The sequence below is a fragment of the Streptopelia decaocto genome, assembly GCF_964273445.1.
Source record: "Streptopelia decaocto genome assembly, chromosome: 25".
Taxonomy (NCBI): Eukaryota; Metazoa; Chordata; class Aves; order Columbiformes; family Columbidae; genus Streptopelia; species Streptopelia decaocto.
This window is the reverse complement of record NC_138680.1, coordinates 3909594-4049347: the sequence shown is the minus strand read 5'-3', so window position 1 is coordinate 4049347 and position 139754 is coordinate 3909594. Positions and strand designations below refer to the sequence as shown.

The window sequence follows — 139754 nt, the reverse complement described above, 5'->3', positions numbered from 1 at the left end:
GTGGCAGGAGAGCAAAAGCAGCGCACGGGAAAACAAACCCGAGCTACTCATTATGAATTGTTAATAGCCTGTTTACTGCCAAACCTGTCACAGAAAACAGGAGCGCGGCTGCTAAGTCAATAATTTATTTCAAGCCATACAGTTTGAAAGATAGTTAAATAATAGTGGGAAAAAGAAAATATGGTTCAATTTGTGATGCTAGTGGCAGTTTATATGAGGGGTTCTGCAATAAAGAAGAAGAAAAAACCAGTCTCCACAATCCCAGAGCAGCAAGCAGGCAAAGGCTGCTGGCAAATTTTCCTTTAGTAAGGGTGAGAGAATTCAGAGTAATTGGAACGTGCTGCCAAAAAAGTCCTGGCTAGAGCCATAGCATCAAATCAATTCAAACAAATAATCCTTGCAGTATCACTTAGGTCCCAAGTTACAGACTTCATAACTCAGTTTATTTTTAGTAACTTATTTGCAGAGGTACAAATAAAGCCCTGGTGTTTGGATAGCTGAAGAGGGAATTTATCCTACAAACTACTGTCAGAATCTCCCTCTCCGCCTCTACCTCCAGTTAGAAAGCAAATATTTACTTGGAAGCGAGGAGCTTCAGGAGAGACGGGAGCTGCTGCTGCCACCGAATCTCCACGAGAAGCTGCAGGGACAGAGTTTGGGATGGGGACCCTGGGACAGGGGCTGCAGGGCAGCGGGGTCAGGAACCTCAGCCTTGCTGTCACCGGATCCCAGACTGTCTCTGTTCAGCTACGTGCCGCTCATGTGCATGTATTTATATCATGCACTTTGAGCAATCCACCGGTATAAAGCGTGCACATTATAGACTCGACCTACAGATTAACCTGTACATATACTTAGCATACGGTGGGTTTATGTCAGATGCATATTCCCCTTTTACATGAAGCTCTCAGCTGCCTGCAACACGCAGCATTCAAGACTTCAGCAATATTAGGAGTGTCAGAACTGTCAGAATGATTAACAATAGGTATTTGAAAAGAAAACAGTAGGCAGTTAAGACTTGTTCTTGCAATATGATTTATGGAGGTTTTTTAGACAGAACTGTGACTTTGAGACAAAACCAGCGTACATTTGGAAACCTGAACCCAGCGGGTGTTTGGCCAAGCAGAGATCAGCAACTCAGTTATTTGCCAAAGTTCTGAAACAAATCTATAGGCCGGGTAAGACCTATAAGTATAGGCATAATTTCTTTCTCAATTACCCAGTTGCAAACAAGTTGGGCTTTTTTTTTTCTAAAATATCAATCAAACTATTCAGGTGTAAAAGTGAAATTAGTGAGATCATAATCAGCTCCCATCATCTGTCCCATTGATCTAAATGCTTCCTTCTCTGCACAAGCATAACCACATTTTTCCTTTTTAGAAGTGCTAGTTCAGGTCACAGCCAAACTGAGCCTGTTGCTTCATCTGCATTGATTCAGGAAATGGTTTAAACCCAAGAGATTTTTGTGAGACTGCAGAAAAGTTGGGAGACTGCAGAAAAGTTGGGTCTTACTCCATTGCTAAGGCCAAACGCTTCCATTGTTCAGACTTTTACAGCTTTCCTGGCCATAACTCCTTAAATGAAGAAACCTCATCGCACAAGACGCGACTCCAGCAGCACAGGTCACTGTCCCTGCCCCAGCCCGTCCTAAGCTGTAATTTCCACTGATTGCCAAAGCACAGCTGAGACATCCCACTGAACAAGTAAACACCGCAAGATGTTTCTGGATCCAACTTTAATTCTTACCCATTATCTTCTTTATTATACACTCTGCCTCTGCTTCTACACGCCAAAAGCACCGGGATATCTGGTGTATAGCTGACACCCTAATGTGAGGTGCAAAAAGAGAAAGCAATCATAAAGGGGATTGCATTGCTTGCAAACGCTGTTCCCCAGCTGCGACATAACTTCTCCATGGCAGTCAAAGGGCCACATGTGTTGAACAGAACAAGACAACAGTTGTTTGGGAGATTTTCCTAGGTTTTATTTTGTTAAACATTAAAATAGAATGAATGAAAGGAAGAACCCTGTGCTTAAAACCCCGGGGAATTTAAGGAAATGGTCTGATGCAATTGTTTAAAACAGCTGTGAAAACATTCACCCTTATTCACATTTATGTTCTCTTATTCCTTGTTCTTTGTAGCTTTTGTCCCAAAGTTTTATTTTGCAGGTTTTTTGTGATTATTTGTGTGCTAGCAAGGAAGCCAAATTTACTAACCTTAAATTGCTCTTAAATGCAACATTTGCGAGCAGGATTCTAAACAATTCAAGTATGTGTTCATTCTAAAATAGAAGTCAGTTACATTTGGTAAGCAAATATTATCACTGCATCCAACAAGTCTAAAGCATTTGGGTGTGAAGCAACTTGCTCAAGTCCCGAAGGGGCTGAAGGGGCAACAGGAACCGCAGTTCCTGCTGCCCCATTGTCAGCAGGGGGGCACAGGCGGAAAATCCCTCCGTGGTGCATCTACATTGGGTAAAGCAGTTCCAGGGACTTACCAAATCATTTCAACGAGCAGCATTCTAGATCCGCCAGCACAGCCTGATCGCGTTGTTCCTGTTCGCAGCATCTCTGCACAGCCCTGGCACCGAGGGACCCCAGAAGGCAACGTGGGCAGGGAACGAGCTCCGAACAGACTTGGAGTAACGAGATCCAAACAGACTTGGAATAACGAGATCCAAACAGAATCGGAATAACGAGATCCAAACAGACTTGATTCCAGCCAGAACTGGTCAGCAAAGAGAACCAACTAGAAACGGGGTTTATCCAAAATTATTCAGCACTTAGACAACATTATAAAAGACAGGTTCGGGTACTAGTTGAGGATGTGTTACCGTACAACCACATAAGAACAATGAGGACTCAGAGCGCGCACGCACTCCAAGAGGAGCCTCTTTCACCCGGGTCCCCAGCAGAATCAACCGCCTGCCCGGGGTCTGGCGGGCGAAAATCACTCACCAGGGGCGGGTTGGGCTCTCCGCCCCGGGAAGGCTCCTCAGCCGGCTCAGATGTGGCTGTGGCCACCGGGAGCCCGAGGACCTCGTGCATGGCCCGGGCCCCAGCCCCGCCCCGGGGACCGACCGGCCCCGGGGACACTGAGGGGCTAACGAGCCGTTAATGGCCCTATTGACAGCTCCGGGTCTCACCGGGTGCAACAGCCCCGGCCCCCTCACCGAGAGCAGCGTCCTTGGCAGTGCGCGGGATGGACTGCATGGATGACACTCCGGCCTCTCTGAAAGGTGTTCGGTTTGCCAGAGGTTTTTCTTTTCTTGACAGAAGCCCAGAGCCCGTCACGTTTCGGTGGTTTCCGCAGCTCACACCGCAGTCACTCAGGCTGCTTTCCTCATGCCCTTCTCCTCTGTATTTTTGCTTCATGTCCCAGCTGCAGTTGCCAGCTTGTGGCCCCAGGAGTTTTGACCCAAGTTCTCTGCTCTTTATTTTCTGTATCTCTCCACCCTTTATTATGCTGAAACACACCGCACATTGCTTGGTCTTTCCCCCCATTGCCCTCTCCCCTTCCCAGCCCGCCTGGTGCGCACCAGTGCGCTTGGAGGGGGTCTCGGAGGAGCCCCTGTCAGGTGTGTCTGCTTGGACACCAGCGCTGCTGCCTCAGTCTGGGAAACAGCGATTCCTGCGAGGAAATATTGCTGCACTGCTGTTAAGCATAGCAACTTCATCCTGCTGGCGAATATGACAGAGATCTATCAAAATAAATAAGAAATAAATATTAAGCCATCAAACCCTACTAGACCGCTTGGGCGGCAAGGGAGAATAAGGCTCGGAATATAAAGGAGATTTATTTTTCAAAATATATAGTGCATCTATGTGCAAAAAAAAGCTCCGAGAAATTTTCACAGGTTGGTCCTGAGATACCTACAAGTTTTTAAGGCACATCCGGATAAAATGCACGGAAAGATTAATACGTATTTTAACTATGACCCAAATATAATGACAGTTTTTGGTCATTAAGTGATAGAGATGGATATCACAATATTACGCCCTGAAGCATGTAGAAAAAAACATCTGCACTTGCTGTCATTTAAATGTATGATGTTGATGAATGATGGTTTCCTGCCTTGTTTCTATATGGCAGCCTGGTCAGTTCTCTGCAATTACTGTGTGCTTTAACTCCTCGGAGAGATCAGCTTTCCTGGGGGCTCTCCTCAATCTCCACTCCTCACACACAGACCTCCTGGTGACGCCACAGAACCAGAAAATCCATCAGCTACTACAGCATTTTACAAAGGAAACTTAAAGGTGAACTTAGAAACGAACACCAGCAATTTTTCAACAAGTTTCCTATAGAATAGTACTATTGAAAAAGTACTTTCTGATATCTTGACTTTCCTTTCCATGCTACCAAACGCGGCCTGGCCCACACGCCCTTGTGTTTGGAGCTGTGTACGAGAGGTTTCCGCAGAGAGGTGCGGAGATGCTGTGGATGCTCATCTGCAGCCTATCTGACTTTAGAGGCTGGCCAAGCATCCAGCCCCATGGCCACAAGATGAAAAAGAAACAAGTGTTTGATCCTTCAAGTGGATAAAATGGCCATTCCTGCACCAAGAATGTAAGGAAAAAAAGCTACAGCCCGTAAGTCAAAAACCTGCTGAAGAATAGGGAGAACAACAACAAAAAAGTCTCTCTTTGGTCAGTAAACAAACCCAGGGAGAAAAGGTTTGCAGTGTGTTGACAATGTTCTGGCAGTTCATTAATCCCAGCAAAATCTCTCCAAAGTTACTGATGCATGGATTCCATTTTCAAATTTCTCATTAGTTCCTCTTTATGGATTAAATGCTGATGTTCACGAATGAATGCACACAGCTTCAGCTGATGGATGTAATTGGGTTGTAATGGATTTTAGCTGCTGTTCCTTCTGATCTAGCCAATTTGAAATGCAGTATCCATGTATTCTCCCCATCTCTCTGTAGGGAATGAGAAATTGAAACCTACAAGATGAAATTTATCTACTTCCATAAAGTCCGCTTCAACCATCATAAAACTGTTAAACTTCTCATTATCATTCCACCACAGTTATTTCCCAAACTCTGGTCAGGCAGTCAAAATATTAAAGTGCATTTGAAATAAGTAGAGTTGATCCTTCAATATTCTGTATGTCCTCAACATTGATTTAGGTGCTGTAAATATTACCAACCCAGATGACATTAACATAGCAAAAGCTTAACAGCAGGAACATAAAGTGATATGAAAGGATTTAAAGGTTGCAGAACCTCCTTCCAATTTTTAATATGTCTGTATCTTGATAGATAAGTGGAGAGATGATTTGCTGTCACTGTGGGGCCAGTGTGCAAACAGCTTTCCAGCCCCTTCTCCCCCAGAAACAGCACCTGCCTCGCTCTCCGCTTCCACTGATTTAACCCAGAGAAATATGGAAGAGTGAGGGAGCACCAGGGGCATCAATAGTTCATGTGAGCTGGCAGGGATCAAATATAACTCCTGAGTCAGATTCCTAGAGTCAGGTAATAGCTACAAGCCAGTAAACTGGAATGGACTTTGCTCCTCGAAGACAGTAATTCAGATTCTTCTATTGCCTTTTACCCGTCAACAGTTTAACAAAAGGCTGAAGAGAAAACCTGCCAGAGGGAAAAGTTCTTTCCAAGCACCCAGAGGTGGTGTCTCTGCAGTACCCGACATGAAGAACACTGACAGACCGGGAGGAAATTCACCCCGACATCCTGAGGATTTTAAACCGCACTGAACTGGCATGAATTTTCAGGGATCTGAAAGCCACATGTTCTGAAGAACATCTCATTACAATATAATTTCTCTACAAGCTGAATGCGCATAACATTTCTTCCAAACAGATTCAGATTTTAGCTTCCAACAATATACCCCGACGATAGACATCCAGCTTTGAAAACACTGCACTGTTTGTGCGCAGAACTGTCTGGAGTCGCTCTGTATGGGAGCCCTGTTGCAGAATAGCTTAGAAATGGTTTTTCAAAGTCTGGCCAGCAGCATGATCTGAGCTGCCTTCAAAACCTCATTACTGTACAAAATCATAATCCCCTGCATATACAACCAGGTCCACAAAATACCTGCACGCTCCTTAAATTTGGCATTATTATCAAAACCTGCGAGCACAATGGAGCATGACAGACCCCCTCGGCCCCCAAACCAAAGCTGTTTCATTTTTATTCACTTCAATTGCTTTTACATCAGGCCCTGTGAGCTGAACTCATTACAGCTTTCCAACTTGCCAGCTATCTTCCCCATCAGCTGCTGCTATGACTGAATTCATCCTGTCTGCATCATTCTCTTTCCTTTCCAGGTTCCAGGCCAAATTCAATAATGGTTGTAAGTGAAAACTTAATTATTGACTTCAGTGGAGTTGCTCATGCTTAGAACAGCCATGAATTTGACCTGCTCTGCCTATTACCAGCCACAGAATCCCAAACTAATTATAAAAGTCCAGTAAAACAGATTTTAAATCTCTTAGTCTTACTACTATTATTATCAGAGTATTCATTTCCACTCTACAAGGTAAAGACTGGCATCTCAACTCAATTATACATCTAGGGCATGTTAGAATAAACCCTCCCTACCCAGCCAGCTCGTGCTCGTCTGTCCCTTCCCCGCAGAGGCAGCATACCTGCTCGCTGTGCTTCGTTAAAACAAGCTTTACTCATTACAATTCTAATGACACCATCTACAAAATGCCCAGAAATATAATCAAATCCAAAGCTAAGTTTCAGTAAACCCCTAAACGCAGGCTTACCTAAGCACTGGACAAAACAAGTGGGATGAACAGGTTGCCAAAGATGAGCAACACACACATACACACACCAAGTCTCTCCTGACACAAAAGAGTCTCAAGCCCTTTCGTTTGTGCAAGAGTTTCTATCTAGATACGTATTGCTTTACTTTAACATACAGAACTTAAACCTATAACTTCCCCGCTACAATAAATATTATGGAGGGGAAAGTAACAGAATGCTGAATATAATCCTTATATACTATGACAATAAAGATGGGAATTGTAAAAGTAATTTTTCCTCTATCCTCAGAGAAAAGCAGGGATGAAGCAGAGCTTGTACGTGAAAACCTGAGATACACGGCTTTCATTTTGCCATTTCCGTTACTACAAAAGATTTTAGATGCTCCCTGTGCATCTGCACCCATAGCTGCACACACACGACAATCAACTTGACACCAGCTTTGTGTTTTCTGCTCCGTGTCCCTCTGGAGTGGGGCGGTTCCTATCAGGGCTTTGAACTGTGTGTGTCTGTCTCCCCGTGACCCGTCCTTCCTCTTCAGCTGAGCGGAGTGGCCGGGAGGGCAGGAGAAAGGAAAGGGGCTGCTAGATCTATAGTAGAAACTTTGTCCTAGAGACGCTCAGAGCTGCTCCAGCGGCTGTGGCCACTGCAGACCCCACTCTCAGAACAGCACGTGTGCTTTTTCCTGCACAGGGGCTCCTTTGTTAAACCTGGCTGGATTGGAAACCATTGTGATAAAGATTCAGGAGAACACCTTGTCTTGCCGATCATGAGACAGACCCCCGCTGTCCCCAGCACAGGCGGTATGGGGTGCTCAGAAGATGAAGGGCTGTGCGCGGGGTGCAGGAGCTGCGGCGTCCAACAGGAGAGGCGGCTCCCGAACACAGCCCTCCCCAGAGGATTGCCTCAGTGTGATCAGGGGAAGATGCTCACACAGTTCAGCCGCTAAAGCAGCCTGAGCAGCCCAGACACGTCTATACAGACCATGAGCCAGCGAGCTCTGCTCAACAGCTCCAACTTTCCCCAAAGCAGCAAACCCTCCTTGGCCACGGCGCTCGAGCAGAGCTAAACCTGAAGCAATGTGAGAATACAGAGGCCTTCTCATTTATTACCACTAATACCTACTCTCTTCCAAAAACTGCTATATACTCTTCATTAAATGATTGCAGTCCTTTTGTAGATTATACATAAATCTTCATTTGTTTTCTTTATTAGCATTCGATCTGGTTTTGTTAATTGCATAAATGTTCCCCTCAGGCAGAAAAGCAATATACTTCAAATGAAGCGGGGTTTTTGTTGAGGATAGTCGATTTGATTAACATCGCTGTCAATATGATGAATGGAAATTCTCTCAAATGAGTCGCCCAATACATTGAAGTCATCACTGGAATATTCGTGTCATTAGGACACAAATGATAAATTCAATTTGGAATCATGTTGACCTGCCCAAAGTTTCCCTTAATTTGGGGAAATATAGAATGCTTTGTTTTCAATGCCTTTTAATCAAGATCTCAAACATTTTTGTTTCCCTCATACATAAGCCCTTAATATTCCTGTCTCAGCTTTGCCAAAATACTGTGCCTCAATTTCCATCAGACCGTTGTCATGACTAAAGAGAGCTCAGGAGCCCTGAATCTTAAGGCTTCTGTGCTGCTTCTGCTCAATTCAGGAACACGGACTTGCATTATCAGTAGGAACAAAACAACTGTTACTATAAATATGGGGTATTTTGCAAACAAATGAGATCTTTGAGCACTTTGGTAAAAAAATATCAAAAATGAGGTCAAATAACAGGTGAAGTCTGGAACTGCAAACTGCTCCCAGAAAGCTTTAGACATTAAGTGTTCAACAATTGCCATTTTGAAAGAGCAAAGACAAATAGACTGAGAAAAGAGAAAGTAGGTGTGTAGTGAAAGGTGGTGATTCTTGCACTTTCCCAGAGTAATGGTGTGTTACCTCCAGTGACATGCTGCGTATAATTAACCACCAGGAGATCTTCTTCCCCTTTTATTCCTCTTTTGTCTTTTGAATTAAATATCTCCCAGTCTCAGTGATACTGCCATTATTTTACACAATGCGTGTTCATTAGAAATGCATTTACACTTATCAGATCTTGATTTATCAGCTCTCCCTCTCATTTCCATAGTCTAGATTAATATGCCTTGTGATAGAACATACTGGACAAGTTCAGAAGAGCCTGTGAGAGACGATAACATTAATAACCCCAAACGGAATCTATCAAAGAGCTTATGTGTGCATATGTATTAGACGTGTATTTGTACACATATGAACAAGCAGTCTGGGGATGAACGTGCTGTGGAAGTGCCAGGATCTCCACAAAACCCCATGGCGGAGGCTCCCTGCACAGTCAGTCCAAGTGTATACAGCCTTGGAATCGATTGACAGAGCGGGGAAGAACATTATGGGGCATCTGCAACCTCTGCAGCGACGAGATGTGTTGAAGGGCAGAAATGACAGTTACGCAACAATATCTTATTGATATGGGCTTCCTGAGCAGCGATGGAGGAAAGGGCGAGCGCCTCTGACCGCGAGTGACCGCAGCGGCTGTTCGAGGCCTGATGGAGCAGGCGAGGCTACAAATGAAGCGGTACAGCAAGAGACACGGGCACGGCCCTTCGCACATAAAGATGTAAGTAGGTCAAGCATCGCTGTCTCAGGATGGTAGTGACATTTTGGCCCATACAAACCCAGCGTCCTTTGTTATGATTTTGTTTAAGCCCATTAAGCACACTGGCTGCCTCCTAGCAAAGCTGTCTGTATTAAAATCATACTGATGGTTCCACTGCTGAATGCTGCACTGGCTCTACAAGGTTATTAATTATGCAGCCAAATTGACAAAAATAATAGCAATCGCCTGGCTGCATGGGTATTAGAAGACTGGAGAGTTACTAAGCCAGAGCTGCTTACGTTAGAAAGATCACACCCACCAGGGCTGTTTGTTTTAAACAGACCAACAGGCAGCATTTAAAAACACACACAATAGTGAATAGCTCTGAAAAAACAGATAGTGCACTTCTAGGCACAGAATCCCAGAATGTCAGGGGTTGAAGGGACCTGGAAAGCTCATCCAGTGCAATCCCCCCATGGAGCAGGAACACCCAGATGAGGTTACACAAATCCCCCGGGAACATCAATATGATCATTACCAATTATGTAACACCAAAGAAAAGAGATTAATAATTCAGACTTAAGATATCATTAAGATTTATCACCTTGTGTGTGTTGTCTGCAGACAGCATTGGGAAGCTGTCATGGGGAGACGCTAACAGGTGAAAACTAGAGCTGCGTACTGATTACAAAACACTTGTTCTTCATCAACAAGTGAAACCAACTTGTGCTTGGAAACAAACCTCAGTGTTTATCTCCCTCAACAACCCAGCAGCCCCTAATGCACAGAAATGAGACATTTATTAAATTAATCCTTGGGCTCTTAGAAGTTTCTTGCTGACAGCAGAAGGACTAAAAATACCATATACCTGCAACAACATTAGGAATTAGGGTAAATTAATATTTTAATGGCTCATTGCAGAAATAGCAGCATGTTCAGCTCAAAAGAACTATATACTGAGACAACTTTAATAAGGTATCAGGCCATTAAAAGTGAAGGGAAAAGAGAAAACCCCTTTCCAGCTGTACTACAAACTTTTATTTCAAACATATTTAGCATTGGGAGTCATATGCTATTCAATGTTTATTTATAGAGAGGGGCTTCAAGGAAACAGATTTGATTAGCTGGCAAGACACTTGCTTGCAAGAAAAATTTGAGATTTCTACTTTAAATTCCACTCTGTGCATGTTGTGTGGAAGGAAACGAGCGCACACATTGCATTTCTCACTCAGGCAGTCCCTGGATTAAGAGTAAGAATCTTCATTCTTGAAGGCTCTCTTTAAACAAATATTTTGGCACAAATAAGCTTCACCCTTTCACTGCTGCTCCCAAGTGTTGAGATACAGATCTTGAACTCAAGTGGTTTGACTTCTTAGGAACATAAATTGATCCAAAACAACATCTAAGGGATGAATTAATTTGGCAATGACTTTCTTGTGAGTCTGATGACTGAAGGATAAGCTCATGTCCAGGGTGGCATTGGTTGAATATTTCATTCATTCACCGGGAATGAACGTGGACCATAATGACAAAGAGAGCTTGCTTCAAAAAAATCATCATTTCTGTCTACGTAAAATAACTTTCTGCCCTTTCTCCCCATTTGTGGCTTTAACGTGTTAGGAATCAAATTGCAGAGAGAATGCCTGTGAGCGTTTTAAGGCCATTTCAGCTCACACACGCCAGGCTCCATTCAGTAGCATTGTGCTGCCAGACCACTTAGCACGTGGAGCCGCCTCAGACTCCCACAGCGCCGCTAAATGGAAGGGGCCAGATCCGGGAGCAGATTGAGCCAACGTGCCCCTGCCGATTTATGCTATTTCAAGATGCTATTTCACCCACTGCAATACAAATCAGAAAGCATTTGGAAGGCAAGTTTCACTCTGAGGTGCAGTCAAGAAATGTCAGCGTTTCACTGAAATAAGGTGTGGGGTGTTTTTTCTTGTAAATGAAGCAGAAAGGTTAACAAGAACCCACGATCTCTTTCTACACCAACTTATCTTCAACTGCTCTGGCCTCCACACAGCAGTTTAAACAGAGTAGCATCCTAAATACATGAAAAATGCTCTATTTCCAGTAATTAGAGAAACTAATGAATCCAAACACAACAAAAGGTCCAGATTTATCAGCCTGTCTGCTTCCAATTTGTATTGCACACTGTGTTCTCAAAGACACTAAAGTCTAAATTGCGTAATTAGGAGAAGCTGAGGTTTTTCTGCACCAAGCGTACAGAAAGCAATGACTAACATCTGACAGCACGCTCACCCCTCTTTTGTCACCTTATTTTTCCAGCTTGACACAGAGTTTGGTGCAAAGGCTCTGACTCTGCTCCCACAACCGCAGCTCCTTTGTCCGCCTGCTTTCTCCACTCAGGTGCTGATGATCTAACAGGAAAGGCCGCGAGGAACAGTGTCCATCCCCTCCTACCAAACCTCTGAGATACTTCTCTAAAAGTTTACCAAGATCAGTAGTAAAACATCCGTCAAGCAAAGAGAGAATATTGCCTCAGTAGCTTGTAAGTTGCAAGGGAAAATTTTTCCCTAAATGTAGGGAAAAGTTAGAAAGAGAAAAGACACATCTTGGTGTCAGAGGAATGGAACTAACATAACCTTTCCAACATTTTATGTCAAAGACATGTTTAATTTACAGTTTGGATTAATTATTCATTGTGCCTAATACACTTAACATTTCAATAATTAACTTCTACAGCAACTGAGGGAAAATCTGATATATCTATTTACTTCATCTTTAGCTGTTTAATTAGCCATACTGTCCTCTGCTCTATAATCTTCGCATGGACAAAAATATTGAGACAATGAGAGGAACAAAAGCCTTTCTGCAGAGGGCGCCCAGCCCTGGGAGAGGCCGCGGCTCTCAGGGCACAGGCGAGGTAATTGTCCTCATTACAGCTCTACCTGTTTGCCAGAGGAACATCCTCCTGTGCGGCTGATTGCTGGAACGGTGATCTGCGAATGCCGAGGGAAGATTAGAACAAGCTCTGAATTGGAGCCACTAGTTCTGAAAAAAAATTGACTAACGTCTGATCTAGAAATACTATCCAGTTCTTCTTATCATCCAAACCCAATCTTCTGTTTCTCTAGAGGTGTAATTTCTTTTCAGGGGTTTCAGAGTCAGAGCTAATTCACAGCATTTTATACAGCTCAAGTCCGTGTTTTGTGGAAACGAGCTTTGGAGTTTTATTCATTTAGCTTTTAGAAAAGCCAGCGGTGCACTAGGTGTGTGTCCATCAGGAATTCATGTTACACTTGTGACAACTCATTTGCAGCAACTGAGTTTTGTTACCTGATCACCACGTGCAAAGTCACTTCCCTGTCCCTGGGCATCCCCTGCCCCAGTGCACGGCGCAATGGGTAGAATAGCTGTAGGTTATTAAAATCCTGCATTGGGGAAAACCTATTCATACCTCATTCCTCTCCTCCTCCCTCATCATCCCCTCAGAAACAGCTCTTCTTCACAGTAAATAAAGTTAGAAAACCTTATCATTAATTCTATTTAGGCCTAATATGTCATAAAGCAAGGAAAGCAGGCCATTTTCCTCTCTGCTGGGGCACAAAACATGTATTAACTATTCCAACCAGAGCTGTGAATGATTTATTAATTCAATTTTAGAGTGTGTGACTGTCAGATCATATAAGTTCGTTATAAAAAGAGTCTCTCTGAGGACTCTTACTCTTTTTAAACCAACTGACTGTCATTTCACGTGCCACACAACTGCAGCCGTCTATCCCCTTGCTGCTTGTTCTCAGCGTCACACAGAGGGCCACTGGATTTGTCCCGGCCCCACTAAAGGTTGAAAAGGATGAGAAAGGGTTTCTCCTGCATCTGGGCTAATGCCGATGCTGGTTTTGCCTTCATCTCTGCTCATGAGAACAGGACTGGAGAAGCCGCTGCCAGGGACACAGCTGCTGTGCTTGGACAGAATGATTCCTGTTCCGCAGGAGCAAACCAGGAGCAACCTGGCTCTGCTTGATAGTTCCCACCAAGAGCGCTGATGAGTCCCAACACCTCTCCCGTTTCTTCCTGTCTATAAATAAAATCTTGTTCCTATGAATGTGAAAAAATAAGCAGTGTGCAACCAGCACTTTTCCTGGTTACTAACAAGGCCAAGTAGATTCTTTTAACATTTGCTTCACATTTTCATTTGTTAATGTAAAAGATACTGGGGTATTTCTGTTAAATGTATATCAACAAAATATGAAACAATATAGAAAAACACTTTCTACAAGGAGTTGTTCAGAAAATCTCGGCTCTAGTACACCAGCTTATCCAGCTGAGAACTGACTATTTGTAATCAGGAAAACAAGATACGTACTTAGAGCTTGTAATACCAGGGAGAAACACAAACAATTTAGTTTGATCTCCCACATTTAACACAGACCATTACATTTTAGTCATTTACTTCTGGAACAAACCCAATTTTGACTAAAACACGCTTCCAAAAGGAGTCCTAGATCAGTTTGAAGACATCACTTCCCCCGGTAGCTTGTTCCACTGGCAACCAACAGCACCGTTACATCAAACTCGCATCTATCTTGCTTTAGCTTATTCCACCAATTCTTGTTCTGCCATTCTTTGCTAAATTATGGAAGCCTTTTGTCCCCACTGTGAAGCAAGAGTACAAGTCTACTCTCAATTCCACCTGAAATCATATGTTGTTTCATTTTTACATCTGAGAACTCTGTTTCATTTCAAAATAAAAGTAAATAAAAGCCATTCTAAAGGAAAGATGAATAGCAAAGTAAATGTTCTCTCTCATTTGCAGTAATAGCTGCGAAGTGCTTCTTTGGGACTAGAAAGCATCTCAATTCTGTAATTACACGTTCATCATCTCTGTTCCATTTCCAGTCCCTCAGGCCGTATTTCACAGCTACAGCCCTCCAAGGCAGCCGTACTTTTCTGTAATCGGTTGTATATTTTCAAAGCAGATGACAGGGTCAGTTCCTTCGCAGGGCTCTGGCTCCAGCCAGCCTGACACTTCGCTGGATTACACTTGTATAAAGGTCTGGGCAGAAAAGCACTGAGGATATGAATCACTTCAGCTCATTTGTGCAGGGTACGTGGAAAGGAGGCTCTGCACGGTGTCTGTGTTACTGATTTACCATTCAGAAACTCCTGGGCAACTGAAAAATGAGGTCTGGAGGGCACGGGTACAATGGGAAGAGATATTTCTGTATTGTTCCCTAGGATTTCAAGGCACTGGAAGCCTCTTCCTGTTCAGAGATCAGCGGCTGCTGGGTTTGGGGCATGTTGGGTTACCTAGTGAGGACTCCTTATGGTGTGGCCACAAAGATAATGAAATGGATGTTTCTAATACAATGCTCTACTTACACTAGTTCACATATGATGAATTAATGCTGCTCTGAACAAAGAAAGAGCAAAAACCATAGATTTGTATCTAGTCCTATTGTACGTGGATCTAAGAGTGTTTATCTCTCAATTATACAATATCACATGAGGAATGGAGGGCTACGTAGTTAAAAAAGCACCAACAAAAACCCACAAACCAACAACAAAAAAAACCACAGCAAAGTTGTGGCAGTTTATTTCCACTTTACAAATGCAGAAATTAATGCAGAAGGTTTTCAAAACAGATTTTGCAGAGTAAGGGACCTGCTATTTGCCCTGACCCGGCGTGCTGGGCTCAGCCCGTGTGTTCATCACACGCTGGGCTGCGCTTGCTGCAAAGGTGCAAAGCCAAATAGCTCATCCTTCCATAGTCTGTGCTTAAAAAAATCCTAGAGAGACTCCAATGAGATGATACATCCTCCCCAATGTTAGTTCCAAGAGACTATTTGCATATGCAACCCATCATGAGGTAACCATGGCAAACAACAGTTCTTCGCAAGATATTTTGAACCTGAATATTCATTTGCCGTTCAAGGTTGCTTCACAGCAACCCAGCAATGGGTGCGAGGTTCTCCGAGGTTCAGCAACGTGGTGAAGGCAGGAGAGCAAGAGGAAAAGGAGAGAAGCAAAAAGAAGATAGATACCGAAATTATAACAGCTTATAATCTGTTTTGTTCTCACATTTATTCCCAAGGAATCAAAATACAGTCAGCTAAGTATCAAGAGTGCCAAAATATGAAAAGTTGTGAAAGACAGGCTAATTATAGCCACCAGCTAACAGATGGAAAAACTGAGACCATGGCAGACCAGCAAGTACAAAATAGGGGGAAAGTTGTATCAGTGCATCTCAGTCCTCCTCCTCATCACTTAGGTTTAAAGCACAACTGATTCATGTTTTCAAATTTTCCCCTACAATTCAGTTTGTGCTATCAGAGTGGTATAAAATGTGCCCTAAAAGCAAACTGGAACCCAGCCCAAACCTTCAGCTGCCAGCATTGAGCCAGGATACTTCTTACGAACAAGAGTATCCCGTTCTTGTAGTTGACATTTTTAGGACAAAACCTTATTGTGCCTCAATTTGCTTTTTGTAATGCAAGCATAATACCTCCCTGCTCTGGCAGGCACATTGCGAAGGGATGTTTGAAATACAGAGAGCGGTTCTGGCTGCTGTAGAGCTGCATTATGAAAACGAGCAAGGAGCCCAGGGCAGGGAAAGCCACAGGAGGAACGTGTGGGCCTTGAAGTGGAACAGGAGCGGCAGTAAATTGGTCCTGCAGGTAACGAACGCTGCCCGGCGAACGCACAGCAGCCCCAGCAAAGAATCTGGTCTGTGGGCTCGGCAAGTGACAAAAGAAGTGGTGAGGAAGGGACAGGCAGCGCTCCCGAAAGCAGCAGAACTGGAGAATACAGGAGAGATCCCGCTGGCACGGGAGATAAGCTGCTGCTTTCCTCCCCACGCGCTGCAGTAGCTCACGAGATGGGGAAACATCACCCACCACGTTGGGTCCATTTTCCCTTTACACCACCAACAGAAAGCAGCAATTTGCTGTGTCCATGGCAAAGCTGGGCCATTTCTAAGCAGCAAAGCGCATGCAGCAGACTGGCTGTCTGGAACTCCAAAAGGCCATTTCAGCCTTGATAAGCTCATTGTACACGTCATTTGAAGCCAGATATGGGTGACACTTCTAAACTGTTTTTTTCTTGAAAATGAAGATTGACATTTCAGTCTTTCATAGAAATTGAAAATAGAAAAGTGTCAAGAAATAGATTTCAAATACCTTGTTTCATTTCACTAAGATTAGATTATGTATATTTACATAGACTAATATCTTCTGTGATGTTTCAAAACTATAAAAAAATAGCCTTTGGTGGCTCATAATACTCTTTATATCAGCTTACTGTCTAGCAAAAGAATTTCCCTTTTGTATTCTATTTCAAGAGATTGCACTTCCAAATGATCGCGATCTTTCACATATTGAAAATACCATTTTCCCACCCAGGTCTGTTTAAACTTGACTTACAGACAGGTATTCCAGCTGTTAAGCCAACTTAGCCAAACTCAGCTCTATTTCTGCCCAGCTTATTTTCATTGTGCCAGCTTGAGAAAAGCAACATCAACCAAACAAAAACATTTTCCTGATAGAGAACATTGCAGGTGAGGTTCTCTTGAAACAAAGAGAAGGTTTGTACATGAAATAACCTCAGCAAAGGTCTCTGAGTTACACACTCCAGCAGAGAAGCCGTTCTCTACCAGCAGATTGAAGGGAAAGCCTTACTATTAGTTTGAAAAAGCAGTTTAGTCTAAGTTGTAACGCACACTATTTTAACACCGAGTGCTGAAGATTAATATCACTATTGCTCCTCATTTTATAGGGGTGTCTCTTTTCCCTTGGAACTTTCCTATTCATTCTTATTCTCATTATGCAGTAGTGCAGTGCACTTAACCACAAGCCAAAAAAAACCTTTTCCTCTCTCCCCTTTCTTAGTCCTTGAATCTCAGGCTCTTAAAATCTCATTTGAGATGCCAGGGATTCATGTTTAGCTGCCATCCCCGAAGATGGAGTGCAGGCAATAGAAGACACCCAGCCCATTAGAGACTGTTGTACTTGGCTCCCTGAAGACTGTGTTCAAAAAAAGAAAGTATAGACTTTTAAGGCTAATTGCTTCCAAAATATACTCCCCATTCTCCCTCATTATAGCCCCTCTAGGGATAAATTCAGTAAAATAACTAGCAATATTTAGGTAGCTGACGTTTAGCAGACTATGCAGTGGGACTGTGGAAAACAGTCCCCAGGCATTTTTGTCACCCAGCTGTTCGAATGCTGGAGTTCCATAAGAATGCAGCTCCCTGGCAGCCTCCCAGCCAGTCTGTGCGCTCCTGGGCCGCACAGGGACACATTTCTGGACCTGTACTCACTCACCTCTAGCACAAAACGTTCCCTTACAAGCCATTTCCTCTGACATTTGTTAATCTACCAGGTGACACATTCAGGAATCCACATCTGGCCTTTTCGGAACCCTAGTTCATGGATTCCCATCACCCACGCACAGGCTCCAGCTCTGTAACTGATGCAGAGTCAAAAAAAAAATCAATACTATTTTGGAGAAGCAGCTTTGATAAATAAAGAGGGTATTTTAAACCAAAGGTGCGGTCCTGTGCTGGAGAGACTGACCCAGCAACAGCCAGCACTGTGATGGACAACAGTTACCGACACTGTACTTCCAAATCTGCTGATGGAGTTCTACTTATAGTCCAAACGCACAGCTTGTGGCAAAACATTTTATACAAGGCCAAGCTCAGGAAAGCTGTGTCTTCCCGTTCAAACCGCTAAAACGAAAATCAAGGCTTCCTGATGGTGGAGAACAGCCTGAAACTAGACAACCCCCTCAAAATCTATTTCCAAAATCCGTATTTCTTCCAGCAATGTCACAGCTGTTTTGGGGTGATTGATTTTAAAATCTTAGGCCAGGCAAGATGTTTTGTGTTCCACTGCTGTTAATTTGACAGCCTGGCTTTCCTTGTCTGGAAAAACGTCTGAGCACTCCTTTTGCTGCTCTGGGTCTGTTAGTGGGAGCTGCTCCGAGCAGGGAGCCGTTCCCGCTGGCTGTGGGAGGGAGGGGGAGCGGGGCATTTTAAGCAGAGACATGGTGTTTTAAGGCTTCTGTTTGCACACATTAATTGGGATTAGTCTAACATTTATTCTACTTATGGCTCAGAGCCTATTGTTAAGGAACACATGTCAAGTTTTTCTGGTAATACAACTAGGCTAGGAATTGAATTGCCTGCAGTTTTTGCCTGAAAAGCTTTTATTTTGAAGCCAAGCCTCTCTTGTTATCTAGTTTATGACACTTATTGTCCTAAAAGGAAATAGAATCAAAAGTTTACTAAGGGAACCAGACTTTTCTTAATAGACCAGGCTTATAAAATAATTTTCCCAACTCTTTCTGGTGGCCATTGGGCATGAGATAAGCAAGGACAGCAAAGCCCAGCACAGGCCCTTTGCAATTTAGTCTGAGCTGCATGGGAAATGCCATTTGCAATTCTTCACATCTCACTAATGAGTCTTGTACTTCCCAATGAGACACAAAGACCCTCTGCCAAGATACTGCTTAACACACACTTACTGCAACCATCCCCTCCAGTGCTGCCCTGTTTGCTTGGGCACACTGAGGATGCTCTCCCTGACAACTCCGTCCTGCCATTTAAAAGTATAATGAACGATGACAGTATTAGAAGCATGAAGTGTCATTAATTGTTAATGAGGGAAGTTTAGCTTTCGGGTGCTACAGCTAGCAAGTAAAAAAAATTTAAAAAAAGATCTTTGAGCAGCTATTTGCTGCATGTGGCAAATTCTGTGTTATTGGGAAAAGTACCAGCAAGGCTTTGAGGCCCCCAAAGCATGTCCTAGTTTACTTTTTTAAAATAGTAAAGGGAAAAAATCCTCCAGCTTTTGAAAAATAGTGTAGGAATATGCTGTTGGAGGAAATTAAAGGGGAAGCTGAGGCGGTGTGGAAATGCTGCAGAACGGGTTCGCACGCCCCGGCCGGCTCGCAGCCGTCACCCAGCAGGTTCCGCCTCAACGCTTGTGCGGGGCAGACTGAAGCAAGCACAGCTCACCCGGGCACTGCCTTCAGAAACCACCTGCTTGTTAACATTGCCCTATTCTGAAAATGCAGTAATGAAACGTGTAGCACATCAGCAGCAATGCAGCAACATGAGTACTGGAGAGAATGACCCTTCCCAGACAGCTCCCAGGTCCCAGAAGCAAGTGACATGTGGAATCGAGGACAAGCCATGAGGTCCAGAGTTACACGGCCAGGAGCAAAACTGGAATAGTAACTTCACCTGAAGTTTCCATGAAGTGCGTAAATAGGAAATCTTCATTTCTAACACCCAAGGAGACGGTCGGCTGAATGGCAAAGCTCGGAAGGGACATTTTTGTTTCTGCAATTTGGAGTTTGTGACCAAGACTCAGCGAGCAAAGACTGGGCTTGATGGCCAAAGTCACGGCTTCTGCTTGTCTCTTCATTAGTGGTTTCCAGGGAAAATAAACTTAATTTAGTGCTCAAACCCTCCCTGAGGGTCGCTGCAGATTAACAGAGAAACAGCAACTATTTTCAGTAAATTGCCTCATGTACTGCTCTCCATCATGGGGAAAAAACCTTGTGAAGGACAAAAGAACAGAAGCTAAGTGCTAAAGATAACAGTGTGAATGTTGTGCAAAAGAAGAGCAAGACTTTTCAGCGTCCAAATTATATCCAGATGTATATCTAAACCTTGAGTAGGCAGACAATTTCTAGTGATGTTAAATAACTCAGTGGTTCCAGCATAGTTTGATACTTTAACAAGGCACATACAAGCTAGGGAAAAGAAGCATTTAATTCCTTTCTTCAGCCTTAAAATCTCCACAAGGCTTTTCTTTTGCAGGCTCCAGACCCAGTCCCCAGACAACTTCTGCCAGTGAAGATGGAGAAACACGGTTTTGTTTGTCTCAAAGCAGCAGATGATTATGAATCACAGTCACATTTTACAAAGCTAATGAGTGTAACTGATACATGTCAGTCCTCTTTCAGATGGCAGGAACTGTGGGAGGAGAAAGAGCATTCAAGATGAGGTACAAAGCAAATTGTCATGCCAGCGGAATGCAGACAGACTGAATGCAGAAGGGCTTAAATAACTTGCATATATGTCAGATGCTCAGGTTCATCTGTTAACACTTTGGGGCAGGCGCGTTGTTTTTAAACACGAAGACAATGTGTGACACATACGACATCTGGCAGACAGTCCAGCTCATGAGCTACCACCATCCAGGCAGCTGAGAGATGAACTGCACAGCCATAACCAGCTCTGACAGGGGAAGGACATTTCTCACTTCCAGGCAAGTTTTACTGAACTGGTAGTTAGATATATGTTAAAATGTCTCATACATCATTCCTTTAGGCTGCCCCCGGTAGCCCATAGGATACCAGAAGCGCACCTGAACTTAGAACTTACATTTAACAAGATTATTTGCTTTGATTCTGTCATTCCTGTAGCTTCCCCTCATGTGTCTCCCTGGACTGAAAGAAGTCTCTGCAAAATTACCGCATGACTATACGCCAAATTGTCTGGCAAGAATGGTTTGTCTATAGAGCTTTGAATTTCCTTTTCTGCTTGGGTCATCTGATAAGGACAGACATCTCCATAGATAGTTTTCTAATATCTGTCCTCCTAGACACTGAAGGGATAGAACATCTGAACAATCCATCTTTTCTGCTCTGATGTGTATGCTCTCACACAAATATTAAGTGGCCAAATCGGAGCTCAAATCAAATTTATGTCTACAGTTTGTTTGTGTCTCAATTCAGCATTATATTAGGTTGCTATCCTGAGGCGCTGTGCCATAATCCTCGTTATTTACTTTCTGGTTTCCTACGCAAATCCAGACTTATTTTCCCCTTACAAGTTACTTGCTTTTTTTAAATTTCGCAATTCATTCTCAACAGCTGCACAAGATTACCCTGAATACAAAGTAATGCCTCTAAAGTTATCCACAAATCCATAAACATTTGAGCTAGTATGCAAATAACCCGGGCTGCCTGGCTGTGCCTTGCTTAGCAGCCATTTCTCTTCCAACAACAGGGAAAGTGTGGGCAGGGAAAAGACCCCCCAGGACCAGCCCCAGCCATAGGGCAGCGTTTACAGAGCAGATTTGCACGTATTTCACTCTGTACCGGACGCTTGACCCAGTGTCCTAGAGCCACCTTTGCTGACTTCGGCAGATTCTGGCTTGGATGTCAGGAACCTAAAGAGAATAAACCCCGTTCCTGCAAATGTGAAGGCTGATTTTGCAAGCGTACGAGGTGCGGCTATTTCAGACTGGCTTTGGAAGAGGAATTGAACATTATCTGAACTAAACCTGAGCTAAGTAACTAAAGCATTAAGCAGGATTAGAAGCAAAGCATGGGCCTTAGGAATTGCAACAATTTAAAGACAAGTTCAAGCTATCTAAAATATAGATTGGCCTCAGGCAGAATCTATATCTGAACACGACTGCAGAGAAGTCTGGTACCAACACAGACTTCATGTTATAGTAAGTGAAACAAGACAACCCTCCTCCATCAAACTGTTCTGAATGTTCAGAGGTTGGAAAATACGCACCTTACGCTCTGCTCCTAAGTCTACCTGCCCCCTTAAGCTGGGCTTGTCCCTCTTAGTGCTTGGGGGACACTGAAGTGTTAACACTGCAGTGATTCCAAAAGAAAAAGAGGGAGGGCTGGACCCCCAAGACTTCAAACCTCACTGCTGGGTATGAGCACTTTTCCAAGCATTGTCATAAGAGCCTCAAATGTCCAAAGACATTGTTTCTGAAAGGTGTTCTAATGATATGACCCAAATGTTAAAGGACTTAATAGCCTTAAACACTCGAGCTCCTGGCTGGCAGAGTCTTTTACAAACCTGCCCCCAAATTCTGCCAAAAGCTGACTTTACACGCTGCAGGGCATCGCTCCATGCACCATTTTCACACTGCACTGCTCCAGCAGGACCCGTGTGCATGTGTGAGCGCACAGTGATATATGAGACCCAGGCACATAATCGGAGCAACAGTTCAGTCTGTTGATATGTTAGTGTAATACTCTGGATGATGCAGGAGTATCAGAACAGGCCCATCTGATAACATGTACAAGTAATTCATCACCAGAATGAGTTGCTTCAATGATGTATTACTCAGGAAAAAAGAATGCACCATCTAAGGGGGGAAAAAGGTCCAGCAAAGAGGAAGCGTTTTATTCTAGGCTGAAGTATTCACAGAATCTAAAGGGCTTCCTTGTCACCAAAACGTCGGCACCGTGCAAAAACACATGATGTACAACCCCCTCCTCATCCTCACTCCCAGGTACAAATCTAGTTAGTTGACCACTGGGAACAAAAGAAACTTCATTTCATATGCACTAGAACCACAAGCCCGAGTGCTGCATTCGAAATTCACACCGAGAATCCCCTCGGGTTTCTTCAGAGTGTGGGATCTGCAGTTTAAGCACTTTACAACTTCGCAGATTAAAATAAATTCAATGAAGTGATTTTTAATTTCTTATTCTGTATTGATTTGCTTCTTTCTTTTGGCTTTTTGAGCCTATTTAATTTAGTCCAAACTAATCCAGTTGGCTAGTGGGAGGAAGGGATGGGAGGGGAGAAGAGCCTCTTCCCTAATAAATCCAGAGTGGCTTTGCTTTCCCTGATGTCTGCTGTATATGAGTTCTCTGTATCTGCGGAGATGACAGTGCAGGGTAATGAGAAATGATTTTGAAGTAGTAATTTAAACTCCATACAATAATGACACCAAGAGATAAATAATTAATGTTTCACATTTTTTCAGTGCTTTTCATCTCAAGGAGTCTCCAGACTCTTTGCAGTCTTTATAATTGACAAGAATCAATTCACTCAGTGCTCACACACATCCATCTAAACAGAACACAGACTCTGCTGAAGAACATGCTCTGAACACAGAAAAAAGCTTAGACCGGGAGCAAAGCAAGTTCCACAGCAGAGGATTCTTCAGGAGACACAGGAGACTGTTGGCCAAACTGGAACTTGGCTGGAACTCGAGCTTTATTATCTGCATACTTGCAAAAGGTGCCACTGAGTGGGGTTTAAAACCCCTCAGTATTTCACCCAACCACTAATCAAAAGCAAGGCAGCTCATTTTGTCAGCCTGACATGGGATGCAGCTACAGAACAGCAATAGCATTCGTAACCATTCTCTTTATGAACCGGTGCACGGCAGAGGAACATACCAAGTTACACATACCACAAAGTAGTAGCGACTTGTTTTTAAAGTGATTGCCGTAGAATATTTTATGCTCCCCCGCCCCCTTCTTTTTTCCATGCTTGAAGAGGCAATAATTTCATTAAGTGATTAAGTGCTTTTATTCCTCTGACTCATAGTTCATAAGACATACGAGCATGAATTTCAATTAGTGTTTCTTACACCAAAAATGAGATAAGGAAAACATTCCTGAGCAATGCAGAAAGGGTGAGCTAAACTGTCCTTAGTATCGCTGGTGTAAATCAGCAAGTCTATGGAACCAGCTGGAATATATGGATGTAAAACAAGTACGATACCAGAAGACAACTCAGCACGTCCAACCTCCTATTGCTCGAGCAGCTTTACTAAAAGCCAAAGTTAACAGTTCAGTGTCAGAACTAAAACCTCACATCCAGTGACCCTGACCCCTGTAGCTCTGTAGGACGTGTGGCTTCTGTGGCCTTTGCACTGACACCACCTCAGGAAGCTCTTTAGAAACATCCCCTTTTCCATTAAGGCCAAAAAAATCTGCTCTTCAGAGCAATAATCCTGCAGCTATGGGAAGAGCCAGAGGCCCGGCTTCTCCAAAACCCCCTTCTCTCCACTGACCATTTTCTTTGCAAGAACACTCTCCCATCTCCCCCTGCCCTGGCTGCTCAGGGATCAGAGCATGCCTGCAGAAAATAGTTCATCTTACCTCATTTTCCTACACTTAGAAGATTATTGCCATAATGTAGCGCCGTAGATAAACTTCCACAGTAAATTTGTAACCTAAACATTTGCTTTGTCTTTAATTGCCAAGTTATTGATGGAAAGATCTCCCATTCTGTAGTGTAAAATGGAAAACTTACAAGTCCCTGGTTCAAACGGAACTGTTAAATCCATTCTTGGCTGCAATGATTTTAACTGGCTTTATACCAAGCCAGGATAGTGCAGTTAAAGTTCTGTAGGAGTTTAAGTTGTTAGAAAAAAATTTAAGGTCAGCTAGTGCTTTCGTCAGTGTGAAAACCTCTGATTGTCCATGAAGTCAGGTGCAATAGTTTGGAAATTCAATGTCTTACTTGCTTTTGCTTCTAGAAAACTAATTGCCAAAGGGAGCAGCTGAAGAGATAGGAGTTGGATTTTTCTATCATAGAGATGCCGCAAGGTAAGAAGTCAAATAGGTCCTCAGGAAAAGCAGGTTTCTATCTGAGCCCCAGAAGTATTGCCTCGGTCTGTACCAAATCCTCACTGTTTTCTCTCCCTAGGAGGTAATAATTTCAATTTCAGCATCTGTCATTCCATTACAAAGTAGGAAGCTTTAATTACCACCTCATTTTGTGTTTGATGAATTTACATGCCATCACCAGCTACAGGACATGGTCATCCATGGAAGTACACAGTGAGCTTTTCCCCTGGCTTAATATTCATCACCTACACCAAACTGTGAGAAGGTTAAAGGAGGAGGGGTAAGTGCTCACAAACCTCAGCTGGACACCATCATCTGTGTCTGCGGTGCCTTGCTTGGCTCCAAGGCAGGGCCTGTGGGGATGCAGCTGTAATAAACATCTATTCCATTCTCTAAAATGCCTGACCAATTTCTGGAAGAAACCCTTCCTCAGCGGAACTAAAGCTGTACCAGGCACAAAGAAATGAGCCTTCAGTCAGCTTGGGCTGCCAGAGCCCCACAGGAGCGAGAGGAAATATTCCAGTTACACTCCCGATGTTCTGGCTCTAAATGACGAAGCAGCATGGGACTTGCAACAGTTCCATTTACGTTCACAGATAAATGGAAATCAGCTCCTGACCACCCAGGTCCTTACATTGTACTGAGGCAAGAACTGACTGTGGATTCGCCTGTCTCCATGCCAGACTAGTCTTGACCATAAGACCATCCTCTAATGAAAGGTCATGTAACAGCGAGGAGAAAAACAGTTGGAGAGAACAGATGCCGTAGTAAAAAAGATTCAGAAAAGGACAGTTGTGTCAGAGAAGAGCCAGAAAAGAGATTACACTGCTGCAGCACAGTTTACTGAACATGTAAACTCCTGAGGGTGCCTGTTGCTTTTGTGTCCATGAGCAGGAGGAGCTACAGAGGGGGAAAAAGAAACCCACACAGGCCCATCACTCTAAGAGTTCTTCAAGCATGCGATGGACAGAATCAGACGAGTTTCCTGAGTGACAGCAGAGAAAGCTTTGGCTTGTAATTAAGTATTTGTCAGATGATTTAAAGTAGCTTTGTTAACTGCTGAACACAGGGGACCTTCAACAAGATACACCCAGTCAAATACAAGTTTTTGCCTCCTTGCTGCTGTCTCAGCACTAACTCTGGTCTATCTTCAAAGGTCAGGCTGGTAGAAAAGCTGAGCCTGGCCAAGAGTTCTCCCAAATCAAGGTAACATTCTTCCATATTTCTGTGCACTTTGAGCTAGGAGCTTCACAGGGAGCATTAAACCTTCTCCGAACAGAGCGCACCTGGCAGCTCACACTGACCTGCTTCCACACTTGCAGTGCAGTAACATACAGTCAACTACAGCATCTCAGAGGTTCTTGACCATCGACAGCAACCTCCAAGTACACCTTTTGACAAGAGGTTTTACGTAGTGTAGATAAAAGATGAGCTTTACTAAAACCCATAGAGGAGCAGGTTATACCTTCTCAACACTAAGATTAGTTGTCTTTTAGTTCCACACAATTATACCATCCAGTGAGGCTCAACTTCAGGTTCCTTTGGGACAGAAAAATAAGTCAGACAATGATTATATCTCCAGCAGGGGACATAGATTCCTCAGTTTGATCTGTTGTCTGTTCACTTTTCCTTTTATCACCTGTGAATGGGAACAGCATGGGTGACGGCCACTGCTATCGAGTGCCACTGATTCATTTTCATCCTGTGCTGATTTCATATTGATCAGTGAGCTGAAACAGAGTTATTCAAATTCTCTTTCAGCAAAACTATGCCTAATGCGTCTCTTCTGATGCTTTAAAAGAACACGGCTCTCTTACCTTCTCTTGTGATTTCTTTGCACTGCTCAGTGAAGTTATTATTTATCTCATAAGACTAATCCAGACCATCTTCCAAGGGCCCTGTGTACCACTGTACAAAAGCAGTGGTAGCAAGGGAATGCAGAATCAAAGCCATGGTCTAACAAGAGAAATATTAACTAAAAAGTCAGATTTAGAAACATTCTCTCTGTCTCACATACGCAGGATTCCAGGATGGAAAGATTTAAGTTCTTAGCCTTTTTACATTGGTAAGGAGATGTCAAATGCTAGAATTAAACCCTACCACCTAGTCCATTGTCCTGAAAGAAACTTCTTTGCATTTACTCAGATGCGCAGCACACACAATCGCTCAAAAACTCTGCACAGAAAGACTGTTATGATGGCTTGACATCAACAGCTGTGGTTAAAACCCGGCTTCTCCTCCCTCCTTCCCCAGGCGGAGCCACTGTGAGATCTTGTTTGGGATTTCAGCTGCCAGAGTGACAGTGATTCTCTCCCCGGCACTGGCACACAGAGCGAGCTGTTCCCTGACCAAGCCATGAGTTGAACGTGCCCTAATAAACATTCCTCAGTTGTCCAGAATAATTATTTGTGATAAAGGCCAAATGCATAATTCTGATGAGGATGTCCTTACAAGTTTACGTGGCCTGTAAAACTGTCAGGGCAAATGACTTTCTACATTTTCATACTTCAAGTTGAGCTAAGAAGTCAAGTAATTATCAGCAGAATCAGCTTGGATAACTGTTGACAATGACGCAGTCACTGGGTAGACCTTCCTCTGTCCACTGCGCTGCTGGATTGTTCTTTCGGGTGTCCCCAGTGGATGTGAGGGCAGGGTTAACTCTAGAAACTGGGCTGAGTACAGGAGGTGAGCTCAGCACCAGTGATGTGCTGAACCCCTCCTGCCGCCCCAGCACAAGGAGCAGTAGGAAATAAAGTGCAGGAGCTTTTGAATACGGTTCTCATGAAAGCACCAGATTGACAGCTGAGAAACAGCCATGGTTTATTCCCAGAACTGTGACAGCACAGGCTCTGGCAACAAATCCCGCTGCCCACATCAGCTCTTCTGAAAACACACACACTTCCAGCCAAATCCCAGGCTGCTTGTCCCAGCCATGGCTGAAAGGAAACAGATGACACAGCTGGCTTGTTGGTATGCTGACACATTTCTGCTACACTGGTGGGTTTTGACAATGCGGACACACTTCAAATCAAAAAGGGTCTTGATAGCTACCAAAATTCTTCACATCAATCACAAAACAGTTGTCATAAGGAAACCACTCTTGATCTTCGCTGACCTGGGCTAAAATGCCAACAGCATCCAATCAAGTCCATTTTGCAGTAGCCCAGCATGAGCCAGGAAGAGCATGAGGGAAAAATAACATTTCCTACTCTTTCTAAAAAGAGGTGAATCTAATACATCTGTGCCTGTTTATTACCTGCAGTCTGTTACACCAGCAATAATTCAAAGTAATATAGCTCAGATCTTTTATTATGCAGTCTGTTGAGCAGCCAACAGCTCAGGGTTAACAGGTTATGTACCTGCATCTGTTTATTATGCAGTCTGTTGTACTACAGATTAAATTGCTTTTTCTCTCTATGTACAAAAGGACTGGGATTTTACATCTTCAAGCCAAATACCACATCGTTCAGAAAAGCTTCATCCCCTCTTGGGCTACCCCCTGTTTTCTCAACCCTTCCATTCGTTACACCAGACTTGCCTGTTAACTGCTGCTTCTGAAGAGCGCGCCCACGAAGCTGTGGTCTCCTTTCTGACAGCTCTGTGGTTTTGCTGGCTTAAAGCAACATCGTGTCTTCTTGTATCACACCAGCACTATCAAAATGCAGACACAGAATGAATATTTGATGCTATGAGGCAGCAAAGGACCAGCAACACAAAGCTCCCTGTTTCAGAGGAAGCATCTTTGTGCAAAGAATGTTTCAGCTATGGCTCCTTTCCTCCTGCTCGGTGGTGTTACAGGTTTATCTCACAACTTTCTGTTGCCCAGTGTAGCAGTGGAATAAGCTAAACATATGAGAATAATGCACTGCAAAGAAACCCAAGGACGTGGCATATGCCAGCGAGAAAAAGATCTCCGGCAAAGCTGTTGCCTGCTGGATGTGACACGTTCAGAGACCCATCTGAACCGTGAAGTCAAATCACAGCTGCTCTGCACACTTGTCTACCAGAAAGGGACAAGCTCACTGTGAGACCCAGTAACAACCATGACAAACACAAGCGTGGCAGCCTCGGACTGTGTCCCTGCTGCAGCTTCTGCTTTTCCGTAGATTCACACATACAGAACGGAAAGGGGATATAACATCAGCAAGTCCACTGTGTTATTAACCCCTGCACAAAAGACTGTGAAACATAAGTTTCCTGAAGCCATTTTGAGGGTTTAGGTAGGACTTCCAAGGTAGACTAGCACTGTATTAACTCAGAAGTTTTGCTTCAAGAGATGGGACCATTAGTGCTCACTAATACACACCCTAAGAAACTCTCACCCGAATTCCCCCTCAGTCTGCAGGGGTACCTCTCCGGCAATAACTTCCATGCAAAACCAGCTCACTCCAGAAACATCAAATAGGTACAAAATTAGTACAAGAAGGAAGGGGGGGAAATCAATTTGGAGTAATTCTCCTTTTACATGATTGTACCTAATTTTTTCTACCTGTTATTGCATATTCAATTCAAAGTTTTCACTGCCATAAAGAAACTGGTGCTGGAAGGGATTAACTTCTCCTTGTTCTGCTAATAGAGCAATTTTCCACTTGCAACTGAAAATCTCCAGGTAGGAGGTGTTTGTAGCAAGGGTTACAGATGAAGAAAGGCGATTTGGCACAGGCTGCGGGACACAGTATTTATCTGCAGATGTCAACATTTCACAGAAGAGCTGATGTCCATGTTTTACAGAGCAGAGAGCCTGTGGTAAAGCGCTTCACCTGCACGTCTCCCACTGTGCTGGAGATGGAAACAAACCTTTAGAAATCCCACTCATCATGCCAGCTGGAAACTACAACTTGCACTGAGACTCGAGGAGGGGCTTTTTGATGGGGGGAAGATCCATCTCTCTCCTTTGGCAGCACCCGCTTGTCTGTTATGCAAGGATAAATGTTCTTGGATTGCTCAAAGCATATTAAGGATCCTCAAGCCCTTTGCAAGGCTGAAAAACTACATCTCTGCCTCAGTTTCCTCTTCTCTGAAACAGGACAGCAGCATCCTTTCTCATATGTCCATTCATCAAAAGGCAGGACCTGGGATAATGGTACTGTTATTTCAGACAAAGACTATAGTCATTAGCCTAATACAAATAAAACACCATGCAATTACAGTCTGATGCCTGATAGAGCCATTCCAGATAGCATTTCCCCCAGTGCCTCCCCTCCTCACCTCCCCGGCCTGTCACAGCCCGTTCTTCACGACTCCTCTGCCTCCCCAGGAATGCGGCAGGGTTACAGCAGAGCAGTTCTATCTATATGGAAATGCAGATTTCAAATATAGCCATCCCAGTAATCAAATCCGGAGGAAACAAACCCCTAATATGGACCTAATAAAAGTTGATTTTAAGTCAGCCTGAAGCTGTAAGCAATAAGAAGCAGATTTATAATGGTGGCTTTCATTATTGCTGGTTTTGTTCTTTATAGTCTACACCAGCACAAAGCTATTGGTCAGCTTGGTGCTGAATTTACCTGTATTCCCTAAACTCACTTAGTTCAAAACATGTTTCTTCTTCCAATCAAACGACTCTAAATCTGTCTGCCTACACGCAGAGGTTGGGTAAATCATGGCAGCTTAACTTACTTCGCTAATCAGACTGATAAGCTAGGCATCAAGCCTATTTCCACATCCTCCCACCTCACATGCTGGCAAACACACACACCTAGGGCAGTTAGAACAGGGCAGTGCTGCCCTAGAGTTATTGGTCAGTCATTGAAATCCTGATGCAGGTAGAGAAGAGACTGTTAACTTCAGGATGAAAAACAGTCTCTGTAATTAAAAGAGAGGAAAACATGAAGAGTCCCATTATTTAATATGGTTAAGTGAAATTTCCACACCCCATACCCCCCCCCCCCCCCTTTCTTCTTTACATGGACCTTTAGCTATAAAAAGCAGTGAAAAGGATCTGTATATTATTAGAAAGGAAGAGAATTAATCTCTTCGGTGATGCAAAGAAATGGTTCAGAAAAGCAGAGGACGAGAGTCAGTGGCAGCTTTGGCCAGGCCAAGCAGCCCGGCGGGCGCGAGCAGCAGCCGGCTCCGGGGAGCACAGCACTCGGTGCAGAGAGAGCCCTGCAGAAACCAACCCACATCAGCCCCAGTGGCATCAGCCTGGCGGAGTGCACGAGAAACAAGCATCCTTCCACCTCAGGAGCCTCCTGAGGATTAAGCCATCTTTATTAAATCCTTTTTGGGCCAATTTTATCCACAGTAAACACACCATTTAAAATAAGAGTCACCACAAATTATTTTGACCTTTTCCGCAAAAGGCACTGCTACCACAAAGTGACTGCTGTATCATTACACTCTAATATCTGCACCTACCATCTATTCACAGAAGCATTATCCATAAAATTCACTACATGACTGAAAACAATTAGTGTCAATCATTAGTATGCTTGGATTCCAACAGAATCTTTTTCAAGACCCGAGAGCATAAGTTGGTATGTCAGTTAAACTTCTAGCAATATAGATTAACAATATTTTCCTGTAGAAAAACAAAATTACAGACACAACTGTAAGCTTATTTTAATCAAGACAGATCCTCTTCTGAGACTCTAAATATTCAACCAGTCCATCTAGAACCTTCCGCATTGCAATCAGCTAGAGGCAATGAAGCATTTCTGTGGAGTCGAGAGATTTGCCATTGGAGAGACACACACGTGAGCCTCAAAATCTCTCGGGCTTGTCCACTGTGTCTTTGTGCAGCCAAAGTTAAAAACAGATCCTTCCACTTCGTCCCCCCATCTCAGTTACCTGGGATTGCAGAGGACCAGGTCTTTTGTATCCAAGCCTATCTGGGTCATTCAGTTCTACTTAGAGGACCGGAATTACCTGACAGACAGGAGCTTGTGCATTTTATAGGTGTATCCCCAGAGAAATTTAGATCCAATTCAGGAATATTAGGGTTGCGGTTATTGCAGCAGCAGTAGAATCAGACTCTCTGTCTCCAAGGCTGCCAATCTCCTTTCATTGCCATCAAATGTACTTAATGGGAACTCCCTGGAAGACATTAGACTGTCCAAAGTTCCAGTCTGCTTTAACATAAAGACAGGCTGCAATTAGTCACGTATCAGACATGCTTCTCAACACAATATCTTTGCTTTTCCCAGCAGCACCAGCAGTACACAACACCACTTTGGCACAAAGCTGAGGTGCAAACCCCCAAAACTTAGAATGAGTCCTTCATAATTACCAAATAGTCCAGCAGCTAGCAATCAATACATTACGCTGTGTGAACACAGATATAAAATTAAAACTGGAGTGAAATCTTCAGGTTTTTTTCTACTAAGTTAATTTACTGTATTTACTTCTAATATTTCCAGATGCTGCACAAGTCTGCAGGGTTTCCCTCTGAGGACAGAACAGCTAGATCCATTTCAGAAACATCAGGCTCCCCAGGGTAACAGCACCCCTCTCTGGCAAATATTAAACAGCATTTCCTTTTGGCAGCGCGTGTTAAGCCCAAGCTTATCGGCAATATTACCAGGTGAACTTTTGTGCGTGACTCCTACTTGACACTCTAAACCAGATACAGAACGAGAAGCTCCTGTGACGGCTGATGTTAACAACAGCTGTGATTTTTCAGAGGGATGAGACAAGCAGGATTACAACAGTCATTTATTTTTAAGCAGAGAGCAGTTGCACAAAGTCGCAGGGACAGTTATTTTAGAGTGAGTTTGCCACTTAGCCAAGGAAACAGCAGACTTCAGGTTAAGCTTCCAGCAACATCTCTTCTTGTGCATTCACTCCAGACACCTGCTGGGACTGTTCTTAGTCTGCCCTCCTCCCTCCAAGGACGACTTGCTCCCCAGACACATACACACATCCTTAGAAACACAGGTGGGAGAGCACTACAGACCCATAATCTTTTTTGTTTACAGAGCTTTAGTCTCCAGTGCTTGAAAGGATAAAATTGCCTCTAATAATAACTATCAAGAAAGCTCTTTGGGTAATTAACAAAGCTGACACGACAAACAAACCCAAAGAGGTAATTCCCCCAGCTCCAACACAAAATTAATGTATTATTTCTGCTCTTTCAATATTGCAGTCAGAAAAATCCTGTAAGTCAGGGCAGTAAGGTCACCTCCATGACTTCATTGCGGGCAGATCATCAATAAACTATTTGCTGCACAGGGTATGTTTATTTTGTCAATGTGCTGGTTCCTGTTTCGCCAAGGAGTTTCAGATCAATACCCAACCATTGAGACTTCCAACCTGCTTCAACCTCATGATTATTTCTGTCTTTTAGCAAAAAAATATCACTGGAATTAAACCGTTAAACCATCCTCCCTCCTGTCTGAACTCAGGATAAATGTGAAGGAGGGGGAGGAAGGCTCTCGAGAGCTCGGATCCAGCACACCCAAGAGCACTGTGTTTGATGGCTTTACTGCTCAGCACACCCCCCCGCTCCAGCTGTCACCTTCAGCGTCCTCCGTGCTCAACCCTTCCACAACTCGGGAAACCTTGGGACTCCTGCACGCCAGCTGGCAAGAAACATCCTGGCAGTGAGGGCTGCCCCAGGAGTAAAGGCAGCTGGATAACGACAGGACACTGCTGCTTAAAACACAATTCAGCATTAACTTCTGCTGAGTCTTGGGGTAAGCACGTGGGGCCCACTTATCTATACGGGCACCCACATTTTTGATAGCAGAGTTAAGGGCATTGAGCTCTCCCAGTGTACAGAAGAGATGCTCATTCCAACAGAATTTAGTACTCAAGACTCACAGACATGGAGGAACAATGTCCCGTTCTGTCCTCCTCAACATCACCAGTTTTTCAGGAGGGCAGCTGTACTGAGACTCTCTTCTTTTTTAGGCCCCTGTTTTTTTATTGTTGTGCAACAGGATTCCATTCCACCCAGCACAGATGCCCTTACAGTCCCTTATTGTGCATCTTTAAAGCACTTGACACCAGGCCAAACCTGACTTTGGGTATAAATGTTTCAAATAGATTAATATTCTGTGACTGATCATTTGAGAGAGGGCAATAAGAGCTTGTTGACTTAGATGAAGGCAAGCCATACTTCATCGGAAGGTGGTGGGGAAATTTCAGTTCCATTATTGTTCTTCATTAGAGATACGAGTTGTTTTAAAAACCCAAAGCTTTCAGGCAAAGAGGCTGGCAGGATGAGCATTATAAATACAGGATTCATTTTAATAGGGGACTTGTCAGCACGACCCCTTCTTTTACAAAATAGATGTGACAAATGACAACATCCTCCCCACCCCTCATTGCATTTTTAGCACATTTCAGAAGCAGAATGGTGGTTCCCAAACCAACATGGCTTCATATAAATCAATCACCGATCACAGCCAGGAGAGGAGGAATGAGACAGGAGGAAAATCTCCTCAGCATCTCTTTAATATCTGCATCTGGCCTGATTGCTTGTATATTCATTTAAGATAAGGTTTCCTAGCAACCTCAGGGATTTGTAATTAACATTGGGCTCTGAGAAAACCTGCTTTTTACATCCCTGGTTTTGCTTCTAAGATCTAAGTATGCACATATATACACATAGTTATAAAATTGATTTTAGTTAAAGTCAAACATCTTGGAAAACGTTAGACATGTTAATACTAGAAACACTCTTTCAGGTGGCAAACCTGACTCTTGACAATGAGATGCTAAAATTCTTCAGCTCTCTTTGCTCTCACATCATGGTAAAACCTTGATGGGCTGTTTCATGTACACCGGTGTGATTTAGATCAGTCAGGGAGATTTGAATAGTATAAATCTCAGATAACAATGCACTTTCAGCACAGCAGGAGTCAAAATTAGATCTTTTTTTTATGTGATAACTAGGACATCTAAGACAGACAAGACATTCCTCTTTGCCTAGACTCAAGCATTACAGCTTTTGCTGTTTACTGTTTTTCACTACCAATAACAATGAAGTAAAATATTCATGTGCTATCATTATTCGAATGCCTACAAGGACAGGAGACGCAGTTACCAGTCATCATACCACTGGAAGGAGCCAAAAGTCATCAGTATCGTTACTCAGCTTAGTTTTACGATTATTGACATTGGTGGCATTAAATCCTAACTAGTCATCTACAAAACCTATGGTGAAAAGCATGAAACACCCATAAGCGTCATCCTAGAGGTAAATCTATGTTGCATGCACAGAACCAAAACCATACTAAACAAGACAAATGGCCCCACCAGCATCTGAGCAGCTAACTGCATTAAGGAAATATAAAACTGTCTCTAAGCATGACAAATTCCTTACGCAGCTCCGCAGCTGGAGCCCCCGCTCCCTTTCCCGGCCAACGCGGAAAGGAACAAGCCAGTTGTAACACCAGACAATCCAGAGCTGATCGCAGAGGGGAAGAAGGGAAGTAATATATCGGCTAAGAGGAAACACAGAAGAGAATCTCAGCTTAACGGAGTGTGCTACTCAAAAGCCATGGAGGACAGTGGTTCTGTTCACAAGCCAACAGGAGCCCCTCAGTGTCCCGGTTTGCTCCCCTTGGGCAGTCGGTCACGGCCTGGGAGCAGGGAGAAGCGATTTAACCTGCCAGCAGCACCGAGACGCCTGTGCAAACGTGAGACGTCCACCGCAGGCAGAGGACAGGCCCGGGACAACAGGGACCTGTATTTGCTGACCCGCGTCTGGAAACAAAGCGTTTCTAACCAAACTCATGCAATTGGATGAGCGTGCATGGTAAATGTAGCTGCATTAGATATGATTTAATCTACTATTGCGCTGAAGCTGCTGCTTTTTTTATTAATAGACACAAAAGTCTGATTGGCTACAGTCTGACCCTCTGTTTCCGTATGCTGAGCATGTCCCTTCCCTCCATGAGCAGCGACTGACCCGCACCCTTTGCTGCATGTTCTGCGCTTTGATCACAGGTCCAGCCCCTCCAACAAGATCATTAGTTGCCGTCTCTATCTAAAAATCATTTACAACTGATCCCTCCTCCCTTACATCCATTCCTCTAACTCACTGGAAACTCACCTACTATGAACCAGACACACACTACTCAGTGCAAATAAGAAGAAAAGAAAATACCCTGCCAGAGTTATGCATTAATGTCAATTAAGGAGCTGTCCTGAGCCACAGCTCTGTTCTTTCCATCCTCCACACGAGTGATAACAGCTGAAGGTGTTTCACACCAGCGCAGTTCACCTGGCTGAGGAGGTGCTTGGGTAGAACTAAATGCTAAAGCAATGGGCTACTTTGCCTTAGCAAAACATTTCCATTTCATGTTAATTTCAGAAACACCTGTTTTGGAACATTACACTAGTATTGACATACAAGCCAAGCTTGTATCCGAAACACTCTTGCTGAAATGAAAATATTGCCATTTAACCAGAAAAACACATTAAGTGATTCTCCTCAGCAGTTCCATTCAGGTCTTCCTTCACTTTAAGTATTTTGGGGTTCTCATTTCACAGTTCCCCTCCCCTTAAACTCGCAGGTTTCTGCAATGATGAGTCTTTCCCCAGCCAACTCTACTGCAGTTTTTGCTGGTTTAAATCACTTCTCCACAGGCTGAAGTGGCAAAGCCCAGCAATAATCAAATGCTTTTCTTCTCCTTTCAAGAACTGCTATAGACTGTGGGTCAATTAGGACTAGCAAAACAAAAAAAGACAGGTAAAAATCAAAGTGACTAAGTCAGGCTTGGAACCACATTAAAGCATGAGATAAAGCTCAGATGTGACATGATTTTTAGACTAAATAACCTGCTCATCTGAGAGCTCTTCCACATCTTTAGCCTGATCTTTGCTGTTCATATAGAGTAGGCTGCAAAGGTCAGGAAATATCAGATAGAGAAATGAGCTCTTACAATCTGTACTATTCCCAGGGCGCGGGGAAAAGGAAGCATCTTTCTGCAGTCTTTGGCACAACAAGCTTTTCAATAGTCAGCGTAGACATTTGAGAAACTCTAAATCCCTGTTGCATAGCCTTTGAGTTGGATAACCTTTGTATTGACAGCGGATTCTCAAGGTTGTTCCGAGGGGTTTTATTCCCTCTCTCTCCCCTCCACACAAGCCTCCTGCATAGCTTTGTTGCTAAAAGGTTGCCAACAATACTCAGTTTTAGAAATTGAGACAGCAAAGCCTACTGCTTCTTTTAGAATAAGAGCACGAGGAGGAATGTTTTTTTCCTCAGAAGGTAGAAAATAAGAATTTTGCAGGAGGCTCATCGCTCAGAGCCCTCTCGGCCTCATTTGGCACCCTGAGCACTCCAGATTAAACACGCCCTGGAGCCACTCTACCCAGTACCTCAGCCATAGCACAGCACATTCATCATTGCTATTTTAATAGCACCCAGATACTGTATGCTTTAAGCTGTAATCAGTTTTAAGCCAGAGATCCCTCAGTTCCCAAACCCACCATTTTTGTCACTACTTACAGAACCATCTAGAAGCTTAAGCAGGAACAAAGCCAAGTGTTACCAGAGAACACCATCAGAACACACTAACACTCCCCTCTACACAGAAAACTGCTTCACCAGCCTCTGCCGGCCACAGAAACTTCCAGAAACAGATGCCTGTTAAGTTGCACCAGAAGCAGCAGCTTTTCTGCTTTAATGCTTCCTCCATTTCCATCACTTGCATTACTCCCCTTTTTCAGCAAGCAAAGTTTAAACGCACTGGAAACACTTGTGGAGTGTTTTGTGGGGGCTGCACACGCCTCAGGCTCGTTACTCACCAGGACGCCATTTTGTAGCTGCACAGAAGCTGCTCCCGCGCAGTCCCAGCACTACGGCAGCCCCGTGGAGCTGATGTGCTACCTAATTAAAAACAAACAAAAAAAAGTAACTTAGTTATGCACAAACTTCCTCAGAAAAAGCCACCCCAGCAGCCAGCTCTCCTCACAGAATCAACCCACCACAGCCCCATGACACCATTACCCACCTGAGGCAGCAGCTCCCCAGGCAGCCAGCACCAGAGCACCACTCCATACCCCACTCCTCTCTCATCAAAAAGCCCCTTTTTGCCTTTTATCTGCTCTAAATCCCCACCTTCCCAGGTGAGGCTGGGCAGAGCAGCCCCTCCCTGCACCTCTCACCTGGGCCCCATCAGCTAATGCCCAACGCGACCCACCTGGGCCGGGCACAGCCCTGCACCCCTTCAAAAACCCCTCACGGGGCCTCCCTTCTTCTTAAAATGGTTCTTGTCTCCTTCTCACTCTCCCTTTGGCTGCTTGTAATGCTGTTGAGGCATTCTCTACTCTTGCTCAGCTACAGGTACCTGCAACCTTGTGTATCTGCATGGTGCAATTGCTGCACCCTCTTGTTTCCTCACTTAATGTTTGCCTGCAAGCAACTATTATTGTTGGTGGTGTGTAGCTTGGTTGTGCTTTGAGCCAGGCTTTGGCTGAGCAGTGCAGGCAGAAGCTGTGCTAGGCTCGCTCTCCTGCACCGACCTTGGGTCCTGTTTAAATGCAATGCACAAGGGCTTGAATGAGACTCTGAACTTCTGCCCTTAGCAGCGCTCACACCTGGGTTGCTGTGTTTTATCTCTGGTTTTCAGCCCTTATCTGACCTCAGCTGCTCCCATGCAGCAGAAGGAAACTGGCTGAGGAGCAAAACTGAACAGTTTAGGCTCATTCTGTGTTGTGCTTGCTGATTTCCCTCAAGTGCTAAGAGGGCACGCAGAAGGGAAGGAAAAAAGATCCCTTAGGCTTTAAAAAGTGTGATTTTCCTGCCCTTTAGGCCTTTCTAATGTATCATTTTATCTTATTTGCTGTTTTTATCATGCTGTAACCCAGTGTGCTGCTTAGCATCAAGGAACATTGCTTTATTGTGACACTTTCAAATGAAAACTGCATGGCAGTAATAGCTCTCCAAAGAGCGTTCGTTTAGCTTGGCAACATTTATGTGTGGCAGGGAGAAGAAGGGGGAAAAAAACCCCAACTCTACATAAAAATGGTGCTTTGAGCAAAACTCTATGATGATTATTTAGCGAACAAGTTCTTCTATTAGAATGGCAGAGAGGAAGATTGCATATCCAGACTAAATTACACTTTACAGGGGGATGGCACAGAATGGCTTTCTGCTGAGGTTATGCTTAAATTATAGCTGTTGCTAAAGCAAACAGCTCACAGTTTATATGTGAATTTGAATTATGCATCCAGCAGGCAGTGTACGTATGAAAAAAAAATGAATTCAAGTCAATAGATTGCTAAATTGCAACCGAATTTGTAAAGGACAAAAATAACTGTGGTAGTAGGGCATCAAAAATGAGCCACAAACACGCATTATTCACTCTTGTCCAGTGCTCTTAAGACAAGCAGTTTGGCTCTTGAACACTCCAGGAACTGCTGCCAATGGTAAAATTGTATGGTAACTGGGGAAATTTCTGACTCTTGTAGGTGTTTAATGTTTCATTTAGGACCTTGAAAGCCTTTAAGTTGCCCAGTGCTGTGGAGAAGCGTGTTCATAAATGTGGAGTGTGGTGATGAGTGGTTTGGGATGTCTCGTGGAGGTGTTATTGCAGGAGGATGACTTGTTGATTTGCATCGAGTAACGTAGATGAACAGCGTTTGGAGGTAGATGTGAATTTGCTACCTGTGCTGCATGAACTGGAGACAACGTTTGCCAAACAGGTTAGAGAATTGGAAAGCATTGGTGCACGGAGCGCGGGGGGCACCTCAGGCTCCTAATGCACATAGGCAATTAGTTTCTGATGTTAAGGTCTGCGAAACATTAAGATATTTGATTTTAAACGTGGTTTGCATTTAGTTGGGACAGCTTTCTTCCTCAGTCTGTGTGGGCCACGTTTAAAACCATTTGCTAGTATTGGTTTTCTCGCCGTCTTTTAATAAAACCAAGCTATTGCTTTTCCTGTTTCAAGAAAATAGTCTTTATTTTTTCCATTGTTATTAATGTGAGCGGAACATATGAAGTCTATAATGAAGATGGAAGCAGTATCATTCTAGTTGTTTTATCATGACAAAGGGAGAGGTGTAAAAGACAAACAAGACATAAGCTTTCTCTGCCTGTTGGAGTGTAGAGTCCTAGAAAAGACCATGGGTGTTCATATGCTGTGTATTAAGCTTATGTTCACAGAATAATTCACCTGTGGAAGTAGATCTTGGGCCAACTTGAGTGAAGAATTAAATCTGAGGTGCTTGCTCTATAAGCCAATACAATGTTTCAGGGTGTGGTGTGTTGAGATTCGCAACCTCTTGGTTCCAGATGTTGTGGAATAACTGATATGCTGTCATGAAACAAAAATGCAGATGTGTATCTTACTGAACAAGCCATGAGCAAATGCAGTCAGCTTTTCATATATGCACGAGCAGAAGTGCTACTGGAAACTGCCAAAAAATGTTGCATTAAGATACTTTTTTTTTTGGTATTTTTTCCAGAAAGGTCTCCTGGAAGACTTCCAGCAAAATGCTAATCAATTAGTTTAGAATAGTAATCAATCAGTTTTAATGTACAGTGCCAAACAGAAGGAGGTCAAAACCCTTTTTATCCTTTCTTGATTCTACTATAATACAAACAATAAAAACCAGTAATCTAATTATTCATTTCTTTCCTTTTGGGGATATAAAAATACCAAGATGAAGAAGAGGAGGAAGTAAGGAAGGCCCCATAATTGTTTTACAGAAGCTATTAAAATGTGCTATTAAAATAAGCTTAATGAATAGATATTAATATCTGGTTAGGGCTGCTCTGACCTCCTGTCTTACAGGTCCCATTTATGTCTTGTTTGATGAAAGTTCTCTGAGACTGCAAAGCAAAAGGGCAAACTGATTTATGAACAAGACTTATTGTTGCACTGGCAGATTTGTATAATGAGAAATATATTAAATCTAATGAAGGGGAAGCGTGCCTTTCCAAGGCAGTAACTTTGCACCGTGATGAAGCGATTCGATGTCCCTCAGTGGATTAATTTGGGCGATGCAGTACGGCACGCAGCCACGTTGCAGCCTCTCGCGCTAATGGCAAACGCTGAGCTACGTCAAGTACTTGTTTTCTATTTTAAGTTGTGGAGGGAGCGAGAAGAGGTTCACTAAGTGATGAGTTAAGTCCTGCAGTGCCAACGTCCCCGTAGACTGTGTTGGAACATGACACATTGGAGCCTCTGCCACTTTATACAGGAGAATATCACAGCTTATTGTGTTTGACACGAATTGACTGGAGGCATTGTTTTTTCAGCCACCAGCCTCTACAGATTAAAATTGTGCCTCTGCCCGCTAGTGATGTGTTTGCAGTCCTTAACGCTGAGGTTTAATGTGAGAGCTGTTGCTGGCAGTACACGATGGTAAGAAAGGTGCAAGAAGAGCCAGTGTTCTCAGATCAGACGTTTCCTTATCTGGGAACAACTCCCCTACGGCTGCAGACTTTTCACTTCCTGAGCGGGAGCGTGTACAAGCTTATCTGTGTGTGCTCTATAAATCAGTGAAGCTCCATTACCCTCAGTTTAAATCCAGTGCTATGTTAAGGTTTGTGCAGAGCTTGCCTGACTTGTTCCAGAACTACGTGCCTGAAAACCCAGCGCAAGGGAAGGACCCACTGCTTTAACATCAGGTGGGTGGGAAAGATGAAGATGGCTAAATGTGTATGGCCAACATCAAAAGTATCCGCTTGGAAAGACCAAAGAACAGATTTGTGTGAAGAGGAAAAACATGAAAAATTAAAACGCAGGGTACAGTGGGAAAAATTTACCCTCCCACCCCACTAAAAGTATTGATTAAAGAAAAGCTGGGGGAAGATGGTGGAAAACAAGGCCAAAGAAGCCAAACATTGATAAACTTAATTAAATTTCTAATGAAAACAGAGGCAGCCTGTGCTGATTACTCTGTGTAACTGAGACTAATACACCAATTAGGCTAATTCATCCCCTGGTGCTCTAAACACAGTTATAAACTTAATCCATACTTCTTCTCGCATGTCACCAATTGATTTCTCTAGTTTTGGAAGCTCCTGGTTTGGCCATGGAGAGCAGCAGATCCTTGTTCACCAGGGAGATGCTATGGAGCAGATAACGTCCTGCTGGCTGCCCCGCGGCTTCCAGGCGTTCTCTTCTCTTTCCTAATCTTTCAGAGGAACCTTAATCCGTACTGAACACTTAGTGAGCCTAGTCCAAGGTATTATTAATGAGTGAATACAGCAGCTGGAAACCCTTATCTATGCTGGAACAAATGCACAATGGATGGAGAAATTCTTCATATCTTTGGGATAAGCAAAACCTCCTGTACAAGGTGAAGCTCAGACCATTCCTCTTGGTCTTATATTTTCAGAGTTGGTGACATCTGACCAAAGCATCAAGCTCATACAAAGCAATTTGCACTGAAAATGAAATAGTTTCTTCCTAATGTATGACAGAAAATACCAGAGGAATGAAATGGTGTGACCCTGCTTTATTTACAGAATGTCTCTGGACAGCAGTTCCTGAGCCACGGCTGTTTGAAAAGGCAGGTTCAGAACCGCAGGAGCAGCTCGTGTGTTTGTGACCGTCAGAACGCAGACCTGTGAACCGGATTAATTCTATTCCCTGACCCCTTTTTTGTGATCCCGCAGAAGTTTGAAGATGTGTTTAAGCTTTTGACATCGCTGCACACAGATACATTCTGTTGCATATGGGAATGAGATAGTAGAAAGGTCAGCTGCCTGTTCTGTGGATCCTGGAAACAAATCCTGGGCAAAACAGAAGGAAGAACAAACATTTAGCAACTTTGGCTCTGTTGCCTGTCAATAATGTAAACTTAGATCAGCTACTTAGATACAGTGACTGTACCAAATAAATACTGTCTCTGGCAATTAGCAACACTTAATTTTGAAAATGAGCTAATATAATCAATTATGTCTTTTAATTTGCCACACAGTATTTTACAGGGTTTAATTTTCTGCTACTACACCTTTCAAATTATCTTCAGGTGCCGTTTTGAATGTCATTGTTGATGCTTATTCTAATGCTATTAGTCCTGAAGGTGCCCCCCACACATCCAACCTCCTCAGCCGCTCCCCAAACGCGTCAGTGATCCGTGGGGCGGGATGTCTTGGGATCCAACCTTTGTTCTGTGCCATCAAAACTTGCCAGTTTGCAGATCAATGAGTGGGAATCTGTTCAGCTGCTCCGTGGAGCACATGTCTGGCGTGTTTTATTTCATCTGGACCTGCTGAAGGATAACGCTGTTTCGGGAGGCTTTACATGAGCAGATTAGAATTATTACCAGCAGGCGGATCTGCAGTATGCAGATTGGGAACGGCATAAAGAGCGTGTGGATACGTGTTGTTCTCTCCCTCCCTCTCTCTGAATCAGATAAGCTGTGCCGAGCTGCCTTGGCTTTGCACAGAAATGGGAATCAAAAGTTTAAAGAGAAAGCTTAAATTAAGGAGCTGCTTTTTAGATAGGACTTGCATGCTTGGATAAACTATTGACCTACTAGTCTAGTATTTTATTCATAGCTGTAGCTAGTAATAGATGATAATGCCAGCCATGGCTTTCTCTTGTTGGTTGTGTTCTCCCAAGCAAAAGTAGCATTCCTGGTAATCCGGCAGAAGGGAGGGCTGGAGAATGGGGTTTTACTGGTGATGCATCCCCGCTCTGCAGTGTTGGTTGCAGCTGACGAATCTCTCACCAGCAGGCTTTGTTCATGCCTGGCCTAAGCAGAAATAAAATGCATTTAAATCAAAGCAATTACATTTATGTAAATATAGTGAATGTGCTTTTCATTAGTTATTTGCAATGAGTGCTGCGATTGCAGAAAAGCTGTGGTTGAATAAAGGGCCAGTAGGAGCTGCTGGCGTTTGGTTTGCTCCTCTGGAAGGGAAAACATGCTTTCCAGCAATGGGAGCAAGTTACATATGGAGTCATTTCACCGAGGATCTTCTCCAAGCAGAAATCAGCAAATTTACTCCACGTTTCCCATCTTTTTATATGGGGAGGCAAGAGAAGCCACGCTGAGGAACCTGCACTTAGCAAGGACTTTCCTGTGACACATAAACCCTTCAGAAACTTCCACAAGACACGTAAAGCAGCAGCTCTTCCAGGAGTCCCACAGCTTTGAGCCGCTTCACAAGCAGCCGCTGAGGTCAGAAACCCAGCTTTGAGTGTAATATTAATTTTAATCAATTTACAGAAATAATGCGATTTCCTAAAACATGAGAATTAGCAAGTCAGGCCCAGAGAATTAAAGTTGCCCAGAGGCTCAGATGCTATGAAAGAATTCGGTAAAACTCTATCTAAAGTTAGTAAGAAGCAGAACGTGGCATCTATTTTTATTATGGCGTCGTTAAGGTCAGACCAGCAATGGGGAGGGGAAGAAATTAAAAGGTAGTTTCTCTGAAGACACTATTTTACAGCACTTTCTGCTTGTAGCTTGTTAATTTTCACAGCAGAGTTGCCTTGGGATGTGCATTAAAGAAACAGATGAAAAAGTCTTGTGCCTCTAACTGTCCTGAAGGCCCTGTGCGCACTCCTGTGCCTTTGATGAGAAACATTAAACATTTTTAATTTAGCACATCAATTTGAAAATCTAATTTTTTGAATGCTTTGTAGCAGCAGACGCTTTTCGCGGCGCTGTCACGACCATAGAAGAATTATGAGAAACTTGAACCGCGAAAAGTAAATTAGAAAAATCTCATTTCAGTTACTCTAAAAAGAGGGGAAATTAGATTTTGATTAAAATCACTCACACATACAATTTTAGGTAAACTAATTTAGCAAGACTGACTATATAATTTTTTTGCCTGCCTCTGCGTCCTTCTAATAGCAGCTGCAATGGCCTTGTAGCAGCATCTTCCACCAGCCCGTGGGACAGGAAGAGCTGCCACGTGTGCTCGTGGCCTTGGCCAGTTGTTGTGGGGCTATGCAAGAGAATTACTTGTTCATTCGTCAATGAAAAGTCAATAATTAAAAAATATAATAGTTTGTCATTGCAATGTGCCACATTGGATATTTTACTTTTCTTATCAATTTGCTTAATGAACTATAAGAACAATCACAGGTGAGTTGAGCCGTTAAAAACCCTGCTACCATTGGAAGGAGTTTGACTTTTTGACTTTGGGGATGAGTGATTTCCAGAGGACACTCGCTCTGCTCTTTTCTAGTTCATGTTGATTAATGAATTCTCAGTGAATACCGGATGATTTTTCTGAAATGTTTGTCATTTTCAACAATCGACTGCGTAATGACACCATCTCATTTCTGACCTTCCATTTGTTTGAAAGGTGCTTATTGAGAGCCGTGTTTGATTTTTACATGCATTGTGGTTTTAGTTTTGATATGGGATATCAATTATTTAGCCTCATTTTTTTTCCTCTCCTGTGCTGATAGTCATTAAGAGACAGGTTTACAGTGCAACTATTCACAGCGTTTGTAAAAGCTTTTGTACTGTTGTTTTATTGTTTCTGTTCTATTTGTACTGTTCCCACACATCTTGGTGGTTAATCTTCGTAAGTACTTTATAAAATAGATAATTGAGTTATAAAAGGATGTGAGTACAGACGGACATTAAGGCTCTGAATCTGTAGCACAGATCTCTGTGACAGGGGAACACTGGAATCCCAAACCCTGTGCTTTGGGTGACTTTCCATCAGAACACAGAATCCCAGAATGTCAGGGGCTGAAGGGCCCTGGAAAGCTCATCCAGTGCAATCCCCCCATGGAGCAGGAACACCCAGATGAGGTTCCACAGGAAGGTGTCCAGGCGGGTTGGAATGTCTGCACAGAAGGAGACTCCACAACCCCCTGGGCAGCCTGGGCCAGGCTCTGCCACCCTCACCAGGAACAAGTTTCTTCTCATATTTAAGTGGAACCTCTTGTGTTCCAGTTTGAACCCATTGCCCCTTGTCCTGTCATTGGTTGTCACCGAGAAGAGCCTGGCTCCATCCTCCTGACACTCCCCCTTTAGATATCTGTAAACATGAATGAGTCCCCCCTCAGTCTCCTCTTGTCCAGCTCCAGAGCCCCAGCTCCCTCAGCCTTTCCTCACACGGGAGATGCTCCACTCCCTTCAGCACCTTTGTTGCCCTGCGCTGGACTCTCTGCAGCAGTTCCCTGTCCTGCTGGAACTGAGGGGCCACAACTGGACACAATATTCCAGGTGTGGTCTCCCCAGGGCAGAGCAGAGGGGCAGGAGAACCTCTCTGACCTACTGACCACCCCCTTCTAACCCACCCCAGGTCCCATTGGCTTCCTGGCCACAAGGGCCCAGTGCTGGCTCATGGTCACCCTGCTGTCCCCAGGACCCCCAGGTCCCTTTCCCCTACCTGTTGTTTAAGGGTCTGTCTGCTGTTGTGGTTTAATGTGCAAGAAAAAGTGAGACAGGAACAGTCCTTCCCTGACCTTGGGTGTTCAGTGGTTGTGGAACATATTTAGTGACTTCAGCTCCTTTTTTTGCGAGAAGTGGTGCAGAATTGCAGCCACCCTGATGTGATGGTGTGACCATGTGCTCCTGCATTTCAGGCTGGTAGAAGCAATAAAAGTTCAACGGAAAATGACTGATTCAGTATTTCACATTTGACAGTAATTTTGTGCACCGTCAGTAGTTTCCTAAGGTATTGTCCTTATCACCTGAACAAGTCTAAGTTGAGACCGAAGTGATATATTGCATTGGACTGTTGCAGAGGGATGAATTACACCCGTGTACTCCTGGAGAACATTCTATAATGTTTCAGTGATCTGCTTCACTTCATCAGTAACCCAGATGCAGTAATAAAATATGTACTTTTTCCCTGGATGGTTGGATCAACTAAAGTCAGTTGGCTTTTATCTCTTTTGCTTTGATTTAATTTGAATATCTTTATAGCAGAAATATAACGATCAAAGATGAAATGCATAAAGTGCTAAATGAATTTATTTGCTGCTAATATGTATGAGCTGTTTGTATATTTAACTCCAGACCTGAACACTTGTGAGAAAGAATCTACAAATGACATTGTATTTTGGGGACCTGTGAGGAGACTGGGAGACCCGTGTCCCCAAGGGCAATGGAGCTGAAATCCTGTGTGCACGCACAATTACACCAAGCGCAGCCGCGCCAGGGCCAGGCGGCAGCATAAGGCACCGCAGGAGGGAGAAGTGATTGATACGCTGAGCAAAAAATCGTGAAGATGATGCCGGATAAGCTTTTGTACAAAAACATAACCTTGAGGATGACAAGGCCAATTGACTCTGCATCCCAAGCCAGTTTCTTCTGCCACCCTGAGCTCCCGATCTGTACAGAAGTATGAGAAGTGTTAGCTTGTCTTTTTTAATCACTTGTATTAAGTTCTGCTTTGTTCACTTGCATCTGAGGGTGCAACACGTTCTCCCTGCAGGTGAGTTTGCCACTGGTTCAACTCAGCACCGGGATCTTCAAGAGGAGTAATTTGTACCCATGGCGAACCTGCCCCATAAGCGCGATGCTCGAGTCTTTTTATTGCTCTAGTTTTTAAACTGCAGGTTGCTGGCGTTGTTTTTCCCCTCCTTCACAATATGCTTCCTTTTTATTAGCTTGTTCTAGCCTTTTTAGTATATGATTAAACTATTTGGTAGTTTTATTGCAAGATCCATAAAATAAGTAATTTACACAGAACCTTAAAATCAGTTTTATTTCAATAATAACTATTTCCAGTGTAATGGTTCTGGTATAATTGAGAGTCAAGTGAGAAACCTGACCTCTCTGTATCAAGAATACCTTTGATACTTGAGCCAATTTTTGCTATGACTAAATGAATGACCTGAGCACATTGACAATGGCTGAAATATTGATAGTTAAATATATTTTGCAAGGTGGCCACACAAAATCCCAGCAGAGGCTGCATTTGAGACCCGACCTCTCATCCTCTTTCCTTGTGAAAGAAAATGCCAACCCCTCCTCAGACCCTCGTGTGCCAAAAATCAAGTGCTTAACTTTAAGCTGGTGTTCTAGTCAACTGTATACATGAGAATTTGAAGCTGCATTTACTGGCAAGTACCTGCAAATATATATTGTTGAATAAGGGCCAAAAGGAAGGAGCAGCTTACGTTGCTCTTAAGGTCCTCAAAATTGAGAGGAAGGATGAAAATTCCACTAGTGCGTAAGGCTTTGTGCAGGTCTTCTCTAATGGGGAAAACTCAGCTGTCTGTGTCACACTCAGATTTAACTGGTGTGTTCCCAATTTCCAGCCTGTCACTGGGTGTGAGATTCACTTGGCTACTGCAGGACCAGCGGATAAAAGAATAAAGAGGCAGGGAAGGCAGCAGGTGTGTTTGTCTCTTATTAAAGGGAACTGGTGGAGTGTGGAGCCAGGCACAGAATGTGCTGGTGGCCGGGGCACACCTGCCCTGTGACACCACGGTCACTTCATTATGGCCACAGGTCCCTGTTGCAGCCTTAGGGGAGGAATAAGTGTCAAAAAGCTTGCAGGAGGAAATAAAAGTCGGAAGGTGCCAAGAGAAGAGGGAACATCTGGGCTGTGTGATGGGTAAATGATTGCTCTGCGTGGCCGAGCAGCTGCAACAGCTGCTCGCGGGTGTCAGGAAGGGAAAGCTGTGATTGAGTGGGGAGGCCAAGGTCTGGAGAGCTGGCATCCTCGGTTCAGATATTGCTGCTGCTTTTCTGGGTGTTCCCAGGGAGAAATTGCCATGGCCCAGCAAGTCTGTTCATGGGAGGAGGTCAGAAAGTTACAGTGGTTATGTGCGAAATAAAGGGAATAACTAGTGTTCTATTTTTCCTGTAGGAATCTTCTCTGCAAATAAAAAAACCCTTTTTCACCTTTCATATTTTATTTTTAGAAATGGAAAAGGGACAGTCAACTCAGTGGAAAGAAACTTTGCATTTCTAAAGAAACTAGAGAAAACAGATGGCAACAAGTTAAAATGGGGGGAGGAACAGTATTCAAAAAGACTTTGTTTTCCCAGTAAACTTGCCCCTAGTAGGTTTGCCAGCTATTTTTATGAAGTGCTTTTGATGACTTTGTGCCAGTATAAAGTATCCTAAGCAAGTAGATGTTTCCATGTGGAAAGAATCCCGTGGTTTCTTGGTGTATTGTCTCCTCCAGGCATGTGAAAACATTGAGGAAAAAATGTTGCTTTAACTTCCTTTTTTGCATTAAAATGATTTCTTAAGCTTCTGAAGTCTGGGTTTGGGGTGTGTGGGGCTCGGTTTGGAGCGAGGCTGGTGGCTGCTCCCCCGCAGCGGTACCTTGTGACTGTGTGATGCAGGCCGCTGTCAAACGATCTCCATCTGGTTCCTATAATGTCTCAGTGAGGGGTTTCTTTCACTGGGGTGTCCTGAGGATATAAATTATAAATTAGTCTGAATGCCATACACACTGAGTCTTTCTCCCTTAGCAAATGTTGGCAGTCGGGGCCTGTCCGTGTCCCATTGTTACAGGAGGATGAGCTGAGCTATCTGTGGCTTTGCCAAGGCTGATATTTATGTCCTTCCTCTCGTGTGTGTGTTTGGCCGGGAGCTCAGAGGAGCCAGTGCCCTTTTCTTTCTGCCCTGCAGCCGTTTTCCAGAGCGGTGAATCACTCGGGGGTGCAGGCAGGCGCATGGCTGGGAGTCGTGTGTTTGGCAGCTCCTTTCATGCAGGGAGAGGTTTATTAATGCCAGCTGAATCCATGGTGATGGGGAGAGAACGTGGCAACGCTACCCATGGAAACCAGGGCTGCCTACTGGCACTGCACCCTGCTCGCAGATGCTCGAGAGTTCGCTGCAAATCTAAGGGGAGAATCTACCTGCCCCCCAGTATTGCATTTAAATGTAGATCCTAAGCACTTACATTAATTTACAATAATTCCTAGCAATAGGTCAGTGGCAGGTTTCCCGTGGACAGACCAGCAGGAATCTGCAAATGAGTGGACAGGAATAACCAGACAGATTGATACCGAAATAGTAAAAATGTATTATAATGCTATTAGCTCTAGTAGTGGGAATAATCATACTGGTAGCTCTCATGAAAAACCTGAAATCTGAAATGACTAATTGCTATCAGCACTGTCAATCTAGCCATGAAATCCTCCATTTGGTATCCAGAAGGATAAACTGTTGGTCTTTGTTATGGTGGCCACTGATCAGGGCAGGCTGTGACTGCGGCTGTTTCTGGGCTCTGGTGCTCTCCCCAGAGATGATGTTCCAAGTGCAACACGAGGAGCAACAGCTGGATTCTGAGACAGATGTGAGGAGCAGAGTCAGTGCGAGTGCTGTGATGAGTGCGATCAGCAGCAATCACAGCACACCAGCTGCCTCGGCGCTCCCGAGGTTTTTGCAGCATGGTGCAGCTTCAGCACCGTCTCAGCCTGGAAAGGTCCCAGCATCTGTGTGCGGAGCTCAGGCCTCTTTAGCAGAACCGCAGCGCACCTGTGTGAAGCATTAAAAGATGTTCTGCAGTGACCTGACAGCTACTGTCTGCCAACCAGAGATGCTTTTGGCTCCTCTCCGTGAGGTGGATGCAGCCAGAGCTTTATTAGCACTCTGGGGATTTTGAGACCCCATCTCAGTCCCAGGTGACCCATTTCTCTGCTCTTCTTTCTGAACTCTCTCCTGACCTCTATGCTGCGGCATCACTTCAGTCTGAAGGCAGATGCCATTTTTCCCTGGTTGCCAGATTCTTAGGATGTCATAATGTGACCTGATAAAAGTGCCAGCAGAATGCATCCATCTGGCCTTACTCTGTTCATTCCCACTTTATCAAACCGAGATCCAGGCTATCCGCAGAGAACACAAATGCGGGCACCCTCTGTACACCCCAAGGGTGCTTCTCTAGGGCTGCTGGTCAAAAACACTCGAGCAATAATTCTAACAAAACGGGGTTCGCGTAGATTTGATGTTTAACCTGAGAGACGTCTCGTGTCACTGAGTGTGTGTGTTCGCCGAGGGTCAGAGGCTGCAGAGCGAGCCAGCTCACCGCTTGTCCTTAGAGCAGCTCCTTGCATTGTGCTCCCTCGATCTGCTCTGAACGCCAGCTCGATGGAAATAAACACAGGGGAGAGGTTTTGCATATGGGAAAATACAGCAGGAGAGGAGGGGGGTGCGCAAACCTCCCCGCAGAGAGCGGCGTAAATTACCTGTTGAAGAGCTCGGCTGTGGCCATCACCATTACCTGAATTACAGGTCTTTAGTGCGAGTGGCTTCAAAGCAAGCTCTGCTTCTGTACGTTACCCCTTCATCCCTTAATATTTAGAAGATGAAAGGAATGATTTCAAGCACTGATGGGGAACTTAGGCAGGAACAGAACATGCTGTTATTAATGTGTAGATGGAGGATATCTCTTAATTAAGGTAGAAACTATGAGCACAGCTACATGGAAATGCTCATTTCTAATGGCTTATGGGCTATGCCAGGGAATACAATGTACCTAAGGGTGTTCTGACCTATTCGGCCAAAAAGCAGGACACACGGGAAGGCCTGTAGCTTCTTCAGTGCAGTTTTTGATCTGTTGGACAAGTCTCGAGTCAAAGCTGCTGAAATCTGGCTAAAAACAATGGGTGAAGCTGGTTCATAATTTCATTAATAATTACAAATTACTACTCTTGATTTTTCAGAAGACAATAGCCAGTAACAACAGCAACAAATCTCCATTTTGGGCGCTTTCTGGTAGACCAGAAAGCAGCTATTGGGAGGCATAACAACTGTGTATGATGCCAAGGAGAAATGAGGGCTAATAAAATGCAGAATATACATCACCCATTTACATTTATTGCACATTAAACCTCGGCGCACACAAAAGATAATGACAGATGCAAATTGAGAGCACTCAAACAGTGTGTCTGTTGATGGGGAACGGGCACAGAGCTGCAGCCCCGTATTTGTGTGCTGAGGGAGGGTCAGGAGGGCCCAAGCTGCAGGGCAGGGTCGTTAGGCTGCGGATTAACCCCACCAGGGCAGCGTGGGTGCCTTTCCTGCTGCTTTGCATCCGGGTTTGCTGGGACGATTTGCTGTGTGTTATTTGCAGAGGTGAGGCTGAAGGAGAATCTGCAGTACTCCTGTGGAGTTCTGATCCAGACAGTCTTTTCTTGGGCTCGTCCGAGCGCTCATTTGTATGAGGGCAGCAGCAGCAACCTCGGCCGAGGTCGGGCTGGTACAAACATATATCAGCCGGTCCCTGGCTGGGCGGGTTTGATAGAAACAGAATCCAGACCAAGGAGCTGGGGTCCCTGTTGCTCGGTGGGATGACACTGAACTTTGACATACACCAGATCCCATTAGGAGTGTCTGGTAGAGCTGCAAATTGCCTCCCAATGTGCTGGCCTTATGCCAGTGTATTAATTACAAGGCAAACTTCTCAATCTGCTCTAGGAAGGAGCTGGCTAGTTCTTTCTTCTTATTCTTTGTATTAAAAAAAGTGGTTTACTCTTTGTAGGTCACTTTTAGTCGATCAGCTGAAGAGTCTGCTCCTCTAAAGCAGAAACTCCTGTTTTAGATGGGAACTGCAGAGCAAGACGGAAGTTTCTGCACAGCTGGAGCATAACTAGAGCACTGGAGAAACATCTGGATAGGACACAAAGCACTTAATATCACAAACAAGTGAGCTGACAGGTCTCTATCAAAATAGCCAGTTAGACAATTACCTGGAGATCTGACCCCTGTTGGAGTATTAATGCAGCAATGCTGGCACCAAAGACCGAGCGTGTTTGTCTTCAGCCTTTCCGCCTCTCCCTCTCCTGTGACTGAATTGCTACAAGAGCATTTTGCTGCTTCCTTTGCTTCTGCTGTGCCAAAGATAAACAGCCCGTCAGCGCGATGCTGAAAAGGAACAGAGAAAGGGGCTGGAAGGAGTTTAATTACCAAGAGTGCTTGTTTTGTGTAGGGTGTGATTGCTTCCTATGATACAGTAACTTCTCCTTCCCTATGCAAGCACGGTGTTTCTATTTATCAGGATGAAACTCAAGCAGCAAATTACAGAGGGAGAAGGAGCGACTGTATTGCTCTATTTGTAAGCAGAGCTGGCGGTGTGTGTGACAAAGCGGGAGCTCCTCTTGGAAGCCCATGATGGATTTTCTCTCTGCAGAATCCGTTCTTTGGCCCTTCCCTTGCACTTCCTCTTCTTAATTAGATTTTAGACCATGGCCCAAGTTCTCGCCAAGTTTGAAGGAGCTGGATGTTATCATTCCCATTTTAGAGAGGGGAACGCTGAGACACAGCCTTAGCAGTGGGGGGAAGGGTCCTGTTTACATGAGGTAACATTTCTTTAATCACCTTTTCCATTTAATTTTCTGTGCTTTGTGCTGCCTGCTAGGGATCGTTAAGCAATACTCCAGTTATTGCTGCATATCGCTTAGTGTGCTTTGCTCTAATAAGCTTTTGTAAATAAAATCCGGAGAGATGAAAAGGCCAATGCCTGATTAGGAGCTACCAATTTTGTCTCATTAAGTTCTTATAAGGGGAAAAAAGTAAATAGAATCTTTATCAATCTCATACACTTAGAGCGCTGAAGAGAGCTTTCCACATTCATTAAGGAGGATGCTGAGAACAGAGATGCGTTTCCAGGCGCTTCTGCCTTATGAAGCTGTTAAGGGATGTTTTACTGATGATCAGCTTTTACTTCAATCAAAAGATGAGAAGGTAAAGACGGAACCGAAGGAATCATAAAGTATTTATCTGCCGAGGCTGGAGGGGCTAATACACAACGGTGTGCCATTTCACTCTTCAGACGTGCGTATTGGCAGCGCTATGGATACTAAAAGAGAAAAACAGCTTTCCTGCTGGAATGTTCTGCGTTTCCATTTTGGTATCTGTTTGCATGGCATTACAAATAAATAATTAGGGTGGCCTGTCTGCTGATTTACAAGAACTTACCCACCGTTTTGTGTTTCTTTTCTACATCTGCGATTAAAAACCAAACCTGAAATAGATGTCACTTATCTCTGTTTCCACCTTATATCATCCATGCCTTTGAATGTGTTAGTCATCATTAGAAAGACAAAATACTATCGTGGTTATTTGTGGCCGTTTCAGTAAAAACATCCATACATTTCACTAAGTGAAGCTGAAACCCAGCTTCAGCTCTTACTAGATAAATACCTTTGCATGGAAAGCCTTTCTGTTGCAGGTATGTCCCTAAAATTTGGGGTAACATGTACCCCAAAGTCTGCAATTGGGAACTATTGGCCAGCTGTGAGCAGATCCTGGGATTTTCATTGATAATTTGAAATCCAGAGAGTCTTGGTGGATTCTTCTTGGGGCAAGGCTAGTACTCTGCATAAGCACCTTTGCTTTGTTACTTATGAATTGTTATATCTATTTTAAAACAGGAAATACAGAAAATCCCCTATTCTTCTCCATCTTCCATTCTCTATTCCCCTTTTGCCATCTTGCACTTCCATACTCGAGCTTTGGTGTCCTTGTCTTTGTGAAAGAAGAAAACGCAAGCAATTCATTCTTTAAATTCATGAAATAGATGAGTAGAGACGGCTTAGTCAGCTCATTTCTTGTGGGCGTCACAGCACAAGTAGATGATTTAAAAATTATAATAGCATTTTCTTGTGGAGGAGATATAGTATGGGGATTTTCTTTTCACTTTTCACGATTCTTAGGTTCTATTTAGTCATTTTTTTTTACTGTCTTCGCAGCTTTGACGTCTATAATGTCTGATCACCCCTCTTTTCCCCCTGTTTAGGAAGAAGAGCAATCTTCCTCACAGGGTAGGATGGACAGGAGCTTAACCTTTACCCCTCGATTTAAATACTGCGGAGAAATCATCCATTAACATCAGCTGAATGAAACCTGCGCTCCCTAAAACCGCTTGGCGTGATGATATTGACATTCCTGACCTCAGTTGGTATTTGCCAGAGCGTTTTCCTGGCGCGCTGTTCTCTGAGTGACGCGTGATGGGATCTGCAGTCCAGCCTGCTCGGGAGCTCTGCATGTCACAGGGGATTAGGTGACCGTTCAGTTTGGTAATCGGGTGTTTTCTTATAGAGGTTTGGGTTGGATTCTGTGCATTCAGTGACTGTAGCATCACACCCGAGCTGTCCGCCTGTTGTTTTAACTGCAGCCTCTCACTGTCCCCATCTTCTCCAGGCTCTTTGGGCTGTGCAGTGCTGCTTTCATTCTGTTCCTTGCCAGAACGCGCTCTCAGCCCTTGCAGACCATCTCAAGCCGTGGTCTCCAATGCTTGAAGCTGATGCTGCAGAAGCGTGAAAAAGGGGTTTTGTGAATCAATGCAGCTTTAGGTTCTTCTGTGACTGGTGGCTACTGAGGCTCTGAGGGGGACCTGTCCTTCCAGTGCTTCCATTGCATTGACACGCCAGTGCCAGCCCAGCTCAGCAGTGGGGATATAGATGCACCAGCCGTGTTCACGGCAAAGGCACGCGTGCAGGTCTCAGACTTAAATATGGCTCCTGAAGTTAAACAACACACAGTTTTAATCTACAGGCAACTTGATTTAGCGTTTTCTTTAATAATAAAGTGTGTTTGCCAAAGTATTCTGCTCTTAACAGTAAATGCATCAGCACCACCTTTGGGTCCTGCTAGAAAATGCACTTGGAGCCGCAGCTGCTTCCCTCTGTTTTTCTGTGGAGCTGACTTATCTGCTGCATTGATGAAGATTTAATATGAATAGTAAAACTGGGGAGGGGGAGGAACTGCTGCAGTGCTGAAGTAGCCTATCACAGGGTAGAAGCAATGGCAGGTCCATAGCTATTGTATACATGATGTCTTGGTGCTGGTAGTCAGACGGTAAGCACAGAATGCAGGGACAAACTCAGACTTCACAGGCAATCCCAGCACCCAGAGTCAGGCCAGACTGGATTTTCCCACCTTTAATCCTTATTTTTGCATCTGGCAATAACTCATGTTAATGTTACGTATTTGACCAGAAGCATTTTAATTAGAAATATTAACTCAGTGAATGGCAAGCCGGGTATTTTTTCTTCTAGAAATGAGGTTTTGAACCTTTCGCTTCTGCTTATAGTGCATGCATGAGACCGCATTAGATGGGCACACGTGGCTGTGCAGATACACGAGCGTGCACGCGTGTTCCTGTCCACGGGCACTCAGATATCTGCGGGAACAAGTGGTTGTATGAACGTACGTTCATTTCATGCTGCTGGTGTAGGTGGTTGCATGTTCACATTGATATGCTGATGTCTTACTGTGTGTGCGCGATACTTATTATGCTTGCTTAAGAATCCGATCCCTATATACCTCTGAGTGTGTGCGCATGTGGGGGTGATTGTACAAATACTAGCGAAGTTAAGAGAAAATATCCAGTAGAGGTAATTGGATACACTTATTATTGCCAGTGCATTCAGAATGGGAGGTTTGTGACCAGAACAACATTTCCCCATAACAAACAAAACAAAAAGCCCCAAACAACCAAGTAAATGAAGTAAAAATGCTGTTGCTTTTCTATGTGGAAGGTGAAGTCTGAAGCTTGTTAGCCCTTGCTCTTTCACATGGTCTGAGAGCCTGGAAACTCGCTAATCACAGGGAGATAAACCGGAGGAGTGTTGCTAACAAGCCTTCAAACTGACAGCAGGATTTGGCAGGGTTGCTGTACCGCTGTGCTGAAGGTCTTTAAACTTTGGAGGTCATTATCCTCTGACCCTGGAAAAAACCCTACCAGATATCCAGACACTCTGGCTGCAGAGTTTTCGCTCCTAATTGGACACACAAGCGTGCTGAGGAGCACCTGATGTGGCTTGACGGGCTATCTGCATCGGTTTTGCGTTCCTACCTTATGGCTTCCCAGAAGCAGAGAACAGCTTGCGCTGTGTCTGTCCAAGACGGTCATCAGCCTCGCACCCAGCTGTGGATGCCACTCAAAAAGCTCCCCTGGGCTCCAGCTGGCTTTAAGCCAGACTTAGCCAAATCCTCTGCTTTTGTAGGTATTTGTGTGTGAGTGTAAATACGACCCCAAACTTGATCCTCTGCACTTGAAGTTCGCAGAACCTGCAGGGATTAGCAACCTGCAAACCACCTCTTGGCGTTTCAAGTTCACATCCAGCCCTCTGAATTGGTTCCTTTACGTTCAGGCTTGATACTCCTGGGAATGCAGTCCCTCAGCACTATTATTCTTCAGTCTACTGAGCTTTCAGCAAGGTCATTTCCTCACTTTTCTTACGTCCTCTGTCATTCCCTCTTGCTATACTCGCTTTGATGCCATTGATTTCATTGCTGTTTCTCAGCTCCCCAAAGGGTTTTTCTCCGATCCTGCCAAACATGCTGCAGTCATGCACCTCTTAGCAGTTTCTAGCCAGGCTCTTCAGACCCTTTAATTGAAAAGCCTCTTTAGTTGTATTGCTGAATGCATGTGTCATGTGAAGTATCCATGTTTTTCCTCATAGTTCACCTGCATATAATTTTCAAGGGAATGAAATCAGTGATGTGGGATTTGACCTGTTCCATCTCCTGCTTTCCATGCCCATCTCAAAGGCAACGGTAGAAACAGTGAGGATGTGCCCATCCACAGCTCCCCGGGCTGGAAAGGGCAAAGCCCACGTTTGTGCTGGTTCATCTTCTGCTTCCCATGGGTTCTGACCCCAGGACCAGAGCACAGCGCTGATCCCACAAGAACTTGTCTGATCTCCACTGTGGTCTCATCCTTGTGTTGTCAGACCCCTCTGTGGCCCTTCATTAGTGGTGCTTTCACATCACACCCAATTAGTGGCTGAATTATCAATAAAGGGCAGCACGGTGACAGTAATGGGTGGCCACATGCGCTAACAAGCAGACGTATCTTGAGAGAGCTCCTTCATTGGGAAGGAGGAGCACGGAGATGTTGCTACTTCCATAACATTTATTTAGGGGAAAAAAGAAAGCAAATGAAGTGGAATAAAAGCTGCAAAACGGAACACCCCTGATAGTTGGCTACTGAACGTAGTTTTCCATTTAAAACCAAGAGGGTGGTTTATAATGGGAGCAGAATGAGGGGCACACAGTGCAGGTGCCATCTCAGGGAGATTTCAAATAATATCTTATTGAAGAGTTTGTGCGATTAGCTGGAACCACACAAAGACGCACAAACCACCTTGGCAGGATGGCACAGTGCGAAAAGGGAAAAAAATAATACATTGCTTCACAGTGTCTGATGCTATTTTGTCTTTTGCTGTTTGTTTTCTGCACTGTGCCAGCAATTTCTGTCAACTCTGGTGCATGTTGCCAAGTCTATTATTCGGGATGATTCCTGCTTTAAATATTTTTAGCAGCAGCGGATCTTTAATCATGGGGAAATTGTTTTCAGGAATCATTATTTTTTGTGCATCCAAAAGCAAATCTGAAGGTCCAATCCAAAAGCATTTGTGATCATCTCGTAGCCGAGGGACAAAGTAAGAAGGATGGGACAAACTCAGAGGCCATTAAGGAGAAGCATGTTTCATTTGGCTGAAACAACTGATCTCTGCCCTCTGCTGAATCTGCACGGTGCTAAAGTCAATCTGCGACCAGGGAAAGCCGTCTGATGGCCAGAATGCTGGATATTAGGTATTTATCTGTAGCATGTTTGTGATGAGCTAAGTACATCATATCTATAGAGAAGACTTTTTAATGCTCCAGTATATATCCGTTGTTCTTTTAAAAGAAGCAATGATTTGTGATGCTCGAGGGTTAGATACCCATCTGGCGTGTGTCTCTGTAGTTCCACTGACCTCACTAAGGAATCAGGAAACTAGAGAGCAGAAATGTAAACTCAAGCTCGTGATTTATTATTTCTTGCTTAAGATCCTGGAATAAAACAGTCTGGTTTAGAAAAGCCTTAAGAATTGAAGAACAGTGGCTTTGGAGCTAAGTGAGACATTGCCCTTGAATTTGTTGCCCCATGAGGTGAATCTTGCCCAGGATACGCTGGTATTTGAGTACAAAGCATCCCTGAATTTTGCTGCTGTTTGTGTGTGTGCTAAATACCTTGAACAATGTTACCTCCGAATCAGAGGCTCGACAGCTCAGATAAACACCTAAAATCTCAGATGATTATCTGAATCAATTTGGGGATGTAAAATTAATATAAAAACTTAACAAGAGCACAGCTTTTCTAACAGCCTATCTGCGTGACTCCTATTGATTATCATTTGTATTAAGGGAGCACCTGTAGTTGCTGACTGAAATTAAAGGGAGGCGTTTTTCATATTTGTGCTTAAAATCCATAGCCAGGGCTTGCAGCTCATAAACCCACTTGTTTGTACAGCTAGACACAGAAAAACTAATCTATATTAACTTTCCAAGTAGATTAATTACATGACCTTAAATTGTGGTGTGGACAATGTCAGAACTAGAGGCGAGATGCGGTTCCCCAGCTTTCCGAGCCGCCACCTGGCAGCTGCATTACGGAAACTGCACCAACTCTTCCCCAGCCCAGCTGGAAACCCAAATCCCAGCAAAACGGAGGCTTTTCTCCAGCGCTGGGACGGGCCGAGGGCAGAGCGCAGGCAGCTCTTGGCTGCTGTGAATAAGTCATTAAGTCATGGTGACTTGATTGCTCTTGACAATACTCATTCTCTCTAGATGCTTAAAGTTGCTTCAGCTATGAATGTGTGCGTCCCTGTGAGGCTAAACGTGCTTTAACTGAATCATTCTAAATTCACATCGTTAGTTAATTAGGATCAACTTTGCTATCTCAAAGTTGTATAGGAAAACTAGGACAGAACAGGGAGATGCATTAACCACCACATTTATTACCCAAGATTGTACTTTGCCTTTGCAACTAGGTGTTTTTCCACAGTATATTTTAGTATTTTGCTGCCAGTTCTTCTCTGAGCCTGCTGATAGAAACAGAATATAAAATGAGAAAATAAGGAAGAAAACTCTATAGAATATGTGAGCCCTTCCACACAAAGCTGCTGTTCTTCCCAGCTCTGCTCCGAGCTGCTGCTTTTACCTCCATGGAAAATTACAACAACTGACAGCACCACGTTAGCTACAGTGAACTGGCTTTGGAGAAACAAGCATGCAAAGTCTCTAAAGGAGTTTAGCTGCTGCTTGCTGACTAAACCCAGACGGGATGGGCTGTGGATCCCCATCCTTCAGTCATTGCAAGAGCTCTGAGATGGGCTGTGGATCCCCACCCTTCAGTCCATTGCAAAGAGCTCTGTGATGGGCTGTGAATCCCCACCCTTCAGTCCATTGCAAAGAGCTCTGTGATGGGCTGTGGATCCCCACCCTTCAGTCATTGCAAAGAGCTCTGAGATGGGCTGTGGATCCCCATCCTTCAGTCTTTGTCCAGCACCGCAGCGCTGGGGTTGATGCAGCCAGAGACGTTCCTCAGAATGGAAATTTACAGTGCAATCAGTTTGGTAATTTTTAAAGGAAAGGAATTGAAAACCAGGAGAGTAATTCCTTGTCTCTTTTGCAGAAATATGTAGGAGTCAGTTCATTCTGAGTTATTACAATGTGTGCCAGTCAAGAGGAGTGTGTGGAACAGGCTAAAATGAGGCATATTATCTTTCGGTGCCTGTATTGTTCCAGCCCAGCATTCATTAACCAGTTCCTCGATGGCACAGACATACCTGCCTCGGAAAATCAGAGTGTGATTGAGACCAGCTTCTGGGTAATGTGGGTTCCAATCAAGTCCAAGTCAAAATTAAATGTATCAGAGTTTAACCTGAATAAATCTTATTTCCTGCATGGTTCCGAATGTATGCTTATGCCTTGCTTAGAAATAAGATAACGTTTATAAAAGTGGATTCAGTTGATATAAGCATTTGGGGCAAGGTCTGTCGTTTTGCATTCTTAGTTTAAAATCACTTTAGGCTTCTAGTTTGGAAACAGACGTGTAAGACTTAGAGCAACCGATCTCCCCCCACAGAGAGCAGATAGCGGTGCAGAAAGTACCGAGCAAACGCGTCTTGGATGGCAAGCGCTTAAGGATGGGCAGGAGATATTCAGAGTCTCCAAAGGGATTTATAATGTTGCTGGTTTTTGTGATTCTATCAGTACAAGTCTCTCAATATTTACTGTTTGTTCTTAAGGCTGCGTTTGTTGCAGAGATGGGATTACATGTGAATCTGAGCATTATGCTTTTTTTCGTTTTATGAAAAGGAATGTTTCTAACCCTTGTAGATTTAGAGAAAAAAGGGGAGATGTGTCTTGCCTATACCCAGGAGCAAACAGAAAGAAATCCAAGCTTGAACTTCAAAGATGTTCCATCTATTTAATCAGACCTGAGCTATGCCTTTGCCACACAACAGCTCCAGTTGAGCTGTGTGCTGCCTCTGTGTCTCCGTTTCCCCATCTTTATCTCGTCTGAGACACATTGCTATCTAGATGGTACTGCGCCCGCTGCACAGGAAAAGTTTTCTCTTTGTTATTAACTCACTCAGATGCAAATTCCCAATTCCTAAAGCTTCCTGTACATTTATTAATCTGTAGCAGGAGAATATGCATCCGAATCTGCAGGACCGGCTGTTTAGTGCTGAGCTGCGATGGGGCAGGGATGCAGCAGCACGATTTCAGCCGTTTCTTCCCCACCAGAGCCAGACCTGTGTGTACAGGAGTTTTTTCAGAGATGTGCTCCCTCAGTCTGTATTTCAACTGTATTTCGACCGCCTTACAGCCAGAGCAGATCCACCTGGCTGCTAATACCCCGCCTAGTCCTGCACTGAGCCACAGATCTACTTTTAGCCACCAGCAGTCTAACTATCTTCTCTAATGTAATTAAAATGATAATTATTCCCTGTTCAGAACATTTCTCTTACTTATAGTCTGTGGAAGTATTAAAGTTGATTAAACACATATGCTGCTGGTAGATAGCTCCTCCAATCACATATGGAGTGATAAAGGGTTAGCTAAGGGAGAACCAAACATAATGCAATACTCTGCTAATGCAGAAGAAAGGGCGACTGGAAAAAGCCGAGTCCGTAACAGCAGGAAGGGCTACGTACAACAAAAAGACTCTTTGCCTAAGGTGGGGCTAAGGCAGTGGGGAGAACAAGCCTATGGAAGTTTGGAGAGAGCTGGAAGGACTTTTCTTACCTCTTTACCCCATCCAGGACAATTATCTGCTCCCCCAAAGCTGCTCATAGAGCCAGGAGATGATCCCAACACTCCCAGGTGTCCATGTGCTTTGCTCGGTTTCCATGTGGGAGGTGCACGTGCTCACCTTTGGATGAAGTGCGATTGCATGGAGAGGGTGTACACAGGCATATGCCGGATAGATCTGGTCTGTCTATACTTGTCTATGTAGCCATATGTCTGACCATCCTTTTATTCCTATATATTTATTTGCTGTTGCCTTACATATGTCTTCTCTCAATCCTGATAGAACAAGCTGAATTAGAGCGGCAACGTTATTAACAATCCTTTTGTGGTGTGTTTTCCTGTACAGTTAAATTGTGAAGGTCTGAGTCGTATATCTATGTAAATACCACCCTGTGTGACAGCGCTGGCTCAGGCCTGAGGGCAGTTTGCTTTTGGCACCGAGGGTCCCGCTGCTGTGATGCTTTGGCCCCCAGTGGCCCAGGAGCCACCATCTCAGGGGCTGCACTGTCCCAGCACCCACATACCATGAATAAACAACAGTGCTTATTCATAGTACGTATAACCAGGGTGGTTTTGATCCTGGAGAACGCGATGGAGGAAAGTTTGCAGGTATTTGTGGATAAAAGAACTTCAGTCTTCAAGGCTTTCAAAGGGTGAAACTGCTGAAGGTGGCCATCTTTCCCACACAAACAAACACATCTGTATGTATCTTCAAAGCATTAGTAAGACTGTGATGCGAAAGGGACAGAAATAGCACTTTCTTTCATGGAGTAATTGCCTATATTCTATCTGGGAAAGAAGTGTGCATTTTCTAATTTGCAGAAGTCACAATCTAAAATGCTTTAAAATGGACTCTCTCCCCCCGCTTCCTTTTCCTCCCATGGAAGAAGTGCTGAGGTAGGTCTTTTCTTTCCCTGTAAACAGGATGCATTTTATCATTGTGGCCGGTACACCGCAAACCTTTACAAAAGAGAGTGGAAGTGGGAAAGAGAGAGAGAATGACAAAAGCTTCACAGATTGGATTTGCTCCCCTGTATACTGGAGGGAAAGAATAGGAGCATGTCGGTGTGGAACGAGGTCTTTGATCGCATGAAAAAGTGGAGGAAGCTGCAGAGGTAGGGGCAATTTTTGAATAACTAATAACTAACAAAATTGTTTGGTGCGTGCTCATTGCTCAGAACTTATTCCTTTCTAATCACCACCTCTGGCTGCTTGCTTTTCTTCTGCTGCTGTCAGCAAAGTTTCACACAAGACCCACATTCCTTTTCCTGCTCTTTCGGTGACAAGGCTGCGTATTTTGTAGCACTCTAAGCTGCTGAAGCACGCACTCGGACACCTTGACCCACATGTTTGCTGCCCGTATAGCCGCCTGTTAACCTGGCTGTACCTCAGGGCTGTTTACTTTTTAATATATGCCTGCAAGGTAGCCTAGTACAAGGGTTAGGTCCAGAGTCTACAGCTGCAGCTGTAAATAACAGAAATATCCAGCTCTGGCAGCATTCCCTTCGGCCAGCCTTGCTCTCCCCTGAGGGAGCCCGTGGCTCTCCATGAGGAGCTCATTTGGCTGTGCACCCAAGGTCTCCAAGCTTGGGACGTGGTCTGGATGAGCCAGCTGTGCCCCTGCCCTCTCCCATGCTACAGACTAGCGACCCTCTCTCCGAAAGGGCCCGTGCTGGGGATGTGGCGCGGATGCCATGCGGCTCTCTGAGCCAGCCTTTGGCTACGTTGAAAGCTCTTTGTGACCATCTATCTTGCCGTGGTGCACAAATGGATGATGAGTAGACCCTATTCCAGCTCATCCTCTGCCCATCCATCATCCACCCTGCCACCTGCTGTCCCCTTAGAGAAGGGCATGGCGACAGATGAGAGCCAGACAGACAAATGGACATGGACTGACAAAGGGACCTGCTCCGGGGTTTCACTGCTCTCAGCACCATGTGAGTAAGGGATGTGTGGAGCTAATTGAGCTGCTTCCCCTTGATGGAAACTGTTCCAGCTGGGGACTTTTTCCACATTTTTTCTCTCAGGGATTTGCAGATAACACAGCTAATTCGGGAGCAGCATCTGCACCGGCGGGCACAGATGTAGGTAAAGCAGGAATCATTAGCTAAAATATATTGCTGGAAGCAGCTAATTCCTTAGAACACTACTGTACTTTTGTGATATAACCTGCTACATCCCCATGCACCAACAAAGTAAGGATGATGTCCCTGTGCAAGTAGGAGATCACTGTAGCTTCATGCCACACTAATGTATTTATCAGGAACCTAACACAAAGGTGATTAATACTGGGGTGAGACTGCAGTGGCCTTATATTCACGGAACAAGGCACGTACAGCATGAGCTGCACTGAGGACACTGGCACGTCCTTGCCCCAGATGCCACTTTGAGCAGCAGCGGTACCGGTTCCCAGCCGCTTACACGGACTCAGGAGGTTGCAGTAGGAAAGCCGGCTTGTTCCCATCCTCTAGTGTCTGGCTTTTCTCCTGTGGAGTTATTTCAGGTCAGCTCATGCTAAAGGCTACTGCTGCCCTCGTCACTGCTAATGCATATTGACATACAGGAGAATTTCCACCCTCATTTAACTTGACAGCAAATATTGCACTGTTGTCAGTACTGCTGGTGCAATAAGTTACATCTATAAGCTCACCCGTCACCTTCCAGGGCTGGGGAAGGATGGGAACGCAGTCTCTGAAGTCTCTTTGCTCAACAGCTTTTTGAACAAGGCAGAAGAAAAGTCTGTTGGGGTTTTTTGTTTGGTTGGTTTGGTTTTCTGTTTCAAAGCAAACTGTGTCGCTTCTAGAAAACAAATAGTGTGCGCTTCGCTTTTTGGTGTATACCTATTTCTTGGAAATACCTTGGAATGAAAAACTCTTGTCCCAACCTCACCCAGGATTTTCATGCCTGTCTACATAACCTAAAGACATATTATGCAGCTGTGTGCAGGACTGTCTTGTACTTATCTTCTTGTGGTTATTGTGAGAGGATGCAGTAACCAGCGCGGATGCTCGGGGATTTGGGAGAACAAGCTGGTAACCCAGCAGACGGCATCGCTGCGGTGCAGGAACTGCAGAAACACCAGCGCTTTGCTTCCAAACGCGCTCTGCCCGTTGCCAGCTCGCTCTGTGGTCAAGGCATCACAGAAAAGCAGGAAAAATCTGCTGCAACCTGCTGAGCCACCTGCAGATTGCAAAGTGTGCCTGATAATATATAAAGCTTGCCCTGGTGAGAGACTGCGGCATTTGGGTGGTACTGGGTCCATTGGGGACAGGTAGCTGGGTCTGTTGGGGACAGGTCGCTGGGTCCATTGGAGACAGGTCGCTGGGTCCCCAGGTGGACGCAAATCCCTGATTTTCTCTGGCATGGTGCTTGGCAGATTTGCAGAGCCCTGGGAGACAAGAGAAAGACAAAGAGAGTGATCCGTGATCAATAATTAATTGCCGTACTCAGTGTTTCACTGAGACATGATTACACTGTTCCAAAACTGCGGTTTCTTTTTTGCTTCTTATTCAAGCTTTTTGTCCATCAAATCCTTTTTTATTTTGAGTAAGCATCACGACAAGGACCGTATTTGCAGTCCTGACTGCTTACCAATGCTATAACAAACACAAATATCTTCCAGGCTCTGATCACATCCAGTCCGAATGGCACATGAACGCTAATTGTCTCCCTGTGTACCGCTCCTGGATGCCGCTCGCGGGCTGGGATGAACTTACCAGCTTGTTTGGCACCATCCAGACGAAGCGGGTGCGCTGCCAGTTCTGCTCTGAACCTCCTTTGCCAGCAGATAATTAGACCTGCACTCGGTGGTCCTGGCAATGACATGATGCTCACCTGACTTAGCAGGAGACACAGGTTATGCTCTTTGCGAGATTCATGAACTTTTCAACCTATACAGATTCCCCCTCCACATCAATGGGGATAATGTCTGAACATCTCACCAGCATGAATGCTTTATTCTACCAGTGCTGCAACCAGCAAAATGAGGATTATTCCCGTTTTAGAGGAAGAACTGAATCACAGACGGATCAAACGACTTGTCACAGGGCACTAGGAAATGAAAGTAGTTCTGATGCCTATCGACTATCTTGACCTCTCCGAGTCTGGCTATGTGTGGTTATTAGTAAGCTTTTAGGGGCTTTGCCTCAAAATCAAGAGAAGCTGGCAATTTTTCAGTGTTTCAGGGTGAAATAAGATGCTATTTTTCAGCATTTAAGGACAGTAAGTTAGTTTTGTGTAATGTCTGACAAGCCTGGAGGGTGGAAAGAGGCAAATCTCCCATTGCTGTTCAGTGGCCCTCTGCCTGCCCGTCTTCAGCACCAGCGTATTGGAAGAGAACTGGAAGCTTAAGATCAATGGGAACCAAATGCAGATGGGGTAGGGAAGGCTGCAGTGATTTTAGTATTAATATCGTATGATGAAGGAAAGACAAAGGTGTCTTTTTGCTTCAGCTGAAGGGAGAATGGGAAAAGACAGCTCTCTGCTTCCCTAAACGAACCCATCTGCAACACTTCCAATTTGAATCCAAATAATATCTGAGGTTTGGGATTCAGCAGCAAACTAGCTTTGAGTCCTTAATCCCAGCGCCTGATGTTTGGGGGTGTTGGGATTTGGAGCTAATTAATTCAGCCACCTGTAATTTTCGCTCAGATGTGCTGTCTGCCTTCTCCTTAGCTATATCATATGGTTTGGAAGGCTGCAGACAACGCTGGCCTGAATTCTAATCCCCCTGCGCTACTTTCTATAAATCTTTCCCTCCTTGTTTTTTCTCCATGTTTTTTTTTTTGTTTCATCTTCTCTTCTTCCATCTTTCTCCTGCTGCTTTCTCACCCTTCTGGGTCCTGACTCAAAAAACCTCCCCAACAACACCAGCTCTGCCGTTCGGTAAATGAATCAGCTCTGCCCGGTCTTGTTCCCGGCAGGGCTGTGTGCGGAATGCTGGTCCCAGTGCCCGTCCCAGGCTCCCGGGCTGGTTTCGTCTGCGCACAAAAGGTTCGGTGCTGAGCGTTCCTGTTGGGAACGATGCTTCAGGTGATAAATATTGCAAGATCTAGAAAGCCCAGGAGTCCTGTCCCGATTTCTTTCCCTTGGCACTGAAAGGATGGAAAAAGAATGAAAAGATAATTAGAGTTTTCAGAAAATAAATGAAAAAGGTTAGTTCATTCCCTTCTTAAGCCTGAGTTTAAACCACCCAGGCTGCAAGGTTCTGTGGCCAGTGACTGTGTCTGCTTGCTCATCTGCTTTTTGCTCCTGTAAAAATAATGCCTTGCAATAACCAAAGCTGGAGCTGGTTTTTGCCCATCTGTAGAGCCTGGAGCTGTTATTTTTTATGACTGCTGTTCATCCTGTGTTAGTGCCAAGTGCGGCTGGATCCGGGTTCCGCAGCTCTGCAGCCGCTCTGAGCACCAGTGGCTGCGGTGGGAGCACCACGGCCCACGGGGGCGTCTCTTCGGGTCTTTGCGAGCCCAGAGGCTAACGGGTACATTAAAAATGTGAAGAGGGCTGGAAGATGTCAGAGGAACAGGAACAAGAGAGTGTTGTTGCATTGGTTACCTTTATATCCAGCTTTTAGGTGCTTAATACAGATGCACTAAACTGGTCAAAAGTGCAAGGCTCACCTCATCCTCTGCCCAGCCAATGTCAACGGTTGCTGAGCTAGTCCGTTTGAATTTCCAAATCCCCACCAGATTTACTTTGATTTTGCAAGGGCAAATGCTCAGGCTTTGTAGGATTTCCTAGTTCAAGCCCTGTTTTCCCAGACTGTTAAGGGTGGCTGGTAATAAAACTACCCCTGAGCCACGTTTGTCATTTCACTTTACATAACTTGGTAGCAAACTTGAGAAAATCCTACAGCTGCAAACCCTTCTCTTGCAAATACATCCTATTGATCCTGCTTGATTTTGGGTGTGCACGATAGACCCTGGTGCATGAAAACCAGTCTTTGTCTCCTGCTGCCTTAGCAAGCATCACCTTGATCCTTGTCTCATGCAATCAGGCAGCAGAGCTGTAGTTCCTGGTGCTGGCAGCTGTTCATTAATATTGTCATCCATGCTTGGATCTGTCTTGAGGACTCAGGTGGGGTGCTTTGATAGTGGTACAGTCAGACTGCTAATGCATGCTAGCGCTGTTTCTCTTGCAGAAATCTTCCTTTTGAAGGTGCGGAGAGGCCAGCCAGGTTGTTTCGATTGAAGGTCAGGGGACATCTGCAGCGGTAGCAGCAAATAGGCCAAGAGGACCCTGGAGCTCACGGGCCATTGCTGCTTGAATGAGATAAAGTTATAACTATTTAACATGCCTGGGTGTGAAATTAGAATGATCGCATAATCTCCTTAGTCTCTGACTGCAGGTCCAGCATGGGAATATGAATCTTAATTGGTATTTTCTTATCAATACACTCAAGTTGAGGGATTAAGGATAAGACTTTTAATACAACCTGAATTTTTGGGAGATGCTTCTGATTTTAGTGTGATCAAAGAAGCATCTCTGGTGCAGAGGGGGAGAGCAGGAGCACGAGCGTCAGCTCTCAAGGTGCACGTGCTCTGCACGGATGGTCCCACTCTGCTGGTCCTCACCCGCACATCTCACGTTCATGCTCAAGGAATCAGTAACACAGGCAGGTAGGAAATGCAAATGCATCGTTGCTTGGTCTCTAGGTAGTTTTTAGGCATTTTATTGGTATGACAGTGCTTTAAACGATGTTCCATAAAAAAAGATCTGCGACCGTGTGAATAAATACACAAAGGATTCCTGTTGATGGCTCTATTTGGTTTGCTATTTAAAGTTAAGGGCACGGTTAAAAACTTTGCTGAACGGTGATGATAAGATGAATCCCCTTAATGCATAGCAAAAGATGCATTACAACCACACATTGCACCTCCCCTGTCTTCTCCTGAGTACAGCATCATGAATTACCGTGCTAATGCAAAACTCCGGCCGTCCCAGCAAATGAAGAGTGGCAGGTATAATATCCCATCAACCCAGTCCCGGAGCAGCAGCTGCTGGCTCTGTCAGGGTGACCTGCAGCTACAACAGGGTATGTGGATTGGTGTATTTTCTTCCGATTAAGCACAAGCTCGGGGCTCCTGGGAGTACATCAGTGTGCAGGAATGCCCTCTGCGCGAGCCTGCCTGCCAGCACGCATCCCTGTCCGTCTTCATTTGCGCTGAAAGGCAGAGCTTTGTACCTCTGCTGCTAGTAAATGGGCAAATACGACTGCAATAACCAAATCTGCAATTCTCTTCTGTTGTGGGAGCTCTTCCTATTTGTTCCCTCCCTGTCAGCTCCAAGTTGCATTTCTTTCTTCATTATGTCAGCTATAACTATATATCTCAAGCCTCCTTCCCTGCTCCCCCTTGTTCCCTAGAGCTTTTCCTGTGAAGTTCTTGTATTTCATTCTGTCTTAACTGCAGTTATGTCCTCTGCCTGACCATCAACCTTAGAAGTTGAATAGATACAAGGAAATACTTCTATATAGGGGAATATATCCATCACCTTACTCTCTAAAATGTATGGGTTCAAAGCATGTCTCCATAGACTACTCTCATAGTCACGAGACAAATTCTTCTCGTGAGCAATTTAAAGGCAGCCCCAGCTTAGGAGCAGAGGCAGGTTGGAGTGAGGAGGAGCTGACCGTATCAGTTAAATAATCATCTCTTTGTGAACGAGAACTTCTGGGCAGACAACCCTGAGATGCTAAGGCAAGCACCCCCACCGTTTCCATTTTTCATCGCTGTCAAGCAGAAGATGCCAAGGTTTGGCTGTTGTATCACGGTGTGTACACACATGGGCTGCGTCGCTTCTCTAACACGTCCTGTGCTGAGGGCACTTAGAGGCTGGCAGAGCCGCAGCCCGGAGCGGCCTCATCCGGCTGTGGGTTGCAGCGGGTCCTGCCCTGACGTGCATCAGGCCTGAGCTTCCTCTCAGCTCACTGGGTATCAGAAGTATTTAAAATTGTGAATTCCCATTTTGTAACCAGCAAAAGAGTTCTACTTCATTTTCTGAGCTCCGGTGGCTGAACGGTTAGAAAGTGAAGAAGATATTTTATTCCTAGAACTCAGAGCATTTACCATTTTCTTCACTATGCAGATGGAGGTGGGGACACACGGAGGGACATGACTGCGTATATTTAGCATGTCATAGACGAAGTCAGAGGCAAATGGGGAAACACTCTCACGACTCCCAAGAGCAAAGAGCATTAGAGATACCAGAGGAAATGCCTCGCAGAAAATGCTGCCTGTCCTGGGAGCCAGAATCCCATCTACCTCCAACAGCCGCCCATCCTGTTCTTGGCACCACAGTGCCAAGTCTCCTGCAATTGCCCTGCTGCTTAATCCTTCATGCCTAGCATAACATGATGCTTAATTAAATATACCCTTTCCTCTTCCAAGTAACGTTTCAGGAGTAAATGGAACCCTTGGCCTCAATGAACGGGCCATTTTGTGTGTGGTTATTAGAGTCAGTTTGCGAAATGAGCTCGCTGTGCTGCTGAGATGGGTATTGGAACACAGCTGTCAGAGACAGAAACTGCTCACATCGTGGAGAAGAAGGTAAAAATTGCTGGCCCTGGGCAGCCCCCCTGCTCTGGCAGGGACCCCTGGCCCCAGGACGCAGCACAGCACCCCAGCACAGCACCCCAGCATCCCAGCACAGCATCCCAGCATGCCAGCACAGCATCCTAGTACAGCATCCCAACATCCCAGCAGAGCATCCCAGCACAGCATCCTAGTACAGCATCCCAGCATCCCAGCACAGCATCCCAGCATCCCGGCATCCCAGCACAGCATCCCAGCACAGCATCCCAACATCCCGGCATCCCAGCATCCCGGCATCTCAGCACAGCATCCCAGCGTCCCAGCACAGCCCCAGTTGCTCAGGCTGGAGCACGACAAAGCAAGACTTTGCTGCTAATGAGAGCACTAACAGGCCATGTTCTACCGCTGTGCCGGGTTGTGTGAGCCCACCCAGGCTGTGCTGTTATCAGCCTGCTTTAAATTAGCTTTTCTTCTCTGTGTGGTCCAGCAGCGAAGCCCTGAACTCGCGAGCCTGGCGATCCCTGGCTCCGTAGTGCGAGATGCCTGTTTGGAAAGCACTGCCAGCACTGGAAACGTGTGCGTGTCAGGAAATTTGGGGTGATCCGGTATGCACAGGCTTGCACTGTGTGGAATAGTTCAGTTCAGGAGGCTGCACTTAATTAAAACTGCAAAACCTAACAATGAGCTGAGGCTGAAAATTTCCTACAGCCTCATCTGAGTGTTGTCTGATCTCTCTATTTATCTTATAGTTAATCTGCAGCTATCAATCAAAATAATTCTCAAAACTTTGGTCCATTTGGAAGCTACTCAGGTAGCAATAGAATCATTTAACTCTTCTTTTGTGAGGCTTCATTCGCCTTCACTTTCTCTTCAGTGCTTGCCATTGTTGGCAGGAGTTTGTGCTCTGATCCCAGCCCGCTGTGTTCCAGGGGATGCAGTTGGGGTACCTGCTGGCCAGGCTGCTGAAAGGGCAGAATTATCATTTCTGGCCATTTTCAGAAGCTGCAGTAACTTCCAGTCATGCGATAGTTTTAGTCAGTGGAGGAAAAACATGTAGCAGTGTTGGGCCGGGAAGAGGCGGTTGAGGTGTGGAGCCTTTGAAGTCTGAAAATTGATTTTCTTCAAAAGGAAAAAGGCTTCCTATCAGCTCCCAGCTCCAGTCACGGGCAGCGGCGGCTTCTTCCTGCAGTCACAGTTCAAACCCACACTAAGAGTTAAAGAATAAAGAGCGTGTGATGCTTAGTCAGTCACAAGGCGTTACTTCAGGTCCATTTTCCGCTAGTCAGGCCGGCGCATCTAATTGAATTGGCACGGGTGAGGAAGTACATTGCGGGTTCGGGGTGTCACAAACTCCCGCTGACGCAAGGACACACCACACAGCGATTCTGCAGCGCGTCCCCGTCCCCGTGTCCCAGGCCACCTTGCAGGGTGGCCGGATTTAAGTCCTTGCCACTCCGCCCTGGGTCGCTGGGTTTGCATTGCGGCAAGGTTGGCATTTCTGGTGTGTGTGCATTTCTGTGTCTTTTTTAAACCCGCTGTTCTTTCAGGCTGGTTCACAGGAGTTGCTGGGCAGGCAGGAATAGGCTGTATTGTCTGCTGGCCCCGGGCAGCGCTGGGAGCTGCAGCGGGGACAACAGCTCTCCCTCCCGCTCCACCGCAGCGTCTGATCCAATAATCATGAATATACTGTGGGAAGAGCCGACCTTTGCGGTGACCCTTCCCGCACGGAGCTCGCGTTCTAGCTGAGAGCTGCAGTTTTGTTTTTAGCATGAGTTTTTAAGCACTCTAATTAAATCAGGGACCTGGTTTAATAATCCTGGTCGGCTCAGGCAGCTGAGACAATTCGTTCACAGTTGCTTTATTAATGCAGCAGTAATCTCCAGGTTGGGAGTTCACCTCTTTATTCATTCATCCAGTTCCTGGGCAATGAGGGATGGATTTTAAAGCAGGCCCAGCCTAGCGCACAGAATTAAAGCTCTTGCCCAAAGGGGCAGAGAAGGCTGGAGCAAGGAAACCGCACTGATGCTTTTCCACCAGGCTTTTCATTGTGCCTGTTTGTATTTCCACAGCACCCAGCACAGTTCAGGTCTAGTAAGTCTCAAACCTAAGCTCCTACAATTAATAAATCTGTTATCACCTGCCCCTGGTTGAGAGCAAGCCTAGCAAAACCCTGACCAGGTTTTGAGCTGAAAATCATGTTGTTCTGCAAGTGGTAAGTATGTGGCTTTGACTACTGAGCTGCTTGTATGTGGCTTGGATTAGAATTTATTGTAGTACCCTACCTGTAAAACTGATATATTCATCCGGTGTCTGATGCTGTTTGCACTCACTGGGGTGTAAACCAGGAGCTGCTCGATTCAAATTGACAGCTACACCACATAAAAATTGGCATGAGCAAGAGGAGAATCAGTCCCCTGTGGATTTTCAAGGTGTAGGATGAAATGCCTTTCAAAATGCTGCATAATATACAACCTAGAGAGTATACAGGATGGTTTGATTTTTCTTGGTTCTCCAAAATATATAAGGGGATAGAGAGATAAAAAGAAAAAATATGCATTGCTCAATACATGGAAACTATATCACAAAGTGGCTCTAAGGCAGATATATTTTCTTCGATGACACCAGTTTCTTACTAAAATATCTGACATCTCAACTGCTGTAAATCACCGTTGCTGTGTTGACACAAGTGAAGCTGCACTGATTTACACCAACCAATGATCTGGCCTTTATTCATTATTATGGCCTCAAATTAATCCCTCCGGAGAAAAACTAGAGAAGTTTGGAAAGTTGAGCTAGTTTGTTGTGCACGTGTATTCAGTCAGGACAGCTTCCAGAAACCCAGAGAAAGAAAAACATCCAAATGAAGCAAAGATGAGTAACCGACGATCACAACTGTGCTTATAAGGTATAATTACAATTAGCTGCACAAGATTGTTAATCATGAAAATAATTACATGTCAGCTGTTTCCAAAAGAAAAGAGAATGTAATTAAGTGGCCCAAATGGGTGATAAAACCCAGCACAGGAGCAACAGAGCTGGTGTTGGCAGAAGAGGAACAGAGTGTGCTCAGAGCCCACTGGGTTTTTGCTATTGCCTCGAGCCTTTCCCAACAAAGAAAAGCAGGAAATCCAGCTCTTAACTCTAATAATGGGCTGTTTAGGTTGATTGAACCAATTTTAACACCACTAGAAAATGAGGAGAAGAGGAATCTCAGGGATACAGCTACTGGATTTCTCATCTTTGTTAGGTTAGAGCTGTCTGTACTTCTTTTGCAAGGGGATTAAGATCAGACCAGTCCTCACGCCGCCTCTACCAGACTCCATTACCAAATGAAGCTTCTCGTTTTGTCCCACAAGGCAGCCACGCAATATTTAGAAGGCCTTTCTCCAGCAAATCTCTGTTATTCCTCCCGGGGTGGTTTGAGGTGGCTGTACCCGGAGCTCACTTTTGGTCCTTTTTGTCTGTTTGCTTAGACAGCTACTGCTCGTTCCAGCTGGGGCTGGCTGGGTGGGACGTTGCAGCCTCCCGAGCAGGTCGTGGTGCCACGGGGTGTCTGTCAGAAAACCCAGCCGTCCATTCCCTCACACACATCGGGACTTAGAAAAAGCTTTCTTCGGTGAGAGAGGGTGGCAGGGTCCTGTAATTTATCTTGCATGAAATGAGCTCGTTTGAATGGGCTGGAAAAGCCAAGCCATTAATTTAGAATGTCTTCTGGACTCTGCAGAGCTGCAATTCCATTCTGCATACCCGCTGCCGTAAAAGTGATGGGATTATAACACTCTTCCTTCTCCGTTTTTGTGTCTCATCCTGCTGCAGCCGCGGTGCCGGCTGCTCCGGTTGTGTGCTCCGAGTGCTGCTTCACCTCACCAGTCGCCTGTGAACGACTGAGTGAGTTTGCTCAGTGTAAATCCCCTTCTTTAAACTCATTAAAGTGCGCCAAGCCTCTCCAAGAGCCATTTGACAAACTCCCCTCGGTAGCAAAGTGGTGTTTATTATGATTATTATTACTATTATTATTTTTCCCTCAGCTCCATCTTGTAATGTAAACACCATTATGTTTTAATTATCTGTTTGAAAAGGAGATTTAAAAGCGAATCCTGCAGGAACCTGGCCAGCATACACAATAGAAACCCCCTGGAGAGTGGCTCCAGGAGGTGAAAGCTGACACGGGAAGCATCAAAGATGCGCTGGAAGGAACAGGCTGAAGGTCATGGCCACCCTGTACCCATCAAGTCTTCTGTCCCACAGAGATGGGACCCAAGAGGGTGTTTTTCCAGGTCTGTTCTCAGCTGTGTGGTAGGGGAAGGAAGGTGTGGGCACAAGGATGTTTCTCTAGCTCTGGTAGAGGGATTGTCACCCTTTCAGCAGAGAAGGGACTCGGGATCTGAAGGAGCATCATCCTGAAGACGAGGGAATGAAAATGCAGTGGTTGCCATGGTGCCCCGTCTCAGGCGCGATGGAAATAACAAGTATGAGATGGCCCTGGCAGCACATCTCTGAACCGTGCCCATCACCAGCTGCAGAGCCCGGATTCCGGGGCAGCATCTCACATCCCCTTTTTTCTCCCTCTCCTAACCCCTCTCTGTCCTCTCCCTTGTTGTGCTCTACAAAATGAACTGGGGGTCTCTGCTCTTTGCTGGTTTTCCTCCCTTTTCTCACACTTAGGACTGTGCTTTAATGTGCAGGATTTGGCGGGGGACACTTGGACTCGCCCAAATGAGGGAAACAGGAAGGATAAGTCATTAGGACAGGGGACCAGAGGGCGTGCAAATGTATGTGTGAATTAAAAATGCTGCCAAAAGGAAAGGCACACTGAGGGAGTGAAGTCAGATCACAAACAAGACAGGAATGAATTGTCAAAAAAGCTGGAAAACATCCCTCTCTTGCTCCTTAAGCTTGAAGCAAACACAGCTTTGTGACCCCCCCTTTCACACCCTTGCGTTGGGGCAGATCTGCTCGCCAGCCCTCCCCCGCAGAGTCATCAGCGCCCTGTTTAGTGCTCTGCATTTCCCATCACCACCCGTCTCCGAGCAGCGGCAGAGCCCAGGCTGCTCCCAGCGCCCGTTCACCCGCAGCCTCCCCCTGGGATCCCCAAACCCGGGCAAACACCCGCAGGGGGGACAGGCAGCAACGCACAAGCGTTTTCTGGGCTGCAAAGCTCTTTTTCCCCTTGCTGTGCCCCAGAGACCCCAGCACCCCCCAGGAGAAGGTCCCGCAGCATCATGACTCACGTGTGACCGTAACACCTCAAACTAAAGGCTTCCCAGAAACCTGGGGGACGCCCTCCTGTGTCTCGCAAATCCACAGAGCTTCCCGTTCCTCGGGGAGGAATGACACCGTGGAGATGTGAGATGAGAATATTAACACCCCAGGGTTACCAAATAATAATTAAAAAAATTGATTTTTAATAACTCTAACCATCTCTTCAGCTTTCATCATTCCCCTCTTCGGCTTTATAGTGCTGGGCATGAAGGATATGAGGATTTGAAGAATTAACTGAATTAATGAGGGCTGATTATTAATGTTCGGAACTCAATAAAAAAGGGAGAGAGAAATAAAACAGAAAAAATGAGCTGAAAATAAGGGTAATCTTTCATTCCCCCAAAATGCGATGCATTGAATTATTGCTATACTTAAAACTGAAGCAGCAAAGGAATGGAAATAAATACCTCCTATTAGCTGCTGGAGGACCTGTGAAATCTGCTGCAAGCAAATGTCGCGAGTCAGGAGAAAAGGCTGCTAATGAGGAACGGCGCTGGGGACAGGGGCGGCTCCAGTTAGGCCAGGCTTGGAAAAACAGGCTCTGCATTGTGGCCAGATCACCAAGGATCCGGTGTCACCGCTGCCCTGCTCGAGGGGATCCTGGGGAACCCAGAACCAGCAGCTGCTCTTCGGGAGAGGGATCGTCTGTGAAGCCAGAACTCAGCCCAGACAACTGTAGCACTGGTATTGCTAACGGTAACCCCAGCCTCCCCTCCATCCCGAAGCCATAACCCTCACAAGAAGAGCAAAGCACTTTATCTGCATAGAAAGAAATACAGAATGGACTGCCATTGCTCCTTCTCCATGGGTGGGATCATGCAGGATTGTCAGGGCTAATGGTAATTGATGTTTCCTTTCACACCTGCTCTCTTTCCTGCTTTATTAAGCCTCTGCAAACGCCGCTGTCTCTGGGGAAACAGTGGGAGAGGAGGAGGAAGCCTGTGGACGAGAACGATTCCGGTTGTGCCGCACAGTGCTCTGCCAAATTGCATTCAGCCTCTTTTGCAGAGTAATAAAGTGTTGTCTGAAAGGCGGCATGGAGTTTTAATTTTCTCATTGTCAATGGATGCTGTAATCACGTAATTAACAAAGTGCGGGAGATAGTCATTTAAAGCAAGCCGAGGAAGCCAGGACATGAAGCAGATGCTTGGGGGAGTGGAACTACTTTTATTGGAGCTCTTCTAGACCCGGAGACCTTTTTAGTACTTGAAGGATGGAGGAATCACGCCTGGATAACAGCAGCAGTGAGAAGAAGGAGTGTGCTCTGGTTTGCTCGTTTACCCTGTGCTAAGTTAAAGATTCAAGGGTGAAGTTTTCCCCTGCATTGCCCCGGTTTGAGAAACTGGGTGCCCAGCAAGGGGTAAATCCTCTCACCCAACCCACTGGCTCCAGGGGACACTGATCTCAAATCTGATGCTGTTTATTTGCCTGTAATGTCACGATTTGTCCCCACCCCAGCAATCTTCACTAGATCTGTTTTTCACAGCCCCTGCACTTCTACCACAGTTTATTCCTGGTTGGACAGAGCCCTTGCTGCTTTATATTCCAATGACACCCGCGTTTCCTCTGCTGTGGTTTTGTGTTTAGCTCAGGAGCGAGCAAAGGGCTTTGTGGACCAAAGAGCAGCAGTTGTCCCCATCCCGATGGAGCCGGGAGGGTTTTGGGGTTGTCCCAGCAGCCTCCAGAGAGAGTCCTCTCCTTACCCCTCTCTTTCAATTCATTTGTAGGTATTTTAGGGTGAGGAAACGTAACACATCTGCAGGGAAACTTTCTTCCTCAGTGACTATCGAGCAAAGAAAGAGACGGTCTGGAGGAAGGAGAAGAGACGTTCTATTTTTTATGCAGGAAATGCCTCCCAGAGTCTGAGCACCCAGTAAACAATTACAGCAGTGGAAAGATCCTGGAGATTTAGAGATGCAAGAGTGCTGACAAAGGCTAAGCTTGACCCATTTATCTCTCAGCCCCTCTCAGCATATTTAGCAGCAGCTAAGAAGCACCTCGCAAAATTGAAACTGGTGAATTTAAATGATAGCCTCTTCTGTCCCGGCTTTTTAATTTCACATCCCTTGGATGCTCCCCTCCCCACTTTGAAATGCAGAGTCCTCTTCGTCTCCAGTGATGTATTGTGTGTCTGTCGCCACCTCCACGCTGCTGAGCTGGCAATGGTTTATCAAATGGACATTACAGGTCTGATTTGGTTAGGAGAGGTAGCAGGCTCCAGTTGCAGGAGTGCAGCCTTTGGGAGGAGGTGGGACTCAGGGCTTGGTGTGTGGACCAAAGTGAGCTCAAGGAAGCGTTGCAGATAATCAAAGGTCACTGTGTTCCTCCAGATGTTTGCTGCTGTGAACCTCCTTTGACTATCAAACCCCTTTTAAAGTACTTGTTTGCTTTCTACCTCGTTAACTGAGCAAGAAACCACCCAACAGAGCTCCTAATTTTGTGCTCCTGACCTGTGGATGCTCTGTACTTATACGGCTTTGAAGAAACCATCAAGATCTGCAGTAGGATTTATAATAAGACAGTGTTTACAGGCCCTGGCTGAGAAGAAGACCTGGAGTACAAGGTCTCATACATACATAGTGAAAAATGTGTGAGGCATGAGTTCAGGGCTTGAAAACGGAGGGAGCAAAGAGGCTGTGGGATTGCAGAGGAGAACGGTTCAGGTTTGACACCCTGTGAACAGGGCTGGTGAGTGTCCATGAGCATCAGAGCAGCAGTGAATGGAGCTGTGCTGGAATTCAGTGTCTCATCAAGGCTTCAAGATGTACTGGGATTTAATGGGCAACAACATACAGATTATGAAGGTTTGAGACAGAGACCGCTAATGGAGCTGCCCCTACAGTCAACAGGGGGAAGTGGTTGCAATTCTTGCATAAATCATCTCTAGGAGACAATGTTACTACTTGATATTACACCCCTAAATAGTGAGCAATGTGCACCCCTCACTGCTGTCTTGACTTACTTGGCGGTTTACCTCTCAGCGCTCATTTGGTGTTTTGGGTGTATGGCCAGGAACCAGAGACCTCCAACATCTTTTACCCGTGACATCCCCACATCTGCGCAAAATTGATGCCAGGTTTACACACAAGCACAAACGCACCGGCTGGGCGCAGGGGCTCCCAGTTTGCGTGGGAGTGAACGAGAGGACCGTGCTTTCCGTGCGTGCTGCGCGCAGCCCCTGCCGAGAGCGGCTCCGGGGCTGCGGCTGCGCGGCCGCCCCGCGGGTGGGAGCGCAGGAGCCCCCGCCGGCGGCCCCGGCTCCCCTGCGCGCCGCCGCGCCCGGCTCCCCTGCGCGCCGCCGCCCGGCTCCCCTGCGCGCCGCCGCGCCCGGCTCCCCTGCGCGCCGCCGCCCGGCTCCCCTCGGCTCCCCTGCGCGCCGCCGCGCCCGGCTCCCCTGCGCGCCGCCGCGCCCGGCTCCCCTGCGCGCCGCCGCGCCCGGCTCCCCTGCGCGCCGCCGCGCCCGGCTCCCCTGCGCGCCGCCGCGCCCGGCTCCCCTGCGCGCCGCCGCCCGCGCAGCCGCAGCCGCCCACAGCTGTAATTACTCACAGCTCTTTAGATTCCCTTTGTCCTGCTCCACGGCAATTTTAAATCACTCCATCAGTTGTGACAGTTTATGAAAGCTGATGTGGCTCGTCCTCTGGAAGAGACAAGCGGGCATAGGAGTGATTACTCTGTAAACTCCATTTTATTTTTCACCCCATGTCCTCCATGATCCTTAAGCCATTACATTTCAACCGCTTTCCTTTTTTTCTCTTTTTCCCTTGAGCAACTCCTGTCAGCGGGGCTGGAGCCCAAGTTATTTTTCCATAATGCCCAACGTGTTCACAGCTCCACCACTCCCCCACAAACGACAGGCTCCGTATTGGGCCAGGAAAAGGTAAATTGTTAAGTGCATTTACTTTTGTTAACACAATAGTTGACACAGTGTGGCTGCCAGGCATCCATCTGATGAAAACTCAAAGATGCTGGGAAGGGTATTCGCTTATGTAGCTCCTGTATAATAATGAGCCCTATTAATTAATCACTCCCTTTCCAGGATAGGTGTCAGAATCAGACAAGAGTCAATCAGTAAACACGGCAGCACAAGCGTTGTGCGGGAGTGGTGCCGGCAACAGGAGGAGGAGGAGGAGGAGGTGAGGAAGGAGCCGTGTGGGGATGAGCATCACCCAGCTGGGGTGCTGGACCAGAATGAGCCGTCCCGGAGCTGATCAACCTCACAGGTAACGATAACAATTGTGACGTGCAACCGGAATAGCCCTGCTGAAAGTTCACAGGCTATGCCAATCTACAACCCACCGAAGTGTACAATCTGACATTTGTTTATGCGCCGAACAGCCATCACAATCAACGGCACTGAGAGACTCGTAACCCTTTAAGTACAGTGGATCTCATGGAAAGCCAGTGAAGCCAGTGGGAAGATTCCTGTTGATTGCAACAGATATTGTTCCGAGATGGAAACGTGAGACGGAATCAGGGTCACAGCTTGATGGGGCCCTGCTGGTTTATTCCCCAGGTGGTCCCGGTCTTGCCGCACGTCTGCACAGGCCAGGGCTCCTCTTCTGACAAAGGGACACGTTCAGATGTAAAACTCGAGCAATAAATTGCTTCCAAATGCAGAGCTGGGTCAAGGGAAGGAGTCAGCAATCCCTGGGCAGTTTTATGATCTAATTTAATTTCTCAAGTGTATCAGTCTGTGGTTCATATAGTCCCTGACACATGTACTTGGCCAAAACCTCAGAATAGGAATATGTGGGTGGCAGAATAACTCTGGATGAGACAGGAATATAGCCTCTTATCAGCAGAATTAAATTATCAATCCTTTATTGGTTTGGATCGCTTACCTTCAGTCTCCTAGAGTCAGACCTCAAGCTGATATATATCAGCTGAGGATCCTCCTCATGGCAGCGTTATCAGCAGAGAATAAAACCCTTAGAAATGTGCATTAATCATCTAGGAGGAAGCATTTGCATCTATGCACACAGCTGAATTTTGCCTTGAGGTGTGTCAGTGTTGTCCCCATTTCAAACGGGAGCTGTGTCAGGCAGAATTCGTGCCAGCACGGTTCGGAGCAGCAAACCAGAGCAAGGTGTAAATGTGGCCAGGCTCTTCTCGTTTTATACCCTCACTGCATTCAGGAGCATAGAGAATTACTCCAGGCTTTGTGCCGAGGGCTGTAGCCACCTTTGAGGCCACAAAACAGCCGCACGAGGCCACTCAAGTCTGTGCGGACGGGAATGAAGCCACGAGATGGCTGGTGAGGTCGCCTGACACCACCAAAGCTGTAATTTTCCTGCAATTGATTTCCTAAAGACAACTTGTGGTCTGCGTGCCGTGAAAGCTAATTTAAACATGAAAGATGAGTCTTTCCAGCACACCTTGATTGGCAATTGTGATAAATTCCTATAATTACCATCGACTCCACAGAGAGTTTTTGTTTGTTAAAGACGCTGCTGAAATGACAGCCCAGCAACGGAATAAAAGAGGCGAAGGGGAAAGTTGCACGAATTGTCTGTCTTTGCAGAGTTCCCGGGTCAATCTGTGCTGAACCAGTTCCCTTCTCTCTCCCACCAGCCTCTCGCTTCCCATGGCCAGATAACACACACCAAAGTTGTTTTGTTCTGTTTTGTGGCCAAGTAGTTTCCAACATGGTCATTTATTATTCAGTCCTTGTGCTAGAACACGGAGCAATGTGTGCTTGAATCACATGGGGTTTAGTCATAGCAATAAAATATTTACAAATGTGAGCTATTTCACGAGTCTCTATGGTCTCTAACAAGCATTGGGAAAATAGGAGTATCACCCTATTTTGAACTTTCTTTAAGAAGTCACAAGTTTAACGATGCTGTAATCCATGTGGCATCTTCATCTTCAGATTTCTGATTCTTCAAGTTGCTCTTGCTTCATGTTTTCAAGCCTTTGTCATCCCCCCTCTCCTTTCTTAAGAAAAATAGGAACCGTGATGTTTTTGCCATGATTCAGCTGCTAAAATGGTAAGAAAAAATCAGAGCTGAAACCCACAATAAAATAGCAAAACAAAGCAACATTAATACACCCCCAAAAAAATTAATCGTGAGGTTTGCATAGCCCTAATCTCTAAGGAGTCTTTGCGGATCGGTCGGGACGTTGTTCTTGCCTGAAGGCTTCCCGGACAAGAAGAACAAGGGAAAATGGGAACCGCGGGTGGACTCAGCGTTAACTGGTGTTAACTGGGGAGCCCTGGGCTCCGAAGCTTTGACTTCAGTGGGATTTGGGAGGAACCCAGGAGGGAATGAGCTCCAGAGCTATTTTGCTACCATTGAAGAGCAAAAGTACGAGGCCAGCTCACTCAGGAGCTCGTGTTGGATGTTGAGCTCTTTCAACAAGCAGACCATACGTCCGCTATCATAATTATTGCCTTCCCTGCTCTCTGGAGACAACCCCAGAGCCCATGGGGGTTTGTAGCCTCACCGGTTCAGAAACACAAGGCTGGAGCTGCAGAGGATGCCGGTCTGCGCAACCAAACCCGGAGGGGTGAGACATTTTCTCCCTGAAAAGAAAACTACATGTTTACATCCGCTGTTAGTTTCCAAAAGAAAAGCAGTTTATAAGCGCCAGACAGGGGCCGCGACTTCCACGTGAAACACTCCCAAGCAAGCAGGAATCACATTGGCCACACGTAAATCTGCCTCCCCGCATTATAAATTTTCATATCTTAAATTTGGCCAATTGTGTGGGTGTGGAAAGCTCAGCCAGAAGCCGCGTTTCTTGCAGCGAAGAAGTGAGCGAACACAAAGCAACAGAATGGGGAAAGAACAGCAGGTAAAATCAGCGCCTTGCAGGAGCCCTCCGCTCATTACCGCAATGATGATGTGACTTGTGCACTTTTGCTTTGGGGCTTTTTCCCTCCTTGGAGACGGAACACTTAATGATAAAATACCACCTTTGTTACAGCAGAACTAATATTTAACAACTGCAAAGCAAGCTGTTCACGCTGCAGTCAGCTCCTTCGGCGGAGAAGGAAGGGGAAATGTCAAGGGCACAGCGGTGCTGTGGTTCCCTCCCAGCCCACTTGCGGCTGGTTTTAAAGTGGGTTTATAGATTGATCCTGCCCAGGTCTGCGGGCAAACTACAGATCCGGCTCTACACGCGTGTGCGTGGACCTGTGACATGTGCACGGCTGGGAACACACGTGGCCGCCCGCGAGACCCGGTGTTACCTCCCTCATCGTCCCCGTGTCCTTTTGCATATCTAAGTGCCACCAGATGCAGGGACCGCCACAGACTCACCTCGTTACACACATGGACACGCAACCTCACGCGCGGCAGCCGCCACCGAGCCAGCGGGGAAAGGAAAGCGCAAGAACTTCCTATGGAAATATGGGACAGGACACCGCAAACGTTTCAGGCAGAAAGTCACCGCGGTTTTGTGTTCTGTGAGAACTTTAGTGAACTTCTGGCACTAAGCAGGAACTGCGTCCTACACCTGCGGTGGGGAAAGACACCTCAAAGGATGAGTTTCCTCACCTGTAGTTCACCATTGTTCCCTGTCAACTGCATCACCCCAAATCAGCCCTTTTCCCCTTCTTTCTTAACCAACGCAGCCCTATGATTTTGGCAGATTTACTTTGTAAAGATGCTATTTTAGTGAATGGCAGAACTGGTCCTGTCTTGTTGCTGACACAATACTTCCCTATAATTCCCACCGTTCTTAAGTAATTACCATAGCTCTGCATTATTGCAAGACATATATTATTGGCTTAATCCTCATCCTTCTCTGGTATTCTAGGGGTATGTACATGTATTCCGGCTATATTCTGCATTCTAGCCAAAGCCTGGCGAGTGCAATATGTGCATCGCACCAGTTACAGCTCTAGCGTGAGTGATTTGGGGGAGGAGGGAGGTGAGGGAGCAGGGAAAGAAAGAGCTTCTCCAAATCCTTCAGCTCTTCACTTGGACACCGTGAATGAGACATTTAAATACGTTGCCGTGGAAACAATCAAAGAGGGGGTCTGTGAGTATGTGTGTTTTTGTAATCCCAAAGGGGATATTTAATTGGAATCAACCACAGCTTTTTAACTGTGTTTTAAATTGGAGAGAAATAAAAAGAAGAAGCTGCCAGAAAAGGAACATTAAATAAAAGGGAGGGGGGAAGAAAAAAAGGCCCACATGAAACAAGATGGGGTGAGAAAGGGAAATCAAAAGAATAAATTTACTGTAACCGGCAAAGGATTCATTAAGGTTACAACAAAGCTCAGTTCAATTTCCCTCCTGTTGACATTAACGAGTTTGATGTAGGTCCAGCCTAAAAGGCAGCAAGAATGTCTTTCTCGCCGGGTCCCGGGCAGCGAGCAGCTGCCTGCGAATTGCTCTGCACAAGGAACAGGTTTCTTTTCTCTGCTCCTTGCATTGTCCCCTTCCCAACCGCACCCACACGGAGCTCGGAGCCTTCCTCGCCACCTCTGCTCCTCCCGGACTCCGCCTGGGACACGCTGTTTTATTGCCATGAACACACCGTTATTTATTACTATCTTGCAGCTTGAATACACACCAGGGTTCTTTTTGGTCCAGCAACAGCCCCTTTAGGTTCATAATTAACTATTATTATTGTTAATGTTAGTATTGAAGTTGCTATTTAAGCTAAAGGGTGCTGTTGGTATAAGAGCAACCTCACGGAGAGTAAACATGCTGGAAAACAGCGAGATTCCTACACACTGGAAAGAGTGATCCTGGCCTAAGGGCTGTGGCAGAGGAAGCCAAACAGTTTTAAGAGAAAATTTGGTAGAATATGAATGAGATTTTTATCTTGAAGAGCTGAACTTGGTGGCCCAGGAGGTCTTTTCCAATCTCTCGCTCCTATGTTTTATGCTTTTTGTATTAAAATGAGGTGTCAAAGGGTCCGAATTACAATGCAGTGTGTATTCAGTCACGCACACACAGAGTGGGAGCCGGTTCCTGACCCTCGTGTAAAAAGACAAGATTACATTTGAGATTAGTTCTGCATGGACAGCGGTGCCAGCGCTCGCACATTAAGGAGGGGGCACTGACCCAGATGCCGGATCTGGCTCCGACATTCTGCTGCGGCAGAGCCAGCACAAAATCAGCACCCGGAGGAGGGAGCAGCTGGGCTGAGCCCAGCCAGAGCCGGGCGCTCAGCAAGGCCCAGCTCTAGGCTTATTTTTAGATGTTGCACATTTTCGCCGTCCTCTGGAGAGGAAACGGGAGAACGCTGCCCGGTCCTACTGACTTTCTAAAGGACTTGGAGCTCAGGTGACAGGAGAAATCAGGTGGTTTTGTCATTATTAATAATCACCTATTGGAATCGTAAGCGCAGGTGTTAGGAAGTGGGAATGCCCGGGAGGTGAAGGAAGCAGAGCCTGAGCAGGACCAGGCTAATTCAGCCTTGTGTGAGCTTGGTGACATCGGAGACCCGCGTGCAGGGGCGGTGGCTGTGACAGAAGTGCCCTTGGTGCTGTCCCACCCCTCCAGAAGAGCCTCAGAGACCCTGGCGCACTGTCAGGAGCAGCTTTTCATCGCGGACCAGAAATTCGGGCACGCTGAGCTCCCATCAGTTGAAATCATTACGTTTTGGCAATAAGCTCCCTTCCCACCTGGCCGTTCCTCGAAATCTTCCAATTTCCCTTGAAATCTTCCAATTTTCAACCACACCAGCTCCAAGCTGAAGTGCAGGTCTGCCTGTTTTCACCATAAACCAAACTCCTCCTGCCAACCTTTCCCCTCACTCCCCCCACTCTTCACCACTGGCACCTTACTGGAGGAAGAATAGCAAGAAAGAAGATGTATAGCTGTAATAGATTTTCCCCACTGGAGTGTACATTAAATTTAAGGCTTTGCTCTGGACACTGAATGGTTGGTCATTAACGCATCTCGAACCAGCAGCATAAAACAATCCTCATAAGTGCTACCATGAAAAATGGTGGCAGAGATCAGAAGCGATCAGAATGCAGACGGGAGCTGCAGCTCTCGGCGTAAAAATGATTAATGAAAAACCCCCAGCATCCTTTCTTCTCTTTGCAAGGGAGGAAGCGAGTGAGCTTGACAAGAACAACGGCTCCTCATGTGAGGAGGATAATAGCAGGAATGATATGTCTCCAGGAGATTCCCAAGGCCTTGTGCGCACATAATAAATTGCCCTTGTCACTTTTGGGAAACTTATGAAGAAGGATCACCAAAGCCAGCAGAAGCAGTGAGGGAAAAGAACAAAAGATTCAGCCCAAAAGAGCCCAGCCTTGCCGGGGAGACGCACCGGCTCTGCTCTCCCTTGCCTCCGTTTGCTCAGCAAAGTGAATTTGAAGTGAACAGAAGGAGTTGGCTCCCCAGGCTCATAAAGTATCTGTCAGCGTATGACGGCAGTAAAGCCAAGAAGGGGACTGCAAGATGCAGAGCTGCAGGTCTCACACCTTGTGTTAGAGGGAGCAGAGGGTGCTGCTGCAATACTGGGAGCTCCATGTAGATCAGATGTCCCAGTAACCGACAAGGATGTCACGGTGGGTAAGCGCTTGGCTTGGGACAGCTTATTTTCTCCCCAAAGCAAGGCAAAGCTCTTACATGAACGGTGCAGATCGGTCAATCTCTTCCTGCCACACAGACAGAGCTCGATCCCGGGAGTTTGCACAGCCCGTGGGTGAGATGAGGAGGATTCAAAGGGAGCCGCGCTGGGGAATCTGCTTTAATTCCCTGCTCTGCCTCCAGCTTCCGTGTGACACTGTAAATCACCGAAAGCAAGAAACGTGAAGATAGATGGACTGTGCAACGCTTGACTGGTCCTGCCCAAAGCACACAGGGACCATCTCACAGAGCAATCAACACTGCTCCGGGCAGCTATTTCTGCATATGCAGGAAAGGCAATTTAACAGAGCAGGAGTCCTTCAGGCAGGGGCTCAGGAGTCAGATAGTTTCCCTTTGCGCGTCATCTGGCAAGACTTAGGACCTCGCTAATGATCTTGGTGGATTTTTCCTTTAGTTTCTCTGTGTGGTGCTCTCTGTAGTTCAATGACGGGGATGGCAGCACTTGCTGTTTTCCTTCTTTCCCATGGGCATTCGTTTGAACACCTGCTGCAGGTGGCTCGTCCTCCCTGGCTAAATCACCATCAGCCTCAGCTGTGAGAATATTTCCACAAACTGCTGCCAGGTGCATGGGGAAGATAAAAGCAGGTCCTGCTGCTATTTGGATTCCTGCCATGGCTCCAGGATTGGCATGAGACGGGGGCTGGACGGCGGTAGGTAAAAGTGCCTCTTGGCAGGGCAGGGATGGCCACGGTCAGACAGATGCCACTAATTCTGCATTGTTATTCCACTGAGAAAAGCAGAGAGGAATGGCTTTTGCTCAAGCTCCAGGTCTGTGTGGGGAGATAACAGCCTGTTGGGGCTGGGTTAGCACTGGCGGTGGGGAAAGACCTGTTGTGCACTTGGAGGAAGATGTTCATTCCACCTTTTACCTCTGGACAGTGTAAATCAGCACCAGGAGGGTCTCACCTGGACAATTCTGCACTTGTTGTCACAGCCTGTTAGTCTCAACCTTTCTGCAAGGCTCCCAGGCTCAGCCTAGTTCTTCTTTCAAGGTATTTGCCTTCCCCTGTGCAGTGCTGGAATGTAATAGTGTCCAGTAGCAGGGTCATTTATCTGGCCTTTCATCCTTCAGCATGATGAATGAGGTTACTGATAAATAGCTGCTTCTATGAGAAAGTCTGGGTTTGGTCCTCAGCTCTCGTGTGGCCGTATGAATTGTCTTCCTGCTCACCTGCTTCATCAACAACTGTTGAAGGCTTGTGGGTCTTTGAATGCTGTGCCCAGGGTTAAAGCTGGGCCTTGCCGTAAGGGATTTTCTGTTCGCCTGTTATAAATAAGAGCGAGTTTCTCCCCCACTTGCATCCAGGGATTCCCGTGGGGCAGCGTCTCCCAGGAGCCCCACAGACACCCCTGGGCTGCATCAGATCCTCATGGATTTCACAGCCCGTTAAGTGATGGACCCCTTGGCATTTCCCAGCTCCCTGAAACTTCCAGGCCAAAAGTCCCCACTGCATATCCCTTGGGAGAAAGGGGGAAACAGGGAAACATCCCCTTCGCTTCCAGGAAATGAGGAGAGGGAAAGGCAAGGTGTGCAGGAGGCTGCGGGTCGGGGCCGCCTTCGCCTCAGCTCCCTGCGTGACTTTGCAGCCGTCACTGTGCAGACGTATGCGCTTTAATTTTCTCTCCTGTTCCTAAGCATATTTTCCATTATTTTCTGTCTTGTCTCCGCAAGACAGAGCTCAGGATAGATGTAGATACCCTCATTCTGTGACTGTACATTTCCTCGTGCCATGGGACACCAGTTTCATTCGGATTTCTAATTTATTTCACAATACTGTGGAATAATTAGAATTATTAAAGCCAAAATGTTCTTTGCTGCCTGTTTCTATTAGGCAAAGCAGCTCAGACTGTCAGCTCTTTGGGGAGGGAGGAGAAGTTTTGTTTTTTGCCACCTCCCAATCTTTTGTCCTTCATGACCTTTACTACTTCTCCTAAAATTAACATTCGTGCAAGAAATAGAGGTGGAGAATTGGTCCTTCTTCCCATTGCACCAAATACTCTTGCAGAGGAAAGCTTATTATTTTCATAGCCGTGTTATAGGGCATATTGTATGATACAATCTGCCCTTTCTCAGGCTAAATCATCAGCTCTAATACGTTTTCCTTATTTCATTGCTACCATCCCCTCCTTGGAACACGAGCACGTTCTGCGTTGACTGTAACATCCCTGTCTCTGCTGGTAGCAGATGGGAAGCCAAGCTGGAGGTACAAGTCATGTTACCATTAAGAGCCAGCAGCAAAATGTAATGGTGTCTAATGCAGCACTTCGAGACATTGGGAGAGCTGTTTCCCAAAAAAGAAAAACAAATTAAACCAAAACAACAACAAACCAGCACCACAACAACCCCCAGGCACAGCTCAGTGAACGGGTGAGATCCTCTCTTTAAGATGTTGAAAGTTTTCCAACTGGCTTTGATGGAACTGGGAGTTTTTAGCTTTGTACTGGAATAAATCCACCAGGTGAGAGCTTTCCTGGGGATAAGCAAGACATGATTCCTATACAATGAAATCAAACAGCCGGAATTTCAAAAGGAGCAAACCCTGAACTTGGAAGGAAAGAGAGAAGCTGATTTTGAGCCATTTCCCTTGCAAATTTAGCACCTTGTCTTTGTTCCATCTTCAGGAGCCCTATAGCCAGCATGGCATTTTCAAAGCCCTCTGTATTAGCTGTTCCTGCACTCGCCGTCGCTCCCTTGTCCCGTTCCCCATTCACGGAGCCCCCGTGAGCCTTTGTGCTCCCAAAGCCCAGCAGTCACCCACAAAGAGAAACCTTATCTTCTGATAGACACATCCAGCACATCCTCTGTGACATTTAAATCTCCCTTTGTAGCCAGCTCAGATATTTTTTGCTGTTAAAAGAAGACCGTACAGCCGGGTGATTTCATTACTGCAAATGTTATTACAGTGAAAGCCTGTTTAAGACATAATGTCACTGAAGGGAAAATAGGATCTAGCAGCAAGTGTGGCCTGATGGAGGGTGCTGGGATTCATCACAGCCTGAAAGAAACCTCTCCAACATCAGAGCTGCTAATGGAGCAGCTTTTTTCTTCATCAAATCAAACCAGCCACTTCCTCCAAACCCTCAGGCTAGGAATTAGAAAGAAGATTGAAAGGAATTAGGCACCCAACTCTCACTGACTTTATATTTGAGCTCCTAAGCTGTTCTGGCTGCTTTAGAAATTATAGCAGGGCTGCTGGGGTTCTCAGTGCCATAGACACGGTGAATAGAAATGCGTTGTGTTAACAGCAGCCACGGGCCTCAGACAGACAGCGCTGCGTGTCCGTGTCCATAACCATGAGTTCTTGGGCCAAGAACGCTCAAGAAGGGAAATAATCACAGACAAGCCCCAGCCCCCCTGAACCCAGGGTGAATTTGCTGGGGACTCAGCCCCAATTTCCACCCCGATGCAGATAGAATTCATTATTTTTTCTCCAAAGCAGATTTCTCTAAGGATTTTGGATTTGCCAGAGTAAAATCTGAGCTTCTGGAGTCAGGTGTGGTGCGGACTGAGCAGCGCTCGGCTCCGGGCTTTGCACACACGGGTCTGAGCCGTGCAGGTGTGGTGCTGATTACAGAGCAGAACCATCCGGATGGACCTCCAAGGTCCATTATCTGCCAAGGACCTCCGGTGCCCTCCCAGCCCCCCGCCCTCCAGACTCTACTTTCCAGGGCTGCTGTGCTCTATTTTGAAGATCACTTTGCCATGGAAGATAGATGTGACCTTCATCTTAGCCTTTAAAAGTGTGAGTAGCTCGGACTCCTCGCTAGCGGACCATGAATGTCTCAGCTGTGCTCCCTTCCGGGGGGTGGGTGGTTCTCTTCCATTTGACATCTTCCCGAGCATGGAAATAAAACTGAGCATCAGGTCAAGAGCAAACCTCTCACCAGCCTCACGAAGGCTTGGACCGTGCCCCAGCCTGCTCTGCTAATAAGATGTGACAAGCTGAAGCGAACAGTTGGACAGAAAGCATCAGGATTTCACAGCAAATTTCGCTGGCAACTTATTGTTTTTTTCAGCTGTTTTTTCTTCTTTGATTTTTTTTCCCTTTTCTTTGTTTTTCTCCTTGTGCTGTAGCAACTCTAATCCATCCCAGGCTGGTTCTGGCATTAACAAGACAGCGGATGACAGGCAAAATGCATCCATGAGCAATTCCGAGTCTCCCCGCTAAGTAATCACCCACACTGCAAGTGTGCAGCGGAGCCAGCAGCTGGCTCCCTCCCCCCGGACAGGGGCCGTTTCCCCGCAAATTGAGGCTCTGCAGGTTTTACAGCTGTTGGACAATGAGCCTGGTGCCTATTATTTCCACCTCTTCTGGTTTTTTCTCTCCTTTTTCTTTCTTTTAGTGGAAAATATCTCAGTGTTGCCAGGACTCGAGTGGCCCCCTCCAGCAGCGAATCAATACGGCCAAGCGTCGGGGCTTTAACTTTCCAGCTGACGCTACTGGAATAGGCACAGAGGGACTGTGTTACTCGCACAGCCTCGCTTCCAAGGGTTTATTGCCTTCGATCGCGGCTCTTCCAGGGAGGTAGATATGCGTTTGGGGGCTGGGGGAGGATTTCACAGCACCCAATGACTGTCCCCAGGTTGGATATGGGAGAGCCCTGGCTGGGTGCCCACCTGGAGCTTTGCAATTTCCTTCCAGGCTGCCACAGCATGAATGGAGCCCCAAAAGCGATCTTTATCCCTGACCTAAAGGTAGGCAAGTAGACAGTGAAGATGACTCTTTATTACTTCATTGCTTTGATGGAGAGTTGATCCGACCCTGGACTGACTGGCAAAACGGCCTCAGCCCTTTCAGCTGAATTTTCTGTGATGTATTTCGAGGCAGGCTGCGGGGGAGCCCACTCTACAATGCTCCATCCACGGTGCAGTTAGAGAAGAGCCTGAGCCGTGGCGTGCGTGGTGGATTTATTAATAATATTAATCTTTAATATCGCCCCCTCAGATGCACATGCAATTCCTCCCTGGGCAGTTTCAGCGCCAAGTAAATCACATTCGTTCGAATCCCTTTCGGTACGTGGCTGTAATGCTGCTCTGCCATCCTGCTCGAGCCTTTTCAGCAGTGCCACCTCCTTACCCTGACTGTTAACTTCCAGTAGGCTTAACTTCACCTTGTTACGCTGCAGCAACGTGTGCCCTCTGCACTCCCTCCCTCCGCCACCCTCCTCTGCGGTGGGTCTATCAAACAGCACATGTTGGATGAAATACGTGTATTCTTTCTGTTTATGATTGAGTATAATAACATCTGGCTCCTGTGCCTTCCAGGTGGCTTTTGGACAAGCAGCATTTAGCGCGTGAAGTGATTGATCTCTGATCTTTAAAGCAGAGCTGTGAAGACCACGGTGAATTTGCATGCATGGGGAGTATAAAGGCAGGAAATAGCAGCTCTGAAACTCTCTAACCCCTGCCCTTTATTTCCTTCTGTTGAGTTTTCCGCGCCTGACAAGGCGCAGAGCGGTGATTTATGTATAACCAGAGCAGCCTCCAGTGGCTGGATCTGCGAACTTGCCCAGGCAGCCCTTGCTCCCGGCTCACTCGCGGGTTTTGCAGCCCCAGCCCCGGTTGCTGCTCCAGGCTCAGCCTGGGAGATGGGGGGGGCTGGGAGCAGCGGGTGCCCTGCTCGTTCTGCTGGGAGCCGATTTCATCCCTAATTGAGCTGAAAACAGCTGCTGCGTCCCCGCCGCCGCAGGCCTGCTGTGCACAGCAGTTTTTGACAATAGCTGGGATACGGGGCTCTCATTGCTGCCCGTGGCAGCATCCCAGCCCCGCTGTAACACCCCCAACCCCAGGGCAGGCAGCGCTGCCAGCCAGGGGTGTGTGAAACCTCTGCCGGTGCCCTCCTGCAAGCACCCAGCCCTGGGGGTCTCTCTGCCCATGGCTGGGGGAAGCCAGACCCTCCTCTCTGTGTCTCCATAGGTGTTCCCATAGAATCTTTCTCTGCCAAGGACCAGATGATCCTTCTCAGTGGGCTCGGGCATCATGGAGCGATAAGTCTAACAGGGAAGGGAGGTTGCAGGACACCTCGGTGTCCTGTCCTGCAGCTGGACGCTCCTCAAGAGGAAACAATTTTGGGACAATAAATGCCAGGAGGAGAGAGAGTTTGGGGGTTTGTGTTTTAATTTCTCTCCCTGTGCCTTGGTGATTAGTTCTCAGAGCGGTTTATTGCTTTTCAGGACAAAACAGACGACAGAGAGGCCCCTGAGCTGGGGGTGATGAGAGGGAGGTGGGGAAATTAATGAGATGTGTGTGAAAATCACAGCAAAGCCCCAAGGGTGTTTGTGCCCCCGAGCCTGCAGATCCACCCAGTGGCCTCTGCAAGGCCAGGAGCTCCCAAAGCAAAAACCAGAACCAATAAATCCTCCCGTGGAGCAGGGAGGGACTCGGTCTGTGCTACAGCATGGCCGGTTATGGAAAACAAGGAGAGGCGGTGAGCAAGGAGCTCTGGTTTGTGTCTAAGAAGCTTCCCTTGTAAGAAGATAGATTGCTGACACTTCTCCTTGATGCAGCTGCCCAGGCGTTCCAAAGTACCTGAAATTTCACTATCGAAGAAGCAGACGCTGCCTTTGTTGGGGTCCTCTGGCTGCTCCACAAAGCAGTTCCAGCATTATCATTGGAATAAAACCACAACAACCACTACTCCTCTGTTCGAATGGCCAGCAAGCTCCCCGCAGGCAGCGCTCTGCCAAAACATTTATCCACCGAATTTTATTTCATGTCGGCTGTCTAAATTCAGATTTAACCTTTTGTGACGGGGGTTGCAGGTTCCTCTGTTTAGAGGTACATTTTCCAGGCTGCTGGGAATGTCATCCCCCAATGCACAGCAGAGCTGTTTGATAAGGGGTGTTTGGGGGATGGAGTTATGTATGATGGGGGTTAAACCAGACGTCCCATGGACTGAACTGTGTGTGCGGCTGTGGGGTGGCATCCTGGGATAACCACAAGCTGAAAATGAAAGAGGAATTTTTCCGGGGTTTTAGTCGAATAGGAATGGGGGAGGGAATGCCATAAATCTTGCTGGATGTGTCATTTGGCCTGGAACAGCGTGTTTCGATTCTTCCCCGGGTTGTTTTTCCCACCACGCTCCTACTTTCTGATTGGAGTCAAACTTCTATGTGGAAAGGCAGCACTTCAAACGGGGGGATATTCTGCCTGGAAAATGTTGAACTAAAATATTGCGGCACTTCTGAAATGAATGGTGTCATTTAGAAAATGTCAAAATAAAAAGCTTCACTCCTTTGAGTTTCACCCCCCCCTCCTTTTCTTTTTCTTTCTGGAAAATAAAGTATTCCCTGACTTTAACATGAATTTGTAAATAATTTGTCATCTCACCCCGAGTTTATTTTCTTAGCAGGTTAAGAAGATGTCACGAAGCCTTGGCTCTGCCTGGCAAGGGGGGACGACAAGGTCACCTATGAAAAAAGAAAGAAGGAGCATCCTCTAGAGACAGCTACAAATTGATGATATGGGCGATCGTGCCATCAGCACCACTTTATGGGCTTTTTCTTCTCTCCTTCTCTGCGCGCCTGTGGCTTCTGGTTTGCTGGAGGAGGAGTGAGAGAAAAGCTGGCAGGAGAATTTCCATACGTTCTTGTTGCTGTTGTTTTTGTCTGCGTAGTAATGGGCACTTGCGCGTGTGTGTGTGTGCATGCCTGCATGCCAGCCCCGCAGCCTGTCCCTCTCCCTCCTTCCTGCCTTCCCCATCCATGCACAGCACGATATAAACAAACCTGCCTCTGGACATGTCATGGCTTAAAATAGATGTTCATACATCAGCCTTTCTCCAGCGGCGGCGGCAGCGGGGAGACATGGCCGACTGGATCTGACTACAGCACCCGCTCCCGGCCGGCAAATCTCAGCCCTCGCAAAGGTAGAGTAGCAGGGTGGGCGTCTCCTTCCTCCTGCGTGTCCGTCTGTCTGTCTCTGCGATGCTCTGAGCATGCAGGCTCGGCTGCCTCTCCCCTCCCTCCTGGCGCTGGGGTGCGAGCCCCTGGGTTTCCTGCCCAAACGGGGGGTGCAGCCGACGCCTGGGGGGGTTTGGGTGCCAGGGGTGCTTTGGGGTCTGCTCGGGGGTCTGGGACGTGGGGCAGTTTCTCTTCCCCTGCAGCGTTTTGGGGGGGTGCTGGGGGTGGGGTGCTGGAAGGCACCTTTGAGCTACGTCCCAGGGTAGGTGGGGGCTGCTATTCCCCCAGCCAGCCGTAGCAATCGGAGGGGCTGCTGTTTGCCCGGCTACAGCCTTACACCGGTGATTCGGTTGTTTTTCCAGCCCTCTGCCGTTTCCCCACGCCGGTGGCTTGTGGCTGCGCGGCAGCCAAGGTCACGCGAGGCGCGGGGGCCACGCCGGCCGCCTTTTCCAGGTGGGCTTTGCCAAGTCTGAAGTCCCAGCGTGAAGGAGCCCGAAGTCCAGCAGGGCAGGGGCGTTTCGGGCTGAGATCCGGCCCGTTCCCGGTGCTGGGTGCCAGGGACCAGCGGGGCAGGGCTGACCCCCCCGTGCAGCACCCGAAATGCCAGGCAGGGTCTGAACTGTCACCCTGGGACAAGGAATGGGGAGGGAGACATCCCTGAGTCTCCCTGGACTCCCTCCAAGCTCCCCCGTGCCCTTGCAATGTTTTCTCCCCTGCACATTGCCAAGAAATGGCTGGAGGCTCCTTCCTCCTGCACTTGGCTGCCGGCCGGTGCCTGAGGCGGAATGTCAGAGCAGACAGACGGGCTGTCACCCAGCACAAGGTCACCGCCGCCTGTCCCCCGGGTCCCAGAGACAACCGGTCCCAGTGCTGAGCTGCTGCTGGGGGGGCTGCGCTGGGGGATGCTCTTTGGACACCCCCCAGGGATGGTGGGAAAGCGAATTGTGCTCTCATGTCCAGGAGGGTCTGTCAGTGGGGCAGCAGCAAATGAGCAAAAAAAACAGCAAATAAAGGCAGAAAAAGGCAGCTCTGAGGAGGTCTGGCTGCAGGACTGTTCTGCTCCACCTGGGTAAGGGTCTCCAGGGAGGTTTCTTGCAGATGTGCGACAGGTATCAGCATGATCCAAAGGTCTGAGAGCAGAGCTGTGTCCCAGAGGATCTTCTCTGTAAAATGAGCTTTCTTGTCCCTTGAAATTAACTCTTCCCACCCCAAACCAGTCTAAGAAGTTGAAATGCAGTGCCAGGACTGCTGGACTTGAAGGGGTTAATCCCACCTACCCCTCTCCACAGGCTTTTGAGCCTGGTCTGTAGGAGTCTGGGTCCTGGCCAGACTCTGTGTGCTGCCATATGGAATCCTCCACCTGTTTGGGGGCTTTTCCTCCCCAGTCCTGGTGGTTTGCCCAGACCTGGCCGCCTTTCATTGCTTCTGATGGCAGGTTGGCAGCATCAGTTCTCGAGCTGGCGTCGTCCCGCTGGCGGGCAGAGCCCCAGAGCCAGCTCGGAAGGAAGGTGGTCCCGTGTAGAACATCTCCTGCCAACGTGGCCTCAACCCAAAGTCATGGGGCTGGAGCAAAACCTCAGCCCGTGGAGGCTCAGCGATCTGGCTGCCTCTGCCTGCCCTCAGCAGCCCTGGCAGCAGAAGCGATGAACGGCGGCTCGAAGGAGCGGAGGGGATGCTCTGTCTCGCTCTGGGAGCCGCTGGGCAGCTGGCTCCACACAGCCCCCTCAGCAGGAAGGTGCCAACTGGCCGCTTTAGGTCGGTATTTCTACAAAGAGACCGAGCGAGACGTCCCCAGTTCTTCTAATGGCATCTCCACTGCTTCCATGACAGGACCGTGGGTGGCAGCAGCAGCAGAAGGGACCTCCAGGCCACCCACAGGTATGCCGTGTGGGTCTCGGCAGCCCCCATGGCTTTCCTGTCCAGGTTCTCCAGGAACGGCACCAGGTCGCCGAGCCGCGGCTCGCGGGACGAGCGCAGCAAGCACCCCATCCTCAGTGTCTTCGAGCTCGAGAGGCTGCTGTACACGGGCAAGACCGCCTGTAATCACGCTGATGAGGTCTGGCCAGGACTCTACCTGGGAGACCAGTATGTATCGGAAGGGGACAAGAACCGGGGGGCTCGGGGTGTGTTTGTGAAATGGGAAAATCCTAAGAGTCTGGTTTCCTTCTCCAAAATACCACCTTGCTCGCCCTTAGGATGCATCCTTACATATATGGATGCATATATTCTGATAAAAGAAAACTTGAAATTATATTGTACTCAAATGTGGCTTAAATTCTGAGTTTTAGTGCTGCATTGCAATTAATGTTGTTCTGCAGAACTTTGGAAAAAATGGGATGAAGTACGGTACTGTGAGTTAATTTGTTCTTATTATTCTCTAATAATTTTGAGACCAGATGAAAATTTAAATTGTTAAACTCTGATTTGCATTGAAAAGCAAACAAACAAACAACCCCAAATGCTTCTCAGGTGTAAATATTTGCCCAGGACAGCCCTTACGCTGTCCTTGGAAACGTATTTTTTAGCTAAACTTACGCATCCCTGCGCTGTTTCTTGCTCTGGGTAGAGATATAGCGGCCAACCGGCGGGAGCTGGCTCACCTGCGCATCACCCACGTCCTCAACGCCTCGCACAGCAAGTGGAGGGGGGGCGCCGAGTACTACGAGGGCACGGGCATCCGCTACCTGGGCATCGAGGCCCACGACTCGCCTTCCTTCGACATGAGCCCCTACTTCTACCCTGCAGCTGACTTCATCCACCAAGCGCTGAACGAAGGTCGGTGGGGATGGTTTCTGGGAGAGACGTGGGGAGCAGGGTGGGGAGAAATTGCCTTGGGGAAGCTGGATTAACATCCTGTTGCTAAGCGTCCTAAAAAACACAGGTATTTCTATTTCTGCACGCCTGAGCCACAGCTCCGGGATGCACCATGGCAAACAGTTGGGTCCTCAGTGTTTTTGTAACGGGGTTATCTGGTCTGCTGTGAGCCAGCCCCTTTGTTTCACCCCCAGGAAGGATCCTTGTGCACTGTGCTGTTGGGGTGAGCAGGTCGGCCACCTTGGTCCTCGCCTACCTCATGATCCGCCACCACATGCCCCTTGTAGAAGCCATAAAGACGGTCAAGGACCACCGCGGCATCATCCCCAACCGGGGCTTCTTGCGCCAGCTGGTCGCCCTGGACAACGCCCTGAGGATGAAGAGGAGTGCGTGAAGGATGATGAGCGGTTGTGCGGGGGGAGCCGGGTGTGTGCAGTGCTCACTGGACCGCGATGCCCGCTGAGCGGCAGAGACGGGGCTCCCTGCATGGTGCAGACGCTTGGCAGCTTGTGGTTCACATGCAACTGGCCCTGGGTGTCCTGCTCGGCTAAAGGGGGGTCCCCAGACATGCGAGCTATAGTGGTAAAGCATAAGCCCTCAGCCTGCAATCCTGCACCCTCGGTCAGCCTCCCGCACCGCCTCCTGCCCAGCCTGCTCGCTCCATGATGCCTCCGGAGGGACTCGGCCCCACGTTTCGGGTTAATCTCTCCCTGTTGGCTCCGGGAAGCCTTTAAGGCTTCATTCTCCCAGGTGGTGGATGCATTTGCCAAGCCAGTCCCGTCCCTCCCTCCCAGGAGACTGAAGCTCTGTGTGTTCCTTGTCTTGTTTCCCATTTGTTCTTGGTCTGTGTAGCGATGTGATATAATCTGGTCCGTGATATAATTTGGTCTGGTGTGTGGGCTCAGGCAAACAGGCCTTTTTTGTCATAGTGTTTGGGTGTCCTCCATGCCTAGTGTTAACCTGTAAAAATAAAGAGAGTGCTAAGGAAAAAGCTTGGTTGTCCCTTGTGTGCTTTTTTTATTTACAATGGAGGTAGTAAAATACTGAGACAGAGAGGTGGTGGATGAACCATCCCTGGAGACATCCCAGGCCAGGCTGGACGGGCTCTGAGCAGCCGGAGCTGGTGAAGATGTCCCTGTCATGGCAGGGGGGGCACTGGGGGAGCTGGGAAGGTCCCTCCAACCCAAACTGTTTTGTGATTCAGTGATTCTGCCGGACGATGGGGCCGGTTTGAGCAGCACCCCTCGCCCGTGCGTGTTTTAGGGGTCCGGGCAGATCCAAACGCCCACGCCGGGAGCAGCAGCACTGTGTCGGACCCCGAGCTCCCCCCGGGCCGCTCGGCGCTGGGGCGGCTCCGGGGGCGGTTCGGGGGGTTCGGGGCGGGGTTTGGGGGCGGGGGGGGCCGCTCCCGGGCCAGCCCCTCCCGGCCATGGCCCCGCACGGCGCACGGCGGAGCGGCTGCCGGATGCCCCCGTTCCAGTGGTGCCACGGTGAGAGCGGGGGAACTGGGGGGCTGAGGTGGGGGGGCCATGGGGAGCCGCTCCCCTCCCTCCTTCCCGGGGAGAGGGTGCGAGTTTGGGGGAGCGGGCAGCCCCCGCCGCCCCCAGCCCCTCCGCTGCCGCTCCCTGCTCGGTCCGTCCGTCCGTCCGTCCGTCTCCTCCCGCTCCAGCCCCGCTCTGGGGTCCCCGGGTGTCCCGATCCGGCCGGGGAAGGAGTTTGTCTCCCGGAGCAGCGAGTCCTGCTCATCTCCCAGGAATAAAGCCAATTACTAAACGGGTTTGCCATGCTTTCGCTTCATCTGCTGGCCGCAATGAAAAAAAAATCCAACAAAACAACCCAGACCTCTTTCATATCTTTCATGTGTCCGCAGAAGTGGAATAAACTGATTTTGAACAGCCCCCAGACGAGGCCCTGGCTCCTCGCTCTCGTGTTTGCTGTAAGAAATCGTCAGGAACGTGGAGCTGAGTTTGCACATGTGAGGGGGGTTTTAGTTTAAATGAGAAGTGGTTTATTTTTATGATTAAGTAGTTGAGAAGCTGCGCTGGGAATTCCACCATCAAAGCCTGGCCTGAGCAACAAAGGCTGGGTTATTTTGATTTATGAAAGGGTTACAGCCTTTGAAGCTAAATATAATGCAAGCAGTGGCTTCCTCTCCTGTAACACATAGTTCGTGTGTTCTTGTGCAGCTTGGGGGACGAGAAGCCCCCGGTCCTGCAAACAGCCCTGGACATGTGGTGTGTGCATGGGCTTCCATTAAACGGAATGCAAGTCAATGCTCCACAGCAGAAAACGCAAACGGGTCTGTGTTAAAGAAACATCCCGAATAAGAGGGACGTTGCTTTTTGAGGCTCTGGGCGGCCACAGCTTTCGCCAGCTTGCGAACGCACGGGCGTTGGAAACAGCAGGAACAGAGCCCACCCGCGTTCAAAGGGCAGGACGTGGGTGCGGGAGACCAGCCGTGGGCTCCTGACTTGTGCGTTTTGGCTTTAAGCCCTGAGCTGGCAGATATTTACATCAGCAGAGTCCAGCAAAATTGCTTATCCGTGCGGCCCTAAGGACCTTTGCAGAATTGGGGCCATTGGTGTAAGTAAGTCTGAGAGCCACTAAAGAAATCACATTTTCAACCCAAATAGGTGTATTCAAAATACGGTAACAGGCAGCATATGCTGTGCTGCCGGGGCATTTCAGCTCCTCTTTGACATGACGATTTCTCCTCTTGTTGCTCAGCTGCGGTTCGGGGGACTTTGCAGTCCCCAGGTGACTTTATTTGGGGGGGACCTGCTTATCTCCCATGGAGAACGGTTTGGCTTAGGGGGCAACTTTTGCAGGAAGCCTGTTCCAGCATCACAGCAAAAATTATATGGAGGCTGCATTCAATTTTCTGATGCAAAGCCCACAGCTTTTGTGTGGGAGTAGAAAGAATGGTTTTATTTAATGACCTGCTGAGTTTTCCATTTGTTTTATTGAACAAGAATTGGGGTGAGGGAGAAGCTCTGCTCAGCAAAATCCATGTGCCTGCGCAGGATGGGCTTACAAAGGGGAGGGTTTGCAGCTTGCATGGAAAAAACCACTTTGCTGGCAAGATGAGCGGCCTTTCTGAGCATCCTTCTTGTAGAGAGATGGGTCCGCAAAGTCAGCGCGTCTCTGGAGGTGCTTTCACAGATGTCTAGTGACACCTCTTTTCGCATCTTTCAACTAAATAATTGTTCTAGCACTTTGCCTTCAGGGATTCTGGTTTCGGGTGCAAAACCGCCAGACTTAACCTGGTGAAATGGGTTGTTTGGGGTTGGTGCCCACCAGTTCTTCATTTCGGCACCACAGCCTGGAGCCCGTGGGCTCTTGAGAGCCTGTTTCATGTGAGTGAGCCTTGCTGAGCTGGTGAGGCTGAACGTAGCCGTGCCAGCTGTGTGCAGCTGGCGGGGACACGTCACACCGGCGCCTCTGCTTCCCTCACTATGGGGCTGGACTCACAGCACCCTCAGTGTTTTCCCTGTTTCTGGTCTCTCTCGGCACCCGTGTGGCTCGTACACACGAGGAATTCGGGCGCTAACGTGGAGCAGTGCTCAGCGAGCAGCTTGTGGGGCTGGGGAATAGGGTTTCTGCCCCACGGGATGGGGCGCAGCGGCTCTCCTGGCAGGGACGGGAGCGGCTGGTGCTTTTCAGCAGATTCTTGGAATAGCTTTCCATCTGAAATACACGTAGGAAACGTTATTGTTTCATTCGTGACCCATTATTGTTCCACAACCCAGGACTCTCTGTTTGGCCTCAGATGAGGCTCGTCCATCCATCAACAGCTGCTCTGCAGCCCATGTCCCACCAGCATTACCTCACTTGGTTGCTCAGTGTTTTTTTAAGAGCTGATAGACTGTTATATATATTTTTAGCATTTATCAATCCTTTCCAGCACGGAAGTGGAAAAAGAAAACAACCTTTCCTATTGTCTTTTCGTGCACCTGGTGGTCTCCAGAGCAGAAGGCTGGGAGAGCAGGACCCGACAAACAAATCCTCCCCTTCTCGCCCTGCAGAAGTGGCTGCTGAATTGTCTCTGGCGATTCCCGGAGGCAAAGATGGGCAGCGGCTCTGCCCTCTGGAGCAGGAAAACCCCATTTCCTACAGTGCAGACTCCTGTCTGCTGCCCGTTCCATCTGCACAGCCACAAACCGCGGTTGAAACTTGGGAGAGCTCCGAGCTCCCCGACAACGTATCGTCGCTTGTGCCCGTTTGCAGGGCTTGCTCGGCCTCCTGCACCCAGCGCGTTGCAAATGCAGGTTTATGACACCAAGACTGGGCTGTGCTTTCCCCGTGGGCACAGCTCACGGCTCCAGCGCCGTGGTGAGACTGGGAATAACTGGGAATGGGGTGTCCCCGAGCAGGATGTCACCCCAGGGCTGCCGCCTGCCCGTCCTGCTCGGGCTCCCCTTGATCCGCAGATGAATCGGGTCCCTCTGCAGCCCCCGCTGCTCATTCTGTCCCCACTGCAGCGGGGACGAAACCAGACGGCCCCAACCTGGGACCCCGTGCTGGTGCAGTTTTGCCGCCCGCAAATTTCATCCTCTCATGAGAAACAGGCGGAGGATTTCAGTGGGTTGTAATTAAAGCCAGAAGTGTTTCCATAGGAGCTTTTTGATGAGACCAAGGGACGGGGCGGGGGGAGATGCTCCGCAGAGCACAGATGGGGCTCGGGGGCTGCTCTCCTTTAAAGTCCCGTCTGAGCGAGATCTGATGAGAAATCAAAGCTGCAGCTCTTGTGGGGTCAGCGCGATTTCAAGACATAAAAAGCGGCGCTTATTTAGTGCCAGAGCCTGACTTTGCATCAGCTCCCAGCAGAGGCAGCTGCCGCCGGGCTGCTGTTTCCCTGCCTGTTCCCTTGGTTAGTGGGGACCCTGGGGTGGCCGCACTGTCACCGTCTCTATGTGACGCCCTCTCCGCGCTCCCCCCGCAGTGTCAGCGTCGCAGCGGGACACGGTGGCCCAGGCTGACGTGTCCTGGCACCCACGGTTTTGCTGGGAAAGGGGATGTGGTCACTGTGGTGCTGAACGCGCTCCCGCGCAGCCCCGGCGCTTCTCCCAGCGCCGAGGACGAACCAGCCACTTGCCATTTCTGGCTCCCAGGGAGCAGTGACAGTCACCAACTGTTCTTGTTTTTCAAGCTCTTTTTTCGCTCTGTCCTTCCCTAAATCCCCTTCCAGCCTCCATGTGTTTCTCTGGAGATGAAAGCACGGGGCCTCCTTTTCTCCCAGACGCCTGGATTCTGCCTGGGTACGTTTGTTTGCACTGCTGGCGAAGGGTTTCGTGACTGTGGGAATGCAGCAGCATCTGCTCTCCGTGCTGCTCGGAGGGGCTGCTGCTCTTCCCGGGGAGATTCCAGCTCACGGGCCACCAGCCCATGTCTTGGCGTTGGTTCCTGCCCACTTTGCAAACTCCGGAGGGGACGGAGTCAGCCCGGGCTCTCCCTGCTCTCACCGAACATCTTCTTCACTTCTTTGTCCCCTCCTTCCACCTAAACACTGACTTTCCCCCCCAAAGGGTGCTCCTGCAGTCTGGGACTGATTTATACCAGTAAACCCTGCACGATGCCTCCCATCACGTTCCAGGATCTGCCACTGAACATCTACATGGTCATTTTCGGCACCGGCATCTTCGTCTTTGTGCTCAGCCTCATCTTCTGCTGCTACTTCATCAGGTGAGCCGGGGGGGCTGCGGCGGTGGGCGGCATCCCTGGGGTACCCCTGCCCTCCCCAGCACCCCCTTGTTTTGTCCCATGATGCGGGAGCCGCTCGCCAGGAGGATTTTCCCCCCGCCACGCTGGGGCCAGCGCAGTCGCGGTCCCCACGGTCCCCGCGGTCCCCGCGGCCGCAGCAGGGCAGGAAACGCAGGAAGGGGCTCCTGTTCTGCAGGGGAGCGGGCGGGGGGACGCATTGTGTCGGGCAGGGCAGGAGCGGTGCTGCCCGGGAGAGGATGTGTCTTTACATTTACACTCCCTGTGCAGGGACAACTATTTTTAACCCCAAAGCCAAGGCAGCAGTGGGTGTTTCTGCAGGGCCCGGGTGCTTCGGGATGCTGCATCTCCGTGCGTCTCAGCCGTTTTTGGGGCTGCAGATGCTCACCTCGGTGTCTCGGCTGGAGGACAAACGAAGGCTGCCCGCAGTCCCCTCTCCCCGTGTCTTGCTGGGTATCTTTGCCAGGCGGTTTTCCCCGGTGCCCTCGCCCTGGCCAAGGTCACAGTGGGGCTGGGAGCTGCCGGCGGGCGAGTGCTGGAAATAACAGCGTTTCCTGCACCACGAACAACTTCCTAAGGCAAACAATCGGGGCTGCCGGCTCTTATCGCTCCCCCGTTCCTGCTGGCTCTGCTCTGCCCAGGGCACAAACGCAGCCTCAGAGCCGCCTGTCCCCAAGCCCTGGCCGGGAAGGGCGGGCTCCCCTCCTTTCAGGTGCCTCCCAAATATTCTTGGCCGCCCTGTTCAGACCTGACCCTTAAGGATGCTGTAAAACTGATGGTGCCTTTTTCTCCCCCTCTCCAGCAAACTGCGGCACCAGGCTCAGAGCGAGAGGTTCGGGTACAAGGAGGTAAAGTCAGGGGTTGTTTCCCACATGTAACTGCAGCAATTCGGGGCCGCAGGTGGGTGGGGACACAGTGGGGACCGATGCTGCTTGTCCCAGTGGGGTGTATTCAAAAGTGGCATGACCTGCCCCTGGCCAACGGGGTTCAACTCATGGCAAAATCCCTCCCATGTTAATCTTTCGCCTCCATTTCTCCCTCAGGTGGTTCTGAAAGGTGATGCCCGGAGGCTGAATGTGCACGGGGTGAGTGGTACCAGGTTGGGATGGAGATGGGGCTGATGGGGACGATGCTCTGGGACATGTCTCACCTGACTGGTACCGGGTTGGGATGGAGATGGGGCTGATGGAGATGATGCTCTGGGACATGTCCCATATGAGTGGTACCAGGTTGGGATGGAGATGGGGCTGATGGAGCCGGTGCTCTGGGACACGTCCCCTCTGCTCCTTGGGGTCACAGGTGGCTCACAGGCAAAGCACAGCCAGGATGGGGACGTGCCAGCACCACATGGCTGGGAATGGGGAGAGAAACACCCTCCCAAGGGCAGTTTGGGAACTGGGCTGACCTCCCAGCTGGAAATACCTGGGAAGAGGCACCAGAGCGGTGGGATTTCTGGTGAGAGCGGGGCCACGCGTGGGCACCGCGGTGGGTGTTCTCACTCGCCCTCACCCCCGTCTCGCCCCCCACAGCAGACCTGTGCTGTGTGCCTGGAAGATTTCAAGGTGAAGGAGGAGCTGGGGGTGCTGCCGTGCCAGCACGCCTTCCACAGAAAGTGAGTACGGCCGGGCCGAGGGGCCGGGGAAGGGGAATTTCCGCAGCGGGGATGCGCATCCCCCCATTTTTCCGCCCCACAGGTGCCTGGTGAAGTGGCTGGAGGTTCGCTGCGTCTGCCCCATGTGCAACAAGCCCATGGCGGGGCCGGCGCAGCCCCGCGCGGGCATCGGGACCCTCCTGGACGAGCTGGTGTGAGCTCCTGGCCGGCCAGAGCCCGCGGGGACCGCGGCGGGACCGCGGCTCCGGGGCTGCCCACGCACCGCGGCACCGGCCCCACGGCCCCGGGGATCGGACGCTTCGTCTCGAAGGATTCGGGAGCTACGGGTTGGGATTTTTAACTCGCGGGTCGTCGCTTTGGTTTTGGGGGTTTGTTTGGGTTTTTTACGTCGCCCCGTGGGGACCCCACGGGGACAGCTGGGCACGGCGGGGGCTGCGTGTCCCCCCCGCTCCCTCCTCCGCTTTGCCACACAGAGTATTTTTGTACGTTATCCCCCCCGGACTCTCAGCCCCCCGCAGGGGGACACACACACAGTTTTCTGTAAAATAACGATTAAACGGACAATTTCTCAGCCTGTCTGAGCTGTGAGTGGTCACCGGGGGCGGCAGCGTTTCAGGGGGTGATGTGGGGAGCCAGGGGGAGGCCGGGACCCCCCAAAGGCCCCAGGGGGCACACAATGGGCCACGGACACGTGTCAGTGCAGAAAAATGCTCAAAGTGCCTGAAATGGACCCAAAACGGCCCGTCTGGTGCTGGATCCGCCCGCGATCCCGCTGGGCCGGACTCACAGGACACCCAAACCCCGGCGTTTCTATGCTGTTCTTTGCGAACATGAACGACGTCACACTGACGTCAGCGACCCCCCGGCGCTCAGAAGGGGAATGTGCCACGTCGTAACGCAGGGTGCACACGTCACGCAGTCGCGTGCCGCTCCCATTCATCATTTGCTATGAACCGGAAGGATCGCGGAAAGGGCCGCCGCACCTGATGGCATCTCCGCGCCCCTCACCTCTATGTCAGGGCGAGGGAGACCCTCCCGCCGCTTCTCCTGCGCCCACCGGTTCAGATCCCTCTGCACCAAGCGCTCCCGCTCTTACATCCTCCCTCACGCCGCTCTCCGGGCCGAATTATTCGCTCTTCCCCGCCTATCGGTGATTAATTACACATGCTAATTTATTCATACATCGCCACACCCTGTCCTCGCCGCGTTTACGGCAAGCACATGATTTTGCGGCAGCGGCGCGGTTTGCGGCGCCTGTTGGAGATGATGGCCGCCCTCAGCTGTGAGGAGGTTTGGGGCCGCTCCGGGGGTTGTTTCCCTCAGGGCGCCGCTCCCTGCGGGCCGGGTGTTTAAAACTGCGTGTGTTGGGGTGTTTAAAGGGGTTCTAGGGCGGCGAGGGCCGGGCCATGGAGCTCAGCGGGCTGGTGCGGGCCCTGAGGCTGGAGGGGCCGCGGGATGAGCAGCCGCCCCCGGCCGAGCAGGTGCTGCTGCAGCTCGGGCTGCTCCTCTCGCAGGGCCCCGGCGGGGCCGGCGTGCTCAGAGACCTGGGTGCGCTCATCGAGGCTGCGGACGGGCAGTGGCTGTTCGGGGGCCGGAGCCCCGCGGCGCTGGGCGAGCTGGTGGCTGCGCTGAGTGGCCACGCCGCACCCCCAAAGCAGGAGCAAGACGCAGCGGATCTCCCCGGGGAGGACAGCGCCTGCGCCGCCACGGCAGAGAGAGCGGCAGACGTTGGCTCAGTGTTTCTGCGTCTCCTTGAGAAGCTGGAAGCGGCCAAGGCTCAGGAGTCTCTGGGTGTCCCCGTGGTGGGTCCGATCCTTGGCCGTGTGATGGGGCCCATCTACATCTTTGCTGCGACACACGTTGTGGAGAGGCCCTGGACAAATGCGAGGTCCCAGTCGGTGGCGCAGGAGCTGCTGGCGTCGCTGGTTCGGGCTGCAGACTGTGGGTCGGTGGCTGAATTCCTGCGGGGGAAGGATGAAGATGAGGAGGGGAAGTTTGCAGCTGTGATGGGGATCTTGAAACAGGAGTTGACCAAGTGAGTAGGAAGGTGAGGGCGGCAGTGCAGAGGGTGGTGTGTTGAGCTTGTCTCTGTGTAGGAAATACTGAAAACTTCTGGGAAACCGTGTGAGCTCAGACATTACAAGACACTAGATGATAAATATGCGGCCAAAAGCTTCACAGATACCCAGTAATGGAAGCAGGGGGTAATTAATCAGAGCTTAGTATTCGCTGAGAGGCCCTGATGTGGAGGAAATCAGCATTCATTAATTCCAGCCTTCGCTGAGCTTCTGTTTCTGTTTCCAGAGACACGTGGAAGCGTAACCCGGCCACAAAGTTCGTGTTCTCCTGGACACTGCCTCATGTCACCCGGCCCTGGTTGGGCCATTACCTGGAGCGGGTCCTCCCGCCCTCGCTGCTCATCTCGGACGACTATCGGGAGGAGAATAAGATCCTGGGTGTGCGCTGCCTGCATCATATCATTCTCAATGTGGTAAGGGATCTGAGGAATTGGATCCTCTTCTGGGCGGTGTTTGAAGGATCAAACCTGTTGGGATTCCCAACTTGTAAGCCTGGTTCTGCTGTTAACCTGGCGATTCTGCTCCATCTTCCACCCTGTCCCTGTGTGTGTAGTTCTTCCAGCTGTTAACACGAAGCACAGAATTGCTTTGCCATCTTTAGAACTCAGCTTATTTGTGTATCAGCCAGTTTGCAGAGCAGGATATTAAAGTAATACCTGTGGAACTGCAAAAGTGCAGCTGGCGAAGGGAGTGAGAGCGGCTGCTCCTGTGCATGGTGGAGTTTAACCTGCAGTTATTGTAACACCTGCTCCCACTGTCTTGTCAGCAAAATTCCTAACGTGGAGTATGTGCGAGGGTTGGTGTGGTTTGGATTTTTGTTTAATAAGACCTGGGTTTCTGAAGGCTGTTGTCTTTTGTTAAGGTAGGTGGGTGTTGAATGCCATGCCCAGGAATAATGTTCTGTTCTCTGTTGCTGTAGCCAGCTGCTGATCTGTGCCAGTTCAACAGGGCTCAGGTCGTGTACCACGCGCTGTACAACCACCTCTATTCGCGAGAGGCCCCTCTCATCCAGGTAGGAACTTCGTTTTAATCTTCCTCACGTTATTACTTATCAGCCTCACGAGGCAGCGGCAGAACCTGTTTCCTCGCAGACAATCCAGTCAGGCTGTTACTACCACTGCCTGTGGCCAAGAGACAAAGTAATTCAGTGAAATCTCAAAGTGGAGGGAAAATCTTTTGCCTCGTGCCCTTCCCGGGTGGCAGCCTGGCTGAAGAGGGCTGGTAACGGGTAGTAAAAGCTGTGGTTGGTCAGCAGGGTTGGAGCTCACTGGTGTTTTGGAGAGAACACCAGCAGGATCACCCCGATTTCCCATCTCCCACCGAACCAGGCCGTGCTGCTGTGCTTGCTGGACCTGCTGCCCATCCTGGAGCGAGCGCGGCGGCAACAGAAGCTGCCCAGGCCCACGGCCGCCTGCGACGAGGTGCTGCAGCTGGTTCTGACGCACATGGAGGCCGAGCATCGCCTGGCGCTGCGGCGGGTGTACGCCAAGGCCCTGCCGGCCTTTGTGCGGAGGTGAGAGCGGCGATCGCAGCCCCACGGGGATCCGCTGTGCCCTTGGTCTGGATCTCCCTGCTCAGCGTCTCTCACCTTGGCAGGCTTGGGATCCTGATTGCACGGCACCTGAAGAGGCTGGAGCGCGTTATCCTGGGCTATCTGGAAGTCTGTGATGGGCCTGAGGAAGAGGCGCGACTGGGAATACTGGAGACACTGCAGAGCACCATAGAGCATGCTTGGCCCAGGTAGCGCTCCAGGGGTGAAAGATGCTATAGAACATGTTTCCTGTGCGTTCGCGGCCCGTACACTCCCTCTGATGGGCACAAGGAACGCGGTGGCTTCTGCAGCCTCATCGGTTGCTTGTCTTAAGGCAGCTACAATCCTGCTCCACACAAACAGCGGGTCCTGCCCCTGTACGTGGGAGCTGCTGAGCGAGGCTGTGCTTTCCCCAGCTCTAGAGGGTTTGTGTTGCTGTTTCCCCCTGCAGAATGCCGTGCAGGCTCCCCACGCTCCTCAGAGCCCTGCTGAGGATGATGTGGGATGTACACACCGACCGAGGTTCCACGCCAGAGCCGGTGAAAGCCGCTTTGCTCCAGGGAGCCACCCAGTGCCTCATCCTGCTGGATCGCTGCTCCGAAGGGCAGGTGAAGGTGAGCTGGGACCCTTAGAACGGGTAACATGGGGCATCCCAGAGCTCACGTGCTTCCTCAGGCCTGAACGGTTTAGAAAGCATCAGTTTCCACCACCCCAGCATCACTGCTTGACTTGATAGGTGACTAGATAAATATCAACATATATATGTGTGTGTATGGTTTGTACTATTCTCTTCCAACAGACAGCTGGGGCGGGTTGCTAGCACCACAAACCTGAGGTAGATACTGATGCCTTTGTTGTTTCAGGTCCTGCTGGAAGGTGTGTACAGCAGCTGCGAGGAGAACCGCGTCCGGGAATGCCTGAGACAAGTGCAAGAGAACGCGTGAGGCCTGGCTGATCCAACGCTCACCTTGCTTTTTGTATAGTAAAATATTTTTATTTATTTAAAGTTACTGTCTTTCTCATCCCACCCCTTTTAGCCCCGTAACTCGCCCAACCACAATAGAGTTGTGTGTTCCCCTGGCCACAGGTGAGCTGCTCCAGCTTCGGAACCAGCAGCAGTGCCCCCAGTCTGGGTTCCACCCCACACACAGCCCGAGCTGAGCCTAGTCTGGTTTTAGAGCTCAGGAGTCTTCTCCCTTCAAACTGCGCTTCATGCAGGACTTGTGCAAACCTGCTGCAGTTGCCTGGGGTCAGGACAGAAATCCTTCTTTTCATAAGGAAAATCATTAGTCTAGAGTATGGAAAATGGCGCAGTTACTGAGGGGCCTGTGCAGAGGGGCAGAAGCTGGAAGGAGTTTCTCGTGAAGCTGGAAGGAGTTTCTCGTGACAGGTCTGGAGTCCCGTCACTCAGCACAAAATGTGAGTTCAGGAAGGAGTCAGGCTGCTTTTGTTTTGGTGGCTGGCTCCGTTTCTTTTTCATATTCTATTTCGATGTAGGGACGTTTTCTTCTGGCTGGTCCTTTCAGGGGAGTTTTGCCCTTCGCTTTGGAGCGAGAGGCTTTCTTCTCTACTTCTTCCTCCTCTTCCTGCTCCTCTTCGCTACTTGTCTCCAACTTATCCATGTCCTGAGAAAGACCAGAGTGACATCAAAGCAAGCTGTAGAACTAAACCTCCTGTTTCAGGCTGACAGTTTAAATCTGGTGCTTCACCTACCTCAAAGTCGGTGAGGTCACTGTCCTCTGCTTCCACAAACTCTCTTTTATCCATGTCCTGTAAGAAATCAAGCCAGCAGCAGTCAGTACAGGCACGCTGAGCACAACACAGCGTCACGACTCACAGTGGAAGAGCCATCAAAGCCACCACTTGTACATACACACTTTTCTGAGGTCACCCCTCCGAGTTTCATCTTCTCACCCCACCATTCACACTACAGCGCCCCACACCCGGTCAGGGAGGGATTAACTGTGGTGCCATGGCTGAAAGCGTTACCTCCTCATCATCTTCCTTCTCTGCATCGGACTCGCTCTCGCTTTCTGCCTCTTGCTGCTGCAGAGCTTTGTCAAAGGCGTGGATGGGGAAGTTGTAAATGTCTCCGTACTGAAAAGGAAAATGTGGATTTTTGTCAGTCGCAGGAGGAAGGCAGCCGAGGTGCTACCAAACCAGGCTGAACTTGTGGCTCAGCCCCTTCCCTGATTCTGAAGCACAGAAAACGAGGGGTTCTGTGTTTTGGGGAAGCACTTTTCCAGCAGCGATCCTCACCGTGTCCTGTTTCAGCCTTTCCAGTAGTTCCTTCTCGATGGCGTTATCCAGCTGAGCGGCAATCAGGGCTTTCTCCTGGTGGAGCAGAGAGGAGCCGTGTCAGTTGTTTGAAAGACAAGTGGAACAGAGGGAATAGAAGGGAGATTCACAAAAAGCTGCCGTTACCTCTCTCCTCTTCTCTCGCCTTTCAATCTTTCTACGCAAAGGAACGAGCTTCCTCCTACAGAGAACAGTGAATCCATCAGCCTCTCACGTAGCAGAAGAGCAAATTTCAGGGCAACAAGCAGCAGTTACATTAGTTTAAGTGCAGACTACGCTGCGGTTCAGTCCGTTTAAGCCAGGTTCGTTTACAAGCTCTGCCTATACCAATGTCACGTCACTTACTGTCGCTTGAGTGTCAGCTTGCGGATGCGGATGAGGTACTGTGTGATCTTGGTGAAGCGCTGCTTGCACTTGTGCCGGATGAACCGCGGCCAGTAGATGAGGTTCTCATCGATCTCCTCCAGCGCCTTCTCATAGTTCTTGCTTAGCAAGACCTGGATTTAGAGGGAAAAGAGTTGAACTATGGAGCAGTGATGAAGTGGGGACGCATCTGTGCTTGGGGGCAGTCTTGGTGTGTTACGTCAGACTGCACTTCGTTAGCGATCTCATTAACTCACCCGCTCCCAGAGTCGACGGGGAAAAGCCGCCCGCTCTATCGTCTTCATGTACAGGTAACACCGACCTAAAGAAAAGGGCAATGGGATCCCAGGAGCGGGGCTGAGTGTGTCTGGGACAGCGGGGGGTCCTCAGGGTGCCCTCGGGCAGGGGGTCTTTGTCCCCTCCACACCCAGGGGCCATCTCACCTTTCTCCTCCCTGACGGTCGCATACTGGCTGTTGGCCAGCGGGCAGGAGGAGCGGTTGCACAGCCCCGTCAGGTTGTACTCATTGCGGCAGAAATTCTGCGTTTTTGTCCTGGAAAGGAGAGGTGAGATAAAGCAGAAATGGGGGGGACGCCCCACTGTGCCCCTCACGTGTGGCCGTGGTGACACAAGGACCAGGGACACACACATTTGTCCCTCCCGTGCCTGTCACTGCCGAAGCGCCTTGCACCCCCAAGCCGGGAGCGCTCGGCCCCCCAAAAACTCACGTTATCTTGTAGGAGCAGAACTGCCTGTTCCCCAGTGTGTCCCAGATCACCTGCGGGTGACAAAGAGGGGGTGACACGCTGCCACCCCACCTCCTGCAGCCCCCGGCGAGGCTCTTTGGGGAGGACGCCCCCACAAGGATTGGGGTCCCCTCTCCGCACGCAGGGACATCCCCGCTGCTGTCACAGCCCCGCTCACACCCCCGGTCTGTGTCCCCGCTCCCAGCGCTGGGGACACGGGGACTCCCCGCCACGTGTTGGGGGGCGCGCCCCGGCCGGACGCAACCGACCCAACGGCGGAGCGGGCACGGGGGGCGGGCGGAACCGAATCAACGGGCGGAACCGAATTAACCGGCGGAACCGAATCAACGGGCGGAAGCGACTCACGTCGTCCGAATGCATCGTGCTGCCGCGCTGCCATCGCCGGAAGGGGCGGGGCCCGGCGCGCTCTCGCGAGAGCGGCGGCACCGGAAGGGAAGGGCCTGTCCCTGACGTGAGGCAGCGCGGGCGGCTGAGGGCGCTCCGATCTTCTCCGAACGTTTCCGATCTTCTCCGAACGTTTCCGATCTTCTCCGAGCGTTTCCGATCTTCTCCGAACGTTTCCGAAGTTCCCCGATCTTCTCCGTCCTTCTCCCTTGTGCTTGCGGCGATGGGAGGTGGCAGCAGTGACGGAGACAGGAGGGTATTAATGCCATTAATTAACATGCAGACGCACGGTGTTTAATTTCAAGCTGTGAGAGGAATGTTTCTCTGCAGGTTCTTTCCCCAAGGTGGGAAGACACTTTTCACCACAGCTGCCAAGAGCCCCTTGTTTCTTCTGTGCCCCCAAGCTGCAGAGCTGTTTATAGCACCGCTCATGCGCTCAAAGAACGTGTTTCATTCAGCAGGGTGTGCCATTTGATGCAAAAATTACTGTCTAACTCTTCACTCTGAGCAGAGAAACTCCGTCAGCATCACCGGCGCTGCAGGTAATTCATTGATTAGGAAGCCCGAGCTGCCGGTGCTGGAGGAAAGAGCCGGATTTGCAGATTCACAGTGAAGTGATGCTGGGTGAGCTGCTTTGGGGGGGTCGCTGCTGGGACCCCCCGATCTGGTGCTCACAGGGGTGGGTTTCTGAGCAACCGGCCCCTGGGCACGCAGGGCGGGCTGGAATTAAACAGGGAGATGCGCTGTGGGGTTGAGAATAAATCCCCCAATAGAACAGCTCGCTGCTTTTCCTTCCATGGCAGAAAGCAAAGACATTTTCCTTTTATTCTTGGCAAAGCAGGGAAACAGGTGGGGGATAAAAATAACCAGGTTTTGAGAACGGGCTTAGCGTTAGTCACTTCCAGCCAGTCTAGAAAATATAATTTAATGTTGTGTGTGTGGAGCGCAGGGCAATGGGCCCGCGGTGGTGTGGGGTTGTCTGGCAACAGCCATTTACGACCGTCGGTAATGAGTCATAAGGTACCGAATCTTGACGAACTGTGATTATCCTCCCGTTTCCCCGCTGGCAAACGCATCTGCATCGTGCGGCTCTGGAGCGGTGAATCATCTGGGCTTTCTGGCTGCTCAGTCAAGACAGAAATGAGTTTATATTATAAACTGCCAACAGTGGAACCGGAGAAGTTGTTAAGTTTGAGGTTTCCGAGGGAAAAATGAGATCACAGGAATTTTCACCGATACTTCCATGATTAATTTGATACTTCCATTACTTCACTCTCTTTTACTTTACTGTACTTCTGCAGGCTGTGATGCTCAATAATTATTGTTAACAGGGCGGCTGCTCTCGCTCTGAACGCGTGGCCAGGAAATTGCGAAAGGGCAATTAAATCACTTCATCTATCTCAGTGCAGGGTCAGGATCACCAACGCAGCCGCGTCCCCCGGCTTGGTGGGGCGCAGGGATTTGTACGAACGCCGGTAGTCGCGGAGCGTCACAAGGGATCTGACCAGCATTGTTGGTCTAGTCTGTGTTTAAGGTCTAAAACCGCTCTTAGGTTTTAGGTTTCTTCAAGGAAATTAATTTAATGGATGTTGGAAGGGACACACAAGGAGCCATAATTAGCAGATAAACATTACAACACATAAAGCTGTACCAAACATTTATTTGAACTGTTTTTAGGGGAGCGTGGAACACATTAGTGGGACGGTGGTGGTGGCACAGACGGAGGGGGCTCTGTTGGCACCGCGAGCTTTGGTAGAACCCGAAATCTTGGGGTTTTTGGGCACGAAAACATCCACATCCTGTCAAGGTACTGAAGCTTCACACCAGGGGTGCATACTCGTGGTTGCTATTCCACATTTTCTGCTTCCACGTCGCTGTCATCTGTGAGCGGGAAATGGCGCAGGGTTTTCTGAGCAGCGTAGCTGTTGGTCTGCATGGGGCAGCCCTGGCCTAGGATGGCCTGGGGAAAGAGGAAATCACACGTCAGTAAAAACAGGGATTAATTTGCATAGTTAACGGGAGCATTACCGCTTTTACAGGAAGCCAAAGCAGCCAACAACTGCTGTAGCTCCGGACTTTTCTGGGTTTATTGTCTGAGTCTTTTGTCCCTTTACTGAGGGCAGAGTAGAGCCCAAAAGGGAACATGTAATCCCTGGATAATTTGTTCTAATCTCCCCTTCAATCTCTGGATTATCAACCCCCAATACTTTAATAAAGTATATTTCAACTCACCATCTTCTCCTCCTTAGCGGGAGGGTTGCGCAGGCACCAGCAGAGAGGAGCGTAAGCGATATTGATAACGCCGATGATGATCATCAGCCAGGGGAACCCAACAGCTCGTACGATCGCACCGCCTGTGGACGGACCTGGTGATTTAAAGGTTAAAAAGAGCTGAGATGACAGAGCAAACGGTGCCGTCCGGCTTTGGGGAGGTCTGTAATTCCATGGTGGGTGAGTTGCAGACTCAGCGCTGGCTGCTTGCAGCAGATGGTGGGTGGAGGAGAGGGAGCAGTAAACCGAGATACACGCTGAGTGTGTCACCCCGTGAGTAAGTTCCTCGTACCGATGGCAAAGCCCATGCAGAAGGCGACGTCAGCGATGGCGTAGACGTTGCCGTAGATGGAGGAGTGGCGCAGGTCCACCAGGTGACCCATGGTGGGCATCATGGAGGAGTCCACCATCCCTGCCCAAAGCCAGAGGGACGCGCTGGCTCATCGCGGGGCTGCGTGGGAGCCGTGTTGCGCAGCCCAGACACCGACTCCTTACCTATGGCAAAGCCCAGCCCGGCGTTGGGGATGATCAGCCCGTAAATATTCGTGGCCAGAGGAACCTTTGAGAGGAGAGAGAGGAGATGTGATTGAGACCGGAGGAACTGCATGAAGGTGGAACATCAACCTGTGAAACCGACACACGTGTCCAACCACTGATCATTTGACCGCTGGGCACAAAACCCCGTCTCGGTCCTGACCTCTACAGAAAGGTCTCAAAATTGTCTTGTGTTACTTACACACAGGAGACTGATTCCCACCACGGCCATGCCGATGAGGGAGCACAACCACCTGCAAGGAGCCCACGGGTAGCAGAGGGTGAACATTCTCAGCCCGAGGTGTGATTCATGTGGAAAGCGCAGGGCTGGGGTGACCTGAAATCTCTGCTTTCCACTTACCGGCCCATTCTGGTGGCCAGAAGCCCGAAGAGGTTGGTGCCGGTGAGGTAGGATATGCTGGCCGGGAGGAACGCCAGCCCTGAGGGAGAGAGCAGAAAAAAGCCTGTGTCATCCCTAAGAAAATAGAGGGGATTTGCAAAAATGTTCACTAACTGCCCCCAATTTGGGGAATATCATGAGCCAGGCCTGTCCGTGCCCTGTAGAAGGGTGGGGGTCCCTCTCTGAAGACATAGGGAGGCACAGAAATTGTGTTTGCTTTTGGAGGGGGGAAACTGAGGCACGGAACAGTGCAGTGATTCACCCACAAGCTCTTGGAGACAACCAGAAGCTCAATGCAGAACTTTTTTGTCCCCACTGCTTTAACAAACTCATCCTGCTCTCCTGTCATCGTTTCTTCCTCTTCCACCTTTCTCCCCTTGCCGTCTGCTTTTCACTTACTAAATAGGAATAAAATAACTGCTGAAGTAAAAAGCTTAGGGATCATTATGTAGTCCAAATTAAATATTTGCACTGTTTGCTGACCTACCAGTTGTTTATTTTTAATATACTCTCCCACCGACTCTAAATAAAACTGATCAGCTCCATTTCACTAAGGCAACTTCCTTATTGAAACACACTGATTTATGTTTAATTTTCTCTTCTCTCTGTAGCAGCTACAGAGCGCTGTTAATCCTGCAGGTTAGTCCGAGCTCCTCTGGCCTTCTTTTTCCAGAACTACGGGAGTGAGCAAAGCGAAGCATGAAGAAGCCCCTTGAGTTTGTAGCAGCTTGTGAGATGTCTGGCAGGTTGAACTGTGTCCAAACCCAAACTGCTCTCAAACCTCAGGAACCTGAAAACCTGGTGAATGATTTTGGGATTTTCTTAGATGTCAACTGACCTCCAGGTCCTGCTAAGTCGCCTCAAAGGTTTAGTGGTGCCTGGAGCAGCCCTGAGGGTGTTTCTCAGCCTGTGACATTGGTGGCCGTCCCTTCTCCCACTGCCAGCAGCCCTGGGACGCTGCTTTCCCATCGCAGGCTCTTACTGGGGAGGGTAACTGGATTAGGAGCTCTCAGCCCTCCTGCTCCCAGCCTGCAATTCAATTTGGGATCTAAGTGCAGCCTGCGGCACCCCCCGGGTCATTCCTCAGCCAATTGGGTTTTATAACAATTAGCTTTTATTTGGGTAGCGAACACAATGTTATCTCCAGCTCACATTTTCTAGGCAGCTGGTAACTGGCACGTACCATCCCGTCCTGCCCGGGACTCTCGAAATGGCCTCGTTTTACTCAGAGCTGCCTCTGCAAAACCCATCTGGCTGCCAGGATTCCAGCCCAGCACGAGCCCATTATCTGCCCTGCAGAAGATGGGATTCGACAGGCTTCCCGTGCGCGAAACAGCCTTTCTTCCTCCGTTATTGCTCTTGTGGGGAGCCTGATTCTATACAATCTTTTCAATAATAGAGAGAAGCACGTTGTCTGGCTGCCACTGAGGACATTTCCAGCTGAAATTGGAGCAACACGCAGCCTGGGATCACTCACTCTATGCGGGTGAGGATATATGTTTTCTTCTTTTTTAGAACGATACAAGAGATTATTCAACCCACATTGCGGTGCCAAAGCGGGACCGGTTGTAGCAGAACTGTATCGAGCGTTTGGGAGCGAAGGACGCAAATCACGACACCTACCGAGCTGCCACTTCGGGGAGCACATGGTTTGCATCATCCAGATGGGCAAGGTGGGCTCCAGCATGGCCACCCCCATGTTGGAGAAGCAGAGGGCTCCTGTTGGGAGAGAGAACAGGGGAAACGCTCCAGTTTAGCTGCTTTCTGCTGCTGTTTCAAGCAGGGGCGAGTGAATCTCTGTATCCAGAGGTGTGTGCTGCCGCCCGCCCGTACCTGCAGCCACCAGGATGAAGGGGTCTCGCAGGAGGGTGACCAGCGATGTCCCTCTGGTGCTCTGTGGGGTGGCAAAGGGGGGAAACATCGGCTGTGCGCTTGTACCCATCCCCGGCTCAGCCCTCGGCCCCGGGGAGCTCCTGCTTCAGCCACATCTGCACACATCTGTGCACGCACATCTGTACAAACACACCCGTGCTCACCTCGGGGGAGATCTTGGAGGGCTGCAGAATGCAGAGCTGCAAAGCTGGGAAGAAAACACTGCGTTTTAGCTCATTTCTGGAGACGGCATCGCTTCAAGCTGCATTTCCCTCTGGCTTTTCCTTCAGCTCGACCCCTTCCATGGGCAGAGCCCCCGGGGACGCTGTGGCTGCGTTTGGGGACATGGGTCAAGGGAGCAGGGGGACAGGGGGGGCCCAGCGCTGCTCCTGCGGGACGGAGCAGCAAAACTCCCTGAAGGGGACTGTGAGAAGGGCTTTTCAACCGAATAACAAACGCTCCCCGTCAGGCTGCCAGCTGGAGCACGACAGGAATGAGATGTGGAAAAGAACAGGATGAAAAAAGGAAGCTTCATGTGCATGGGACCTGTATTTCATTTTCCAAAAGCTCTTACGTGCCTCGTTAAAGATGTCTCGCAGTACATCTAGGCAAAGATGGTACTGTGACTGTAATTTAATTAGCTTAATACTTCCCAGTAAAAAGGCACATTTCTGCTATCTGGACCTTCCTCTCGTGGCCTGCAGCGGTAACGCAGCCGCGCACAAGAACACGAGCACCATTTACGCTGGCAAAGCCTAATTCCTTTGTGGCACAGCGAAGAGGCAGCAGACAAGTGTGCCTTTTACACAGAATTCACAGTTCAAAGAGCTTTACCGAATGTGCTATTCAAGCCATTAAATCCATCAAGGGGGTTATTAAGTAATGAGGGACTAATTCTTACTGCGTTGCTGTCAGTCAGCTGGTGGTAGGAAACATATGATTTAGCAATAACAGAATAACCAACGCTGATGATGTTACCCGTGTTGTGTTAATCTGCCTTTTCCATCACACAAGCCCTGAGAGATTCCCGCTGAAACATCTACATTTAAATCTTTTCCTGTGATTTTTTGAGTGGGGAGGGTTAGATTAAACCATTTCGCTTCTCACCTCCATCCAAGAGAGCCAGGAACGCCAGGACCAAGAAGGGAGATGATTTCCCCACGAATTCGTACATCACGCTCCCAAAGGGAGCCCCGACTGCAAGAGAAAGGGCTGTGTCACCACGTGGCCGTGTCACCCGTGGCCATGTCACCTCGCTCAGGAGGTGACGGCCAGCGGAGCTCTGGAGATGCTGTGGGTGCAAACCCTGCTGGGAAGGAGGGTTCCTTACTCAGCACACCCAAGGCCAAGCCTCCCAGCGCGATCCCCATGGCGTTGCCCCTCTCCAGGTCGTCGGTGTAGACGCTGGCCAGCATGCCCAAGCCTGGGGGCAGGAGAAGCAGAGGTGTGGGGCGGCTGGGACCACGGGTTGGGGTTTATCTGCTTTGGGAGGTTTATCTGCTCACCGGGGTGCACCAGCTGCACCCACCTTGCTGGTGCAGCGACGAGGAGTTTGGCACCGAGGAAGGCGCTCAGTGCATCCCTGTGGCTGGTTATTCATAACTGAGGCCAGACAAGGGCAACTAATGCAGAGCCTGAGGTGTAGCTAAAATATTTACCTGCGACGGATGAGAAGGAGGAGCCGATGCCTTGGAGGGCTCGGGCGATGAACAGCAAGGTGTAGGAGCCGGCGAATGCAAACACTGTGGGGGAAAGAGAGAGACAGTGTCAAAACCCCGCAGGAGGTCACAGCGAATCTGCTCGCACCGGTTTGGGTGCTGGAGGGTGCTGGGTGCTACTCGTCCTTTCTTGTCACCGATTTCTGAGAGCGGTCGCTCTGCTCTCACTCCTCTGTCCCGCACAGGGGCGGTGGTGCAGGCACAGCCCAAAGTGTTTCCTCCAGAGCGAAGGACGATACTCACTGACTGTGGAGATGAACATGATGATGAACCCGATGAACATGGGGATGTGGTATCCTATCCTGGAATGGGAGACAAGGGGCACCGTCTCAGGGAGGATTCGTCTCCCAGCTGCAGAGCTGGTGTCCCTGCGGGCTGGGGAGCACGTCCTGGACATGGGATGTGTCCCTGCGGGCTGGGGAGCACGTCCTGGACATGGGATGTGTCCCTGCGGGCTGGGGAGCACGTCCTGGACATGGGATGTGTCCCTGCGGGCTGGTGAGCACGTCCTGGACATGGGATGTGCCCGTGAGTGCAGCCTGGGGAGGCACCCGCTGTCTCGGTGCTCCCGGATGACCCTGTAAAGCTCAGACGGGGACACGACTGCTGTTTTACCAGCTCATCTGCCCACTCTGAGCGGGCAGAGAGACGTCGAGCTCCCCTCACCCATCTGCTAGAGACAAAGACAACCTCAGGGCAGAAAATCTCAACAACGTATCCATAGCAAGGTAGAAATCTTTCTTTGTTTATTTGTTGGTTATTGATATTAAACAGCATCTGTCTGCACCCGAGGAGAACATTAGTGATGCTTATGTTGTACTGTAAACTTACAGGCTTTTAGAAAAGGTAAAATTAATGCTTCTTTCAATGCATATATCCACTCCTTGCTATCTGACCCCCCCGGTTCCTGTGATTCCGTGACCACAGGGCCTGCACATGTGCAGCACAGACCTTCGCTGCTCGGCTGCTGGTATTTCATTAGCAGGCTGGAGCTGCCTGGCCCTAGAGCTGCCCCCGGGGACAACCCCGGCTCTCTGACCCACCTGTTGGTCAGGACACCCACGGCCGGGTTGACCACCAGCTGTACCAGAGCCTTGGAGGCGAACAACAGCCCCACGCGGATGTTCTCGTTGGCGAGGAACTCCTGGCCCTCCGGGCAGCCGCTGGGCCGGGGGGGGCTGCTCCCTGTCCCGCGTCCCAGCTCCGTGGGGCTGCTGGAGCCCGCGATGGACAGCGTGGTGGTGTCAGAATAGGAGAACACAGAGGAGAAAGGAGGAACCTTTGAGGCTGGAGGAGCCGGCTCAGTCTGGGCTGGGACAACGGAGCTGTTGGCTCCTTCGTATTCTGTTGTGTAAAGGAAGGTGGGGACGATCGGTACTGGAAGAAAAGGAAGGGAAGGGATTAATTAGTGATTTTACTTCATTTTCTGGCTCAGCCCACAGCTGAACTGAATGATACTGGCCAGATGTTGGTGTCCTTAAAGCTCCCGGCTCCCTCCCCATGGCTCTCCCTGTGTGTGGATCTCACCAGCATCAACCAGACACCAACCAAGGAGCTGAAACCCTGAGGTGCACCCGAAAAAGCCAATGAGAGCCGCACACCGTACCCACGACTGTCAGCAGCATGTTGTCCAGCAGCAGCGCCACGAACACCACCACCAGCACCAGCCTCCGCGCCGCCCGTCCCGCCGCCAGGCACTGCCAGGGTGCGCCATGGGCGCCCGGGGACATGGCGAGGACCTGGGGCTCAGCTGCGTCCTGCTGCGGCCTCGTCCTCAGGGCTGAAGGTCTCCTGGAGCCTTTAAAGAAACCACTCCGGGTTACAGCCTCCCACAGCTTCTCCCTGGAGAAAGCAGCTCCTGAGGTCACTTTGTGTTGGTGTCCTCCAAGAGCTGGGTGCGCTCCTCTAGGAGCTGGGACCACCGGCTTGGGTGGGTTTGGTTTGCTTTGGGTTTTTTGGTTGGAAAAGCCCCTCAAGGTCGAGTCCAACTGTTCTCCACCCCCGGCACTGCCCCATGTCCTGGGAACCTCATGTCTGTCTGTCCAACCCTCCAGGGATGGTGACTCCAGCACCGCCCTGGGCAGCCTGTTCAATGCCCCACAGCCCTTTGGGGAAGAAATGATCCCAAATTTCCAACCTCAACCTCCCCTGGCGCAACCTGAGGCTGGTTCCTCTCTTCCTATCATTTGCTGTGAGACCGTGGGTTTATCCAGCCTGCATTTAAAATCGCAGATGGAGCGCTCTAATCCATTTCCAATCTCCTGAGACACCTTGTACCTGCTCCAAGGCATCATCTAAGTCCCCTTCCAAAGACTCAAAGCACAGATCAAGCCAGTAGCTTATCTGCGGTAATCTCTACATGTTTTATTCCATGTTTGTTCTTTGGAGATTAAATTAGGTCTCAAAGGAAATTCATTTACCTTACATGTCTTTTCATTTGACCTAATTGAAATGTCACGGTGAGATACAGGACTTAAAGCCCAATATAAGTGATTAAGATCAGGGCTTCGGAGGGCTGAGAGGAGATTGCTTGCTCAGTTGCACTGAAAATATCAGTCAGAAGTTTGCACTAAACGAACCAAACAATTAGCAGTTTACTTCCTTAGAGCTCACAGGCACTTCGGAGGGTAAAGGGGCAAAATGGATGGAGCTGAGTCTGAACTGCCGCTCTTTCTAACACTCCTGTGGTTTCCTGAAATCCCAGCCAATGCTATTTATCAATTTCTAACAACAACAAAAGGCAAACTGTCCAAACCCCCTGTCATTGAATACGAATGCCACACAGGTCACTTAGTGCGGAAACAGGGTTGGTTTCTCACTGTGCCCCCAAGCAGCAGCAAAGACCAAATAATAGAATTAATGCAAAAGAAGATAGACACAGATGTATCTATGCAAAAATTAGGAAGCATAGACAATAAAGACATGTGGATTAATATAGCCCTTATATCTCCAGCTGCAAACCCTGTCCCCTTGTCCATGCCAACCTGTTGTGTGGAGCAAAGGAAAACCAAGTCTTACCCCGGAGCCCATGGCGCTGCGAGGAGGCGGCTGCGGCGGCGGGAGCTGCTGTGCTCTGGATTTATGGGTCCCTTTTATCTGGAGAGGAGATGAGTGTCCCTGTTCCCTGGAGATTTAATTGGAACCTCAAACAAGCGTCGCTCAGCCCTGCAGCTCCCCCTGCGTCAGCGGGACGGGAGGCGGGAGGGCTGTTCTGCAGGTTGTGCAGCTGTTTATCTCTCTTTTAAGTCCCACCTGGAGCTGAGCACCGGGGGGCAAGGCAGGCGTCATTCAGGGACATGCATTTATAAAAGAAATATCAAATATAAAATACAAAAATAAAATACAAAATATACAGTACAAAATAGCTATAAAATATTCTAGGTTCTTGGACTGACGGCTGTTCTCTTGCTGCCTAATGCTGCTTGTCCTCGGCGCGGCTGCCCTCGTTCCGACTGTAGCTCCATGTTCCACATCCTGGGGTAGAACCCGGCGGTTTTTACCAGCCCTGCAGCACCTCAGGGATCTTTGGTGGATCCCAGACCTCACAGGGCTGTGTTCCCTGCAGACCCGGTGTTGTGCCCCGGCTCGCACAGGAAGATGCTGGCACCAGGGTGCCCGTCCTGAACCTTCCCTGCGCGGTTACACTCTCTGTCCTATCTCCAGGGATACAGAGAGATTTCTTGGATTAACAGGGCTGGTTCAAAAGCAAAGCTGGATGTAAAACTCTATCCGTGCATGGATACTGCAAATGTCACGGAAAACGTGATCTCTTTTATTCCATCATTTCTGTTTTCTTAAACTTCCGACACTTTGCTCTGTGATTTCTTTTTTAAAGCAAAACTGATACCATCACTCATTCAGGATACACAGATTTACCGCAGAGAAAGAGAATAAATCCTAAACGTATGCACCCTTTCTCTGTTGGCGCGTAAATCTGCCCTTGATGCCATTTATCTGCCTTCTGCATGGCCAAAAACCATCGCCAATAACGTGGGATGAGCACATCCCACCGCGGAGCTCCCTGGACGTGCGTTAGAGCAGAAACGGAAGCATTTCAATGTGTTTCATGAGCGAAGACTCGAGTGGCCGGGCCCGGCAATGGCTCTGCGAGGCGGTGCGGGGCGGGCGGGGACGCGCGGTCAGCAGCGCCCTCTGCCGGGGGCCCGCGGCACTGCCCGCTCGGCCTGGGAACGACTCGCGTTCTCCTTCGGGTGAGGAGAGGCGTGTGGAGACAGTTATTGCTATTAATAGTGTTCTTCTTCTTCTTCTCTTTCTTCTTCCCCTTTTTCCTTTTATCCCCATTGCCTCTTTTCCCTTTTTTATCTGTTTTTTCTTTTCCCTTTTCTTTTATTCGTTTTCCCTTTGTTCCTTTTCTCCTTTTCCTTCTTTCTTTTCCTTATTTTACCTTTTCCCCTTCTTTTTCTTTTTTTCCTTTTTCCCTTTTTCCTTCTTTTTCTTCTTTCCCTCCCTTTCCCTCTTTCCCCCCATTGCCTCTTTTCCCTTTTTATCTGTTTTTTCTTTTCCTTTTTCTTTTCTTCTTTTCCCCCTTTTTCCTTTTCTCCTTTTCGTTTTTTTCCTTCTTTTCCTTCTTTTACTTTTTCCTTTTCTCCTTTTTTCCTTTTTTCCATTTTTTCCTTTTTTCCCTTTTTTCCTTCATTTTCTTTTTTCCTTTTTTTTCCTGTTGTCCTCCTTTTTCCTTCTTTTTCTTTTTCCTTTTTTCCCCTTTTTTCCTTCTTTTTCTTTTTTCCTTCATTTTCTTCTCTTCTTTTCCCTGTTCTCCTTTTTTCCTTCTTTTCTCTTTTTCCTTTTTTTCCCTTTTTTTCTTCTTTCCTTTTTTTCCTTCTTTCCTTTTTTCCTCCTTTTCTCTTTTTCCTTTTTTCCTTCTTTTCTCTTTTTCCTTCCCCCCCCTTTCCTTCTTTTCTCTTTTCCTTCTTTCCTTCCCCCCGTTTCCCGCTCCCCCGCCCCTCCCGCCCCAGCACCCTGGCCAGTTCCATTTCCCGGGTCTCCCCCTCGGGGCGGGGCCGAGCGGCCGCTCCGCTATTTGAGCGCATGCGCGGCGGCGCCGGGGCCGGTGCGGGCGGAGAAGATGGCGGCGGTGCGCGGGCTGGTGAACGGCGCCGGGCCCGGCGGGCCCCGGGTGCAGGCGGCGGCGCTCACCCGCGACTACCTGTCCCAGCCGCGCCTCAGTGAGTGCGCCGCCGCGGCGGGGGGCGCGGAGGGCGGGGGCGAGGCCGGGTGGGCCGCAGGCTCGGGCCGGGCCCGGCGGCCGCTCTGAGGCGGGTCCGGGGGCTCCTCGGGCACAGGCCGGGGTGCGCGGGGCGGCTGCGGGGCTGTTAATTAATTGCCCCCGGGGCTGCAGTGGGGCTTGTCAGGCCTGTGTCCGCTCTAAACAAATCAGTCACAACGGGGGGGCTGTTCCCACTGGGTGACACAGGCCGTGGGGTGTCCTTCGTGAGAAACGAACTGAAAATTACTGTAAACTGCCAGGGGCGGGGGGTGACGTGGATTCTGCTCCTTCCAAATGAAGTTGGGAAATGTGGTGAAAAAGGAGAAATGCAACAGCTTTGCGAAAAAACCCTTTATTGCCGCATAGCAGAGGGAAAGCCGAAGTTGTTGGAAGGTGCGTTTTCTCTGGCCTTTTTTTTTGCTCCAGGTTGTAATGACACGAGTGACTCTGCGTGTGCAGCTGAGCGGCACAGGTACCGACGCGGTGCAGCCGGCGGCTTCTCCGACAGTGTCAGTCTGGTGTGAAAGCCAAACCCATCGGCACCGCTCCCGCTTCTTGGTGTGGAGCGGAGGCTTCTGGTGAGGCTGGAGCCAAAGTCGCTTTGTCCTCACCTTGTGTCTTAATGCGCTTTTGGCTTTCGCCCAAACTGACATTGCTACAAGCTGGATATGTATTAAAAATAATATATCAGTTGCTTTAGGTTTGTCATGAAACTGGCCGATCTCATTGGCAACAGGAGTTTTGAGTCAGCGGCCAGCTGATTTTGAGGGGAACTGGTGGTGGTTGACGCCAAGGGAATATTTTGTGGTGGAAAAGCGAGGCGTGACACCCTCTCCTGCCGATTGAGGAAGGAGCGCTCATGAGACAGTCATGGGATGAAGCGCTTTGCTGGAGATCATGTTTTCCACTGCTCGTGGACAGCGGGGCTGTGAGCAGAGTCCTCCCCGTAGCATAAGGTCTGTGTAACCCCCCTGTGTGAAAGCAGCGGGGCAGCCTGTGCTTTTGTTTAATTCAGGGACATGTTGTGTCTTGGGGTGTTCAGCAGGATTTTGGCAAGAGTAGAACCGAGCACCACACACCCAGTGACCCTCAAACCTTATCTAAAGCAGTTTTGATTGTTGTCGTTTTAAGAGATTACATTGCAACAGTTCAAACGGTTTGTTGAAGTATAAACACTACATTGTTGACAGTCGGGACAACACACAAGTGTCACAAACCCGGGCAGGCTGAGCCGGGGATTCCCCGGGACCTGGTGCCGGTGGAAATTTGGTTCTTTCTGCCCATTTCTTCGCTTTGTAGGGTGACCGTGAATGGGCGCTGGTGTCTCGCCTGTCCTGCAGATGGTTCCACTTGCTCATTTTTCCCTCCTGGGGACAAGTAATGAACAGTCACTTCTCCTTGTGACTCTGATAAAGCTTTGACTCAGTGTTGCTTTGCTCCGTGGATCAAGTGACGCTGGGTTTAACTGGGATACTGGTGCACCATTTTTACCACTTTTCTGCTGGGCTGATAGAAAAATGAATTCTGGGCACACAGTAGCTGAGGAGTTGTAGGTGGCGCTAAGACTTGGGCTGCGGATGGTTAAGACGTGAGCCATGGCCGTCTATCAGGTGTCTTAAATTAAGCCAGAATAATCCAAGAGTAGGAGGAGTTTGGTTAATCTGGAATTCAACCTTTTGCAGTAGAGTCCGACCTCCTGTTCTCAGGAGACGGGAAAGGTTTTAGAAGGTTTCCTTTCAGCAGCCTGCCAGAAAACACTTGACTAGAGAAGCTCTATTGATGAGCTTTTGGGCACAAGATGCGCTGCTTCGCTAAGTCCAGGCTTTCGCGTGGGCTGTTTCAGTGTCATGGAGCTTATGTGGTTAAAAAAAGACAGACTTGAAGCTGAGTGTTGATATTAAGGTCTGCTCACCATTTGGTGGGTATAAATTGCAGTGGCACCCATTATTACTTCTGTATCACCAATTACGGATGTTTATGCCTGCTTTTTAAAGATCTTGCAGCTGTATAATTCCCTTAGCTTAATGTCATCTCTACATTGTCCTGGTGTTTCTGTGGCATTGAAATCATCCCTGCATACAGGCTTGCATCAATGCATTCCTGTGACAGACAAAAAAACAGCAAATCCTGTATCTTAATGTTACCTCAGGTGCATTGCAAGTAGTGGCAAAAAGTGCCACACAATTCAGTGCCAAATCCTTCTTGTAGAGCTTGTAATAAACATACAAGTGGTACAGAGCTGGGCCCAGAATCCGCAACCCCGAGCCTGGTGGGAGGAATTAAACTCGGAGAACTTTACACAGGATATTTGTGATGGGCTGAGGGAGGACCTGACCTGTGCCTTGCTCTCTTTCAGCTTATAAAACCGTATCAGGTGTGAATGGTCCCCTGGTTATCTTGGATCAAGTGAAGGTAAAAATTCAGATTCTTAATCAATGACATTTTTGAGGAAGGGGGTACAGGAAAAGCTAAATCCAGACTTGGGAATTTCATGGGGCCACAGCTTTAATACAATGTACGTGTCTGACTGCTGAGATAAATGATGCTGTGAAGTGAAGGAGGGTTGTCAATGTCCTGAAGAAAGGGAGAGTGGTTGAGGCTGTTGAGGAAGAGAAAAGAAACATTGTTTCGATTTTGCCAAAATCCCCCCAATGTTTTGTAAATGGAAATGTAGAAATGTACATATTTGCTTTGCTCTTGAGGTTTTTTCTTGCTCACAAAGGGGACTACAGTTTGGGCTTCTTTGCAGATTGCTGGCAAGTTACTCTTGAAAGCAAGTTACTGGTGCTGTGTACAGGCAAAAGGCAGCTTTTTCTTCTTATTGTCAGACACAGTTTCGTGACTGCTCTTCTGGATTTTAAGGCTTTCCACCTTTTTTCTCCTCCAGTTTCCCAGGTACGCGGAGATCGTCCACCTGACTCTCCCTGATGGCACAAAAAGAAGCGGGCAGGTTCTGGAAGTCAGTGGCTCCAAGGCTGTGGTTCAGGTACAGTTCGGCACGGGAGTGTCTCATTGCAACGGAGAAGTATTTTATTAAACAACATTTGTCTGAGCCAAATCTGTCCTGTGATACGTTCTTTTCATACCATAAATAAATAAAAAATCACCTCCTTATTCTGCCTTGCTTTTCTGCCCCGTGGCTGATCAAGCTCTCAAGCTGTGAGACAGTGTTTTAGTGTGTTACTTTGTAAAGCACGGTATTTACTCCTTTCTCCTCTTTTTTTTTTTGTTCTTCTGTTATCTTTACAGGTATTTGAAGGAACTTCAGGTATTGATGCTAAGAAAACCTCTTGTGAGTTTACCGGGGATATTCTTCGAACCCCTGTCTCTGAGGACATGCTCGGTAAGTTCTTGCTTCTTGCTTTGAAGAATGAATGGACTTAGCACATGCTAACATATTTCACAGTAACTTACATTTTGATTTAATTGCTGTTTCCTGTAGGCAGAGTGTTTAATGGATCAGGAAAACCCATAGACAGAGGCCCCATTGTTTTGGCTGAGGATTTCCTTGACATATCGGGTAAGTTTTAATCCATTTCTGGCATGGAATTAAGGACAAATCTGGTGTTTCTGATTTCTCAGTGTTGCTATAGTTTAGGTTTTGAACATAGCATATGACTGCTAGGGGGAGGTTAATCTTATTTTGAAGCATGTGTGTGGCATCAAACTCAGATTTACACAAGTGCAGGATGATGGGGTAGCAGAAAATAACTTTTCAGCAATGCTTGGAAGCTGTTCTTTGGGATCTACGAAGGGCTCAGGTTTGACCAGGCATGGCTGAAGATTTGTAGGTCTAGCAGTGGGGTTTGCACCTTGTGAGATGAGCCACGGGTCAGTGCTCAAGGCCAGCGGTAGTTTGATCAAGCTTCAAACATGTACATGGAATAAACAGTGTTCTCTTAAAAACATAACAGGCCAGCCGATCAATCCCCAGTGCCGTATCTATCCAGAAGAAATGATTCAGACTGGCATTTCTGCTATTGATGGTATGAACAGTATTGCCAGGGGGCAGAAAATCCCCATATTCTCAGCTGCTGGCTTGCCCCACAATGAAGTGAGTACTCAAAGCAACTCTCTAAACACTTAGCGGCTTGTGTTTCCCTGGGGTTAGAAAGTAAACTCCATTAAATTCTGCTCTGTGTAATAGCATCCAATATACAGATCGAAACTGTTTTTTCCCCCAGATTGCAGCTCAGATATGTCGCCAAGCTGGCTTGGTGAAGAAATCCAAAGATGTGATGGACTACAGTGAAGAAAACTTTGCCATTGTGTTTGCTGCTATGGGTGTAAGTCAATATTATGAAAGGAAAATGATGCTTGAGTAATAAATAACCAAATGCTGCGAGTAGCTGAACATTATTTGTTTGAAAGTATGCTGTACTTATGTCTGTCTTAAGTGCAAGTCTCATATTTATAACTGAACAGTGCTAAATGGGCTGGCTGAGTAGCCAAAAATCCCAAATAACCAGAAATACTTTAAAAAAGTGTGTCTGATCTGGATAAATTATCTTAAACTGAGAATCTCTAGCCTGGAATTTGTAGAATTAACTCATTCTGGGAGTGTAGGGGTGTCTTCATAATACAGAGAGCTTTGCTTATGGGTGATTAGTGAGGTGTTTAGACCTTAATATGATGCAGAATGTAGTATGCTAAGATCTGGTCTGGAACTGATGCCTTAATGTTGTGATTTAGGTGAACATGGAAACTGCCCGGTTCTTCAAATCAGACTTTGAGGAAAATGGGTCCATGGACAACGTGTGTCTGTTCCTCAATTTGGCCAATGATCCAACGTAAGTGGTTACACTGTGGTGGTTGGGAAAAGGCTGAGAAGGACAAGTGAACTGGAAGCTGGAGCCTCACTGGTGTCCTGCCAGGTGTCACTTAGGCTGCCATTTTGCAGCAGGGTTGAATATGAAATGCTGGAACTGCAGCTGGTGGACGTAGGAGGTTTTCAGGGGGGTTTAAAGTATTTGTGACTTCAAACTGTCACCTTGCAGCCTTCAAGCCCTTGTCGTAAACAATTCTATGCTGTTGTGTTTCAGCATTGAACGCATTATCACGCCTCGTCTGGCCCTCACGACGGCCGAGTTCCTGGCGTATCAGTGCGAGAAGCACGTGCTGGTCATCCTGACCGACATGAGCTCCTATGCTGAAGCTCTGCGAGAGGTACGTGCTTCCCCACTCGTGCTGGTGTCAGCAGAAAGGGCTCAGGGTATAAAGTGAGAAGGTCGACTTCTGCTCAAGCTGTTGTAATTAATATTCATTACTGTGTTCTTAAGTAGCCAGCGAGGTTTTTAGTTACTCATTGATTGTCTAGGATAATGTTCAGCTGGCTAAAAGCTCTTGCTTCTGTGATAGCTCAACTTCTGTGACTGGCGGCATTCAGCAGTTGGATATAGTTTTGGATTTGCCTTGGCATCTTGTCTTGTCCCACATGGTTGTGGTGATATTTCTTTTAACAGGGATTTGTGTGGCTGTATTTTGGTATCGCCTGCAGGAAGAGATACTGTAGGTTGCTGGTGTAGCTTAATGAGGGGAGACAGTGGGTCTGTATGAGTGATTTGACTCCCTGGAAATGTTTTTCTGGCTCTCCTCAGGTCTCAGCAGCTCGGGAGGAGGTACCTGGCCGCCGGGGCTTCCCTGGCTACATGTACACGGACTTGGCCACTATATACGAGCGTGCTGGGCGCGTGGAAGGCAGGAACGGTTCCATTACTCAGATTCCTATTCTTACCATGCCCAATGATGGTGAGTTATTTTCAAGTGTTTTTTAACAAATGGCACTTTAAAGGACCCTTTTAGAGCAACCTTCCATATTACAGCTCAGTGATATCTGGGGGTACTAACTGATGGCATTTTACTTTAGGAGTCATTTATCTGCGAAAAGCCACTGCGTCAGTGCTAGAATGGATATCAAAGGGCTGAAAACTGTCAAACCATTTTTTTTCCTGCAGATATTACTCATCCTATCCCTGACTTGACTGGATACATCACTGAGGGACAAATCTACGTGGATAGGCAGCTGCATAACAGACAGGTGTGTACTACACCGGTTAGAACAAATTTTAAGATTACCCTGTTCTTTTTGAAGTACTAACGTTGAAATTCTTGGATGTGTTTTTCCTCCAGATTTACCCACCTATTAATGTCTTGCCCTCCTTGTCTCGACTGATGAAGTCGGCTATCGGAGAGGGTATGACCAGGAAGGATCATGCAGATGTATCCAACCAACTGGTATGTAAAAACAGTCATTTCAAATACACCTTGCGCTAAACAGCCAGTAATGTGTGTGCCAAACACTTGCAGTCCAGAACACTCCGGAGGCTGCTTTAAAACATCAGCTGAGTGTCTAGTGAGACACTTTAGGTTTGAACAGAAATGGTGACGTGGATGCTGGAGGTAAAAGCACTTGTTTCCATCCCCTCAGTACGCCTGCTACGCCATCGGGAAGGATGTCCAGGCTATGAAGGCGGTGGTTGGCGAGGAGGCTCTTACCTCAGATGATCTTCTTTACCTGGAGTTTCTGCAGAAGTTTGAGAAGAACTTCATTGCTCAGGGTAAGTGTCTGTTGTGGGCGCATCACAGCGTGTGTTAACGCCTATAGAACAGCTTGTTCTCGGCCCTGCTGGGTAGGGAGACGCTTTCCTGCTCCGTGTTGCAGTCTGTGGTTGCTTTCTGCAGGTCCTTACGAAAACCGCACTGTTTACGAGACCTTGGACATTGGCTGGCAGCTTTTGCGAATCTTCCCCAAGGAAATGTTGAAGCGAATTCCTCAGACAACACTGGCTGAATTCTATCCCCGAGATTCGACTGCAAAACACTAGCCACAGCTTCATCTCCAACTCCTTGCTCTGTGAAATGCTGTTTGTTTTCTTTCTTCATGTGTTGGTGTTTACTCGTTGCCCTTACAATTAAAACCGAGAGTAGGTGACATTTGTGCCAGTGTTCCCATGTACACTGATACCAGTTTTTAAAATATCCCTTCTTCCAAAGCCTGGATCTTCAAGAAAATACTTAGGCCAGCTCTTACGAATGTGCAATAGCTACCCCAAAGTTTGGTTTTTAAACTGGACCTTTTGTAGGCGTGTTGCGGGAATGTCCAAGATTACCAGAAGTGGCAAATCTTTACTTTCGAAGCAGGAGCACATGGTTCAGAAAACATGAAAGAGCAGATGTGACTTCTTTTGTCCCAAGCATCTGCTCGATCTGATCGCACGCGGTCGCTGTGCTGCTGGTCGAACAGATGGCAACGCTGCTCTCCTGCTCCTGTGCCCGAAGATCAGGCCAATATGTGGAAAACCCTGTGCGTGACAACGTACTGTTCTGAAAAATGCAAGGCTTGCTGACTTTTGAACTGTGGCTTAAGATTCTTAAAGGTGTGTGTGATCTGAGGGCACTAGCAGGCAGGCCAGTTGCTACCTGAAGGTAGCATGATACGGCTTACTTACTGAGTTAAAGGTTTCAAATTCAAGTTGCAGAATAAGTTTCCTACTTGTCCTTTTTTCTTTGAATTCTGGGAGTTCCAGAGACACAAAGCAGCAGGTGAAGCATTCCCAGATCAGCCGTGTCCCCATGGGCAGAGCTGCAGGTCCTTCAAGGCTTTGTGCTGCTACTGAAGGGGATTATAGATGTGAAAACACCTCCGATACCTGACGCAGTTGTACTGGTGCGAGACCAGCTTTGAAAGTGTCCTGTGCCGAAGGGTGCAACGGGATATGTGAACGGATATTTTGAATTCTGTTGCAAAGCACGGCTGGGCGGCGCTGGGTCCGCAGCCGCCTTTGGAGCTGTGCTGGTTTGCACTCGGGGTGCGGGTTTGAGCAGCCAGGGGAGCTCGACGTTCCCGACGCTGCACGCTTGGCTCGTCCCTTCAGCCTTGGGCTCGTGTTTTTTCAGCCTGGCTCAGACGCGGCCCCGAGCCCAGTGCTGGCAGGCTTGCTCGCTGCTTTTCCAGGCTTAACGTAGTCTAAGCTTTGGTCTGGCTAACCAAAGCATGTTGCACCTCTCGAAACGCCTTCAGTGCTTGTCTAGGAAGGTGCTAAGATGACTCGAATGATCGTGTGCTAATTCCAGCTTGCCCTGACGTCTTCTCTGTGCAGTTCTTTCTATAGTTTGTTCCGTGTTCTCTGTAAGTTGGACGCAATAGCAACTTTATTCCAGTGCATTCCACCCTAAAGCTGTGTCAAGTCTATTTTTCTTGAGATGTAGGGTTGGGAGTGTTGGCATGAGAGTACTTTAATGTAGAGAATATCTAAATAAATTAAATATGGAAAGTGTTGAACAAAACGGAAGCTCTTGTGATTCTGTGGTTGACCACTTCAGGTCTTCAGCAGCAACTGAGATGTCCTTTGTCACTGGGGATCCTGTTTATGTGAGTTAAAAAGCACCCAGCACTGATGGGGGGAGCTTTAAAAAACAAACAAACAAAACCCACACACCCAAAAACCCAACAGAAGAACAAAAAACCCCTCATTGAAATGTGCAAGCCGGTTCCTGCAATATGTTTTTCACCAGGAGAGGCACTAAGTTACAAATCCTATAGCCTCAGCGTTAATAATGGCTTTGATTGTCCTCCAGAGCTTGAAAAATGTTCATTTAATGTGGGGGAAGAAAAGGAGGATCTAATAAGCTAAAAACACACCTGATGGCTTAAAAAAAGTTGGTCTGAGTGCTTTTGACTTTTTCTGCCTATTTGCCCCCTCAGTTACAGCAAGAAAATAACCCTGTGGACAGATAACAGAAAACACAAGTAACAGGAGAAATTCCAAAGTCTGGTGAATTCCTGGAACCCCTCAGCAGGTGATGGGGTTTGGGGACAAAGGCTGAAGGACTTTCTGCAGTTATTCAGGCAGAACTGTTTCAGAAACTCTCAGTTCCCCCGCACGCAGCAGCGCGTCCCTGGGCGCTGCCCAGCTCGGTTGGATGCTGCTCACTGCAAATGTGCTGAGTTTTTGAACGGTGCTGCTGAGGAACAGGGGTCAGGCTGGCGCTGGTTTGCAAAGTCAAGGAAAAAGGTTGTGCTTATAAAAAGGCCCAGCCTGCTGAGGGGCTTCAGCTCTTATTTGGGGGTGTTAATTCGGGTTTATGTGCTGCTTAAACCTCTCGGGCTGCTGGTTCCGTGAGGCATCTGTGTCATCAGGCAGCTCCCGACACGGCACTTAGTCGGACGCTAAACAAACAGCTTGATAGGACACGGCGTGGAAACAGCAGGTACCGTGCTCAATGGGACGTGCTGCCCTCCCAGCTGCTGCCTTCCTGCATTTACACTCTGTTTGCTTTTTCTTCTTTTTTTTTCCTGGTAATGACTAATGAGGATGCCTGGGGGTCTTATCCCCTTTGCCAACTGATGTCAGCCAGCCGGGTCCCCCCGCAAAGCACACGCCAGCTGTCGGCTCATTTCGGAGGGGAGCAGAACAAATATCGGACACGCTTCCCCCCACCCTGCCCCTTGGGTTTTGGGTTGGGACTGGCAGATGCAAGGCAGGGGCGCAGGCTGGTGGGGAGAGCTGCTGCGGGTTATTTGCACATCAAAAGCAGCTTTTGCCTCCGACCCTCTATCACCCTGCGAGCAAGGGGTGGCTCGATTTAATTGCTCTTTCAAAGGCAGCCCTGGTTTGGTCTCTGCTGAGATTTTAGGTCTGACTTTGCCCCCCCGCCTCTCATAGCCAGCAACTGGTGCGGTGGCACCGGGGTCTTAAAAGATGCAAATCAGCTTTTCTCCGTCTTGAAGCTTATTTGCATGCGCTGATTAGTTCAACAACTAATTCCAAGTCCTTCTGCTTGAGGCCGGTTGGCACTCGGGCAGCTGGACTAGAGCTGACACCAAGCAGGGGACCCCAGTGACGGGGTGGGGGGGTGCAGGTGCTCTTGCTTTGCCCCCATCACCTGGGCCAAAGTGTCCCTCATGCTCGGATGTTTCCTCAGCCCGGGAGCCCCAACACGCACCGATGCCACCGTGTTCGTGTCCCACCCAGCCCAGGGGAAGCGCAGGGCGTCACGAGGGAATGGTTTTACCCGGGTATGATCAGGGATTTCTCTTCCTTCCCAAATGTGCCTCCCCCGGGCATGAAGCAGGGATGGCAGCAGGGATGGGGCTGCCATGGCTTGTCCTTGCAATCCCACAGCATCCTAAGGCCGGACTGTGCTGCTGGGTGTGCGCCGGGGTGGTCCCACCGCCCCATTGCTGCTGCTGCCGGGGGTGGAGGATGCTCCGAGCCCCACCTGGGGGAGGATACAGCTTTTCCTCATCAGGACCTTCATTAGGGGTGTTGGTGGAAAAGGGGTGGAACCCTTAATGGTTTAATGGGAGAAGCAGCCCAGGGCTGGGGGTTTGGTTTTTCAGTGTCCTGGGCATTGCCAAGGAGCCGTCCCTGCGGTGTGTGCGCCCTGGGGATGCTGGACCTGTCTGGATTCCTCTGCTGCTGCAACCCCTGCGGGACAGGGGTGTCCCCGGGATAAAAGCCACCTTGGGGGCCTCTCCTTGATGCCCCTTCAACCCAGGTACGCAGACTGGGGAGGGCTCTGCCAACCGGCAGCACCCGCACCGGGGCAGGCGATGGTCCGAGGGCATTTGTAACACAAGATGCTGCTCAGAAGAGCCCTTGCGTGTGGTTTTCCATCCCCTTCCTCCTCAGCAGTTTTCAAAGGCTCTAAAAATAAACTTCCCTTGTGCCTGGGGCAGCAGGAGCAAAGTCGAGCTCTCCCTGGAAAGCATTGGTGTGGGGTGCCTTTTGGGGGGCACAGAACAGCCTGTGCGTGGCATTGTCCCCCACGTGGGGCACCATGCTGGATGAGTCAGGGCCAACAGTATTTTCTGCAATTTGAGCGTTTTCCCCTTATTTTCTGTCCCCCAACCTCCTTCTTTATCTCCCCCTGTGCTGTTGAGACTTGCGAAACCACCAGATCTGTGCAGTGCAAACAGGCTCCGAGTCGATTTGTTTTGGAGGAAAACAGCTTAGATAGTCAAAACACGGCCTTGTCTTTCATTGAGGGCTTTTTGCTGTCTCTCTGCTCTGTGATTGTTTTCTCTACTGGCTGGAGGGACGGACCTGCCCGCGCTGGGGACACCGGCTTGCGATGAAAATCAGTCTCACCCGCAGAGCTGGGGGCGAAACCCGCGGGGTGCGGGATCAGGGGGATTATCTGCTCCGTCCTGATGCTCCCGTGCCGCCGCGTTTCCATGCGCGGGGTGTTATCCCGGCTGCGCGGCGCAGATAACGCTGGGAACAAGCAGGGCCAGGTGGGGAGATGTCCCGGGGGGACCCTGGTGTGCGCGATAAGTGGTTTGTGGCTCGGGGGGGGTGTGAAGCATTGTCCTGCATTGCGATGAAAACCCTCCCGACGCGGCCAAACCAGGCGCTTGGATAGGCCAAGGAAGTTTTTAAAAATTTATTTATAAATAAAAACATAAAATTACCAGTAGTTTACATCGGTCACCAGAAATAACATCCAAAAAAAAAAAAAAAAAACCTGCAGAAAAATAATTCTCTGTACAGGCTGCGATGCGGACGGGCACACACGGCGATGTGCAAAGGCAGCACGGCGATGCCTCCGGCGATCACATCACACAGCACGGGCTGGGGACACGGGGACCGGGGGCGGTGTCACCGAGGCCGGCGGGAGCGGGGACAGGGCTGGGGGGGGCGGGAAGGGCTCTGCTCCCCCCGCACCGTGGTTGGCACTGGAGAGCCCTGGTTGACGTGGGGCGCCGTGCTATGGCTTGGATGATGCAGAAGATCCCTCCTGGCCTCGTGAGCCAGGTGTTGTCCTTCATCCCTTGGGCTTGTCTCCCAAACGCCCTCCCAGGGGTCCGGGCTGAGGCTGCGGGACCTGGCGCGGCCCCGACCCGCAGCCCTGGGCTGGGACTGCGGGGTGGGTTCTCCCAGTGGCTCCCGGGTAAGGTTTGCTTTGTGCTGGGCCGGACTGGGATGCCAGGATGGCGTGTGGCGGGTGCTGGGGGCAGGTGCAGAAGGCACAGACTGGTTTCCGTGTGTAATCACCTTTCCAGGCTGCCTCGAATGGGGTGAGGGGTGCGGATTGTGCTGCTTGTGCACAGCTCTGAGCCCTTGGCTGAATTTGTGGCATGGGACAGTGTGAGATCCCCACACAACCCTGGGACGGGGCTTCCTGGGCTGGGTAAACAAATACTTTGCATTAAAAATACCATTGCAGTGGCACAGAGCGGTCCCGGCTGGACACCTCCCCCGGCTGAGCTGGATGCCAGGGGACAGGGGAGTCACTGTAGGTAGAGCCTTGTTATCTGCTTGCTGGCGGCAGGAGGAAATGTTAAGAGCTGAGATGGGAAACAACATGAAAGTGGTTGGTTTGAGGTTTGGTTTTTAACCAGCTCCTGTTGACAGGATCCCAAGGACGGATGGGGACGGGAGGAGACGAGGCAGCCGGGGTTCCCGGGAGGGACGGTCACAGCAAGCGAGAGCGCGTGGGGCAAACACGACCCATCTCCCGCTCCGTTCCTCGGGCTGACCGTGCATTGGAAATTCCTGTTAATGCTTAAATCCTGTTGCCCGTCTGGCAGCTGGAGAACAGGGACGTGGAGATCTCGTGTGTCCGAGCTGGGCTGGACGTGGCTGTGTCCGGGAGGAGGGATGCGCCGGGTGCAGCTTGGGCTGTGCTCCTTAGCGAAGGGTGATTTTTGGGGGTGTCGGCTGTAAGGGGGTGCAGGGTGTGCGTGTGTGCGGGTGGGCTCCTTCCTGAGGTGCTCCAGCAGCTGAGGGATGGGAGAAGTGGATGTGCAGCCTGTGCTGGTGCAGGAGGTGGCTCCTTGGTGCCCTGGAGATGGCACCGACAGGAGGAAGGTTGAGAAGGTGTGAGAGCAGCGTGGGGCTTCCTCCAGGCTGGAAATGTGCTGTGGTTCCTCTTGAGGACGGTGGGGAGGGCTGTGGTGTCGCTGTGCCATCACGGGATCCCTCTGCGCCGGAGCAGAGCGTCCCCCGGGAGTTCTGCATCACCTCGTCACCCGACGGGAGACTATTTGCTGGAGTCCTGTTCCCTGACCGCCCCATCCCCGGCTTCTCGGTCCTACAGGGGGGCAGAGGGGAGGCTGCCGAGCGGCAGCGGGGCGAGGGGGGGCTGCTGGCACGTCACCATTGGCACGAGTGGCTTGTTCACCTCTGTAACACGACGGGCGGCGGACGGCACGGCCGCGGCGCGACACGGGCAGGGGACGAGGGCGGGCGAGCCGGACAGGCCGCCAGCTCTGCGAATAAATACATGGCTCATCTGGACTGTACAAGGCGTGGGGCAGCGCTTCCCTCGAGCTGCAGGGAGGAGAAGGCAGACCCGGCTCAGATCTCGGTGGCGATGATGTCCTCGTAGGGGACGTCAGCACCGGGTATATCCAGCTCGATGGGCTCCTTGCCGTCTTCCCCCGCGGCGAGCTGCTGGAGCATCTTCTCCAGGTTCTGGTTCCTCTTGTACATGTGCAGGTAGCTCTGCTGCAGCTGCTTCTGGTAGTGAATCACCTTCTCCTTCTCCTCCTTCCACGTCTGCCGCTCGTGCTGGAAGCCCGAGCTCATCTGCTCGTTGTTGTCCCGCTCAGCCTTCAGCTCCGCCCGCAGCCTCTCCAGCTCTCCCTGCAGCGCTTGGGCATCGTCGCCCCCGGCGCAGGGCCTGCCCGCCTCCCGCGCGTCGCTCAGCTGCTCCCGGAGCACCGCCAGCTCCGTGCGCAGCTCCACGAGCTCCTGCTCCAGCAGGTTCACCTTCTCCCTCAGCAGCTCCGACTCGTTCTTCTTGCGCTGGAGCTCGTTCTCGCACACCTCCAGCTCCATGGCTTTGGTGCGCAGGGAGCCCTCCAGGTCCTGGGTCTTCATCTCCAGCCCTTCCATCTTCATCCTCACCTCCTTCAGCTGAGCCTTCAGGCTGAGGATCTCGGTGGTCTTGGTGTTGAGCTCCGTCTGGGATTCCTTCAGCTGCTGCTTCAGGAGGGAGATCTCCCCCGACTTCTGGCACACCTAGAATCATAAAATCACAGGATGTCCCGAGTTGGAAGGGACCCACAAGGATCACTGACTCCAACTCCAGTCCCTGCATAGAACAACCCCAAAATTCACACAATGGACTCCAGGATGTCCCATCACTTCTTGAATGCTGTCAGGCCTGGGGCCGTGACTTGCACAGCTGCTCCTGGAGGCAGCTGGGGGGGTCATGCTCGTGATGGGACCCTGTAGCTGGAATTTCAGTAGGGCTGGCAAACAGCCTGCAAAGGTGCCTCAAAAACGTGCCCTGAGGGGTTGTGGAGCAAATAAAATAGAGATGCCGAAAGCGATATGAGAAATGCGTGCATGGCAGGGCGGGGAGGCGACCCCCGTTCTGCAGCACGCCGGGCAGGGAAATGCTTTTGGTGGGTGTTATTCAGGAGGGTGAGCAGGCTCGCTGCTGAATTTTCAGCAGTTTAACCGTCTTTGTTCAGCGATGCCCAATCAGGTTTTACTGCTCTCTAATAAATGGCCACGGCAAGTCCCAGAAGTTCTTCTTTCCCCGTGGGAAGGCGGCTTTACTGCTCCTTTGGGGCAGGCAGCCTGAAAAACCCCGTGCTGGAGGCTGGGAAGGCGAAGTTATTTGAATGACTAGGGGTTTTTTATGCAGTAGTTGCCTCCTTATATACTGTGAAGTGCTGAGGGGTTAAGAGGGGCAGCGAGTCACTCAATTATACCTCACAGAGCCTCCACATGACAGACTGGGGCTCTTCTCTTTAATATCTGTCTCCTGCAGTCTGGGCACCATCTGCCCTGCTCAGCCCTCCCTGGTGCTGCTGGGCACAGGTACAGAGGTGGAGAGGAGCCGTGTGGTTTATCGCTGGGGCTGTCGGCTCCATGCACACGCTTTGCCTTCAGCAGAGATGCTGCCGGCTGCTCCCGTGCCACTTACCTCCCATTGGGTCTCCTCCAGCGCCGGGGCAAAGCTGGTCTTCTCCTTCTCGTAGGACCTCAGCTTGGTTTCCAGCAGGTTTTGCTCTTTGATGAGGTTCTCCAGCTCCTCCCGGAGCTGCTTCTTCTCCTGCTGCAGCTGGAATACTTGGAGGTGAAGGACCTGCTGCGTTCGCTGGGTTTTCTGCGAGGTTTGCTTGAGCTTGCTGTTGCATTTCTGCTTGAGCCCCTCCAGCTCTTCCTTGCAGCGCCGCTGCTTCTCTTCATACGCCTGGCAGGAGCTGATTTCCTTCTCCTCGAAGCTCGACTGAAGCTCCTGCAGCTCTCCCTCCCTCTCCAGCAGCTTCTGCTCCAGCTCCTGGATGGTGGACTCATCGGTGGAGATGGGCGAACGGATGCAAGTGGTCTTCTCGGCGGCGTGGTGGTGCGGGGCTTTGCCAGGGTTGAGGATCTTGTTGCCCCCGTCGGAGAAGGACATGGCCTTGAGGCTCATCATGTTGCTGTCCTGGATGATGGCGCATTGCAAGATGTTGTGGGCTGAGCCCCCGAAGCGGCTGATGGGTCCCATGGGGGTGACGAGGGGCTCGAGCTGGTAACTGCTGCTGGTGCTGTGGGTGGGGAGGCTGGACATGGAGTTCCTGCCGGAGTCAGACAGGCCCCCCGAGCACAGCGCCGGCTTCAGCTCCTGCTCCTTGGCTTTGTCCGAGGGGTGCAGCTGCTGGGAGAGGTGCCCCCCGTTCTCCGGGGAGGAGTGGAGGATGGCGCCGGAGCGCGGCAGCACCGGCTTGAAGGCGGTGGGTCGCACGACTGGCTTCTCCGCACCCTGGGGAGAAGAGCAGAGATGTCAGCACAGACCGACATGGTGGCCTCTGTTCCACTCCATCCCTTGTACACCCAAAGATAAGACCCCCATGGTGGGGATGGCTCAGGTCTCCACCAAGGGCTGAAGGCTCAGGAGGATGCTGAAATTTTTCACAGTGAGGGTGGTGAGAGGTTGGGCAGAGAGGTGGTGGATGAACCATCCCTGGAGACATCCCAGGCCGGGCTGGACGGGCTCTGAGCAACCTGAGCTGGTGGAGATGTCCCAGCTCATGGCAGGGGTGGCACTGGATGAACTGGGAAGGTCCCTTCAACCCAAACCGTCTATGATTCTATGATTCTCACCCTGTGTTGGGACCTGTACACCCTTTGAGAACGATGCAGCCCTGCACCAAAAACCTAATGGCACTGGGGCCACCCCCCACCTCTGGGGCCACCGTGTCCCCTACTAACCACTTCCAGCTGACTGGGGAAGGGCATCAGCTTCTGCGGAGTGGGCGTCCCGAAGTCCATGCCGCTCGTCCCGGCTTGGCCGCCCAGCTCCCCGCCGGCCAGCGAGGTGTAGTCCGCTCGGTGGGAGCCGTGCGCCTTCTGGCTGACCTTGATGTAAAAGAAATCCTCATTCTTGCTGCTTTTGGAGCCGGACTTGTGGCTGGAGTCCTGGGAGAAGCCGAAGCGCAGCAGCCCGTC

At 48.6% G+C, this 139754-nt stretch overlaps 7 protein-coding genes across 11 annotated transcripts in view; 4 read left to right on the top strand and 3 right to left on the bottom strand.

Annotated features, from left to right (window-relative positions):
• Positions 1-62484: 62484 nt before the first annotated feature.
• On the top strand, positions 62485-97572 carry DUSP26 (dual specificity phosphatase 26). 2 transcript variants are annotated; one of them, XM_082072641.1, is made up of 5 exons: positions 62485-62628; positions 93221-93739; positions 95604-95858; positions 96340-96548; positions 96782-97572. In XM_082072641.1, the coding sequence occupies exons 3-5, from the start codon at positions 95680-95682 to the stop codon at positions 96979-96981; spliced, it is 588 nt and encodes a 195-aa protein (XP_081928767.1). In that variant the 5' UTR covers positions 62485-62628; positions 93221-93739; positions 95604-95679; the 3' UTR covers positions 96982-97572. The 2 variants fall into 2 exon arrangements, with proteins under 2 accessions (XP_081928767.1, XP_081928768.1); XM_082072642.1 differs by having other exon boundaries at positions 62516-62628; positions 93224-93739.
• A 445-nt stretch (positions 97573-98017) lies between these two features.
• RNF122 (ring finger protein 122) lies at positions 98018-104482 on the top strand. 2 transcript variants are annotated; one of them, XM_082072575.1, is made up of 6 exons: positions 98018-98077; positions 102113-102269; positions 103108-103153; positions 103349-103394; positions 103838-103917; positions 104000-104482. In XM_082072575.1, the coding sequence occupies exons 1-6, from the start codon at positions 98053-98055 to the stop codon at positions 104255-104257; spliced, it is 612 nt and encodes a 203-aa protein (XP_081928701.1). In that variant the 5' UTR covers positions 98018-98052; the 3' UTR covers positions 104258-104482. The 2 variants fall into 2 exon arrangements, with proteins under 2 accessions (XP_081928701.1, XP_081928702.1); XM_082072576.1 differs by having other exon boundaries at positions 103349-103390; positions 103835-103917; positions 104000-104242.
• A 689-nt stretch (positions 104483-105171) lies between these two features.
• On the top strand, positions 105172-108532 carry TTI2 (TELO2 interacting protein 2). 3 transcript variants are annotated; one of them, XM_082072540.1, is made up of 7 exons: positions 105172-105862; positions 106222-106408; positions 106915-107007; positions 107324-107508; positions 107592-107735; positions 107978-108140; positions 108390-108532. In XM_082072540.1, exons 1-7 carry the CDS (start codon positions 105324-105326, stop codon positions 108468-108470), a joined length of 1392 nt encoding a protein of 463 aa, XP_081928666.1. In that variant the 5' UTR covers positions 105172-105323; the 3' UTR covers positions 108471-108532. The 3 variants fall into 3 exon arrangements, 2 of the variants coding, with proteins under 2 accessions (XP_081928666.1, XP_081928665.1); XM_082072539.1 differs by having other exon boundaries at positions 105172-105952; XR_014186029.1 differs by lacking the exon at positions 108390-108532 and having other exon boundaries at positions 105172-105952; positions 107251-107508; positions 107978-108102.
• Positions 108499-111392, bottom strand: MAK16 (MAK16 homolog). The gene is made up of 10 exons (XM_082072541.1): positions 111300-111392; positions 110916-110965; positions 110631-110740; positions 110445-110509; positions 110170-110321; positions 109951-110005; positions 109786-109860; positions 109516-109623; positions 109240-109296; positions 108499-109151 (listed from the first exon to the last, which is right to left on the bottom strand). The coding sequence occupies exons 1-10, from the start codon at positions 111312-111314 to the stop codon at positions 108963-108965; spliced, it is 876 nt and encodes a 291-aa protein (XP_081928667.1). The 5' UTR covers positions 111315-111392; the 3' UTR covers positions 108499-108962.
• A 1662-nt stretch (positions 111393-113054) lies between these two features.
• On the bottom strand, positions 113055-121240 carry SLC18A1 (solute carrier family 18 member A1). Its single transcript, XM_082072786.1, has 16 exons — positions 121152-121240; positions 119740-119931; positions 119177-119510; positions 118377-118435; positions 118074-118157; positions 117746-117838; positions 117523-117612; positions 116580-116623; positions 116377-116437; positions 116167-116262; positions 114505-114583; positions 114346-114397; positions 114105-114168; positions 113902-114021; positions 113571-113704; positions 113055-113298 (listed from the first exon to the last, which is right to left on the bottom strand). The coding sequence occupies exons 2-16, from the start codon at positions 119861-119863 to the stop codon at positions 113185-113187; spliced, it is 1548 nt and encodes a 515-aa protein (XP_081928912.1). The 5' UTR covers positions 119864-119931; positions 121152-121240; the 3' UTR covers positions 113055-113184.
• A 1945-nt stretch (positions 121241-123185) lies between these two features.
• Positions 123186-130291, top strand: ATP6V1B2 (ATPase H+ transporting V1 subunit B2). Its single transcript, XM_082072486.1, has 14 exons — positions 123186-123319; positions 125717-125772; positions 126248-126346; positions 126610-126703; positions 126803-126880; positions 127275-127414; positions 127545-127646; positions 128053-128150; positions 128403-128526; positions 128958-129108; positions 129315-129397; positions 129490-129594; positions 129788-129917; positions 130042-130291. Exons 1-14 carry the CDS (start codon positions 123220-123222, stop codon positions 130182-130184), a joined length of 1503 nt encoding a protein of 500 aa, XP_081928612.1. The 5' UTR covers positions 123186-123219; the 3' UTR covers positions 130185-130291.
• Positions 130292-134862: 4571 nt separating this feature from the next.
• LZTS1 (leucine zipper tumor suppressor 1) overlaps positions 134863-139754 on the bottom strand; it is a 15544-nt gene continuing 10652 nt past the window's right edge. Inside the window, exons 2-4 of the mRNA XM_082072702.1 lie at positions 139518-139754; positions 138247-139068; positions 134863-137330 (exon numbers count right to left, since the gene is read on the bottom strand). The exon at positions 139518-139754 is cut by the window's right edge and continues 233 nt beyond it. Of these exons, the coding sequence (XP_081928828.1) occupies positions 136665-137330; positions 138247-139068; positions 139518-139754 (1725 nt within the window). The 3' untranslated portion in view covers positions 134863-136664. The remainder of the gene's footprint in view (positions 137331-138246; positions 139069-139517) is intronic.

Excerpts from the sequence above, each read along its gene's own strand:
- ATP6V1B2 (XM_082072486.1), top strand. The coding sequence starts at position 123,220 with ATGGCGGCGGTGCGCGGGCTGGTGAACGGCGCCGGGCCCGGCGGGCCC. Across the intron at positions 128,527-128,957 it reads ATGCTGAAGCTCTGCGAGAG|GTCTCAGCAGCTCGGGAGGA; the intron begins GTACGTGCTTCC and ends GGCTCTCCTCAG. Across the intron at positions 129,398-129,489 it reads GGCAGCTGCATAACAGACAG|ATTTACCCACCTATTAATGT; the intron begins GTGTGTACTACA and ends TTTTTCCTCCAG.
- DUSP26 (XM_082072641.1), top strand. The coding sequence starts at position 95,680 with ATGGCTTTCCTGTCCAGGTTCTCCAGGAACGGCACCAGGTCGCCGAGC. Across the intron at positions 95,859-96,339 it reads GGACTCTACCTGGGAGACCA|AGATATAGCGGCCAACCGGC; the intron begins GTATGTATCGGA and ends TGCTCTGGGTAG. Across the intron at positions 96,549-96,781 it reads CCACCAAGCGCTGAACGAAG|GAAGGATCCTTGTGCACTGT; the intron begins GTCGGTGGGGAT and ends TTTCACCCCCAG.
- MAK16 (XM_082072541.1), bottom strand. Across the intron at positions 110,741-110,915 it reads TTCTGCTCCTACAAGATAAC|GACAAAAACGCAGAATTTCT; the intron begins GTGAGTTTTTGG and ends TCTCCTTTCCAG. Across the intron at positions 109,624-109,785 it reads AAAGGCTGAAACAGGACACG|TACGGAGACATTTACAACTT; the intron begins GTGAGGATCGCT and ends TTTCCTTTTCAG.
- SLC18A1 (XM_082072786.1), bottom strand. The coding sequence starts at position 119,863 with ATGTCCCCGGGCGCCCATGGCGCACCCTGGCAGTGCCTGGCGGCGGGA. Across the intron at positions 118,158-118,376 it reads CATGTTCATCTCCACAGTCA|TGTTTGCATTCGCCGGCTCC; the intron begins GTGAGTATCGTC and ends TTTCCCCCACAG. Across the intron at positions 116,624-117,522 it reads CCTGGCTCTCTTGGATGGAG|CTTTGCAGCTCTGCATTCTG; the intron begins GTGAGAAGCGAA and ends TTTTCTTCCCAG.
- RNF122 (XM_082072575.1), top strand. The coding sequence starts at position 98,053 with ATGCCCCCGTTCCAGTGGTGCCACG. Across the intron at positions 103,395-103,837 it reads GCTGAATGTGCACGGGGTGA|ACCTGTGCTGTGTGCCTGGA; the intron begins GTGGTACCAGGT and ends CCCCCACAGCAG. Across the intron at positions 103,918-103,999 it reads CAGCACGCCTTCCACAGAAA|GTGCCTGGTGAAGTGGCTGG; the intron begins GTGAGTACGGCC and ends TCCGCCCCACAG.
- TTI2 (XM_082072539.1), top strand. The coding sequence starts at position 105,324 with ATGGAGCTCAGCGGGCTGGTGCGGGCCCTGAGGCTGGAGGGGCCGCGG. Across the intron at positions 105,953-106,221 it reads TTGAAACAGGAGTTGACCAA|AGACACGTGGAAGCGTAACC; the intron begins GTGAGTAGGAAG and ends TTCTGTTTCCAG. Across the intron at positions 108,141-108,389 it reads GCTCCGAAGGGCAGGTGAAG|GTCCTGCTGGAAGGTGTGTA; the intron begins GTGAGCTGGGAC and ends TTGTTGTTTCAG.